A 144,179-nucleotide genomic window follows, 5' to 3' on the forward strand; every position below is an offset into this window, starting at 1 on the left:
ATCCCAATAAACTTTCTGTCCTGACTCTGCATCTCAGTCTGTTTCCTGGAAACTTAACCTAAGACAAAGGAGTGACAAGATGCAGAAAGGCAGAATGACTTGCTCCTGCTATACTGATAAGCAAACATAGAGTGCTGGCAACAAACGCATAAATCACATAATGCTGCCATTAAAAGAATCCTTAGAAGCCATCAAGTACAACCCACCCTTTTCCAGATGGGGAGACTGAGGCAGAGAACCAAAGTGATTTGCTCAAGGTATTACAAGTTAATTAGGTGAGAAAGCTTCAATCAGACTCTACACTGACTGATGATACCCCAGGCAGACAATATTTGAGCATTTAATCAGCTCCCAGGAAACCCTGATAAAACATGAGAGTCAAACCAAACTGAGAATTTGGAATCAATACAAAGTGGCTTTTTAAACCCATCATCCATAAACAAAGCCTCATTGTGACCTGCTATAAGAAGCCATCTAACCTTGGGACAATAAACTATATAGAGAAGCCAGGTCTGAGTCAGGGGTGGTAGTGCACTTTATTAACAAACAAAACAGTGCCACACAGGCAAAAGTGTACTTCAATTGCAAAACAAACACATATGTATACTCCTACATGTAGCAATGGGGCACATTTCAGACAGAACATTAGGCACCAAGTTCACAATCAAACTAAAAGTAGTTCACAGTCCTGCAATATTTTTTCTTCAGTGTAGTATAAGTCTGTATTTATTGGTTGTGACAAAAAGGATACCTTTTAAAATCTAATTTTTTATGTTACAAAGGAACAAGGCCAACTCAGCCTTCAGAAGTGTGAAGCAGACACTTTAAAAGGGTGACACTCTATCAGCTACTTAAACTGACTCGTTTCTGTGGACAGGAGAAAAGACCTATGATATCTTGGTGTTGAACAATCTCATATAAGGTGGGAGTTCTCAGCTCTGATTTCATGTTTATATACATCTGGACTGACATCTATTTTGATAATCTGTAGCTTAATAGGGCTTTTCTAAGAAGTTTAAGAAGAGGGCAATTGCACACTCAGGAGTTCTTCAACATTCAAGAATTGGATATGCTATAAACCTGATTACTGTTAAAACTTGCCAGTTAAGTTTTTCCCATAAGGTGTGTCAGAACCAAGTTAATCAGTAAGTGAACAGAAACAACTGAAATAGATCAGGGATGTGATTTCTCTAAGCCGTTTGGTATATGTGGTACCTCCTTATGTATCAGAGCATACGCAAGACATTGCCAAAACTCCTAAGTTAGCTAAAACAATTTTCAAATGAAAGGTAAAGAGCAGCAGAAAAATCTTGCTCTTTGCTCTTAGGATAGGCAAAACAAATACCTAAAATCCTTACACCAGGGTCACGACTTAATTTTGAATTTATGATAAGGTTAATTATGTAATAAATGGATTGGTTTCCTTTGGCAACCTTTAATTCTCATTCAATAAATAAAACAGATTATGTTAAGGGGTGTTAGGAGATAACTAGGATATGAAATGAAATGCTGAATATGGGAGAAGATAGAAGAAGCAGTGGACTGAATAGCTGTAAAACAATTGTGACATTTTGTAGAGAGTCAAACACAATGGTATCAACTATTATAAAAGCATAAAATAATTGAGCATAGAATAAGTGACCTGATAAATAAAATTAATTTGAGTCTAGCTTGTTTAATAATGTGTAGAAGCATGTTCTTGAAAAATTTTACTTAAAACTGTTGGCATATAAAAGAGTAAGTTTCAGCTAGCTAGAAGCTTCATTTCAAATGAAAAGTTCATTCATTTATGTTGCCTGATAGGGTGTTACTGTCTATCCACCACCTATGTACCTGAGTCCACTGAATCTTCTCAACTGCTTTATTTGATCACATCTGTGTTGATATTTCCCTTAGATATTTATATTAAGAAACGAAGTGTTTTGTGGCTGAAACCTTTGGAAGAAGCTTTAAAAGTCCGATGGTTTTTAAAATGGGAAAGACATGAGGTGGGCACTGTTCTGGTCCACATTACTCCTTAGAGAACTTAGTCTTCATATGTGAAATCACTCAATTTCATGTCTTTTATAAATCTTAATAACTAAGGCAAGTGAATTTATAATATAGAGCCCTAATTCCCTTGCTTTATCTGATAGTCTCAACAAATAAGAAATTTTTAATGTCTATTTCAGTTATTTGAGAGAAATTGGTATGTTAACATTTACTCTAAGGTAACTATGTTGAAGACATATTTAAGTTAACAGATCTGTCCAATTCTACTATGGTCATAGGAAAAAAGGAAAAAATATATGCCACTAGGAGCTTTCAGACAGCCAGGGTCTACCTAAAAAAAATGAAAATACTGCTTTACTGAAATTGGTAGAGAATGTTATCATCAATGATGAATGAAGTTATGTCTAGCCATCTTCCAGGAAGAAGAGATGATGCTTCATGTAGAGCTAGTCAGGGAGGCCTCATGGGGAGAGTCCTGGCACTAGTTCACTCTGCTCTGCTGGGGAGCTGCACAAAAGTCACAGAAAGTCAATTTAATCATTATGCCTTGGAAAACACTGTCCTCTTTAAGAAACAAAATGAGAAAGTATACAGGCAAGCTAATACTGAGACTACATGTCTAGAAACTGCAGGAATTAGAAGTGGTCAGGAGATAACTGAGGCAACTACCTACAAAATGTATTCCCCCACCCACTGGTCTGGTCTACCTCCACTGCTTTCATGTACTATTCCCTCATCCAAAGTGGGAGCTGCTTACCTCAGGAATCTGTGAGTCCCTGGACTCTGGAACCTACACCTCACCATTTCCTAAAGACTGAAAAGATCAGTCACAAGCTGGACCTTCACCTATTCAACCTCTACAAAAAGTTAAACGCTTCATTTCTGCAATCATCAGGCATTTTATGTTAAAGGGGAGAAAAACAGGACATAGAAGTTGTTTCTGAAGGGCACTTTAACTTGAAATTAAGAAACTGATCACAAAGTTTTATTCCACCAATCAACAGGAATTAGTCTACACAGACAAATAAGACAGAACATGCTCTTTACTGATTTTAATGAAGTGATTCTGTGAGTTGTTTTTACTTTAACACAGACTAAATAAGGGGTTATATCCAGTGCACTTAACAATAGTCTAATGAGACACAGCCATTAATTTGTCAACATGTTTCCTTCTGATGGTAATGGAAAAGAGTAAGCAGGGAGCATACTTTAGGGTCGTTCTAGCAGCCTAAACTTATATGCCAGAAAACACAGGGCAGTTACTGATGTGGAAAATCCAACAATCTTCATCAAGCCTGGAACGGAAGGGAGGTTTCTTTCCCAGAAGGTGTGCGTGATTTCAGTAGCTGGAACATCCTAGATGATTGAACACAGATCATTAGCAGAAGATTCCTGCACTGACAAGGAGGGGCGAAACATATCTGTAAAATCAGTGCATGAATATGCCTTGGAGAGTGGCACCTACAATTACACCAGAGGCTAGAAGATGAAAGATATGAGTTTTTCATGTCTGGTTTTACTGGTCTAAGAAGAAGAAGTTGCCACAATTACCTCCGATTCAGGCTCTTCAATGTCTTGCTTTGTCACCTTCCCCAGAGCATTCAAAATCTGAAAGAAAGAGGCAATGGTACTGTGAAATGAGGTTCTGTAGTCTTGACAGATTCCTGCCCCGCTGGACACAGGTGAGTCCTCTGAGTGCAATAAGGGGCAGAGAACTAGACATACAGAATTATCAGTGTCAAGATCTAGAAATGCCAGATACCAAAACCACTGCTGGACTGAAGAGGGAGGGTGACTTGTGTTTCTCCCTTACCGATCTAGCTGCTCGCTCTCCAGCTTCAACAGCTCCTTCCATGTATCCGCTCCAATGTGTGGCTGTCTCCGTTCCAGCAAAATAAATCCTGCCTACTGGTTCACGAATCACCCTTCAAGGAAACAGAGGTCACACAGTTACCTGAGAAGGCACTGAGGATTAATGAGTTAATTGCTGCCCTCATTTAACCCAGAGAAGACAGGGTAACTCAAATTGTTTTAAAAACTTCCATGCGACTCAGCCAAAGGTGAAAGGCTCCTCCTTGTTTCCTGGACTTGCATGCAAGGGTCTGAACTTTCAAACTAGAGAGGATCAGGCTGTCAGATCATCAATCGGTAAAGGCATCGGTAATTGGAATATAAGAGCATGCATTAAATCCACCGTCAGATTTATTTGCTGTATGTTTCCTGTTTTTAGTCCATTCTGCTCCCTACACTGTCTTTCCAAAGGAGTGCATTATGCATGAGATCACATCTGATTGCAGACCCCAGCCATGCAGGCACTCCTGGGTTGTCAGGAGGAACTGTAGTGGTGAGTGGGAAGACAGGGAGATTAAATGACTTCTGGCAAAACAATTCTTGAGGGATTATATGTCTGTCTCCTTAAAAAACAACCTCTCTACAGTTAGCATCCATGAATTTATCTGGAGACTGGCTGAGGGCAGGGGGACATTCTCTTACAAAGAGGTCTTGCGAAGAGAACCACAGAAGGGCTGGGCTGAATGGGCAACTGTCCTCTCTTACTTTGTTGGCTTTGACTCCTACCATGTCTACAGCCATTTATAAAATCTCCTAAACTGCACATCTCTACCTCAACCCACTGTCATGCCTTTTTCCAGTTCAGGAATCTTTGGCTTCATCTATTCCCGATTCTAATCTCATCTTATAGACATCTACTTTGACTTCAGAACTACTTCAGTTAATCAGTACTGCTATCATTAACAAGGGGTATTTGATTCAATTAATAAAAAACCCAAATAAACAAAAATTGCATGTAAAGAAAGAATTAATAAATTTTTCTTCTTTCATTGACAAATGTGACCTTCATCTAACTCTCTAACTCTGTTTCTTTGGAAACCTGAGAAGGTATAAGGCCATCAATGTTCCATGCAATACTGCTTATGCTAAAAATGTCTCCCCCAGCCCCACAATGGTAAATTGCATCTGTGCTGGAAAGACTGGCATGAATTGTAAATACCTAGTAGGAGGCTATCACTCTGGGCTTCACTGAGTGTGGTGCCTCTTGTGACTGGGCATGTCCTTTGCAGGGACCCTGGATACTATGCTTCTGAGGCTGTTACAAGAGACAATGGGTCCTATTGGGCTTCTAAGCCAAGATGGACCCCCCCCCCCCCCGTGTGGCTGTCACCTCCTCACATCTTAGCTGCATAGAGTGGGGATGCCTCCCTCTGAAGATGAATATATGATACTGCTCTGCTGGCAAGACATGTTTAGCCCATGTCTTTCTGTGTAGGCTGGTGCCCAGAAGCCTAGAAGTAGTTGTGTCAGACTTAATGTCTAACTGAGCTCAAAAAGGCCCCTTGGAGAACACTGCAGCTTGCAGAATTCTCAGTTGTACTGCTGACATCTGAAATCCTCACCAGTGTTCTGCTATTGTTCTATGTGCTGACAGCTATCGTTCTATGTACCAACATTTTCCTATGACATACAGAAATATACAAACTGACTACTTAACACATTAGAAACAGGAATGCTGACTACTAGTTCTAAAATCCCCATTGAACTTTGCTTATATTGTAAGTTTGGTGCATGTCTTGTATCATTTGGTATAGTGTCTGGGTAGTACCTTCCATATTGAGTCATGATGCCAGGAGGAAAGTAGGCGGTGTAACAGCCCCCGGAGTACTGCTCTTCGCACCAGTTCTTTTCTTCATAATGCACTGGCTGAAGTTCAACAGGGAGAACATTACAAAGGAAAGACAAAGCTGAAATTCTACTGGTCAACAATGAAGGATCTTGTGTATTTTACTTTAACAAAATGTTTACACTTTTTTAAAAAGGTAGACCTGTTTTTCTAGCACATTTAAGGAGAAACATGACAGAGCCAAGTAATTGTCTTTTGTGAGTTATTATGTATACTTTGAGTTTCTCAACCTCTTGACTAGGGGAGATATGAAGTATTCTAATATCTGGACACAGGGCATCTGCAGGCAGATTCTGAACTCTTTAGGCCTAAGTCTACATGATACCCATCAATAATCAGGTTCTGGAAAGGTCTGGTCAAACCTCTGAATTCTCTAAGTAACAGACTTTACTTCCTCATCTACCAACACATTATTGCTGAAAAAAAGGGTGGAATGGAGGAGGTAGAAGATAAACACTGTCTAAGAAAGACTTTTTTAGACCACTGGTCTAAGCTAGGAAAGTGAATGATAGGAATTCTGATAAAAAGGGGAGAATTAAAGATTAAGATGTTTCTCAAGGGACATGAGAGAACCTTCTCTGATTTCCCTAAAACATTCTGCAAATTTATTTTTGAATAGTTCAGAGATAATCCCCTAAAAGAGTGCTAAGCTATCTGGTAGGATCTTACGAAATCATTTCATTCTCATAATTACTTTCAGTGGTGGATTGAAAGCACTGAAATTCCTAATGAGCTATGAATTGAGTCTACAAATGGAAAAATAAATTAGTATGACTTTGACCTGGGCAGAGAGTTTAGATTCAGTTATACTGTCAAGTATATACTGCAGTGCCTTCACCAACAAATGATGATATATCTGGGATTTTATTTCACAGCAGTCAGCTGACTTTGACAGGAAGGCAGGCCCTTGGTTCTGGGAACTGATCTCATCCACCAGGGAGATAATACCTGCAGCTCTAGGCTCTGACTACAAGTGGCTGCCAGTTATTCAATGAACATTTAAACAGCCCAAGGAACCACTGTATCAGAAATTTCTTGCACCTGACAGCAGCTTTTAATGGCCTTCTGTGATTGCTGAAGTTAATCTTCCAGTAAGCATATCCCTTTATACTCTTTTCATAAGATTGTCAGAAAACTAGAATCTGCTTTGCTTTATCATTTACAGCAAATAGAGCAGAATCTGCCATATATTAAAGCTGGGCGTTCTTACTTGTAAAGCTTCTTCAGATCCCAGTACTTTGGAGTACAACTCACAGATTATTTTCTTTCTATAAAAAATAACCAAAAAATATTAAGGAAATAATAGCTGATGAGTATAGAATAAATGCAGTGAGTTCCAGGACTCTTGCCAATGAACCAGATTTATCAAGGAAACATTAAAATCAATCACCTTCTGTAACTACACAAAATGAACAGTTCCATGAATCCCTGCACTCCAATGAACTATGCTTCAATACAGTTATTTGATTTGAAGATTCAACAGCATTTGTTTTCTTTTTTACATGTTTGCTTCTCTTTCATTACCCAATACCATATTTATTGAAGATTAAAATGAGAAACATAATTTTCAGTTAAATTCAGTCATTTTAAAAATTGATTCTAAGTCACTTTCCTGTAGATTTCTAGAATAATTCTTATTAAAAGTGTGTAGTATGTATGATGGTGTCTTTTAACTATCGTATATTTATATTTTACAGGCACTACAAACATATAAAGCTATTTAATCTTTTAAGCATAACATAAAATATGCTAGACCAGGAGAGACTTATGGTCATTCCAGTCTAGTAGTCTGTCACTTGAGAGAATGGTTTGTGAACACAGGGCTCCAAAGGGCATCTGGGGAGTGGGCATGATGTGAAGTTACCTCAAACACAACTTTGGCTATCCTCATAATTCCTTATGCAAATGACTAGCACAGAACACCAACACACAATACAATATATGGATGATGTATTATAGAATTGTATCCCTGAAACCTATATAATCTACTAATATCATCCCAATAAATAAATGCCACAAAAATCAATAGACTAGTTTATCTAAGTACTTATTGGAAGAGATAGATTTGGAACTCACAAACACTCCTGGTGAAATTTAAAAGTTCTAATTTACTAAACTCGTCCATTTTAGAAATGAATGGTTCTATTTCAGGATTTGTTGGAATGGGTTCACACTATGCAGTTATATACTTTTGGTATTTGCCTTCTTTAGTCTTTATATAGTTTAAATATTGAAATTGCTCCAAAATATTTGTTATAAGATAACAAGCAACAGGAAAAAGAGTTGCTAAAAATGTGGTGAAGGGCTTAATTCAAATCTGTAAGGTAAGCATTAAAAGCTAAAGAGACAAATGGCCAAAAATAGGAGGAGCAGGGGAGGGAGGGAAGGAGAGGCTATACTTACTAGTAATAAAACAGATTTTAAAAGATGACAATTTTATGTTGCCAGTTACTTTAGAAAAATTTTTAAAACATGTCCCCAGTGTCTCTAAATAATATTGGACAAAATTTAACCTTATAAATTCATCTGAATGCTCATGTTTGCACCATTTATATAACTCTCACAACTTCCAGCTTGTGGATATAGTGTTAAGGCAGGAGAAGGAGGAGAAAGAATTATAAACAGTATTTATTGCCACCATTTTACCACAGAAGGTTTTAAGGGAGAGACAAATGCCACTCCTGAGGTGATGTCACGCAACATTAGGTGGCTATTTGAGTTCCAATACAGACAGAAAAAGTTTGTTTTCCCTTCAAGGAGCTGTTTATACTACAGATCAATAACCATACAGGAAAGGCAGAACTGGAAGAATTCTCAAAACTACTGTCCTCCTTTCTCTGCCTAATACAAGCTCCTCATTCAGAGATAAGAAGGTCGCGGCTCAGTGTGTTGAAGAGAGTTGTTCCACATCATTCAGCTAATTAATGACAAGGCTGAGGCTCAACTCTGCTGAGCATTCCACCTGTAGTAAGAGCTCAATAAAAATTTATTGGAACAAAATCATTCCTCAGCCTAGAATGGTACTCTCTATGATATAGATAGAGAGGGTTGATACTTACCTACTTGACATGAGGTTACAAGGAATAATGCTAGCATTCTGAGTCAATTAAAAAGCAAAAGTTTTGACAATCATTCTGAAAAGCTTAATGAGGTTTAACTTATTTTCAAGACATATAATAAAATATTTATTAAAAGAGAGTAAAACTCAAAATCTAATCAACCTACATTGCAGACATTTTTTCATTCATGAATGATAAACCAGTTATAATAGAAATATAAGTCATTATTTATTATATTTCATATTATTAGTTAAGTCAAGAATGAGTTCATACAAATATATCAGAAAATTATCTTCCCCATTCCTTTTTCCTGTTAAAATTAAAAAAAAAAAAATTGGAAAAGTATGTAATACAAGGATGTTGGAGCAATGCACTGACTGATTAGTTGGGCTCTAAAAATGATAGAACATATTTTAATGATGGCCAGAAAAAGTCACTGTGTAAATCATTTTGTAGCTGAATTTACCGACTGGTTTCTAAACCTGACTGCTCATCACAATCACTTGAAAAGTTTGTTAAATAATACAAATACTCAGGCCCCACCCCTAACGTACCGAATTTTAAACTATCAGCCTCAGAAAAAGATATTTTCCAAACATTCTTTTTAAAAAATTTAAGTATAGTTGTTATACAATCTTATATTGGTTACATCAATTTCAGGTGTACAGTGCAGTGATTTGACATTTTTATACCTTACAATGTGATCACTCCACTAATTCTAGTAATCATCTGTCACCATGTAAACTTATCCCAATATTATTGACTATATTCCCCTTCCTCTTTATAGAGGTACCCTTACCTCTATACCCCTTCCCTCTGGAAACCATTCCTTTGGTCTCTGCTCATATGAGTCTGTTTGGTTTTGGGTTTGTTTATTTGTTTTAGATTCCACATATAAGCAAAACCATGTGATATTTGTCTTTATCTGTCTGACTTATTCCACTTAGTGTAATACCCTTTAGGTCCATTCATGTCATCACGAATGGCAAGATTTCATTCTTTTTTATTGCTGTGTAATATTCCAGTGTGTGTGTATGTGTGTATGCACACCACATCAAACATTCTATGGAAGATTTTGATGCAGTCAGTTCTGGGAACTGTTGCTCCAGTCAACGGTTCAGACTTCTAAAGGTTTTGTCATATAAAAACTTTTGAGAAGTTCAGATACCATTTGGAATTATAACCAAATGTCTACACCCAGGCTGGTATTTATTTTATTATTAACAAGGAGGGGAAGCAGGAAATCCAAAAGAAAATGTCAAGCTTAGTGTGGCATAATGAAAGAAAGTATGCATTAGATGCTATTCCTGACTTTGTGATAAGCTAGATGCGGAGCCTTGGCCAAATCATTCCCCATCACTAAATCCACAATTCTTCTTCTATCAAGTGAGTAGGTGAACACTAAAGTAGTTCCCCTTCCTGACATCAAATCTCATGGTAGCTCAAATAAACTAATCCATGTGCAAATGTGGGTACTTCTGCAGCCTTTCCCTGACTTCCATGGTCATCCAAGTAATTCTCAAAGCAAGGGCTGCTAGTAGATTTGCTGTTTAATGTTTAAATTAAATGCAGAGAGAAGTATACATTGATGTGTGTATTGGTCCTCTTCAAAAGCTAGCAATTCCCAGAGGTAGCTCCCCAACAGTCAAATGACTGTATCCAGATATAATTTTATTTGAACAAATGCTTCCAAGGCAAAACAAAACAAAACAAAAATACAATAATGTGGAAAAAGAGAAAAGGAGAAATAAGGAAAAGGCTGTTGTCTTTAAATTATTTTATGCTAGGAAGCTTTTGGGAGAAGGGAACAGTGCATGTCAGAGAACCTTAGTAAAGGGATAATGATCTTGCAAGGTGATTTGGACTGAGTCTAAAACTTTTTTCACAGCTAACACCTTTATGACTTTTCTCCATTCATCTTACACAGAAACACTGACCTCTCAACCACTATAAAATAAAAACAAATATGTAAAATTAAATTAATATATGCTTATGGGTAAGTACTGTCAAGGGGCTGTAGCAAAATACAAAAGGTTGACTTATTAAGATTTCAAGAATATTAGTGAATTATTGTGTTTTTCATAATGCTATTATATTGTTAGTGTAACAAGCACAATATAAAGCTAACTTGCTGCATGTATTTCAGAAATAAATTCTTACCTTTGGTCTTTTTGGAGTTTAGTTAGGTGGATGGCTTTTCGAGCAAGAATGAAGCTGGAAAGAGAGGTTACATTTCAACTATTAGGTGACAATGGTTTATCTTAAGAGTTGCCTCTTCTTTTTGAAGTGTTCTTGCCTCCACCTACTCAGCACTAATGAAATCTCTCACATCCTCTCAATATTTACCTCTATTAGAATAAATGTCATCTTTAGCCTGCCTTTAGTCTGCCTCTGTATCCAAAACCCTTGCTAAGTTGTGGGCTTCTAAATGACAGGTGGCATCTTATTCAATATTTTACCCCAAAAATTTGGCACAGTTTTTGTCATATAGTAAGAAATCAAATGTCAGAAAAAATTAATGTTGCATAAAATGATTATCCTGGTAATGACTATTGCCTTCTGTTAAGTACTTGATAAAAGCTGTAAAAACAAATATAAATAAGTGTTTGTACTGGATGCCATAGTAAGCCACCCATATTCCTCTTCAGGACCAACCACTCATTACCTACAGCTCACAATTGAACCTTTCTCCAGCAATTACACTCTGCAGCAGAAAACTGACTGCCTCAAGATCCTCTGCCCCTCCCCAGAATGACTAGCTCAGGAGTGCAGTGGGGTACCAAGGCCCACTCTCTTGCCTCAGTGCAGGATGCCTTTGAAGGTTCATTCAGCTCCATAGCTCACTGTGGGATGTCAGGCCTCTATAGGATCAACATTAGAAACCAATCTCTCTCTCTCCCTAATCCTAAATTTTTGCCTTCCCCACAGGTAGTGATCCCCAGAGCACTTCCCAACAAACCTCCTGCACCCAAATCTCCGTCTCTGAGTTGACTTCTTGGGAAACTTGCCTAGCACATTCCTCAAATTTAGTAATTTAGTAAAATTAAGTTATAATCTGTCTGCTTCCCTTTAAGCAAATACATTCTTTTTTTATACTGATATTACTAATACCATGTATATTTAAAAAAATTAATTGTGACAAAAAGTCCTTAGTTATATTATACTATTACTAGAAAATATATTTTTTTAAAAAATTCTAATGAGCTAAGGTTCAACTAGGTTATATCTCCATTTAAAAAAGTTTAAAAATTGTATTTTTTTTTTGGTACTAGACAAAAAAGACAAGTAAATCAGGACTGAAAATGCAAGGTCTAAAAACATGTATTTTGTCCTCTCTCTCACCCCCAAATTAAATTGTTTCTCAGTTTGATTGGCAGTTCCTTTAGAGCTGTTATTTGAGATCATTCTGGGAAATAAAGACACAAAAATATATCTGTGTTAATCCAGAGAATGGTATTTCAGAGAAAGTTGTAGACTGTTTAAGAAATTTGAACTATTGTACTTCATGGGACATAATCATAATTTTGCTTAACACCTTATGTTATGGCTTGCTAATAATGATTTTAGTTAAATTTTAAGTTTATCAAGAATCAGTCGTTTTAGACTAAGTAATTATTTCAATGAAAATCAATTATCTGATGAAAGATTAAATAATTTAGCTGAAAACCTCTTTAGATCTTGGGTGCTTTTTACAGTTCCTTTTCTAAAGGGCAGTTAGTGTTGGCTCTTTCTGTCGAATCTCAAGCTGAGAATGAAATAACCTCTTAGATCTACTTTAATATGAACAACTGTCCTTTAGGGTTTTTTTGGCGTTTTATTGAAGAAATCAAACACTCTGGCTTTGGGTTGGGAACATTTCACAACTCAAAAGTACAAGTTCCTTTCTAGCTTCCAAAAGGCACTAATTATCACAAATGCAGTACTGGGCAATTAATACTCCTATCGTCAAGGTTTTCCTTGCCCAGAGCAAAGGGCAGGGTGGAGGCAATATAGTTTCAAGGCAAGAACAGGATGGATGTAATTATCCAGATAAAACATTTTAGAAACTGCATAAATAACCCCATTGCTTTATGGAAAGTTTCTGCCACACGTGTCATTGTTAATAAAGCATGAAGAAAGCCAAGAAGGGCAGATGCTACAATATCTAAATCCCAGGGCAAGAAGAACATCTATGTTCTTCCATCAACAAGTGGACTGATCTTGATTGAGTCTTCTAAAATCTCTATGTTGACCTCCTGCTCTCCTTTGGCATATAGAAGGTGATGCCAAACTGCACAATCTGTATCCTTTCCTGCCCACGGTGGTTAGAGATGAGGAGGATGTATTGTTACTGTGGCTATTATGTTGTGAGTACTTGCCCTTCCCAAGGAGGCCGATGTTGTTTTTTATATTTTACAGCCAGAGAAGTGGTTACAAAATGCTCTGTTGGCAGTCTGGTAGCCCAGCCTCTTTTCTAAGTCCCTTGGGTCATGATCTGGTCCTTTTGTTTTCGTAATTTCCCTCCAAAGATGCAATAAGCATGAGTTCAATTCTCTCAGGGGGAAAGGGAAAAATCACTGGTCCCTAAAAGTCACTTGACTGCTATATATGCTGTGCTCTTTTGTTGTCATGTGGTAGAATAAATAGCCCTTTTGTTTGTATAGCTTTGAGGAGGTCTAAAAGACATGGCAACTGGGAGGCTGTGGCACTCCTTAGTAATCTGTGGGAGCCTCGTTCCCTCTCTGGACTCCTAGTTCTCTAAGGGCAGAGCAGCTGTGTGTGGAATTGGGAGGAGAAGAGCTCTCCTCTTCCAGGCACAGAGCTTCTCCCTGGACCATCCCTGGTGAAGGACAGCCATGGAGTGACCTACTAGAAAAACTGCCATTTACTTGAGGCCTAGCTCTGCTTCAAAGTACACTTCCTAATTGGTCATCAGTCTTATATCCCAGAGAAACAATGAACATATTAACATTTCCTATGTAGCAATGTTTGGAATGGAGAAAATGATAAATCCTAGAAACCCTAACTTTGGAAGATTTTACAGGATAAAATAGTTCTCATTCCAGAATGGTTGTGGATACTCTGGCTCTAGGCAGAGTTGTCTACCACACCACCTATTTAGTTGCTTCTTTCACTATCCTCAAGATATAAGTTCATGGAGGAAAAAATATATGGGCACAAATTCAAATGGTGTCAATTTTAGTAAAGCTTTCCAGTGTTCTTGTGCTAAGTACAAAATATTACTCTAATATTTTAATACATGGAAACATGATATATTTCTATAGGGTTATTTAATCATTGCTTGAGCTTGATTCCAGAACACTATGGTCTCCCAGTGTACACACCAATACACCAACACCATTTGGAAAATGCCGATCACCCAACTCTAACTTACCCCATGATAGCAGGCAGTGATCCATCTGGCTTGGTGTCATCCAGGGTTATCGAAATGGGAGCCTCCTCATCTTGGATGATCATACAACCACAGTAGTCTTAACCAGAAGAAAACCAATAGGATATTGAAACTGACCTCATCAGAGATTTAGAGGAAAATTTCCCTCTTTCTCTCTCTCTCACTCGCTCTCTGTGTGTATGTGTGTGTGTGTGTGTGTGTGTGTATAGCTAAGGGAATGACAAAGCTTAAACTATTGGTCTTTGCCCCAACCTTAGAATCTATTTCCTATCAAATACACACACTTGACTATACAAGATGTCTGTTCACCCAGGTACATGAAAAATGATCCATCTTGATGACCTTTACATAAAGGTCATGTATGACAAATGCATGACTAAAATTTTAAGATGATCTTGGAGCCTTGGAATACGTAGGGAAAGAGGAGGTGTGTTAGAGAGAATTACCCCTATGAACTCATGGAAGAAGTGGCAGGAAAGAATCCTCTGAGTATGAGCAGAAAGCTTATCAACAATAGTCACCATATCTGCCCAGATCTTGCCTTATTTAATCCTCACAATAACCTGAAGTAGGTTTCACTGTTACCATTTTACACAAAGAGACTGATACTGAGAGGAGTGAAGTATCACACCACAGGCCACACAGCTAGTAAGCAAGTGAAGCCCAGGAATGTGTGAATTCAGGGCAGTGCTCTGTCCATGTTGCCTCTTTGTCTGTCTCTACTCATGAAGACTAAGTGGGAGGACATATGCCAGGAGCCAGGGTAATGGTGGCCTTGCAATTACTGGGATCTCTTCCTTCCCTTTCACTGCCCGCAAGTGTTCTTAGGGTCATTTTGTGTTAAGAGGGGAGATAGGAAATGAACAGACTGAGATTTCTGCTCCTTTCTCTACCAATTTGAAACCACTTACCTTTTTTTCTATTCAGTGTCTAGTATAATGTTCCTAAAAAAAAGTGCAGTTCCTTCACTTAATTCAATTTAAACATGAATAAATGCAGCCTACCCTTCTTCTTCCAAAAGGCTTCCTTGTAATACATCATACACTTAATGATAGCTCCCATTGGAAGACGTTGCACTAACTGGTTCCTCTCCGATGGCAGCTCTGGATTAAAGTGAATCTTGGCCGTCAGAGTTGGAGGGATGGCACTAATTACATATTTGCACTAAAAGACACAAACACAGAATACCACCTCAAACGTGAGTCAGAATGTTTGAACGGGGTGTGAAACATGATATATATAATTTTGAGTGACACTGAGCAGTAACAGCATATGAAATGAGGCCACAATGAGTCAAAAAACAAGACAGGTCAACCAAGGCTGGTCATTTGGAAGAATGAGTTGGAAACATGCCAGCATTAATTATGGCACTGCTTGGATTATATTTGGTTAGAAGCTACAGAAGACACAAGGCCTATTTAATATATGCTCCTTTTGACGAGACTCAATTACCTCATAAACGTCATGATTCAATGTCTTTATGATGATGTTGTCACCTGACTGGTCAACACAGGTAACAGGTTGACTTAGCTTCACTCTGTCCCCGAGGCGGCGCATTATCAGTTCACTCACTTGACCAGATCCACCTACGAACTTCCGTTCCTATAGGAGAAGGCAGGTAGGAAATATTATAGAAGCCCAAGAAAGGAATATAGTATTTGCTACTGCTTAGAAAACCTCCAGAATGTCAGAGGCCATACCTCCACCCTCTGTACACCTAACTGTTGGAAGAACTCATTAGGTCAGAAGCAAAGTCTACCAAGAGACCTCAATTATCATGCTCTGCAGTTTCTGGCAATGAAAAGCAGATACTAGTTTATAAAGTCACAGAATCGAAATAAATGTCCTCCTATACCAGTGGTCCCTTGACTAAATGCAAATATCAGCAAGTCTGTGGGCTTCAAATGCCCAAGAGTTCAGTGTATGGAGGGAACCCTGGGAAAGGGCTGGTGCTGTGCTTCTCCCAAGGGATATGGTTTCTTTTTGTAAAAATTAATTATGTTTTCTAGTTTTATTGAAATGAGGATACAGTTTCTAACTTCCTTTGGCTTCTCAAAGCCCTAGCCAAGGGTTGTCCAGGCAGATTAAAACGTTTTCTAAACGAACAGGCTCAAGATGCTCTTGTAAATCATCTAACCATCACCCAATGATGTTCTAAGCATTTAAATCTCAGATATTGAGTAAGTTTTTGCAAAATGTCTAGAAGTTTCCGTGTGGGGGCAGAAGGGTGAAAACTAAGCACCTGCTTATTTCTCCAGACATTGTTAAATAGTTCTCTTGAAGAGCCCTATAAGACCATGAGTGCTCTGCCCCACTGAAATCTGCTATACCTACCTTGGAAATGGTTCCAGCTTGATCTCAAAAGGTAAGTCCCTAATACAATGCATTTTGTAAGAAACAGGCATATACTTAGCCTGTTGCAGAAGATTCTCTGAATGGTTAGAAATACATGTAGGTAGACTGAAGCACAGCCCAACATTTGACAGTTAGGTACTTCAATCATGCTCCTCTAGAAAACCTTGCATGAGCAGCCACACAGTGATTTTTCAGCTTCTATAACTAGCTATTGTTCTAATGACACCACTAAAGTTCTTTATAAAAATATGCCCATAGTAGTTCAGACCTAAGTTCATGATCTGTATTTCCTCAAGAAACTGACACCATTTAATTTCGAATTTGACCTCTGTTTTCTAAGACTTACTTTGAATTTTAGTATAGTGGAAATGAAAAGACCATGGACTATTTTCAGCTTGTTCACTGTCTACCCCTCCATGTCTAGCATTGGTTGAATTAAAGTATTAAAGAGTAAATATATAAGTTCTTTATAAAGATATTGTGACAATTGTTTGAGAATCATAATATGAACTGTGCTTTCCAAAAGGTTGTGCAGCATTTGGCTAGAAGTACTTTGGCTCCTCTGAATAAATCAAGATACCCCAGAAAGTAAAATATAGGTTTAAAGGAGTAATGTGTTATTTCTGCCTGTAAGTAAAGAAAAAAATGAAACTGTCTTGCATTTGCTAAAGCTAAGGGTCAAAGAGCAATAACTCTTGGGGATACAAGAACAATTTGGGGACTTTTGGATATCTCCTAAGGAGAAGAATAATTCACTTAGCAGAGACTCTACACCTTGTACTGTGGAACACAGCAAAGTTAAAAGTAAACTTTTCTTGCACAGCCAGGCATGGCTCAGTGGTTGAGCGTCAACCTAGGATCCAGGCGATTGGGGTTTGATTCCCGGTCAAGGCACATGCCCGGGTTGCGGGCTTGATTCCCAGCCGGGGGCATGCGGGAGGCAACCGATCAATGACTCTCATCACTGATGTTTCTCTCTCTCTCCCTCTCCTTTCCTCTCTCTGAAATCAAGAAAGATTTTTTTTTTTTAAAGTAAACTTTTCTTAATTAAACCTCATCCTACTGAGGCATAATATTCCTAGGAAAGAGAGACCCATTTTCTTTGTAAACAGGAGAACCTTGAAACAATCTCAGAGGCTGAAAAATTGGAGAATTAGGATTCTGGCCTCACTACTGGTTTGCTGTGCATCCACCCAATCAGCTAAATGAGCCCATAATGGAAGTGGTATGCAGCCAGGCAAATTCTAGTTGGCAGTTAAACTTTAGAATCCAAAATGTAGAATTTACTATTGAAAGACTGGCCATAAATCAATATGAAAATTAGAAGAAAGAAAAATAACTTCCATTCTATAATAGTTAATGAAAAAGAATAACTAAGTTACAGAATGAGACAAAAAAGCCTTATGTCTAGAGCACAAGTGACTTTAAGTACAATAATTTTACAAGTACAGTAATCCCCTCTTTATATGTGCGGGATATGTTCTAAGACCCACATGGGTGTCTGAAACCATGGATAGAACCAAACCTAATATATATTATGTTTTTTCTATACATACATACACACACTTTACAACTTCTCTTTGGCATATCTGAATTACCAGTATCAGTACTCTTGCACTTGGGGGCTATTATTAAGTAAAATAAGGGTTACTGGAACACAAGCATTGTGATACCACAATAGCTGAGATGGCTACTAAGTGATTAACAGGTGGGGAGCATCTACAGTGTGGAGACATTTGACAAAGGGATAATTCATGTCCCAGGCCAGACAGAGTGGGAGGATTCGAGATTTCATCTTGCTTCTCTGAACACTGCACAATTTAAACTTGTGAATTGGTTATTTCTGGAATTTTCCATTTAATATTTTCAGACTGCAATTGACTATGGATAACTGAAACCACTGAGAGAAAATCCATGGATGGGGGGCAACTGTACTCTAAATTTTTGGAAATTAGTTATTTCAGTAATTTAGCTCTCCCTTACATAAATAGCTTAATTTTACCTACCTCTAAAAGGAAAGAACTGAATTCTCAAAACCAAATTAATTCAAAATGAAACATTCGTTAGCTGTGAATTTATCTTCAGGAATAAGGAAAATAAATTTTAAAAAAATGTTTTTGGAAAAGTTTTTTGAGGTCATTTCAAGCTGCTAATTATTCATGTTCAAAATACAGAAGCAATTATTACAACGCTGATCTGGGTGAGGGCAAAAATCTCAAATTAAGTTATATTTGCAAAAGGACACTCCATACCTGGCCCCCATTGGTAACTGAGAATATCCGAGTGGTTCCACCGCACTGCTTCACATACCACAAGAACCATAGGGCAGAAACCTCATGAGGCTCAGAGGTCACATTGATGTTCACAAAGAGATACGCAAACTGCTTAGCAGTCCTGGTCACAGAACAAGAGCAGATGTCAGAGGTAGATACATATATACTTCATAGGATATCATGGTTTTAAAACACAATTTAATACGGTTAGAAAATATTTCTATAGCTTTTGAAAAAACAACTCATGAACTCAATTTCTGGAGGAATGCATATTTTATCTCTTGGGGAAAATAAACTTTCCCTTTGTTTTTAGGAAATTATGAGTTACCTTCAAATATGCTAATCCCAGCGCATTCTAAAGGATCAATATGCTACTCAGGGGTAAATAAGGATATCTGTTCTCACATATTTGAATAACCACACTATATTCTCCACCTCCACTGCCCCACCCTGGCCCAGGCTACCAATGACTATCACCTGGGTTACCATGGTGACTTCTCATGGTTATCCCTAACTGGTTGTCTTATATTCACTCTTGAAGCTTCTTTAAATTATAGCCAATGAAGTATTTTTTTTAAGAGAGAGAGAGAAAGGATGGGAGAGGGAGAGAGGGAGAGAAACATTGATGTGAGAGTGGAACATCCATCAGCTGCCTCCTGCACAATCCCCAAGGGGAATTCAACCTACAATCCAGGCAAGCGCCCTGGTCAGTGTGGCTCAGTTGTTAGGCATCGTCCTGTGCATCAAACAGTTGCTCAGCTTTTATAAAAGCTGTTTGTTGTTCTCTCCACCTGGGAAAGAACTTCTCCAAACCATCCACTCTTCATAACTCCCACCATTCACTATGGCTCATTCCTGGAATATACCACCCTTCACACCATTCATCCTTTCAGGTCTGCACCCATTCACAGTGTATAATTCTTGAAAGATACCATCCCCTCATACCATCTATGTTTCCCCCAACATACCCCAACTACTGTAGTTTATTCCTGGAAGATACCATCTACAAATGCCACCCATCTTTTATGTCTCCCCCTAATCCATTGTGACTCACTCTTGGAAGACACCACCTCTCTACACCATCCCTTCCTGTCTCCCTCAGGCACTGTGGCTCATTCCTGGAAGATACCATCCCCCACAGAATCTCACCTTCTTGTATACCCCCATAAAATGTGGTTTATACATGGAAGACACCATCCTTCTACATCTTATATCCTTCCTATCTCCTCCGCCCAGACACTGCAGAGCATTCTCAGATTATACCACTCTTTCATAGTCTCTCTTTTTGTACCTCCCCATCCACTATGGCTTATTCCCGAAAGATACTATCCCCTCTACTATCTATCCTTCCTGTCTTCCTATGCACTGTGGCTTATTCTTGGAAGATACTTTGTACTCACATCACACAATCTTCCTGTTTCTCTCCCACCCCCCTCATTGCAGAAAAATACTATTCTCTCATTCCTGGAAGATACTTTCCCATGACTTTATCCAGTCTTCCTGTATCCCCTACCCCATTCATTAATTCATTCTTGGAAGATACCATCTGCACACAACATCCATCTTTCTTGTCTCCTTCCCATCAATTGAGGCTCGTTCCTGGAAGATACCATTCTACCAATGCATCTATCCTTATTGTCCCCCATAACCCATGTACTGTAGTTCATTTTTAGAAGATACCATCCTCCCACAACGTTCATCCTTAACCATCTACCCCCGTCTATTGTGGCTCATTCCTGGGTGATACCACCCTTTCACCATCATCTCTTCCTGTCTTCCCCAACCCCTATGGCTTATTCCTGTAAGATACCATCCCCCTACTCCATTCATCATTCATGTCTCTCACCATCTACTGTTGCTCATTCCTGGAAAGTATCATTTTCCCATACCATCCATCATTTCTGTCTCCAACCATCCACTGTGACTCAATTTTGGAAGATACCAATCCTCCACACTATCTACCCTTCATGTCTTTCTCCAATGACTATTGCTCACTCCTGGAATGTGGCATCCCACCATATCACCCATCTTTTCTGTCTCCTCTCATGCACTGAGGTTCATTCTTGGAATATACTATCCTTCACACCATACACTATTCCTATCTACCCCTAGTAACTGGCTCGTTCTTGAAAGATACTATTCAAACACACCATCCATCTTTCATGTCTCCCTCATCTACTGTGGCTCATTCCTCAAATGTACTATCTGCACACATCACCCACCTTTCCTGTTTCTCCCATTTACTGTCACTTATCATGGAAACACACTGTCTTATACTATCCATCTTTGCTGTCTCTTCATCCACTACAAAACATTTCTAAAAGATATCATGCCCACACACCTTTGACCTTTCCTTGTTTCCTCCCATCCTCTTTAGCTTATTTTTAGTTGATGCTCTAACTTTTTGGTTTCTGTTTAGAGATTGCCTCATCAAAGAATACCTCCTTTATTCTCTGACATTTTAGGTTCACTGTTACAGTCACTCTCCTTGCATTATGTAATTTTGTCTGTAATGCCAGTATTCTGCTAGAAGACTGTAAACTCTATGAGGGTAGGGGCCTTGTTTAACAAATTCACCACTCTTCCTCAGTGCTTGGTACAGTGCCATCACATAGCAGCCCCATATGGTGACTGAATAATCTGTAAGTAACTCAGCTAATAACACAGATTCTTATTGAAAACATTATGTAGTTTATATTATTTGTTAAAATATACTAGTGTGCCTCCAGTTTCATATTTTTGTATCTATATGGAATTACTTTAATGTCTTTTCAAATTGCTTCTATAGCTGACTGCTATATAATCTGGAAACATTGGTACTTGTTTTATTGCAAATCACACAACCTTTTCATTAAAAAAAGTTCTACTTCATTCATCTACTTTCTTCCTATGTTTTAGTTTCATTTTATGTTCAAACCTGCTCTGAAATCTCTAAGTGCCCTCAATGTTGTTACTGACTGGAAAATCATTAGGTTTCCCTTTAACTATTTTCCAATAACTTATAAAGAAAAATTCTGCAGTTCAAGATAAGGTAGAAAGAATCAGAATGGAATTTAAAAGTAAATTTTAAATAGTCAAGATTACTGTGTCCAGCAGATTTTATCAATAAGTTCTTTCATCGTAATTCTGTCCCATTCTTCAGCATGTGGGGCACTCCATGGTGCATCAGCTGGAATCTGCAGAAAAAGAAGGGCTCATATTCAGATGTGATGGTTACTTCCCACTGCCCTGCCAAGGTACCCTAAGAAGAACCTCTGAAAGCTGGTCTCTCTGTGCATGTTGGAATATGTGATTGGCATACAATTCAATGTATATTTATAGTTAGTGATAAGTTTGGGATGGATAGAATTTAGATTCTATTCCTTAATGCTGTTATCAGAATAATAATAATATATAAATGCATGTATAAATATGTAACAAATTAATATGTAATATGTATATGTAAATTAATGGTCTTTGATGATGATAATTATTATTATTGAAAGCTAACACCCATTTTAAGTCCCCAATTTAAATTTGACAGTGATATTACAAAGCCTGAGACTAAGTAAAAAACTTTGGAGAAAAAAATCTTTCTCTTCTTTACTACTAAAGTGGCATCACATATGGGTAAGACACCTATAAGTAGGGTACCTGGTGAACATAAGTCACATAGATTCTCAATGGCAGAGAGTGGAAAGCACACAAGCATTAGTATTAGGTGGATGTGGGTTTGAATCCTGGTTCCCTTGCTGTGTGGTCTTGGGGAAATTACGTAACTCCTTGGCACTCATTTTCCTCATTTGTAAAATGGAAATACCACCAACTTTGCAGAGCTGTTGGGTGTATTGGAAATGATATGTTTCATTATCCAGAGCAATGTTCCCTGTACCATGGAAGGATACTAAACAGTTGCTATTGTTATTTTAGAAACAGGTCCTGTGCAAGCTGAACACAGAGTTTACCTCCTTTCCCATGTTATCCATTGTCCGCCACAAGTTGTTGTAATCCAGATATGCGATGGGGTTCCAGACTGGAGGGAAGGCACCCCGAAATGGGTAAGTTTTCCCCTGTAACATAAAAACAAAGGATATGCATAGCCCATGGACACAGGCAATAGTGTAGTGAAGGCCTGGGGTGGGGCAGGGGCTGGGTGGAGGGAGGCAAATAGGGAGAAGATGGGGGGACATTTGTAATACTATCAAAAATAAAAATATATATATTAAAAACAACAACAAAACAAAGGATAATGCCTTAAATGAGGATAGCATTTTAAAACCTTAAAACCAACCAATCTAAGTAAACCATTTTCAAAGTAGTATGATCCTCTAGCAGGGGTAGGGAACCTTTTTTCTGCCAAGGGCTATTTGGATATGTATAACATCATCCAAAAGCCATACAAAATTATCAACTTAAAAATTAGCCTGCTATATTTAGTCAAACATTTCATTAACTCACCCCTAATGTGATGGTTGGAACTGCTTCTCTTTGGTGAGGCCTTGGGAGGGCCAGGCCAAATGATTTCATGGCCCTATATGGCCCACGGGCCAGATGTTTCCCACCCTTACCTACTGTATCAAAAGCAACAGATCTAGGTAGTTTTTAAGGCCTTATTTCCTAATTTAATCATTTTTTCTTTAAAAATAAAACACCTTGCGAACCTTCATAAGGTCAAAACATCTACTAATAAAATTTTGCATGAAATTTTGATGTTTTATCAAATAAAAACATTAGATATTTGTAGAAAGCCTACTGTGTGCACTGCACAACATGAACAGCTGTGTTGGATTTGTTACAAAAGGGCTAATACAAAACTCCTGACCATCAAGGCAAGGACAAAAGACATAACAGCATTTGCATTCATGTGTGCACACTTGCAAACGTGTGCACACACACTCCAATTGAGTAAAAATATATGCAGCAGTAAGTGACAAAGAAGTAATTTTTTCCTCCACAGTAAAAAATTCAGACAACCTTAGCAGATTATGTGATCTGACTTCTTACCTGAAAATACTACGTTGTAATGCTGTAATACTTTTTGAGACTCCAAATTCTTTATCATCATTACCACCATCATTACTAACATTTATTAAGATCTTTTTCCATTCCTGGCACTGGCCTAAGCTCTTCATATCCATTATCTAATGTAATGCTTACTCCAATGCTGAGAGGCAAGCACTATTAATATTTCCATTTTATAAATGAGAAAATTAAATCCTGGGGATATTAGCTAGAAAATAGTAGGATGGAAATTTTCTGTTCCCAAAGCATTTGCTCATATACATTAAATTTTCTGGCCTCCCATACGGTTGATGAAATGTTGAGATAGGCTTGTTTTAGAGACATCTTAAACTTCCCAACTTTTCAAAGAGAACTTTAAAATGTGAAACTTATAAATCTTCCACTCATATATTTTATAATTCTAAAGAGTAAAAATGGAGACTAAAGAGCTCTGGGGTATAAGACGATCAATGAGAAAATAAGGTCATCTTTGGAAAGTGTTGAAACATGTTCTGAGAGAAATGGGCAGAGACATGTTACCCAGAACACAAAAATAGCTATGGAAAGGGGAGAGAATGAGGTTAAGTAATAGCTCATGGGCAATCTTCACAAGAGCTGATTCTTGTTATAATTTTTCCCTTAATTAAAATTGGGAAAAATCTACATTTTCCCACTATAAGATGAATTTATACTCAAGTTAACAGTCTCATAAAAAACTCTTCTTTGCTTTTAAAAATTATTTTAAAAAATGAAATATGCTCAATCATCTGGGGGTATTAAGGAAAGTATTATAAATATAATTCAACAAAAGGTGTCCCACATTCCTAACGAAGTTCTTCTCAGGACAATGCCAACCACAGTATGATTTTGTGCAAGGTGTTAAAGATCCCATGAGCTTAGCCTTGTTAAACAGAGGTGGCAGCAGAAGTGAAGAGTTCAGCAAGAGAGAAGAATCTAGCCTGGCAATGTTTTTTAGGAATGGGAGCCATGGAATATTATAAGAAAATCGTAAAGATTCACCATGACATTAATTTTTATCTTGTTGACAGAGGCACCACGTTGATAAAGGGATTTTATTAGTTAGTTTCACTCAGATCATTTTCTGGCTTCTCTGCTCTTATTCCACAGAAAACCTACATCTGCTAAAGAAATGCATATATGTGGAAACAGTTGCCTACATGTCATCTTTTCCTTTCTCACAAGCCCCTGGAGGGCTTATTTCCTCCATGGCCTGCTTCTAAACTAGATAACTCTTGAGACTATTTTTCACATGTGTGAATCTCCAAAGTAGTACAGTGGGAGGGCCTTGAGATGTCTGTTAGCTAAGAACTGCCTGCTAACAAGATCTCAGCCTCTTAAATGTGATGTTATAGTTTTCTCACAAAGGTGTCAGAAGTTTCTCAGTCCTAAATCACTTATCAGCAGAAATGCCTTTACAACCTAAAAGAGTAAGGCAGGAACTTCAGGAATACTTCCATACAGCTACTGCTCTTTACAAATAAAATGAAAAAGCCTTAAACAAAGGTCAAGTTCATTTTGTGCCTATATTATACTCTGAAACATTCCTACTCTTCTATAGTGGCCTTTAATCTTTAAAGGATAATGTCTTTGATACAGCAGAAATTGTTGATGTCAAGTAGAACACAATGTCCTTGAAATTGTGCCCAAAATACCTAAGTCCCTTTGAGAAACCACAACTGCAATCTACTAATGTTAATAATAACAGGAGACAGTTGCCTGATGACGACAGTTTATAGCTCCAAGGTTACTCTTTATTGTTGGTCATATAAGATAAGCCAAGTTTATAGTAAGCAAGTAACATGTACTGATTAGCATGTTAGTTTTCATCTCTCTCTATTTTTATGTTTTAGTTAAACAAAAGGAAGTGAGTGTTATTAAAGAGTATCATAGGCCACCGAGGAAAGCTGCCAACAATTTTTCTTTAATCGCCTTGAACATAAACAGATATGTTCTGGAATGGTTTAGGAACATGTCTGTCCAACCCATATGAATTCCTTCTAGTTCCACTGTTTTGTGACAAACCTATATGAGAAATCTTTTAGTGGTTTATTTTCTATAGTTCTTAATAATGTTTTAAATAATAATCTAAAAAGAGATCCATTAAATAGAATGGCAGTATTGTGTTGTATTAATAATTAATAAAATAATTTCCTTCCTTTTTCCAAATTCAGGTAGCCAAGCTCTCTTCAAACATACACATTTCTACTCTACCTTGAAAAAGCCATCATAATCAACGAAGAAGAAATCTATACCATTGGAATGTGCTGGTCTCCCAAGTCTTCACCTAGTTCCCAGTCTTTGCAAGACCCTCCCTTCTCCCACCTACTGACTCCCCCAGGGCCCAATCCCCAGCCTTTTCCTTTTCCTCTGCCCAGCCATTTCCCCAGGGAACTCATCCACTATCTGGGTTTGTTATTAAAATATTTATACACTGTTATGGTTTGCATTTTTCATGTCCCTGCTCCCTCTATGTTTATAAGTACTATCCAATTGCTATCTACAACCTCTCCCTCAACTTCAAGCACTAGCAGCACATTCCTGAATGTTTGTTCATGCCCTGGTATTGCATCTTATTCTCAGCCCCTCTTCTTAGGACTTGCACAGCTATCAGCTTGAGGCGTGCTGTCCCGTCTTTGGGAAAAAGAACTATTGAACTCAGGTATAAATGATGACACATCATCAAGAATGAAAGGTTTTACGTAAATTGTTATGCCATCTTTCCCAAAGGATTCTCATTAGATACAGAAATTATAAACAAAGCAATTATGATAGAAATAATATGAGTTCTTCTGGAGACTGTTGAGTAAGTAAAGATAATTGACAGGGTGTTTTTAACAGCTTTAAGATATCATTCACATGCTCTATAGTTCATCCATTTAAAGTGTACAATTCAATGGTTTGGGGTATATTCACAGAGTTGTGCAACTATCACATCTAATTTTATAACATTTTATCACCCCAGGAAGAAACCCTTACTCATTAATAGTCACTCTCCATTCTCTCTGCCCCATATGAAGAACTGCCAAACTATTTTTCAAAGCAGCTGTACCTTTTTACATTACCACCAGCAGTGTGTAAGGGTTTTAAATCTCCACATCCTCACCAAGACTGGTTATTGTCTATCTTTGTTATTATAGCCATCGTGGTGGGTGCAAAGCAGTATCTTATTATAGTTTTGACTTGCATTTCCCTAATGACTAATGATAGCCAAAGTTAAATCAGGCTTGATGAGTGGAAGGTCATGTTGTTGAACCCATCCTTGTTGCCATGACACTTTGCATGTGGGTCCACTAAGAAAGTGAGTGTGGAAAGAGATGGTGTGATGGCTTTATACTGTGTCAACTTGTTCAGGCTGAACTGGATTTCCCAGGATTTTCTTTCCTATATATTTCTGTTTAGGGTAGGTCACAAGAGAGATTCTTATGAGAGATTTAGAGAGCAAAAGTGAAGCAGCATTCACATTGTTGCTTATCTCATCGCACAAGGTGCCGATGGCACTTCACCATTTTCTACACTATTAAACTGATTTATACACATGTCTTACTTTCCTAACTAGTTTCAACGCACCTGAGAAGGACTATGCCTCACACATGTTTATTATCTCCTACATTGCCTCATAAATACCAGGGTTCCAAGAAATGATAAAAGGCAGTATGGAATTCTTGCTTTTATAGCCCATCTCATATCACATTTAGCTCTCCCACGCCCCAGAAAGCATCCAAGTTTTCTCTACGCAAATGGCTTTCTCTTTTTCCAGCTCAGACCAAACCTTCTAAAGAATGCTAATTTAACACTAATTTTTATATCAATTCCACATACATGCCTTTTCTATAACAACCATAATCAATACTACCATCAAACTTAGTAGAATTTACTATGTGTAAGATGCTGAAGGGAAAAGAAAAATATGGATGACTCAGTTCCTTAGGGAACCTAAATCTCTAAAGACATTTCCTTTGTAAGCATTTCTCAATCCAATCTTTATGGATAATTATATGAAAGTGGGTTCCATGGTCATAAACTTGGGAAATTCTAACTTATAGTTAATTAGCTTTAATTTTTAATTTTTTTTTTTTTTTTTTTTTTTACTGCCAATCCTCATAGGACTCTTAATTTGCTAATGCACATCTTGGACTCTTAATTTGCTAATGCACATCTTGGCCCTCAAAGATAGAATATGGAGCACTTCCAAAATTTATCTGATCAACAAACTCCCTCTTTGGCAAAGAACTTTTGGGATTAATGTTGCTAAGAAAATACTCCCTTAAGCATTCTTTCTTCATATTCTGGTTGGCACTGGCTGAGGCCTAGGAAAACACAGGAAAACATGGGATAGAAAGAAGAGCTGAGATAACCAGAAGACTTATTTTCCAAATGCTACAAATGGAAATATATTCTCATGTGCAGCGTACATCATCTCACAACAATGAGTTGAATACGAGACATAAAATAAAATCACTTGCACATCTACCTAAAACTAAAAGTGCTCTGTGCTGAGTCTCGGGCCTGGACTTCTGCCCTTTGGAATTGGGCAGCACAGAGAGAAAGCATGTCAGAACAGGCCAAGAGGGTCAAAGGGTGTTAACTGAGTGCATTTGCCTTGTGCACCCTGATGACTGGGCATATGCAGCCCTCACCTTCTACTGGATGGAGTTACCTCAGATATGGCTACTGTGATCATGATGGTGAAGACACGATGAGGACTTGAAGTGGGAGGGAGGATGGACCAGGAGCCATCAGATTCTTAGCACAATCTTTCAAAAATTTGCGCATCAGAAAAGTATTTATTTTTAAATCTACAAATTAGGAAAAGTCACAGATACTCAAGATTTCTTTGGTCTGTACCCAAATAATTATGATTAGCAATTTCACCCTTGTCTGTGCCCCAGGGGCTACTTTTATCAACCACTGCTGGTCAGCAAGTGTGAGCCAATAGTGATTTTTTCCCCCCATCATCTCTATAGCCTGATGCTTTTTCAGAGACCTTTTATCTGCTGAATATGGCAGTGGAAACTAGGCCACTGGGTACTTTGGCAAAAACATAAAATTAAATCTCAGCCTGAGATTTACTGTGTATAATTTGAGCCTGACAAATTATATGAGAGCTATGGGAATAAAAGGAAATGAACTAGTAGTTCAGTAATTGTTCTGTTTGTTTGAAAAATCTAACATGAGGAAAGTCTTTTAAATGAAAAAGACTCAGTTCCACAGCTTTCAGGATCAAAGTGTTCATTACCTTTAACTATAATTAACACTCATATTTTCTGTGATCTCACCTAGAATTATTTTCTTTGGGCTGCATTAAACTCAAACACAAAGCAAAAAATAGGATGAAATGCTATGAAAACAGTACTAGACTGCTCAAATACAGTGTATCAACATTATTACCATTATTTCAGTTTCAAGTTCTGTGTTTGCTAAGGTTAGTTATCAACTAGATTTTTTACCTTTGTCTGTCTGTCTCTGTCTCTCTCACACACACTTCTGTAGGACCTTGAATCAAATACTTGTACTCTAACTTTTTTCCATCTCTAAAGTAAGGATAACTGTTACTTAATAAATTTCTGAGGTCCAACAGGTTTTCAAGTTATTTGTTCACTGATTTTGACACAGTAGTGAAAACCTTTGGAGCCCATACCTAAAAGAGAAGGCTATACAGCAGCATCGGCCCTGTTAAGTAGAAGGACAGGAGAATGGCAGAAAAGGTTTTCTGGCTAGGTCAGAATATGCTCACAGGACAATGGAACTTCCATTCTTCAGGAAGTGCCCAGCATGGAACAGGTATGGAATTCACGGGACATGAGAAATTTTTTTAAGGTTTCAACTGTTACAAGGCTATTCTGCAAAAGTTTGAAAATTCCAGACCAATGATTAAGCCTTTTGGTTTAGGTAATGTAGGTGCATGCTCTGGGGTGAGAGTGGTGGCTTCAGAAGGGGACAATAGAGAAGGAGTAGAAAGCAAGAAGTGGGGAGGAGGAGATTTTAACTTCAAACTGGCAACTACACTCCAACCTGAAATGTCAAAACTTCTAGGAGTTGGGTTATCATGGAGACAAGAGCAATTTCTCTTGAGGAAGCTGCTTATGTAATGTTTTATTCCATTCACAAGGTTCTTTTTGCCATTAGCCAAAATGTTGAGGCCCCACTTGAGGAGGTGATTGCAAAGTTTCACAATCTAGTGAGAGAAATCCTTTGTCTGACCTAAATCAAGGCAAGAGGGTGACTCTAGACTACTTCTCAATGAATGGTTAGAAAACAATTTCTGTAGTAATTAACTCACTATTAAACATGAATGGAAGGAAGATGAAAAGAGTTCTGTGGATGGATTATGGTAGCACAACAGTGTGAATGTACTTAATGTCACTGAAATGTATACCTAAATATGATTAAGATGGTGAATTTCTTACATGTACTTTGCCATAATTTTTTTAAAAATTAATGGAACCAAAATATTTAATAATTAACCTGAGTTTGCTATATATTGGGCTGTCACTTCAACTGAGCAGAAGCTTTTTTTCTCTTAGAAACTAAATCAGAGATTAATCCCTGGAAGTTTAGGGGGGGGAGGGGAGGAAGAAGCCTTTGAGAGAAGATGGCTAATGCTGACTTAGTTTTCTAAACAAGGCTTTAAGAGTAATTTTTCATATATGTCTTTATTATGTTGAGATATGATCTCTCTATTCCCACTTTACTGAGAATTTTTATCAAAAATGGTTGTTGGATATTGTCAAATGCTTTTCCAGCATCTATTGATATGATCATGTGATTTTTGTCTTTCAATTTGTTTATGTGATGTAGCACATTTATTGATTTGTGGATATTGTACCAGCCTTGCACTCCTGAAATAAATCCAACTTGGTCATGATGTATGATCTTTTTAATAAATTGCTGGATCTGAAATGCTAATATATTGTTGAGGATTTTAGCATTTATGTTCATCAGGGATATTGGACTGTAATTCTCTTTACTGTTTATGACAAACATGCAGCCAATATCATACTCAATGGGAAGACACTAAAAACATTTCCCCTAAGAACAGAAACAACACAGGGTTGCCCACTTTCACCACTTTTATTCAACATAGTACAAGAAGTCTTAGCTACAGCAGTCAGACAAGAAGAAAAAATAAAAAGCATCCAATTTGGAAAGGAGGGAAAACTCATTATTCACATATGACATGATTTTGTACGTAGAATACCCTAAACACTCCACCAAAATACTACCAGATTTAATAAATGACTTCAGCAATGTAGCAGGATACAAAATTAACAGCCAGAAATTGATGGTATTTTTGTACACTAATAATGAACTCTCAGAAAGAGAAACTAAAATAACAATCTATTTACCAATGCAACAAAAAGATTAAGATACTTAGGAATAAACTTAACCAAGGAGGTAAAAGACCTGTACTTGGAAAATTACAGGACGTTGAAAAAGAGACAGAGGAAGATATAAAAAAGTGGAAGAATATACCATGTTCATGGATTGGTACAATTAACATCATTAAGATGTCCATACTACACAAAACAATCTATAGATTCAACAATCCCTATTAAAATACCAACAACATATTTCATAGATCTAGAACAAACACTCCAAAAATTTATATGGAAACAAAAAAGACCCCAATAGCCACAGTAATCTTGAGAAAGAGGAGTAAAATTGGACAGATCACAATACCAAATATCAAGCTATACTACAAAGCCACTGTAATCAAAACAGCCTGGTACTGGCAGAAGAACAGGCATATAGATTAATGGAACACAACAGAGAACCTAGAAATTGACCCAAGCCATTATGCTCAATTAATATTTGACAAATGAGGCAAGAGCATATAATGGAGTAAAGGCAGTCTCTTCAATAAATGATGTTGGGAAAATTGAACAGGTACATGAAAAAAAAAAAAAAATGAAACTAGACCACCAACTTATACTATACAAAATGGATAAAAGACTTAAAAGTAAGTTGTGAAACCATAAAAATCCTAGAAGAAAACGTAGGCAGCAAAACCTCAGACATCTCACATAGCAGAATTTTCACAGATATAATGCCTAGGGCAAGAGAAACAAAGGAAAAAATAGACAATTGGGATTACATCAAACTAAAAAGCTTCTGCACAGCAAAAGAAACCAGCATCAAAATGAAAAAGTAACCAACTATATGGGAGAACATATTTGCCAATGATACATCTAATAAATGGTTAATTTCCAAAATTTATTATGTACTCATACAACTCAACAAAAGGAAGACAAACAATCCCATTAAAAAATGGGCAGAGGACCTAAATAGACACTTCTACAAAGACATACAAATGGCCAAGAGACATATGAAAAAATGTTCAGTCACTAATCATCAGAGAGGTGCAAATTAAAACAACAATGAAGTATCACCTCACACCTGTCAGAATAGCTACCATCAATAAATCAACAAAACAAGTGCTGATGAGTATATGTAGAAAAGGGAATGCAGATGGTGCAGCCACTGTGCAAAACAGTATGGAGTTTCTTCAAAAAAATTAAAAATGGGACTGCCATTTAACACAGTGATCCCACATCTAGGAATATATTCTAAGAATCCCGAAACAGCAATCAGAGAGAATATATGCACCCCTATGTTCATAGCAGCACAATTTACAATAGCTAAGATCTGGAAACATCCCAAGTGCCATGAGTAGATAAAAAAGCTGTGGTATATTTATGCAATAAATACTTTACAGCTGAAAAAAGGATTTCTTACCCTTCAAGACAACATGGAGGGACTTGAAGAGTATTATGCCCAGTGAAATGAGCCAGTCAGAGAAAAGTAAATATCACATGATCTCACTTATAGGTGGAATCTAATGAACAAAATAAACCGACAAACAAAATAGAGCCAGAGACATGGAAGCATGCAACAGACAGATTTCTCAAAGTTCTCAGAGGAAGGCGGGGTGGTGGGGAGAATTAACCAAGGAACTTACATGGTTATATGCATATATGCATAACCCATGGACACAGGCAATAGTGTGGTGAAGGAGGCCTGGGGAGGAGGGGCAGGAGTGGAGAAGAGGGGTTCAATGGGGAAAAAAGAAAAAAAGGAGACATCTGTAAAACTTTCAACAATAAAGATAAATTTTAAAAATAATAAAAATTAAAAAGGAGTAATTTCTATCACTAAGCTTTCCTGTGACCACAAGTAAATGAAGTCATTTTAAAATGGAAGGGAAGCTCTAGTCAGCTTACTCAGTGGTTAGAGTATCACTCACCCCCCCCCTTAGACTGAAGAGTCATGGGATGATTGAAGTCAAGGGCATGTACCTTTTAATTGTAGGCTCAATCCCCTATCCCAGGCCTGGCTGGGGCGGTTCCGGAGGCAACCAATCGATATGTCTCTCCCCCTTCCTTCCACTCTCTCTCAAAAATCAGCCTGGCCAGTGTAGCTCAGTGGTTGGGCATCAACCTATGATCCAGTGGATTGCAGTTGCATTCCAGGTCAGGGCACATACCCAGGATTCGGGCTCGATCCCCAGTAGGGGGCATGCAGGAGGTAGCTGATCAATGACTGTCTGTCACCATTGATGTTTCTATCTCTCTCCTTCTCCCTTCCTCTCTCTGAAATCAATAAAGATACATTTAAATAAATAAATAAATAAATAAATAAATAAATAAATAAATAAAATAAATAAAAACCTTGCCTTAAAAAAAAATATCAATGGAAAACATATACTCGGGTGAGGATTAACAGGAAAAAAAAAAAAAGGAGGGGAAAACGAAAGGAAGTTACTAAAAACTATTTTTACAAGCTATATCAAAGTGAAAATAAGTAAATATTTTTAGTCTCTCTGCTTTTAAAAATCTATATATAATTGTAATTTAGAGAGAAAACAAATAATCCTTCTTGCATTACCTCATTTCTACAATCAAAACAAAATTCCTTATCATGAGCACAGGCCCATTACCACTTGCCTGTCCTTACCTATTTGCCTTTTTTCCATCTTTTACTCTGATTTATAAAAATTATTTTAAATCCTCTTTTTCTTTCTTTTAAAAATCAGGCAGAGTATAATGGCATAAAATAAAATACTCTTATCTTATTTGTTTGTTTGCTTTGTTTTTGTTTTTTAATCCTCATTGGAGGATATTTTTTCCATTGCTTTTCAGAGAGAGTGGAAGAGAGAGAGAGAGAAAGAGAGAGAAACATTGATGTGAGAGAGACACACCAATTGGTTGCCCCTTGCACGCACCCTGACAGGGCCGGGGATCAAGCCTGCAACTGAGGTATGTGCCCTCGGCCAGAATGAAACCCGGGACCCTTTGGTCCACAAGCCTATGCTCTAACCACTGAGCCAGACCTGTTAGGGCTAAAATACTCTTATCTTGAACATACTTTGACTAATAAGTTTACATAAATAATTTATTAAAAACTATAGCCAACAATTCCAAACCATGCTCTAGACCTCTGGACTTAGTATTTTAGCACAATAATAAAATCCATCTGTAGTCTTCAGCCTGCTGAGCCTAATTTCTGTGGCCCGGGGGTTGCTCAGGTGTCAGGTGCTCACTGAAGGCCAGAGGGGCTCCATATCTGTGACTCAGGATCTTCTCAAGAGAAGAGAAGAAACCACTCTGGTGAATGGTGCACTTATGGTTCCCAGGCACACACCTCACCCCTTAGAGCCACAGGAGCCCCTACTGCCAAAGTAAGCAGGTAATTTTTGTCATGTCTTGGAGCAGTTTATTAGAGGTGTTCACAAGGCGACTTTCTGCCCATAGAATAAGGAACAAAGTTCTGTATCCCACAGAACACTGAGCTTAAGAGATGGAAAGCTTCACATTGGCTCCTAAATTCTCTGAGTGTCTGTTTTCTCATCTATAAAATGGGTGGGATAATGCTTATTACTTCGTAGAATCATTGGAAAGCTCAAATGAGATAAAAGATGTACAATATAGGCACATTCCAGGTGGAAGGCAATACAAATGCATGGAGTCAGAAGGGATGAATTTAGGTGATGAATAGAAAAGAGACCAAGACATGATAAGTAGCATTCCTAAAAGTACCTAAACAGCTTTGATTTCTTGAGTTTCCTACTGAGAGGGGTTGAAAGTAAAAGTACAACTTTCTTTGAAAACAAAAGAAACACCTTCTGCAAGCTAGTATGGAAAGGTGTTAAAAGCAGCTTTAAAATAAATGTCCCTAACTCTGCTTGGGTGACTCAGGTGGTTGGAGAGTCATCCCGTACACCAAAACATTTGGTCCCCGGTCAAAGCACATACTTAAATTGTGAGTTTGATTCTAGTTTGGGTGTGTATGGGAGGCAATCAATCGATATTTCTCCTTCTCTCTCTCTCTTTCTTTCCACCCCTCTCTCTTCCTCTCTCTAAGCATGTCCTCAGGTGAGGGTTAAAATAAATAAATACATAAATAAATAAACATCCCTAATACAAAAGAAACACTATTGTAAGCAAACAACAACAACAAAACACATCCTCTTTAGATTCCACATATAAGTGAGATCATGTGATATTTGTCTTTCTCTGACTGGTTTATTTTGCTTAGCGTAAACTGATGAACAAAATCAATCCAGTGACATGGAAGCATGGAACAGACTGAGGAATCTCAGAGGGAAGGTGGGGGTGGGTGGGTAAGTGAGGAGAGATTAACCAAAGATTTTATGTGCATATAAGTATAACCCATGGACACAGACAATAGTGTGGTGAAGGCCTGGGGCAAGGGGTAGCTGCAGGGTGGAAGGGGTCAATGAAGGGAAAAAAGGGACATCTGTAGTACTTTCAACAATAAAGATAAATTAAAAAAAATACATCCTCTGCTTTCCACACAGTCTATTGGCTAAACCAAAGTTCACCTCTTAGCAAAAACAACAAATTACTTAGCATTCCAGCACACACATTCTGAAAAGCCTTTGATTATAGTCATTGGCATAGAAAACTGTAGTAAATAGCTGTGGGAAGAATAGAATAAATACAAAGAAAAAATGCTTGATGAGCTGTTACTATCAGGAAAGCCCATGTTGTTTCAAATAAACCCTTATCAAACCATTCTCTAAAAACAAATGTGTGATACATATTTATAGCCTCTAATTTTACTTAGGATGTAAAAAGCAGGGAAAAAGTCAGAATGCATGAATATGCCAATTCCTCCATCAAAGTAGCTTCTGAAAAATGCCTTGCTCCATCTCTGGCAGTGCTCTCCATATCCACCCCTACCTGCATTATTATGATCTGAGGGAAGTGATGGGGAAAAAAATCAAGCATTTCCTCCTTCCTCCCCAAGACTTGGCACTACAAAATTTAACAAAAAGTTTCCATAACACAATGAAACTCACTCATAAAACAATCATAATAATGGAGTGTTTTATTTACTAATGCAAGTAATGAATCAATGAATCCAAGAGGCATTCAAGTCCATATGCTTCCCCTACAACATCCAAAAATAAAAGAACCCTTAAAGAGGATGTTTTAAACTTATCTTAGCTGATGCCACTTCAAATCCACCTTTTAGGTTAAAGATACGATTAATTTATATGAATTTCACAAATCAGAGATAATCTCCCAAGTAAAGCCATATCAAATTCACAAAATTCTTAATATCTGTTTACTGTCAAGTTAAGAACCTTTTATGTAATAATAAGGATCTACTAAATCAGAATCAGAATAGGGATTCTATTCACAAGATTCATGAAGGACAAAGGCAGAAATGTTAGCTAATATTTTTTTAATCCTCACCTGAGGATATGGTTTTTTAGATGGCAAGTTCCATATGAGCAGAAACTTAGATCATGTGCCCAATACTGTATTTCCAGCCTGGAATGGCATCTGGTCCAGAGTAGACTGCTTCAGTAAAATAGATGGTCAGATACCTTACAATGAGTATGTGTTCAGCCAAAAAATATTGGAGGGCCAGAATACTTTATTCAGGACCCCAAGTTTTCCTAGGCCACATATTGGGATCACGAAGAACATGTAGTCAGGTGGTAGGCAGACTGTTACTAATTATATAGTCTTGTCAAATCACTTTACCTTTCAGGACCTCAGTTTTCTCCTGTGTGAAAAGGGGATAACCATGCCTGCCCAAAAGGGTGGAGGTAAGTGTTTAATGAGTTGATGTATAAAATTCACTTAGGTGTTTATTGTGAAGCTCCAGGAAAAAAAAATTAAAAAATCTCTCAGGACCTGAAAGTTAGGGAGGAAGAGATTATAAGCATGAATCTGATCAGATTCTAAGATAATCAGCTTCATTTGCTTCCCAATTGGACTTGAGAGTGAATTAACATGACTATTTAATTAGTTGAGTACAGAGGATTTGGCCTCTCTTCCTATATTAAAAGTACTAGTACACATAATAGTACTCAATATGTTAGCTGCTGTTATTCTTCCTGTTATGATTTACCAGTCCAGAGAAACATCATGCTGTGCAAAAAGAGAGGAAGTACGAAAGCAAGGGAATTTTTTCCTTCTTGATTGTGGCTTATTGAAGCCAGTATTCCTAAACACTTTTTTATACTTTCTTCATTCGTTTGTTGACCTCTGAACCCACAGTTTTTCTAAAGGCTACTGGTTTGTTTTTCCCTTGTGTCACTGTCAGACTCTCCCAAGCATCCAAAACCAATTGGCTATCAGTTTCCCAAGATTTCTGACCTCTCTGATTGGGCATTGGTGTGTATACATCACAAGTATCCTTAACTCCCACCTCCAAAAGACCTGAGAGACATCAGACGCACATAATTGCCTGGTTTTTAGTGGGGGACAGCTGTGTCTATGGAGAAGTGATGCTGGCATTAGAATGAATAAATGACCCCTGCCTTAGTAATGCTAGTTCCAGGATGTGGGCTACAATGTCAGATTGGAAAACTGACTTCTCAAGACACATTTCCAGACTCCAGCAGCCCTGTATTTGGCTTCACTAAGAAAGAATAACACTGGCAACAGCTGCTGTTTCTTGAGTGGACATCAGCATTTAGAGTTTAAACAATCATTTGTTTAAACAGTAGGAAACTGCACAACCAAGCTAGACTTCACCAGAGTCAAGGTTAAGTACAGAGGAAATTATCAAGGTGTGTAAAGAAATGTCAGGTAAGGAGGAAGATGAATAAGCCAGAGTCTTAAAAAGTGGCCTCAGACTATTGTGTTCCTTGGGGCCTTAGAACTGCCTCATAGGGCAGCTCCCGACCCAGGCAGGCAGATTATCAGGTGCCTCAATCTTTCTATGGTTGGACTCTGGACATAGTCTGGCTTCCCTGAGCCCAGAGTCCATGTGCCAGGGATGAGCCCTGGGCACCCCACAGTCATCGCTCTGTAATCCACTTACTCAGTGCAAGCTTGTCCCGGTATATTAAAAAAAAAAAAAAAAAAAAGAATTGCCTCACAGGTGCCCCAGGGGCTGCCAGGGGCTGTGTGTGTTTGTGTGTGTGTTTGTCACAGGCACTCCTCCACTCCAAGGAGGGGAGGAAAGGAAACAGAGCTTCCCACCCCTATTCTGGTTGGACTGGGGTTGGGGCCACAGTGTGTGATATGGAAGAGAGCCAAGTTGAAGCATGACCCCTTGTAGTAATTCCAGGAGTCCACAGGGATTTTTTTAAGATTGAAAAAATAAAAGAAAGGCAGAATACTACTTTAAAGCCAAGAGCCTATTTTTATGATCGCTTTGAGGAAAAAAATCCTCAAAACCAAATCAAACATTTTTCCAAATACAATACTTCCCCATTGGTCCCTTGAGTAAAATATCAGGCTTACCTTGACATATTGTACAACACGCTCGTTCACGTTCACTTTGTAAGTTTTTAAGCCCAGCTCCTTAGATAACCTTAGGATCCTGTTCTGGGTGGGTCCAACATAAGCCCCGCCAACATCTACGTAATCAACATGTTTATTCTATAGAAAGAGAAAAAATGTTCAGAAGACTTTAGTTAAAACTTGAAAAATAAGTTTATCTTATAATAAAACATGTTTTTTACAACTTAAATGTGCCCTACATCTTTCTGATATGTTGCAACTGAAAATAGCAATCCTTTCTCTTTCACTCAAAGACTATGCATAACCCTCTATGATATTTATCACCAAGCAATGCCCATTTGCATGGTTATTGGTGAGACTGATTCAACAATGACATACATAAAGAAAAAAGAACACTTTAGTACATGTACCTGCCAATCTAGAACCTTTTTAAAGCATTTAACTTATTTTATATGCTTTACTTTGGGTTATGTTGCTGGAGAAGTCACCCAGGGATTTATTAGGCCTAATTCTCTTATTTCCAACAGATGAAATCTTAAATCAGTCCACACTGATGGATTCTTGATCTGATTTTAAAACACTTGCAAGGAAGAATGCATCATAGGAAAAGAGTACAAAAAGGTATTAAAAAGATTTATATACCTAACAAATTAGTTTATACACTTGCAAGGATTTTTTCTTAAATTGAATTTTACTTTAGCCCTCTTAAATGTAGTTCTACATTTTCCCAGCTTTTTAATTAACACATTCCCCAATGACTTAATCAATAAATTAAATATTGTGAGTTATAACTCCTTCATGTGTTTGTAATAACTTCTTATGGCTCTGTTTCTACTTTGTTGTTTATACCAGTTCTCATTCATGTTGCCTCTTCTCCTTGTTGGCCTGATTATATTTTATCGCATGCCACTCATTGAATTTGAAAAAAAATATGGAAAAATTTTAATCCTGGGAGGATGATATCTTTCTTATAAACAATTTATGTCTGCTTCTGCCAACACCTAGGTTCATTAACAATACCAGATAACTTTATTGCATTTTCTGTGCTGGAACGATTTGAAGCTAGGCTGAATTGCACACATGTCCTAGTCCTTTTGCAATTTACCCTTAGAACTAGGACACAGTCCAACCCAAAGGACAAGGAATTTACCAACACTTCCCTCCATACACACTTTTCTGGACTCTGGACTTGACCTTTAGTTGCCCTAGCTTTGTAAGACTTTTGAAAATACTACTCAGCCTCTTACTTGCTTCTTCAGTGATAAGCAAACTCCTCCCTCCCCACCACACTGGTAGGGGGAAAAGTGGGTCAGTCTTTTCCTTCTGGATGCAGAAAGGTAGGGACGATTTACCTAATCTGTTATTTTCAGAATATTTTCCAGTATTATTCAACCTTGACTTCCTAGAGTAACACAATCTCATATTATATTATTATTGTAGAAAATGCTTTGCTAACTTTTTGTTTAAGATTCTTGGACCTAAGTTCATAAATGAGATTGGGATCATCCCATGATTCTCCTTTCTTCTACAGCCCTTGTCCATTTTTTGCATTAGAGTATTACTAATCTCATGAGTTAATGATCATACTTCCTTCTATTCTCTAGAAGTTTTCGTACATAAATTGAATGATCTCTTCTTTGAACATTAAGTAGGACACACCTGTAGAGCTATCTAAGCTTAATGTTTTCATTGTGGGAAAATAAACTACAGAGTCAATTTTGATAAATTATATTTTTCTTATGATATATGCATTTCATGTATGTTTCAAAACTATTGGTTTAAAGTTCATGACATCCTCTTATTTTTTACTACATCAGTAGTTATATCTGCACTTTATCCCTTTCATTGTATATTTGGGATATCTTTTTCTTCAAAAATATCAGGCACTTTTCTATTTTTAATAAATCTTTTCAAAGAATCAATCTTTGTTTATTTGATCCTCTTTATTAAGTATTTTATTATTATTGTTTTATGTTCTTTTTCCTCTCTTTTGATTTATTACACTTAAATTTTCTAACGACTTCATGCTTAGCTTATTCATATTGAGCTTTTTCCCCCTTTTATATTTAGGTTATAAATTTTCCTCTAAGTATTATTTTAGCAACATCCACAACTTTTAGTGTTTCCATTGTTGTGCAGTTATAAGCATTTTCAAATTTCCATTACACTTTCTCTCTAAATCCATGTTTCTAAAAGCTTTATTGTGTTTTAATTTCCACAGATAGAATGATTTAGTTATGTTTCTGTCATAAGTATACTGTGGTCAAAGAATGTGGTTTATATGATAACAATCCTTGAGGCCCACTTTATGATGTAGCACATGGTCGATTTTCAAAGATTTTCCTGCTTGTAAAGAACATATAGTCTATAAGCTTTATGCATATTTTATACATATCCATTAGAATAAGATTAATTGTGCTCAGGCTTTTTTGTGTGCTTAATTTATTATAAGCTTAGAAATGTATGTTAAAAATCTCCTACTTTATACTGCATTTATCGTTTTTTTCATTTCATTTTATTTTGTTTTATTTTGCTTAATTCCTTCTCCTTTTTCACTGGACCCTGCAACTCCCCTTCCCTCTGACAGCTGCCAGTCTGTTCTCTATCTATGAGTCTGTTTCTATTTTGTTTGTTAGTTTATTTTGTTCATTACCTTCCATATGTAAATGAAATCATATGGTATTTGTCTTTCTCTGACTGGCTTATTTCACTTAGCAGGGCATTGTAAGGACACTTGCTTTTACTCTGAGTGAGGAGAGCCATTAGAAGGTTTTCACCAGAAAAGTACCAAGGTCTGACTTAGGTTAGAAAGGCTCATTCTAGATGCGGCACTAAGACTTGATTGTAAGAAGCAATAGTGAAAGCAGGGAAATCAGTTAGAAGGCTTTTGCAGTAATTTCCCCTTGAGATGATGATAGCTCCCACCAGGTGGCAGCCATGGAAGTGGTGAGAAGTGTTGAATTCTGGATATATTCTGAAGGCAGAGCCAAAAGAATTTCCTGACAGAATGAATGTTGAGCATGACTACACATTTTTTAAAAAGTTGCCATTTTCTGATATGGGGAAAGTGGAATAGTGGAATTGATGAAGAGCAAAAGTTCAATTTAGATGTATTAAGTTTGAGATATCTGTTCAACATATGGGAGATCTTCAAATTTCTAACATCCCTGACACAGCAGCATATGTATTTTATTCAGCATTTTACTTCTTTCAATGGGGAGAGTTAATCAGGGTTTCCATTCTGCCATAATACCAGAAAGGAAGTATTCCTTTCACCTCTTATTCTGTCCCTCATATAACTCTTACATTTCCTTTTACTAACTATTGGTGCTGTCCTCCAAACTTTCTCTAGTCTCTAAAAACATATTTTTTCATATATGAAGAACAAAACTGGTATCAGTACTCCAATAAATTCTTAGGCTTTAACAGACAGCAAGAGAACTCTTGGGAGTTTTGAAACATGATGCCTTTAGAACACTGATACTATCTTTAAAGTAAATAACCCTAAATGAAACAGTAAAAAATGTGAAAGACTTACAGAATGTTTCTTTACAAAGTGGAAACATTCTAAAAGAGGTGCCCCAGGTTCAGTCTGAGGATACTAGAACTATAATACCATATTCTGCTATGTTGCACTTCAGTCTTTAGGGTCTTTATTTTAATCTTATTATTCAGCCTTTGAAGAGGCCACGAACATGCAACCCTATTAGAAAACAAATACACTATGCCTGTGGTAGCCCTGCAGGCATTTCAACTTCATTAATTTGATTCTGAAGAATTATAGATGAATCGCACTAGAAAAATGGGGAAGTTCTGAACTAATAAATCTATCTGAACCCAACTGCCAAGTGACAATACCAAATTTGACAATTCAGTACTTAAAGATCCAGAGTAATTTTTATGGCATCTCCTCCCCAAGTAACCCTAGTTGATTATGTTATTAGAAGCAATTAAAATAATATTCAATTCAGTTTCTTATTAAATACCATTTCTGTCCTTGCTTCTTAAAGCCCTTTTTTCCCCTCCTATTCATTTGAAATCTTATAAATGTTAAATTCTAGCTTCCAAGCATTTCAGAGTTTCTTTCCCATATACCTAAGGGGAGTTATAATATCATGATCAATACACAATAGTTCCTGTATAGTATTGACATATATAAATTATGCACCATGAAAAAGCAGCCTGGGGCAGTACTATGTTAGAATTCTCATTTTCCTTATACAAAGAAATTTGTTCTTAACTGAAAATCTGCAACATGGCTAATGCTCCTATTTAATAACCAAAATGTTTTAGAGATAAGAAAAGTAGGACTAAAGAACAACTTAATAACTAGCTCCTAAATGAAGGAATAGTGTCCAGAAAATGACAGGACAATCATATCTAATAAATTTGTATAGGCTGAACAGGCAGAATATGCAATTTTTCTTTTGAACTACAAATACTTGCCTTTAATTAGAATTTGAATTGGAAGGGAGCTTCTAGTACATTTAGATTGTATCTCACTGCTCAGATGAGAAAACTGAAATGTAAAGTGATAATAGGACTTACCCAAGGTAAGACAGTGTGTCAAGCCAGTAAGAGGCCAGAATCCCAGTCTCCTCACCCTGAGACCAATAGCTTCCCAGTGGGTTACATCTGAGGAAGTACTCAGAAATTCTCCAGATAGAATTAATCTGGATTTATAGTAATTTAAAGCAAGCAACCAAACATACATCATAGAGCAGCACTTCTGTAGTATCCCCTGGAAAAATGCACTTAGCTTCAGCACATCTGAGGTAGGGCCTGAGATTCTGCATTTCTATCAAGCTCCCAGTTGATTCTGAAGCTGCTGGCCTACATGACACTTTGAATAGCAAGGCTACAGAGCACTGTTAGAGATGAGCAAAGTGAAAATAGGCCTATAATATATCCCTATACATCTAAAAAGGTAAAAAGTAAATCACAGAGGGAAGCATAGCATGGTGTGACTGAAACAGCTGGTATAATATTCTAGTTTAGGTGTTCTTGGTTGGCTATTCCATATCCATTCATATTCCCTTTCCCATGCCTGCAATTATTATGCATCCTTAAAATGTTAAATACTTGCTTTCCTAGGCTCCCTAACAGCTAAGGGTAGCTATGTGCCCCAACTCTGGCTGACGGGACCCAAGCAAATGTCTGCTGGGGTCTTCTGATAAACGAAAAACTTGGTTGCAGGTAAGACGTGGGCTACCTCTTCATGCTCTTTCTTGCCTTAAATGATAATTTGATGGTTAGAGAGGCAGCGGCCATCTGGTTACCACTAGGCAATAAGCCAACATATAAAGAATGATCTAGCAGAAAGACTGAAAGAGCATAGCCTTGATGATTAAAGCTGTACCCCTGCACTAGCCTGGACTACCTACTACCAGACTTTTTATGGAAAATAATTGAATGTTTGTATTGCTGAAGCCATTCTTATTATCACTGTATAAGCCATTGTGTTATAAATCGGATACATATTCTAATTAGAAAGGTGATTCCTCTCCTTCAAGTCACTTCAACAGTTCAGTCTTGTCCTTACGGTGAACCCTCAGCCTTTAACATTCTATTTGTGTGCTCTAACAAAGAGTCTCATAAATGACCTCCTAACTGCCAAACACAAAGGCCTTTTCAGTCTTCATCAGGTATCAAATGCTCATGGTATTTGACTGTTTCTCATCCTTTCCTCTTTCCTTTGCTGATATGCATTGCACTGCTCTGGTGTGGTCCTCCTCTGCCTCTACTGCTCCCTCTGGCCCCTTTGCCTCTGCTCCCCTTAAATCTGCATGCTCCCAAAATTTCCATGTTTGGTCCTATTTCCTCCCCACCCTATGTCCTCCCATTGTGTACTTTCATCAGCTCCCACAGATTCAACCACCTGCAACCATTTCATTGAATAGTAGTAAACAATAGTTAGCATGCATTTTTCCAGAATGGTGATGTAAGCTCAACCACAGGCATACCTTGGAGAGATTGTGGGTTTTGTTCCAGATCACAGCAATAAAGGGAATATTCAATAAAGGGAGCCACACGATTTTTTGGTATCTCAGTGCATATAAAAGTTATGTTTATACTATCCTGTTGTCTATTAAGCATGTAATAGCATTATGTCTAAAAAACAATGTACATACTTTAATTTAAAAACACTGTATTACTAAAAAGTGATAACTATCATCGGAGCCTTCAGCAAGTCATCATTTTTTGCTGGTTGAGAGTTTTACCTGCAACTTGTAAAAAACACAATGTCTGCAAAAGTGCCATAAAGCAATGCATAATAAAACAAGGTATTCCTGTATAAAAAGCAGTGATGCAGTGAAAAGTGGGTTTCTTCTCCTGTCTAGCTGACCCTACCTGAGCAAAAAGTGTCTCTGGTAGCAGCAGACCTCTAAGGGAACAAGGACCAAAGAAAAAGGTACGCAAAAATATGCTGCGTTTGTTTCTCCTTACTGTAGCTACCCTTCTTTTAAGTTGTGAATCCTTGGATAAATAAATAAGGAACCTATACTAAGTGTACGTGCGTGCGTGTGTGTGTATGTGTGTGTGTGTGTGTTATGGGTGTATAGTTACTTTGAGTCCAGTCAAACCATAACCCAACCTGAGATACTACGTACTCTATTTAGGTCTATAGTATGGAAATTATGACACTGTACTAAAGTTATTTGTTCACGTTTGTGTTCTTCATTAGAATGCAAGGTCATGTAAGTCAGAGGATATCACTCTTTTGATGAGTGCTTCTTGAAAAAAAGGGAGACTTATTGGATGGAGTAGTTTAGGACTATGGAGCACAAACAGCTTCACTGTGTGAACTCTTGAGATCTCTTCTAGCTCTGTGTATTCCAATGACATCACTTCTAGTTTGTGTGAGATATTATATCTAAGTATTTAAATCACTTACTCTTACGGTGTACGTTCTACCTCCAACTCTGTCCCGGGCTTCTAAAACCAAAACATTAACTTCATGTTCAGCTAACAGTTTAGCAGCAGACAATCCTAAAAGGACAACATAATTAAGGAACATATTAACATTTAAAAATGGAACATCCAAGATTTAATCAAGTCTACACATAAAACTAATGGAGGGCATCATACACAACCGCCTGATTTTACTGTCTTTCTAATAAATTCTGACCACACTGTGATTGATCGAGCCACCAATTTTATAATCTGTCATGCATATTATATTATCTATCAAACTTTTATTATCTATCATAAGGTTGGTTGACAAAGTATAATAATTTTTAAAATATAGTTTTTGTCTTTTGATGATAATCAAATCATATTTAAGAGAACTTAGTGAACCTTAAACTAACCATTACTGTGCACCTCTTCTAGAAATCCTAATTGTATAAACAGAAGACTAAGTTTTTCTGGATACTTCCCCTGGCTACACCTTAGTATATTTGTACTTTTCTCAACATAAGCCCCCCATGGTCACCTACTATGATTTAATATCTGTATTACATACTTGCTAGATCATGTTTTCCCCACTAGATTCAAAGTTACTAAAGAGAAGAATCATGCTCCATATTTTATTCATTCACTTAAAGCTGAGAATGTTTTCACCGGTAAATAAAAACTGCTATAAAAGATTAATTTTAAACCAGTATAGTAATACTAGAAAAGTAGAGAAAATGTTGTGGATTAACATTGTATCAAAGGTGCATCCTATCAACATAACTTATCTCTGATGTTAATGTGACCAACTGGCTGAGGTAGTGTTTGCCACGTTTCTCTACTGTGAAGTTACTCCTCCCCCCTCCCTTTCCATGCTATACTCTTTGGAAAGAAGTCTATGCACAGCCTACACTTAAAAAAATACAGAAATAGACTGATGGTTGCCAGAAGGGAGGAGGGTTTGGAGGACTGGGTGAAAAAGGTGAAGGGATTAAGTACAACAAGTTGGTAGTCACAAAATAGTCCCAGGGATATAAAGTATAGCATAAGGAATATAGTCAAGAATATTGTAATAACAATGTACTGTGCCAGGTGGGTACTGGAAATTTTGGGGTGGTCACTTTGTAAAGTATATGATTATCTAACTATGTTATACACTTGAAAACAATACAAAATAATATTGAATAAAAACTGTAATTGAAAATTAAATTTTAAAAAACTGGGGAGTTATGTTCCACTTTCTTGAGGGTGAAGTATGGACATAAATTATTTAGAATTCTTCAGCTTAGGAGATTTGTCTTCTCTCCTATTTATTTATTTGTTTATTTATTTATACCAGTATGGATTCATAAACAGCTGTTTTATATTTGGGATATAATCTAATACCATGTTACTTATTTTGTTGCTCAAGTTCTTCCAGCTTTAGTCACTGGAAGCTCTTTCAGTTGCCTCCTGTGTTGCTTTGACATGCTCTCATCATTTTGTGTGTATGTGTCTGTGTATTTCCTTAATTTCTGGTATTATAAGATGTTCCAGTCTCATCTTGTCTCTCTCTGTCCTAGCCCTAGAATCAGTCATTTCTCCAATGAGCCTTGGTTTCTTTTAATGGTTCCTTTTATTAGAAACCAAGATCTGGGCTCCAGGTGTGCCCCGTTGTTATTGGGGTGTCATTGCTTCTAGGCTCTCTCAGCTCACCGAGTTAGAAAATATGTGTATATACATTTTAAAAATTTACATTTTTATGCTTCTAATGCTATTTTATACTTAGTTATCTTTATACTCTTATTTTAAAAATTATGAAGCAGACTACAGAGATAAAAATACTTCAAGAAGAAAAAACGTTAGTGAGAATATTAGGGTAAAAGAGAAAAAAAGAATGACACCAGGAATAAGATTAGTAAGACGATACAAATGACACCTAAATATTTATAAAAGTGGTTGAGGAGACGAACTATTGTGATTTTTAAAAATACTAATTTGACAGTTCACTTCTAATGGTATATATCCTAAAACAAAAAAGAACTGCAAACATTTTGTTCAGTAATCATTTCGTTGGTGCTAGTATTGGTATTGTTATTTTGAGGCTATTATGTATGTGGTATGGAATAAAGGATCTGACTACATTCAAAATGCAAAAACTGAAAACAGGAAAACAGTTCATAGCAAGGCAAATTTTTAATAATTTTGCAATTTAAGTGTTTTTTTGAATATGTTTTTATTGATTTTAGAGAGAGAGGGAGGGAGAAGGAGAAATAGAAACATCGATGGGAGAGAATCAACATCAATCAGCTCCCTCCTGCACACCCCCTACTGAGGACGGAGCCCCGAAACCCAGGCATGTGCCCTGACCAGGAATTGAACCAGTGACCTTTTGGTACCTGGGTCAACGCTGAACCACTGAACCACACCAGCTAGGCTCAAGTTAAGTGTTTTAAATAAGTATGGTGAGTTTAAAACAATACAATTCCACTCCTGATTTCTCTCTCTTCAATCATTTAGATTTTACTGAAACCTAAATAAAGTAGGTTAATTGATTTACTAGGGAGGTTAAAAAAAAAAAAAGAAAGTCTGCTAAAAACACACCTCATTTGAGAGTTCAGGCAATGGTATTCCTGGTTATTAGATCAGGGGACCCTGGGTGAGAGTATGCAGCCAGCTTTGGGGTTGCCATGGCAACCTCAAATCATGCTCCAGCTTCTTAAAGCCACTGCCCTTGGAAACTCGCTTCCCAGATTCTGCAGTGCTTCCAGCATCCTGAGATGGCTACTGTCCCCGTAGAAATGGTATAGGAAATGACAACCCACATAGTGAACCTGGAGAAGGAGTTAATACTATATCTGCAATGAAGCCTTCAAGGAAAAGGTCCTTTGCTTCCTGGAATACAAATCTCAAGTGTCCTGTCACTGTGGAACCTAGCTTGACACTTACTTTTGGCTTCTTTACATCGTCCGGGGTTTTTCCTTAATCGTACTTATGCTTACAATGCTCTATTTTAGAAAAAAAGAAATTGGTCCGTTTCAGTCGTGTCACCCTTTCCAGTTAAATTTCTGGTTTTTCTTCCACAACAGATGATCTAGTGTCTTCCCTTCCTCACCAGAACAAACCTTGAAAAGTAGTGTATTCCTGCCCTAGCCAGTTTTGCTCAGTGGTTAGAATGTAGGCTAGTGGGCTGAAGAGTCCTGGGTTCAATTCCAGCCAAGGTCATGTACCTCGGTTCCAGGCTCGATTCCCAGCCCCAGTGGAGAGGCAACCAATTGATGTGTCTCTCTCACGTTGATGTTTCTCTTTCTTTGTCTCTCTCCCTCTCTCTCTCCCCCCCCCCCCCTCCTTTCCACTCTCTCTGAAAAGCAGTGGAAGAAATATCCTCTGGTAAGGATTAAAGAAAAAAAAAAAACAACTAGAGTATTCTTCAAAAAAAAGTCCAGTGACCCTACTGTCAATATAGACAAATGATATAATCATCTGACACACTGTCCCTGTTATCCTGTTTTCTTTTTCTTTTTAGCACACACTGCCACCTGGCACTTTATAAATATTAAAAGTTAGCAGATTCTAAACACTACTAGTATATTTTCTGGTCTTTCGACCAGTATTATACTTTTTAGCAAGAAACAATAGAGAATATCATGTGCACACACATTTGTTTTGTACATACAACCATTCCTATCTATCAATCCATCCATCTATCTGTACATCCATCTATATTTCTGCTTCCTTTCAGAAATAATTCTCTGCTTTTGAAAATGCCAAATCTTCTAATCCCTTTGATAAACCCAAAGACAGTGTTGTCTCAAATGATAAATAGATAAAAACTAACAATTAACTTCAATTTGTCCTGAATTGGACAGACTGTCTAGACAGGCTTAATTTATTTAATTATTATTCAGCATTCATCTTCACTTTAGATAAATGGATCTCACCCAAGTTAGGGAATGCAATTAGCCTTTAATTCATTATTTTCCCTATTCTTTCACTGAAACTTAAAATACAACAAGGGCGCCCCACACTGCTATCCTCAGATTCTGCACACTAAGACGCACTGTGGTTTAAAGCAACAGATTCCAGAATGTTTTATGGAACACTAGTCCTCAATAAGCTCCAGAGAAAGTATCAATGTTCATGGAAGTTGGGATATCTCATGCTGTTTCTCCTTCTGGGAAATGTGGGGTGCGCCCTGATAAGTCCTACAGTGAAGACTCCTGTTTAACTCAGCACTTCTCTATCCTCTGCCTTTAAAGAAACAAAACAAAACAAAAAAACATATCTCAAAGCACACTTTGTGAAAGCTGATTTCATACCTTAAAAGACTGTTATATTCACAGTAATGAACTCCCTTGAGCAGGTTCCCAGGTGAAGCTGCTAAGAGTATTGGAAAAAAGTTTTAATGTAGCTTTGGCTTATGCTCTGCTGACTCTCCTAGTTCTTTCTGTTTATTCTTAAAAGTGGCATATTCTTCAACTTTGATATTTGTCACCACCTTGGGATATGATGTATATAGTATGCAGCATATTAAACTTTAAAGTTAATTTTCTATTATTCAGTGAAATGGTCTCTGGCAACAGAATTCTCACATAATTGCATGTTTCGATTCTTGGACTGAATACTCTGAGGACAATAAAAAGTATACTCAAACATCAGTTCATACTGAAGTTTTAGAAGCAACGTTCAAGAAGTAGGAAAACAGAGAGCAAAAACCATAAATTTTGCTCTAAGGCACATAGTAATCACTCAATCAAGAAATATTTATCAAATGAATGATTAAATGAATAAATGTACGAATACATGCAAGAAAGGAGGCTTTCGTTTAAGTCACAGGTCACAGTGAACTCATTTAATCTGGAAAGGGTTACCTTAAAGGTCATCTTTATACACAAGAATAAACTCAAAATGGATAAAAGACTTAAATGCAAGTCGTAAAACTATAAAAAAATCCTAGAAGAAATCATAGGCAGCAATATCTCAGACATCTCAAGTAGCAATGTTTGCTGATACATCTCCTTGGGCAAGGGAAACAAAGGAGAAAACAAACAAATGGGACTGCATCAAAATAAAAGGCTTCCGCACAGCAAAAGAAACCATCAACAAAATGAAAAGGGAGCCCACTGTATGCGAGAACATATTTGCCAACGACACATCTGTTAAAGGGTTAATATCCAAAACATATAAGGAGCTCATACAACTTAAAAGGAAGACAAACAATCCAATTGAAAAATGGGCAGCCCTAGCCAGTTTGGCTCAGTGGTTAAAGCGTCAGCCTGAGGAATAGAGTCCCGGGTTTGATTCTGGCCAGGGGCATGTACTTTGGTTGCAGGCTCAATCCATGGCCCCAGCTGGGGTGTGTGAGGGAAGCAGCCAATTGATGTGTCTCTTTCACATCAATGTTTCTCTCTCTCTCTCTCACTCTCCCTTCCACTCTCTCTGAAAAGCAATGGAAAAAATATCCTCAGGTGAGGATTAAAAAAAAAAAGGGGGCAAAAGACCTAAATAGACACTTCTCCAAGGTAGAAATACAGATGGCCAAGAGACATGTAAAAAAATGCTCAATGTCACTAATCATCAGAGAGATGCACATTAACACAACAATGAGGTATCACCTCACACCTGTCAGAATGGCTACCACCAACAAATCAACAAATGACAAGTGCTGGCAAGGATGTGGAGAAAAGGGAACCCTCGTACACTCCTGGTGGGAATGCAGACTGGTGCAGCCGCTATGGGAAACAGTATGGAGGTTCCTCAAAAAATTAAAAATGAAACTGGCATTTGACCCAGTGATCTCAGGTCTTGGAATATATCCTAGGAAACCTGAAACACCAATCAGACAAAACATATACACCCCTATGTTCATAGCAGCGCTGTTTATAATGTCTAAGATCTGGAAATAGCCCAAGTGCCCATCAGTAGATGAGTGGATAAAAAAGCTGTGGTATATTTATCCCATGGAATACTATGCAGCTGTGAGAAAGAGGGATCTCTTGCCCTTTGGGACAGCATGGATCGACCTGGAAAGTATTATGTTAAGTGAAATAAGCCAGTCAGAGAAATACAAGTATTACATGATTTCACTTATATGTGGAATGAAATGAACAAAATAAACTGATGAACAAAACAGATCCAGAGACATTAAAGCATGCAACAGACTGATATATTTCAGAGGGAAGCTGGGGAGGGCAGGAAGAGATTAATCAAACAACTTATTTGCATATATGTATAGCCCATGGACAAATGAGAGTGTAAGGAAGTCTAGGGAAGGGGGTGGGAGCAGGGTGGAGGGGGCCAATGGGGAAAATAAAGAGGAAATCTGTAATACTTTCAACAACAAAGATTAAATCTAGGTCATCTTCATTACATTTCAGAATTTATCCAAAATCCATAGCACTTCTGCCAAGCATTGTTTCCTCCATGAAATCCTTTCCTTGTCACTCATTTACTGCTTCCTTCTCTGTATCACCACTGAACCCCTGAACCAAACTCAAGCACCAAGAGCACTTCAGGCTCATGGGATCCTATGCCACGTGGTCACTGGATAGACAAATGAACTGACAGATAAACTAGAGAACTTAACTCTTCCATTTGGGTCCAAATTTTGTCAAATGCTTCAGTGACCAATGATCTTTATAAGTCATTACAAATGTATATTTAAATCAGGAATGTATACAATCATGCACAGCATAATGACATTTTAAAGGTGAATGCCAGGCAGCACATACCATGGTGGTATACCATCCAGGTTTGTATAAGTACACGCCATAATGTTTGCACAACCACAGAATCACCTAATGATACATTTCTCAGAACATATCCCCTTTGTTAAGCAGCACATGACTGTATTTAACATCAATGGCTTCACTTCACTATGTAAGGTCTGTAAATACCAGTCTTAGAAAACTACTTAAAAAAATCATATCAACCACCACAGCCTTCCATTTTGTTCACTAATGTTTTCTCCTCAGATTATTTCTTTTTAAACCATTTCAGGTTCACTGTTCTAATTTTTATGGTTTTAATGTAGGAAATGCAGGTGCCTTATATTTCAGACTGGATGTCTTGATATTTTGTCATTGTCTATTTACAAATTCACTATTAGTAACTGTCTAATGACCTAATAAATCCTTTAAATTCTTATTTTTCACAACTTCTGTTGTCTCAGTATAAGCCCAAAATATTTACACTACAGGGACAGTGACACTGAAGAGGTTTCCATAACATCAGATGTTGGCCTGGTGTAGAAAAAAAAAGTCTAGCCAGGCCGGGTGTGGCTCAGCGGTTGAGCGTCGACCTAGGATCCAGGCGATCGGGGTTCGATTCCCGGTCAGGGCACATGCCCGGGTTGTGGGCTCAATTGATGCTTCTATCTCTCTCTCTCCCTCTCCTTTCCTCTCTCTGAAGTCAATAAAATGTATTTTAAAAAAAAAGTCTATGCATAAAAATATGCATGATTTCTGCGAAAAGGTAGTACAGCTTTCATCAGATATCCAAAGAGACATTTGCTCCAAAAGGTTAAGAACCACTTTTCTAAACTATCCAAACAATCACTACACATTATCCTACACATACTAGGAACAATTTTTCAAAAAAGAAGTAAATTCTTTATATAAAGGACATTTGACCGAATGGGGTGCCCCATATTTTTAATTTAAATGTTCATGAATCAGTAACATTACATGTAATATATTCTAAAGTATAAATTAGTGTATAATAACAGTCACTACTAGGTTTTAAATAATGAAGCCTTAAAGTAAAGCAATAATAAGGTTTACTATAGTTCTATGAATGACCCTATAGAACAAGCCAAGGGAGGCAGGGCACAGAAGGAGCATTGTCCTGACAGTCAATATTTTAGGAGTCCAAAGCCAAGTTATACCACTAAGAATTTTGTGGCATGTGGTAATTCACTTGACCCTCTGAATCTCAGTTTTGGTACTTTTGAGCTTTTACAGGCTGCAATTCTATGACCCTTGAACATGGTTAATATGTAAGTGAACTCTCAAAGCTTATTATCTGGTTTTTATGTTCTTACTGACACTCTTACCTAATCAATTGATTAAATATTGTTACAAAGTGGGGTTTTAATTACTCTGGCCTAGCAAGGAAGAGAAAAGGGCTTTAACTAAAGCTCAGAAGAGCCATGGAGAAAGTATGAATGAGCACCTATAAAAAAGACCAAAGTACTGATTTAAGTTAGTGCAGGATGTCAATACGAGACATGATGAAAACCATTTCCAGAATACAACATGGAAGAAAAAAATGTTGAGGAGGAGTCTGAAAGAGAAAGCTGAAGAAACAGACCTTTAGGAAGCTGCTAATTACTAAAAAAGACACTGGAAGATATATCACATAGAACTTAATCCAATACCTAATTTTACAAAATGGCAAAACTGTGGTTCAAAAATTTTAAGCTGCCCTGATTCATAATGTTAGACAACAACATAATGAGGAATACACTGTCCAAGGAAAATACAAATTACTGGTAAAACTGAAACATTTTTTCAAAATACAAAGATAAAACATTCCTAACAATCAACTTGTTTCAAACCTTACAACATTTAAAAATGTAATTGAACTTTTTAAAATTCATTTTGTGCAGTTCTAATAACTCAAGGTTAAAATTAAAAGTAACTGTCATTATGAAATCTATCCAACTTATATATATGAAACTATAGTCTTCAAACAAGTGCTGACTAGATGTCTATACTCTTGCAACCCCCTGTATGTGATATAAAACATAACTTCAATATTTCCAGGTACACTTGAATACAAACACTGGCAAGATTTGTTATATGTAAAATGTTTATGTCACACCTGCACAAAGATTGTATGACCCAGTATTTGCCAATAGTAGGCTTCCAAATTTCTTTTTCTCAACAATTTGTCTCTGTGGCCCAATTATACTATAGTTATACTATAATTACATTATTATATTACTGTTAAATGAACTTGTCATATTATCTGAGGATTATGTATAGATTCAAATCAATTAGTTTTGGCAAAATGCTAAAAGTGCCCATTAAATGTCAGATAAACCCAAAAGCTCATTCAACCATGATGATATCAAAAAAATCAGAACCCAAATAAATGTAATTCTTGTATTCTTTGTTCAACATTAAAAAAAGTTTATACAGTAAAAATATGTTTATTTTTGAGAAAAACTGCAAAATATGGGCAAAGAAGTATCCTAAAAGGCAGAAAGTTAATGCTCAGCCTGCACTGCTCAGAGTATCTAAATAACTAAGGCACCTAAAAGAAGTAGAATTTTTTAATGTAAGCTTTTCTTAATCACTGTAAAACCACAGATATGTGCTGCCAAGTTCTGGGTTAAAATGCCTAAAATGCTCTTGGCAGAAATGATTCTTCAGGGTGAAATATTTCAGCAAAAAGGGAAATTGTGGTATGTTGTGGACTCAATTGTCAGAGTTCAAAACACTATTAGTCAATCTTCTTGCAAAATGGCTTTTCTGTCTCAGTACAGAAAGATTCAATCCCTGCTGATTTTACACAGCATGGAGTTTAGGGTGGCTGGTGTTCTCATTTCTTTTAGTGGAGCTCAGTTCATAGATTAAAGTATAGGTGAGTTCTCTATTGCTTAGACACTATTTGGAAATATATCTTTCTACATGACACTTAGAATTTCATTTCAAAAAATATGAAAAAAGCTTTTTAATCAGCCAGGACTATCCAGTGTTATGACTAAAGTGTTTTCACTGTGCACTCACTAACCATGCACAGCTCACCCAGGCACCAAATTCATGGGCAGATGTGGTACACAGGGGTAATCTCAATGGCTACCAGGACCACATCCCTAGAGGCACAATATGCAACTATTTTCCATCCCTGGAACTCTTGCCATGGGCTTAAAATTAAACACTGCTCATGTATGGATCACAGTCTCATGACTCAGTATCTGAGTGCCTCTGGTCTCAGCTGTTTGGTATGTCTTTATTTTATCCTCTTATCTCTACCTGTTAAAGTCCTACTTACCTTTCCAGGTCCCAGCACTTTATTCATATTCAAAATATTAATATTTCCCTCACTGTATTAATGTCAATTATTTTCCTACTTGATTATTTCTTGCAAGAGGATGGGGCAGGACCCTACTTATCCATCTTTTATACCTCTTTTCTTGTGATCTAGATAGTGTCTGGCATATGGTAGAGGCTCCCAAAATGCTTGACAGAGTCCAGGAACCAGAGACACCTCTACTCATAATGAGCTGCTTTTCCTGGATGTGTTCAAAGCTACAGACAGATAATCACTAAGGAGATGCTATCGAGAGGATTAAAATTTTAGGTGATTGGACTAGATGGATTGCCATTTAAAAGCCCCTTTGGCCCAAAGACTCTGAAATATGCATTGTCCCTTGGTAGTGGGCTTTTTTTCTCTCTCCCTAAAGAGAGCCAATTCAGAAATTTAGTCAGGGGCAGATTTTAAAATCTTATGTGACTGGGTTTCTGTCATGAGTTGTTACATTTGCATCAGCTCATGAGTAAGAACTAGCATCTAAAATCAGTGACTGACCCATTATACTTAAAACAACACCAAGAAATAGAGAGAGATTAACCAAAGAACTCATATGTATATATGCACAACCCAAGGAGAGGGACTGGGGTGCGGGGTGGGACGGGGTGGAATGAGTCATTGGGGAGAAAAAAAGGACATCTGTAATATTTGAAACAAAAATAAATAACAACAAAAAGAAATAGAGACAGAAAATAAGTGTGAATTGTTAGATATAGATTATAAACTCTACAAGAGGAGAGAAAAATCAATGGGGAGCTAGACTGATCAAGGAAAGGATCCTTAATCAGGTATTGAATAATAGAATGTAAGTGATCATAGAGAAGCACTTCCATGTTAAGAAAAACAAAACAGGGGAGAAATGGAAGGACAAAATAGACCTGCTGTAGCACTGAGGATAAGAGAGCAGTGTGATTAAAGCTCAAGTCAGTATTGGGGATAGTAAGAAATGCTACTTGTTCAACAATGTGGAGCCAGATAATTGGAGGTGTGGAGGAGAGCTTGAAGGGCTGAAAATAGACCACTGAAGGTCTTGCAGAAGAGCAAGGTGATGAAAGGAGTGTTTAAAAAAACTAAATCTAGGAGGACAGTGAAGGATGGACATGAGGGGAGAGCCCAAAGTAAAGGGTAGCCACTGGGGAGAAGGTCATAACCTAGTGAGCTGAAGGGGTCAAGATTCTGTCCTGAGGAAAGAGGTGTCACTGGGAATGGAGAAAAGAAAGAGCCTGAGAGGAGCTAGAAGGATCTTTTGAATAGGTATAGAAAAGGATGTGTCAAAAATGATGGAAAGGTTGGTGGTGCCAAAGAGAGTCAAGGAAGTGAGGAAAAGAAGCTGGGTTGGAGGGCAAGGAGTCTTTGGGACATGTTAAATATGAAGTAAGAACAAGACATTCAAGTGTGAAATATCCAGGAGCATATAAGCTATGAGACTGGATTTTGGAGGAAGAAAAGGATTCAAACTGGGGACTTAAGAGCTTTCTATAGATAAGGGAAAGGTGGAGTCCTAGAATGAGAGAGAGAAGGTGCATAAGAACTCAAAAGTGATGAACAGTGGAAACTTGAGGCCATTTAAAAACAAGAAGTTCACAAGAATATGGGCACAATGGAAGGAATAGAAAAGGAGCAATCAATGGGGGGGGGGACCTCAATATCCAATAGTGTCATAGAAAACATGAAAGGAGTTTCAAATAAGACATGTTGATAGATGATGGATGATGGATAAGGGCCAGAATATGTAAAATATACCATTATGCTACTTACAAATGAGCAGGGGTTTTCCCCCTCTTAACAACTAACATACTATATAAAATTATTTAATTGGTGAGTAGACAGAAACAGGAATTTTGTGGCTGTGAGCTACATTCTGTTTTATGTATCTTAATGACAAAAGACAGATATTAAGATGTTGTGCAGTCAAACATATACAGAAGGAAAGATAATTTTGCTAAAATGGAGTTGATTTTGAGGAATGTCATTCAGAATTTGTACTCTTCTGGGAGCTCTTTTGTTACATAATAGGAATACTGCAGATGATAAGTACTGGCCATATACTATAAGTATGTGAGTAGCATATTAAGATGTACAAGTCCTGGCAAAAGTTATAAGAAACATTCAAAAGCATTTACAACTTATATAGGGACCATCAAGTCACTCATGGGATACTGCTAAATGCACACAAAGATGATGTGTTTGAGTTTTCAAGAACCCTTGGGAAGTAATGCCTCTCTCTCATTTGCTTATGAAAGACCCAGTCTGTGTGCAAGGTTTATCCAGAGCCAGACTTGCATTGGTGAACCATCTGGGAAGACATCATAGCCATAAGGCAATGTTTCTGGTCAGTTTTTGTGTTAAAAATTACTCAAATCTGACTGATAAGAAATCATATGAGAGGAAGCCCAGTGCCTTTTCCGTTGTTACTGATGGACTGGAATCTGGGTTCTGGAATAGGAGTGTGAACTCCTGTGTAAGAAATGCCCTTTACTTCCCCCAAATGTAAATCAGCAAATAATTAATAGCAACCAGGGACAGATCCAGGTTTTGAGGGGCCTGAAGCTTATAGAATTTGGGTGCACTCCTTAATTAAAAAAAAAAAATGCAAAATTACAAATACAACATTCAGTACAAAGCTGGCTATTTATTTAGAATGAGAACCAAAAGGGACCTGCTGTTGTAAGGTCATAAAGCGTAAGGGTCAGTAACTGCATGATAAAGGAAGAAAGAGCAGGTAATCAGGCAGAGGAAAAATAAAAGATAAAACTCTGCTGAAGAAATACTGGAGCACAGAAAAAGAAAAAGACAAGAATAATATCCCAGAAAGAGCCCTGAATTGAGAAATATGGATGGTATGAGGATAGGAAAGGAGACAGAACTCCTAATCAATTTACCAAACACATTCTCATACTTATTTTCCAGTGAACAACAATCATATTGCTTCTAGGTTTTTGGAAATATCAGTCCACTGCAGGCATTCAACAAGTGTTTGTTGAGTGAGTGAATGAATGAATGGAAGCAAGGGAAATACTTCTTTCCAAATTTTTATTTATTGATTTTAGAGAGAGGAGGGGGGGGAGGAGGGAGAGAGAAAGAGAGAGAGAGAAAGAGAGAGAGAGAGAGAGAGAGATTTATTTGTTGTTCCATGCATAGGTGCACTCATTGGTTGCTTCTTGTATGTGCCCTGACTGGGGATGGAACCCGCAATCTTGGTTTAACAGGACAACACTCTAAACAACTGAGCTACTCAGCCAGGGCTGGGAAATATTTCTTTTTCTTACTCTTCACCAGGATCTGCTTTCTTCTGATGCTCCAACATACATGCATGTTTTTGCTGGCACTGGCAGGAGTTGTCAAAGCAACAGCTTATGCCAATCTCTTTTCTGGTGGTTAAGACTGTTTATCCTCCACAGGCCAAGTAAAAAGCTATCTTCACCCAAACTTAATTTGTAAGCATGTTCAGAATCTCCTCAAAAGGATTATACATAAAAATGGCTTCTGTGAGGCTACCCTACTTACCCCCTTCCTGCCTTTCTCCCTCTTTCTAAATCAGGTCCTACAGGTATACTTCAGAAATTATTAACACCCTCCTGGGTTGTGGACAGATTAGTGTGGGATTCTATCTAGGTTTGAAACACAATTTGTAAATTTCAAACATACCAATTATAACAACATAAGTGACAATTTTAAATACCAGTCATGATGAGGTTTCCAGAAAGATACTGAAAAGCTTCATATATCACTTCATTGGTCAGCTAGCTACAAACCCAAGCCAGGACCAGGGAAACCCAGGCTTACCAGCTGGCTCAACATAGGACAGGATTGGGGGTGGTGTGGGAGCTCTTATTAAAGGATATAAGCAGGGCATACCCTGACATTGACCCCAACTTCACAAAAGAATCCTTTTGGGCAATAACTGCCCTACATCTTCCTGCAAATTCTAAAAAAAAAAAAACAGTGGGAGTAGGTTAAAACTAAAAGCCCACCCCTCTTTTTCTTTTTGTATTGTTCTTTCTCATTGAGGTAACATAGGTTAATATTATATGTTTCAGGTATACAACAGTATAATCTGATATCTGTATACATTATATTGGGTTAACCACCAAAATTCTAGTTTCCATCTGTCACCATATATCTGAACCTTTTACCTTAACAATTCTTCGTCCTTCCTCTTCTCTTACCAAATTTTCTAAAGAAAGGCACTTTACAAAAGAAAGGACAGGAATAACGCTATTACTGCATCGATACTACAAAAATCCGTATACTGATGTCCTTTGCTTGTTTAGGGATTAGAAGTGAGAATCTTAAATGGGAGAATACGAATTAGCCACTTCCCGGCTAGGTGATTTGACTCTAAACGCCTCAGTTTCTTGGTTTTGTAAAATGGAGGCGACTATGTTACCCACCCGACAGGACTGCTGAATAATGAGAAAATCTACATAAAGTGCTAAATAGAACTGCACAGCAAGAGCTAATTAAATGCTAGTATTTAATAGTAGTAACAAATAATTTTTCCTGCCTCTCGCAGTTCACACCACGAACAAAACTGGCACAACCCGCGTTTCTGCTTTGCTCTGGCTGGGGCAGCCACTGTTGCACTCTCGAATACACAATGCACGAGAGAGATCCCCTCCCTCCCCAAATGCCAGAGCGCTACTGAAAATCCCCTACTCTGGGGCGACCAGGGACCCTCAGGCTACCGCTACGGTTCACACTGACCTGAGATGCCACCTCCTATCACGACTACGTCGAACATTTGGCCTGAGAGGCTCGCCTTCTCCCGACTCGCCATGCTCTGGTTGACAGTCTCCCCTGGCGTGGATACAGGAGAGAGGCTGGCCAAGAGCTGGGAGGACTCTTCTATAGACTCTCCTGCTGAGCCCCGGGGCGGAGCCGATTCTTCCAAAGATAGCTGGGCAGAGTCCCGCCCTGAGGGCGGAGCGGATACTTTTATTGATATCCTGGGGGAGTCCCAAGGCGGATCCAGTTCCTCCACCGAGATTCGACTGGTACTTGGCACTGAGCCCTGGGTGGACACTCTTGCAGACATTTGGGAGGAGTTCACCAGCGTAGGAGGTTGTTGTGAACGCCTAAGGGGGCGGAACACTGGGGGCGGGCTGGACTCTGGTAACAACCCTCTGGAAGAGCCATAGACTTTGACAGCTTCTTGTACTGAACTCCGTGGGGTGCTGAGCGCTGGGGGCAGGGGGGTCACCTGAATGGACGGTAGCGAAGAGCTCAAGGACATGACCGGTTCTTGTACCGAATTCCTTGCGTTGCTCAGCATTGAGGGCGGGGGGGGCCCCTGAACGGACACTAGCGAGGAGCTTAAGGACAAGACTGGTTCTTGTACTGATTTCCTTGCGGTGTTAGGCACTGAGGTCAGGGGGGACCCCTGAATGGACGGTAAGGAAGAGCCCGAGAAGGGGACAGATTTTTGTACATGTACTTGGGGAGAGCGGGTTACCGAGGTTTCTTGTAATGACACTCGGGGGGTGTTATTTGGTGCTGCAGGTACTCGAACGGAAAACCGGGGGTAGTTGAACAATGAGGGAAGGGAGTAGCCATGTCCAGATATTTCTGAAGTGCTACTGGGTACAGAGCTTGGTACCAATACCGTGAGGGAGCCGGGCATTAAGGCCTGGATGGATCCTTGTACCGATCCCCTGGGGATGTTATTAGATGTAGGAGGTTCAGTTACTGTTACCCAGAGACTATCGCTATCCAGGATGGAGTCGGGGGCAACCGCCTCAGAGGTGCTGGAGACTCTGTCTGAGATGGAGGTCCGGCTAGGCAGGCTGTAAGTGCGAAAGTCCCAAAGGCCGATGTTAGAGTTGCTATCAGTTCTTAGCCTAGTCTCGGGACCCAGCTGGGAAGGCACGCTGGAGGTCCAGGAGTCGTCCGCATCGGGTGTGGAAGTGTTCGACTGGTGGCTGGAAAGCGAGTAAGAAATGGTTCGCCACTCAGATACGATACTGGACTCGGATGTGGAGGCCCGGGCCGGGATCTGGGCTGAGGCGGGAACGACTCCTGGCTCTCGTTGAGCCTCGGGCCTACTCCCGCTGCCGGTGCCGGTGCCCTGAGAGGCCTCAGCGTTGTGTAAACTCATAGTTCCGGGGCGGCTGGGGGTTGACATTCTCCTCTCCTCTCCTCCGCCCCGCCCCTAAGGGCGCCGGCCTCTCAGGCCCGGCTATTCCTGACCATCACCCTCCGAGGCTAGATCACCAAAGACGCGACATTGTTGTGGCCTGGCTCCGCCTTCCGCAACTGCTGCGGGCGCGCGCGTGGGGCATTCTCGCGTTCGGAGTGGTCTAGTGGCCAGGCGAAGCCACCGTGGGGGGGGGGGGACGGGGGACGGTGGCGCTCGTGCTAGATTGTGCTGGTGGCTGAATGAGAATAGGGGCGTGGCCGCGTAAGGGTTTCAACCGGCTGCTTTTATTCTTACAGTTTAACTAAAAGGAGGCTGGGCCAGGGTAGGCTTCAGGCAGCGGGTACTTTAAGGAAGTGGACCTGGATAGTAAAGTTGCAGGCCTGCCGCTCCACTTGGTTTGGCTCCTTTGTGACATCACAAGGGGCCGGGTGAGGTCTGCGCAGCCTCCTACCCTCCTTCGCGAGGGGGCGGGGTGAAGTGATAACAGTCACTGGGAGAGATGTGGCAATTACCGGTTTTCTGTGAGTTTTTTTTCAAGCCGGGTTGCTTAACCAAAATTGAAGCAAGTAGTCGAGAAAATTAAGGACTCAGCTATCGCAGACTAAGCGGGGTCTGCAGTTTAAAAGCGAAGGTCAACGGATGGCTAAGGTGCAGAAACAAAACAAAACAAAAACCACACGATTCCCGCTTACTGAAAAGAGGAATATTTAGAGCGCATATTTAACTGTGCAGCCAGCCTCTTGTCTTGCTAGTTTTATCCCTTAAATTTCCACTCTTTCTCAATAGAGCTGAGTTTGTCATCGCTAAACCCTCAAAAATAGGGGGAATTATGACTTGGATTCAAAGTAAATAATGAGAACACTAGGAAATTAACTAATATCCGTTCCCACCTATAAACATATCTCCCACCCACCCCTCATCCCATTCTGTATCAAACAACATCCTGCTGAACAAACTGCAAGGAAATATTGATTTATTCTTTTCTTTATCTAGTTTTAAGAGCTTTTGTATAGATTTATTGTTTTCTTTATCCAGTTTTAAGAAAAGGAATTGAGACTTATGACTAAGTAGTCAATTTATTTATCAGTAATAATATAATTAGCCATTTCATTTTCTTCTGCTGTGAATGGTCAGTTAATGCCTTTCTGTACTTGATTTCTATAAGTGCTTTAATAATATGTTAACCCATCACCTGATATTTTCACTGCAAAGAGTTTATTCCATTTTATACTTTAGTACTGTTTATGGTATTTTAGATATACAGAAATTTTAAGTTTATCTGATGTGCATATATCTATCCTTCAGTGCTTTCGTCCATTGTTTTTAAACTTAAGAGACCTGAAGGAAAAAAATCCATCTTCTTTTGTTTTTTGATGGTTTGATATTTTAAATTTAATTATTTAATCCTAATCCAGTGGTATGTATTATGCTATATGCTGTATTATGAGGATCTGAATATACCCTCACAAACCCAAATACTTAACCAATTATCATAAAACTGTTGAAAAATCCTTCCAGTCTCCACAGTCTTGTTTTACCTTATCTAATATAAATACTGAGATCTGGTTTTGGCCATCTCTTCTGTTATATTGACCTGCTTATTCTTGCCACTTTGCCATCAATGCCACATTGATTGATTTATTGTTGCTCTACAGTAGACATTAACAGATGGAAGGATTAGTCTCTTCCCAAAACTGTTCTTTACAAATTATTTATGATGTTCTTACATACTCTTTATGTAAATATAGTTTTATATATTTAAATGAATTTTAGAATTATTTCATCAATTAAAACCTGTCTTGGTTAATTTAATTAGGGTCATAATTATTCCTAAATATTAATCTAGAAAGTTTATATTTGGCAGTTTTATTTAACATCTTTAAAAGAAATGTCTTTATTTCCAGAATACTTGTAGGACACTGTTTTAGTTATCCCTAAATTAAACATTTTTTTGTGGATAATATGAGTCTATGTATGCATGCAAACACATGCATAGGCATGCATGTATGCATATATGTGTGTGTAGTATCTATCATGAATCCTTTCAATTTGTGGAGTTTTAATTTGGAGTTCTTATTAATCCTCATGCTAAGACAGTTTTCTTCTACATGGATTGTTGTGTCTGTTTTATATTATTATTTTTTCCTTAAATAAGTTAATATTTATTCTACTTTGCTCTGCCTCCCTTTCTTTGACTCAAGTCTGTTTTAAGTGGTTCTGAGAAACACCTATAATTATATTAGAGCACATTTCTATGTCTTTTATCATGTTTGTCCTTTTCCTCTGAATTCTGAGAGAGCTAATCAAATTTATCCTTCATATTTCTGATTTAATTTTTGACAGTTCTAATTCTATTCTTTACTGCTTCTACTGCAAATTTTGACTATGCCTTTTCAGTTGAGGATTTTGAACATTAAGTTCTTATTTTATTCAACTCATTTTTTATTTGTGCCATGTATATCTCAATGTATTTTCTCCTATGATTTCCTAATTTCTTTTTACAGACAAGGAGTTTTATGCATTTTTCTGGGGATAACATTAACAGTTTTTGAAAATGCTCTTCTTTGTCTACAGACATGTATTGCCCTCTCATACACTGCTAGCTCAAGTTGAAAATGGTGCAACCCCTGTGGAGAGGAATTTGGTAATATCTAAAAAAATCACTTAATACATTCACTCCTTGACCCAGCAGTCCCACTTCTAGGAATTTAACCTAATGATACACTTCCACAAAAAGGAAAAACACATGTACAGTGTTATTTGTTGTGGAATTATTTTTAATAGCAAAATATGCTAAACAATTTACATGTCTACCCATAGGAAACGTTGCATAAACTGTTATGTCTACACAGTGAAACAATATACAGCCAAAAAAACAATGAAGGTGGTCTCTATGAACCGATATGAGTGATTTTCAGAATATAAGTGATAAAATCAAGGTATAAAAGAATATATGACATATATGTATATATATATTTGTATGTGTTTGTACTTTTGTCTAAGAAAACTATTTACTTATATTTGCAAAAAGAAACATAGGAAGGATAAATATTTGGAAATCAGTTGCATTTTTAAAAACTGATTTCAGAGAAAGGAAAGGAGAGAGAGAGAGGAAGGAAGAGAGAGAGAGAGAGAAATAGGTTGCCTTCCACAGGTGCCCCAACTGGTATTGAACAAGCAAGCTGAATAAGTGCTCTGACTGGGAGCTGAACCCACCACCTTTTGGTGTACAGGATGATGCTCTAAACAACTGAGCCACACCAGCCAGGGCTTGGTTGCGTTTTTATATACCAATAATGAACTAGTCAAAAGGGAAACTAAAAAAAAATCCAATTTACAGTTGCATAAAAAACCAAACTAGGAATAAATTTAACCAAGGAGGTAAAAGTACTATACTCAGAAAATTATAAGATACTGAAGAAAGAAATTAAAGAAGATACAAATAAATGGAAGCATATGCCATGCTCGTGGGTAGGGAGAATTAACATCATTAAAATGTCCATACTACCCAAAGCAATCTATAAATTCAACACAATTCTTATCAAAATACCAATGGTATATTTTATAAAACTAAAACAAATAATTTAAAAATTCATATGGAACCACAAAAGACCCCAAATAGCCACAGCAATATTGAAAAAGAACAAAATTGGGAGCATCATGTTACCTGTATGAAACTACACTGCAAAGCCATAGTAGTCAAAGCAGCATGGTACTGGCATAAAAACAGACATAGATCAATGGAACAGAATAGAGAGCTTAGAAATAAGCCCAAGCCTACATGGTCAATTAATATATGACAAAGGACGCAGGAACATACAATTGGGGTAAAGATAGTCTATTTAATAAATGATGTTGAGAAAATTGGACAGAAACATGCAAAAAATGAAACTAGACCACCTTCTTATACCACATACAAGAATAAACTCAAAATGGATTAAAGACATACATGTAAGACTCAAAACTATAAAATTCCTAGAAGAAAATATAAGCATTAAAATTTTCGACACTTATGCCCAGCTTGTTTTACTCAGTGGTTAGTGTTGGCCTGAGAACTGAAGGGTCTCAGGTTAGATTCTGGTCAAGGGCACATGCCTCGATCCATGGTCCCCTGGCCCTAGCCAATCAATGTGTCTCTCTCACATCGATGCTTCTCTCTGTCTCTCTCCCTTCCATTCACTGTGAAACGCAGTGGAAAAAAAATTCTAGGGTGAGGATAAAAAAAAACTCAGACACTTCTCTTAGTAATATATATTATTTTCTGATATATCTCCTCAGGCAAGGATAACAAAAGAAAAAAATAAATGAATGGGACTACATCAAATTAAAAAGTTTTTGCATAGCAAAAGAAACCATCAACAAAATAAAAAGCAACCCACTTAACTGGAGAACGTATTAGCCAGTCATATATTTGATAAGGGGTTAATATCCAAAATTTATAAAGAACTCATACAACTAAACATGCATAAAAACAAACAATCCAATTAAAAATGGGCAAAAGAACTAAATACACACTTCTCCAACAAGGACATGCAGATGGCCAATAGACATATGAAAATATGTTCAATATCACTAATCATTAGAGAAATGCAAATTAAAACCAAAATGATATATCACCTCACACCTCTCAGAATGGCTATCAGAAATAAATGAACAAACAACAATTGTTGGTGAGGATGTAGAGTAAAGAGAATCCTAGTGCACTGTTGGTGGGAATGCAGACTGGTGCAGCCACTGTGGTAAACAATATGGAGTTTCCTCAAAAAATTAAAAATGGAACTGCCTTATGACCCAGCTATTCCACTTCTGATAATATATCTGAAGAAACACAAAGCACTAATCCAAAAAATATACACACTCCTATGTTCATTGCAGTGTTATTTACAATAGCCACAATATGGAAGCAACCCAAGCATCCATCATTAGATGATTGGATTAAAAAGTGGTGGTACATATATACAATGGAATATGACTTGGCCATAAAAAATGAAACCTTACCATTTGCAACAACATGGATAGACCTAGAGGGTATTATACCAAGTGAAATAAGTAAGTCAAAGAAAGAGAAATACCACATGATTTCACTTATATTTGTAATCTAGAGAACAAAATAAATGAACAAGCAAAACTGAAACAGACTCATAGACACAGAGAACATACTGATGGTTACTAGAGGGGAGAAAGATTGGGGGACTGAGTGAAAAAGGTGATGGGATTAAGAAGTACATATTGGTAGTTACAAAATAGTCACAGGGATGTAAAGTACAGTATAGGGAATATAATCAATAATATTGTAATAACTATGTGTGGTGCCAGGTGGGTATTGGACATATTGGGGGAAACACTTTGTAAGGTATATGATTATCTAATCACTATGTGGTACACCTAAATTTAATAAAAATAATTTTGAATGTAAACTGTAATTATTATTATTTTTTAAATGTTTTTATTGATTTTAGAGAGAGGAAAGAAGAGGGAGAGATAGAAACAGCAATGATGAGAGAGAATTAGCATCTATCAGCTGCCTCCTGCATGCCCCCTAGTGGGGATAGAGCCCGAAACCCAGGCATTTGCCCTGATTGGGAATGGGTTGAAGCTCAACCACTGAGCCACACCAGTCAGGCTAAACTGTAGTTAAAACTAAGGTACGTGCTCTGGCTGGTGTGGTTAAGTGGTTAGAGTGTCGGCCTGTGCCCGGAAGGGTCTCAGGTTTGATTCCTGGTCAGGGGTACGTACCTGGGTTGCAGGTTCAATCCCCGGCTCGGTTTGTCAGGGCGTATGTGAGAGGTAATCAATGGATGTGTCTCTCTCACTTTGATCTTTCTCTCTTTCTTTCTCTCTCCCTCTCCCACTCTCACTAAAAATAAATAAATAAATAGATAGATAGATAGATAGATAGATAGATAGATAGATAGATAGATAAATAAATAAATAAATAAATAAATATCCTCAGGTGAGGATTAACAAAAAAAATTAAGAAAAAAGGAAATAAGAAGGATAAATCATAAATGTTGAAATGTGTGAGAATGGGATGGAGGGGTTAGGGATGGGAGTGAGGTTTCTCTGAGTATTCATTTTAAAATAGTGCAATTCCAATTAGTGGTCTTCATGGGTTCAAGTAAGCCTTCATACTAACAAAACTACCATGGGCCACATTTGGCATCAGTCTGCTGAGAGAGATACAGCTTGACAGCATTGTCCGATGTTTATCCCCCATGAGAGTCCTCACAGTAGCAGATCATAGAGCCGTCCAAATAGCCGTAGTTTAGCTATTCTCTTTCATCCCCCAAATGGTATTTCAGGTACAAGGGAACAAATTTTACATTGGCAAGTGTGGAATCTAGCTTGGAGTAGAAGTCTTATGCTTCATAGTAGTCAAAAACTTTTGTAATCATTCCACAGACGAAGTATCCAGGTTCCTCATATGAGTCATAGCCAATTGTAGCCACACCTAGGGCAGCCCAAAATTCAGGCATTTGCATCAAGTATTTATAGTTTATTTACAGTTTCTACCAGCCCAGATGCTATTTACCAATCAGAGGGCACTTTTTTGTCCTAAGTAATTGTTGCCTCATAAAATTGGAACAATTTGAACATCAAAAAGAATTATGCTAACAACAAAACATTAATAAAAGGTTTTAGTCCATTGTGTTTTGTCAAAATAAGGAAGTTAATAAAATATAGGGAGAACGGATTTTAAAAGTTATTCTTTACAGAAAATTATCAGATAGTAAATATAGAAAATTTCTTTTTAAAAACACAGTTTTCAACTCTTGTAGTAATTAATTCAAGCAAGGATATCAGCAGATGCCAAAAATGTCCAGTGAAAGGTTATTGTAAACAGTTTATGCACATGGCCTCCAAGTATTACTCCATAAATTATTTTATGAATCATAAAGGAGAAAATACATTTCTTTACAGTTAAGAGATCTGATAATCACCTTAACCAGATGATCAAACTTAAGATCACCAGTCATCAATATCTAATATAATATGTTCTTTGGTGTGTGGCAATAAATACACAACCTCTCTTATGTAATATTCTTACCAAAAATGTCTAACTTGAGTCTAATCATGAGAGAACAATCAGACAAATCCAGATATAGGACATTTTACAAAACAACTGGCATAAATCCTTAAAAAAAGTCATTATTTTCAAAAACTAAAAGGCAAAATTAAGAGAATAAAGGGGCATAATGACCCTGATGTCAGGTGGTAAAAGTGCCCTGAATAAAGATCAAGCACAGCAAGGGGAAGAAGAGTAATAGGGTAGGTTTAATATTTTGTATAAGGTTGTCAAGGAAGGCCTTTTTCATATGGTGACATTTGATTTGAGATGTCAATAAATTGAGGGGCAGAGCCAAGAAGATATATGAGAAGAGCATTTCAGGCAAAAAGAGAGCAAATAAAATACCCAAAGCTAGAAATATCCTTGACTTGTTTGAGGAATAGCAAGGAGACCGACAATGTTGGAGCGGAGTGAACAATGAAGGGAGTAGTAGTAGATAAGTGTATTGAGGGGGTGGGCAGATCTTATAGGACCTTACAGACTATGCTAAGATCTTTGGATTATTTTTTTCTTTGAGAGATGGGAAGCCATTCAAGGTTTTGAGAAGAAGAATAAAATGATCTAACTTTAAAAGGATAATCCTAGCTACTTTATGATGGAGAGACTGTTAGGGCTCTTGTCCTTGAATCTGGGTGATTTGGGACTACTCCATACAATAGTTTGGTGGAAGTGATATTATGCATCTTCTGAGGCTAAGTCACAACAGGTCATGAAGGTTTCACCTGATTCTTTTGGGATGCTTGCTCTGGTAGAAGTTGGCTACCACGTAAGAAGTTTGACTGAAGTCCCCATACTGGAGAGGCCCTGTGTTCAGCATTCTAGTCAATAGCCTAAAGTGAGCTCACAGCTGATAACCACCAACAACTGTTAGGTTGGTGAGTGAACCATCTTGGACCATCAGCCCAGTTGAGCCTTCAGATGACTACAGCTCCAGCTGACACCTGGCTACAATAGCATGAGAGACTCTAAGTAAGAACTGCCTAGCCAAGTCCTTCCTCAAGTCGAAACCCACAAAATTGTAAGCAAGATAATGTGGTGGTTGTTTGATACTACTACATTTTGAGGTAATGTGTTATGCATGAATAGTAACTAGAAAACCAGGTGAGAGATGACAGTGACTTGAACTTGGGTGGTAGAAGTGGAGGTAGCTAGGTGTAATCAGATTCTGGAAATATATGGAAAGTAGAGCCTACAGAATTGGGTGTGGGGTGTGAAGGAAAGAGAAGTGTCAAAGATAAATAGGTCCACTAGGATAAGCAAACGAGGCAATTTTCTCAGGTGCAAAGTTTAAAGGGCACCAAACACTGAGTAATCAAGATAAGTAATATTTCAATACATTATTTTTAAAAGTCAAAATTAATGCAAAAATTCATGATGAACCAAATATCAAAATGTTAAAGAATCAATAATTTATTTTTTCTTTTGCCTTCATACTGCAATATGGCTAGGCACAGCACTACTTCTGGGTGTTCCCAATATGCCCACTCATTGGTTTTACTCATTTGAGCAGGTAGAAGATGCATATGGGACACTCTATTCAGCTTCCCTGTATGCATGCCATCATTGCCTACAAGCTTTCCTCAGCTTCTCAGGTGACTGGGGTTCGTAGGCCATCCTTTTTAGATTTTTCCACTGACCTTCCCCCTCTTTTCTAGAGCACTTGCATGTGAGTCATAGGAACCATTTGAGGGCTGATTGCCTGCAAAATCAGTGTCTTTGTGCTATTTCTGTAGTGGCAGACACTTGCCTAAAATATTTAACACAAGATTGACAGATGCCAAATCAGTTTCATAACTTGTACCTGCTCACTCTCCTCCAGTCAGTATTCATTCTTCCCCACAGGAGCACAGACCATGTAGTCCCAGGGGCCATTATTTCTCTGAAAGCAAGAGGATATCTCCACCTCCCTCAGAGCTACTGCATCTAGCCACTATTTGAAGAAGGGCCCCATTAGAAAAAAAATGCACACACGAATTAGGATGATTTGAAGAAGGTTTAGTAATTGGAATATTTACCAAGGTGTGGGCAGAGTGCAGGGAGACCACGAAGGATAGTGAAGTACCCCTGAGGAAGTAATAGCAGAGCTGTTACCACCCTTAGACAGAGCTAGAATAAATGGAATCTGAAAGGACAGTCCTATGGAGAGGACCATCTTGAGAGGAGTTGTGAGCACTGGTTGAGGGACACAGTACCTCCCGGAGACTCACAGGGAAGGAACCATGGAATAAGCACCCTAAACTTACTCCCTTTAGCCTGTTACCTCCCCATTGAACTCTTCATTTGGACAAACTCAACCAGAAGTCAGAATATATGGGGGCCTGTTACAGATAAGAAGACAGCCTCTCATAGCAGAAAGCAGTGTGTACAAGGGTGGAAAGTAGATCTAGATGGGTAACTGGAGACATCCAGCACAGGTAGCTTTCAATTAAACCAAGACTATGTACTAGATACCTTGTTTTCACAACAAAACATTATCTTTGCCATTTTCAGGCCTCGTCTCAAGAACCTATGGATCTTTTAATAAATGTATTTTGACTTGCAAGCAACCTAAGTCCCTAATTGTTTGCCATTCACTCACTATAACAAATTTAGCTAGCAAAAACAAAATCTCTAGATGTTATCAAGTGGTATCTGCTAAATCTATAGGGGACAGTAAAATCTATATTAATTTTCACTTCCCAAACTCTTAAATAACTTGCTGTTTAAAGTCTCTCTTGATGTGTTCTATCAGAAATGATGATTTAAGAGTGCAGTGAAAGGTTCTCTTACACCTAACTCCTGGGAGAGTGGATTGGTACAAACTTGATAGAAAAAAATTTGGTGATGTATATCAAAACCTTAATAATGTTCACTCCTACTATTATTTCTATTTCTGGAAATCTTTCATAAAAATACAAACACAGACAAAAGACTTTATGTCCAATCATTTTTATAACTCCTTCCAAGAAAAGAGCCCCTATAATTTAGAATAACTAAACATGCAAACAATAAGGAAATTGATAGGAATATGTAACAAATACACCAATGGAGATCATATAGTCTTCAAAAATTATATTTATAAGGATTTTTTTTTTATGTCATGAGGAAATTATTAGTCTATGTTTGAGTGTCATGTACTCTCAATAGCATAAAGCAAAATGTATAGGATGGAGAATCACTGAAACATTAAGCTAAAACTTTAAGTTTTTATTTTGAAATGATTATAGACACACAGGATGTTGCAATAATAGTGCAGAGAAGTCCAGTGTACCCTTCTTCCAGCTTCCCCCAACAGTAACTTCTTACTTAACTATAGTGCATTATCAAGACTAGGAAATGTGCTTACATGGATTGGTACATGCTCACCAGAATCACTGAAGTTATTTCTGAATGATAATCCATATAGGCCCTTTGCAATCACACTTGATTTATATGTATATTTCAACTGAAATGCTAACACTTCAATTTTTAAAATACTATAATTTGGTAAACTCCAAGTAAGAGCTATAATCCAGTTAATTGTATTGCCAATGACAATTTTCTTGTTTGGTTCTCCACTCTATTCTGCACTCCACCTCCTCTGACCACCAACACACACATTCTCTGCACAAACAAGAGCAGTACAATGTTTCATAATTTTTCACTATGCTGCTTCCTGGGCTTCATTATCCCTGTATATGAATTTTTGCCTGGATATTCTCTATTCATTCTTCTAGACCAAATAATTATCTCTTAATGAAGATGGTACAGATTGGGTTCTCGAAGATGCAGACACTGAAATGAAGCTAAAAATACAAAAGGTTTATTGGGAGTTAGACCTGTGAAAGGAAAAGGATAGAAGCAAGATTGTGCAGGAATTGGCAGGAGGCAATGAAGCCTCTGCCCTCCCAGTGGGCAAAGGGTACCCATTAAAGAGTTGGGTGTAAATGGCCAGCCCAGGGTACCAGTGCCTTGGTCAGTCATTCACTGGTGATTGCCCTAAGAAGACTGCTTTGCTTAGTCATTGGCTTGAACTTCTCCAGGAGTATTGTGAAGTTGGCTCTAAAGCTGAGTTACATTCTGAAGGAAATCACAGCTAGAGGCTGTCAGCTAACCACTCTCCTCACTTCTTGGCAGAGGGTCCTTCCTTGGAGGGGGAAATGAGTGGCATATCCCCATGCCTGACATAGCACCCAGGACTAACTTCATGGGCATGTGACCTGTGCAGTTCCACAGGGCCCCATGTTCAGAAGAATCCTGCTTTTGTTGTAATGCCCTGCTGTCACTGTCTTGGAATTCTTAATAATTTTGTCTTTGAACTTGTGACTTGCAAGTAAACCCCAATGAGACAATGGAACATGCATATGAACTGAGAAAATAAGCCCAAAATACCTGTACTCTGTTTTGTTGCCTCATTTGCATGTTGCATTAGTGATGCCCTTTTCAAACAAGGGACTTTGCATTATCATTTTGCACTGAACGATGTGAATTATTAAGCTGGTCCTGACAGCAGCCCTCCTTGACCAGGCTTCACTCCTGAATAAATGACTATCCCCTGATCCTACATCTTCTACTCTAAGTACTACATCTTTTACTACAAATAATATAAATATTAAAATTTCCTGTTCATATATCTTGCCACCTTAGGCAATACTGATTTTTTTTAGTATACTCAGTCTTAAAAACCATAAATGCCAAGCAAGAACTTATGCATTGTTTCTGTTCTTTTATCTGTCTTTCTTCCTCCAATCTTCCACCCATCTTCTATTCCATTGTAAATTGTTAAAAAAACAAAATTCGACGGAGTGAATTTTAAAGATCTTATTGGCTTTATTCAACAACATGAATTGGGCAGCATCCAATCGAGCAGATAGAAAGGAGGTACGAGGAGCTGTACAAAATGAAAAACTTTTATAGGCAGAAGGGAGCAGGAAAAAGGAAGTTGTACTAGTAAAAATAAAAGCAGACTGGTTATTGCAAGGCTACTTTCCTTTAGGAAATCTGTATGGCAGACTGCCTAACTAGTGCTGATCAGACAATTTTTTATTATGTGTAAGACTCCATTTGTGGGAGAGCAAAAAACAGTAATAAAGTCTCACGGTGGTGACATGGGGTTTAGCATAAGTGACTCCATGTGGGGCCTGTTGCCTTGCTTTTTAACAAAATGAAAGATCACTCTAATTATCTTTGTGGAAGAGACAGTTATCCCCCAATTTGTTTTCCATTTCTTCCTGAGAAATAAAACCCACAGTTTTTGCTGCTCAGAATAAAGACCATAATTTCCCAGCCTCCCTTGCAGCTAAGTGTGACTAAATCCTGGCAAATAGATATAATTGGAAATGTCATGTGAAACTCATAGGAAGTTTTGTTAAAGGGAGGGATTGTCCTTTTTTTCCTTCCTGCTACTGGAATATAGACTTGAAGGCTAGAACTTATGTAGCCATCTGGGACCATTAGATAAAAAGGGGCTGGCAGAGTAATAAACAGGAGTTTCTAGATTTCTTTTATATGAAAGATACACTTTTTGTTTGCTTGTTTAAGCCACTACTATTTGGGGTTTTCAGTAACAAGCAGCCAAACTTAATTCTTCTGATATAGTTCTTTAAATGAATATGGAACAGTAAATGTGTCTGCTGTTGCCCTGCTCAAGAAGGATACTTCCAACTGTTCCTATTTAGTTCCATCTTACCAAGAGCTGAAACACTCCTTTTATGCCTCCCATTCCCACCTATAAATCAAGAGTGTTATGAGGAAGGGGACTTATAAATGTCCAATATTTTGGAAAGGTGGCTTGTTCACAGGTTATGAGTTGGCAGGGGTAAGAGAAGGGGAATCCCTTTTACTCAGCACTCTGGTTATTGTGACGGAATATTCATTCCTCACATTCTTCTGTCCTTCTTCTACCATTTGGCCATCTCTTTCCACTCTGTCTAGACTTTGTCTCCTCTAATCTCCGAGACAGGAAAAATTGACTCACGTTTCTGAGACTCTTTATTTGACACAAAAGTTAAAAGTTTCTTTGAATATTTTTTATGTACCTTTATTTCATCTTCAATGTAGACTGAAAGGGTGAAATTGGCCCTCAGTTTACCAGTGAGAATGAAGAGGGGGAAGGGGAAAAATAGAACACAATCATAATAATAGTTTGAAATATAGCTCCATTGTGGAAAGGAACTACACTGATTATCATGGTCAAATCCAATGATAGTATCACGGAGATATGATATGTATGGGTTGAATTAAATTCTCAAAAGAAACTCTCAGATACAAGAAAAAATATAAATGTATGTGGTTGAGTTCCCTACTAAGTGACAGGTGACTAAAGTTCAGAGCAAGGACTGAATGTAGAGAAGTGAAATGGGAACAACATTATCCCAGCTGCTCAACAGCTGAAGTTGAAGTTTTTATCCTCAGACCACAGGAGCTGCTGGCCCCTTTAAAGAAGTTCTCCAGTGACAGAGGATCAGGGAAAGATACGGCTTTCTAAGCACATCAAAATTATTTCTTTCTCAGACTCTGGTCAGCAATAATATTGAATCAAGCCCTTTGAATAATTTTGTAATGCTGGCTCTGGCTGTCTGCATCAATAGCACCTACAGGGGCCATGTCTGACTTTTATAAATGCGTTTACTCTTCCCTTCACCTGAAGAGAGTCAGAGAACCCTCTGATTCATGTGGCTCTAGGCAATTTGAAGTCCAGGGTCGTCTTTAAATCATCCCTTTAACTTTCAATATTTTAAGACAGAATTTGAACAAGAATGATTAAAAATACAGGCAGTGCTCTCATTTGAACAGATAAACAATTAAGCTCAAATCAGCCTCACTTAAGAATTGCAGCTCCAGGCATTCCCACTGACTGGGACCAAGAAGGCAAAGTAAAATGGTAAGGTAAACAAACAATTATCTACAGAATTTGATCAATATAGAACTGGAAAGCCAGGCAAACAAGACCTTTATTAAAAGCATCATCTTAAGAGGGACTTGAATTTATATACCAGATAACTACTTTCAATTTTCTCAATTTGTTTTTGTATAAACACTGTTCAAAAAGAGCTGAGGGCATGTGCTGGCTATTCTCCACTTCTTGCTCCTCCACATTGATTTTCCACCCTTCTCTGCTCTGCTCTGACCCCCATGGAATACATAGCCTTGATACTCCTGCCTTTTAGCTTCTTGTTGTGTTGTGCCATAGGGGTAAGGGTTGACAAGAGACTGAAGGGCAGGAGAGAAAGGTCAGGGCAATTACGTTATTACCATCGACATAGCTCCCTATTTAGATAAGATCATGGCCATGGTTGCCTTCTTCTAATTCCTATCCTGCCATCTTCCACAGCTTCAGCTCTCACCTGGGATCCCTTAACATCATTTCCTTCCCATGCTTCTCACCATTGCTAGACCCTGCATGCTTCTGCATCCTTTGTTGGTTTCATTAACCCAGTCCATACTTTTGTAAATATCTCCTTCTTAAAAAGTCTATTCCACAATCCCAGCTGAGCTTGTCACATGTTTCTTATCAGGATCCTGATAAACAGTCAACTGCATCAGTATGACCTACTGATATGCAACAGTTTGGAGCTAAGTTTACTTTCTACAGTGTATTCTTTTCTTGAATGAGTCCCTTAAATATATTTCAAATATTAGGTTGTAATCACAGTGTATATCCATGGGTGAATATACCATTCGAAATTTACTGAACTGGAAAAGAATGTTTAAAAAGAGAAGGTGTGACTTGACATCTGTATCAGTCATAACAATCCTTTGTGTGAGGGGGAATATTCTTTAGAACAGTTTGGATTGGTGAGTATGTGCACAAATCAGCCTCACTGTTTTCATTTGCTTTGTGGACCCAATAAAAGATGCAGAGCACCGATGTCCACAAAAATCCTTCCAATTTACATCTGTGATATATTAAGATAATTAAAAATCATTTCCCCAGGGGGAAATAAAATCTGAAATCATCATTATTACAATAATTTTTTAAGATCAGAATGACATATGGACATCAGAGACAAAGCAAGCAGAGTTATGGATAAAAAGACACAATCAGATATTAAGCAAGTAGCAGAGTTGCCAGGCACTATACGGTCTCCTGACCAATTCTATGTGATTTAAGAGGGGAGGGATCAGGAAAGGCTTCGCTATTGTCTCTGAACATGTAGTTTAGTATATAATGGGGACTTTCACAGGACACTCTAGCAGACCCAATGTGGAGGGTGTAAAAATGATACCACAGATTTTTACATTAGGGGTTCTTGGGGACAACTGCTAGAATTTAAAAGGATCTGTGAATTTGAAAAGGAAATGTGCATCTTCATTTCAACTAACCTCTAACTGAAATGAGCATTTCTTTCAATTATAAATGTAAGTAACATACCATAGTAGCATTAGCAGTACCTGCGACTTTGTAACCAACAAGAATCATAGGTATTGTCATGTCATATAGTACTTCTTGTAGCTATCTTGAAAATCCTTTGTACTCCTCACGACAATTCAAAATTAGTCACAAAGCCCACTGCTATACCTTGGTATTTAATGCACTAATAAAGAATCACACATATTATTGTATTATAAAAATTTTAATACTTTGATAACTGTTTCAATGTAATTGGTTTACTTTCTAATCTTAGATCTTTTACATTATTAATTTAGAAACATTATTATCCAGACTGCTGAAGGATTCATGGCACAAAAATCCTTAAGAACATGTGCCTTAGACAACCAGCTCTGACTAGGAAATCATTGAATGTTTTCTAGTCTCTATTGATTTTTAGGTCCCAATGACTTCTTTAGTCATTACCCTTTGAATGATCAGGATAGGTGTTTGACTTCTGTTGAGCCTAGGGGGTGTAACTTCCATGGAAAATATTCCTAGGAACACTGTCTCCTGGGGATAGAGGAATTTATTCTCTATTACTTTTCCTGTTCCCATTAAAGTGTAGCAGAATATGCCACATGAAAATATTTAAGAAGATGGGAATGGCATAAGGACATTCACTTTACCATAAAGATTATTTTGAGCTAAAGGCAAATGAGAATCAATAGATGGAAAATGGAGACTTCCAGAGCTTTCCACATCTGACTGAAAGCAGAATCTTCTGAGAAATGAAGATTGCCATAAATCCTCACTGCCATGCAAGTTTTATAAACATGAAGAAGATGGAAAGTTAGCACTAAAATGGAGCTGCAGAAATAATCCCTATTTTCCATTAGTTTCCACCATATATTTACCTTCTCCCAGTTTGCTGCAATTGGAAGCCTAAACCCTTTTTCCTTTGTCTTGTCACATCTCTACAAATTTATTTGTTTTGTTAAGGTATTATATAAACCCAAGTTCTTTTTTTAAATTTATTTTTATTGTTGAAAGTATAACATATGTCCCCTTTTCCCCCTACTTTGCACCCCTCCCCCCAGGCCTTCACTACACTATTGTCTGTTTCCATGGGTTATGCGTATATGCATATAAATTCTTAGGTTAAACTCTTCCCACCCACACACCCACCCCAGCCTTCCCTCTGAGATTTTGTCAGCCTGTTCCATGCTTCTATGTCTCTGGATCTGTTTTGTTCATCAGTTTATTTTGTTCATTAGATTCCACATATGATTAAGATCATGTGATACTTGTCTTTCTCTGACTCTTATTTCATTTAGTATAATACTCTACAGGTCCCACCACGCTGTCTCATAAAATAAGGGATCTTTCATTTTATAGCTGCACAGTATTTCATGGTGTAAATGTCCCAGAAGATGCTTGATATGATGTCAATCTTCTTGAACTTGTAGAGACTTGTTTTGTGTCCTAACATGGGGGTCTATCTTTGAGCATGACCCATATGCACTTGAGGAGAATGCATATTCTGCAGCTTTGGGGTGAAATGTTCTGTAAATGTCAATTAAATCCATCTGGTCTAGTGTGTCATTTAGAATCACTGTTTTCTTGTTCATTTTTAGTCTGGAAGATCTATTTATGTGTTAAAGTCCCCTACTATGACTGTATTTCTGTCAATCTCTTCTTTAAAGTCTTCCAGAAGTTTTTCCCTTTTTTCTTCAGCCTGTGTGATTCTTTTGTTCTGAGGTGGATCTCTTGTAGACAGCATATATTTCAGTCTTGTTTTCTTATCCATTCAGCTATCCTATGTCCTTTGATTGGGGCATTTATTCCATTTATATTTAAGGCTATTATTGATAGGTACTTATCTATTGCAACTTTACTTCTCTATGCCTATGTTTCTTGTTCTCTGTATTTCAATTTCTTATTAAAGCAGTACCTTTAACATATCTTGCAACGCTGGTTTGGTGGTGATAAACTCCTTTAACCTTTTTTTTTTTTGTCTGGGAAACTCTTTATTTCACCATCTATTTTGAATGATAACCTTGTTGGATAGAGTAGCCTTGGTTTCAGATCCTTGTTTTGCATTACCTTGAATACTTCATGCCATTCCCTTCTGACCTCTAGAGTCTCTGATGAGAAATCGTATGACAGCCTTATGGGAGCTCCTTTGTAGGTAATAGATTGCTTTTCTTTTGCTTCCTTTAAGATTCTCTCTTTGTTTTGAATTATTGGCATTTTAATTATGATGTGTCTAGGTATAGGCCTCTTTGGGTTCTTCTTGCTTGGAACTCTCTGTGCCTCCTGAACTTGTGTGACTTTTTCCTTGACTGGGCTAGGGAAGTTCTCTGCCATTATTTCTTCAGACAGACCCTTTAACCCTTGTTCACTTTTTACCTCCTCCGGTGTTCCTATGATGTGAATATAGTTACGTTTCATGGTGTCCCACAGCTCCTTTAAACTGTCCTCCTGTTTTTTAATTGTTTTTTTCTTTTTGGTTCTCTGATTGAGTGATTTTTTTTCTACCCTGTCTCCTAATTTGCTTATCCAATCCTTGGCTTCCCTTAATCTGCTGTTTATTCCTGTCAATGTTTGGTTTTGGTTTTGTTTTAGTTTTAATTTCTACTATGTCATTCTTAATTTCCTTTATAGTTTCCTTTTTTTTTTTTTTTTTCCTCATGCTGTTGAGCAATCTTATGGTCAGTATTCTGAACTATATATCTGATAAATTGCTTATCTCCATTTCATTTCTCTCCTCTTCTGGGTATCCTTTTTTTCTTTCATTTGGGGCTTGTTTTGCTTTTTTATCTACCCATTTTGGCTGCCTGTTTAGATTTGTTTCTATGTAGTAGGTAGATTTGTTAGGACTCCTAGTCTTTCAGGTGGTCTCTGGTGCAGGCCTATGTCAGAAGCTGTTTTTGACTGGCCTTGAGTACCCTGTTTGAAGTTTTCCTCACTTCACAGCTTGTGGTTCCTTCTACTGGGGCTGGGTGTGTTTGGGCAGGACCAAGATGCACACCAAGGTCTGCTTTTCCAAGCTCTGGGTTCAGGAACAAATAAGGCAAAGACTCAAAGCATCAAGAGCCTGTTATTCAGTCTCTTAAGGAGCCACAAGTTGTAGAAACTGCACAGGGTGGGGTGAGAGGTTTTCCAATGGTTGGGGCAATTGCTTCCCCGCAGGCAAAAGCTGCCTGGCTGGCAAAGGTCTGCCTGAGAAAGATGTCCTCTGCAGTATGGGGGAATGACTCAGTACAGGAATCCAGATGGCTGCCCTCCAACCTCCATTCTCAAGCCAGCATCCCTGGATTCTCTTCACACAGCTCCAGTTCACTCTGCCCTTTCTCCACCAGAGCCCAAGGTGAGGGGCTGCACACAAAGCTTTGTGTCTTGGCAGTTTAAGAGGGTGCCTGCATTTCCAGCCATCTCTCCTTGGCAGACAGAAATCCTGCTGCTTTTCTCAGCCATATGTTATGTGGACACCTTTCTCAGTTCTGGTGCTCTGGGCTGCGGAGCTCAGCTTGGGGTTTAGACCTCAGAGTCCTCAGTGGGAATTCAGATATCCCTCTAGACCTTCAGCTGCTGCCTGTGCGATCCTGACCAGCCCTCTCACACCTCTGCACTTCCTACCAGTCTCTATGCGGTCTCCACTTTTTGTCCATGGTTATGATTGTGCTCTCCAGCTAGTCTTCAGTTGTAGTTGATTATTCAGGATAGTTTTTCTATATTTTAGCTGTAATTCCAGCTTGGCCCTGGGAGAATGTCAGGGAAGCTTCCACTTAATCCACTGCCATCTTAGAATCTCTAAACCCAAGTTCTGTCCACTCTTTGAGTTACTCTTCACTGAGTGCTCTTATGTGTGTGATTGATGCATATGTTAATAAACTTATGCTTGTTTTATTTCTTATTAATTTGTTTTTTGTTAGTCTAATTTACAAGGCCACAGCTAGACAACCCAAAATGGGTAAAGGGAAGAGAGTCCTTTCCTTCCTGAAAGCATTTTGAAAACCTCATTTGCCCACAATTGAGGAGCAGGTGACAAAACTGCCAAGTTTAATAGGCAAAAGTTATGGTTGGCATATAAATTTCTGCTGTACCAGTAGAAATAGAAATTAGCCATTTCAACATTTAGTCTAAATTTTTTTGTGCCCAATTAACTTTGGGTTACATGTAGTCACTACTGCAGGGAAATTTCCAATTGTTACAAGAATGCTTTCACCTTGAACTTTTATTAACAACGTGAATTGTGTATTTATCTCTATTTTTATTGTCCAGCTTCCCAAGTGGATTGCACAATTCATATGACAGGCACTATGTCTCATACCAGGAAATGTACTTACATAGGTTGTTGGTACATGCTCACCAGCATCACTGAAGTTATTTCTGAATGATAATCCCTATGAACCATTAGCAATCATCCTTGACTTATATACATATCACTATCAAAATGCTAACACTTCAGTTTTTAAAATATTGTCATTTAGCAAAATCCTAGTAAGAGCTGTAGTCTAGTTCATTGTATTGCCAATGTCAATTTCCTGGTTTGGATCTCCACTCTCCTCTCCACATGCCCTAATCCCCAATACACACACATACACACACACACATACACACACACACACATACACACACACATTCTATACACTAGCAACAGCAGCACAAGGTTTCATAACGTCATCCCTTTATTTGTGCTGCATCCTGGGCTTTATTCTCCCTCTATATGAATTTCTGCCTGGATTATCTCTCTTCATTCTTCTAGGCTAAATTAATAAGTATTTCCTTATGAAGCTATATCTGTCAGTAAATGTTGTGGGATTCTAGTTTTTTCAAGGATCTAACCTTTCTGGGCAATCCAGTTTCCTTTCTTCCCTCAGACCTTCAAATAATCATACTGAGGGTCTTTCTCCAGTCCTCTTATCTCTTTTTCTATTTTTTTCTCTTTATCCTCATCTTTTTGCCTGTTTCACACTTGTGTTACTTCCAACACTCACCACTTCCAACCATGTCAGAACTTTTAGATCTGAGCCTATTTTTTCCATTTACACAAGAAACATTAAAAACAAAGCTTATTTTCTTCATGTCATCTCAAAGCCATTTGCCAAGAGGATCCAGAGAAGATTTAGGGTGAAATAGCAGTTCCAAAGCAACCTCAGGGGGAAGATATATTTAATAGGATTAATTCCTTGCTTTGAGGAGGAAGGCAGATTCAATAGTCCTAACTCACTTAGGATATCTGCTTCTGTAGTTGGCAGATTAAATTAGGAATGGCAGACCACTGAGGTCTCTGGCCTTTGATATCTCTTTCTCTTTCTATCTACTTGGCTCTAACCTAAGTGAAATGTAAAATCTTTTAATTGAGTTTAAGTTTTGAATACTAATGGATGTCTTAGGAAATTGGTCATTGGTGGAGTTTTATTAACAGAAGAGATTCTGCAGGATGATATGTGTCCTCACATGTACTTCCTAGCCACCTTTTCTTGCCTATCTAATAGTCTGCAATTTGTCAAGTGAGTGTGTGCTGTGCATTCTAGGGGCTTTTTAATTTTTATATCTCTCTGTCTTGGATGGAGAATTTTAGATTATATTTAAACCAGGATTTTATTTGCTCAGTATTCTACTTTGTTCTCCAAAAATCTCTGAGAAAAAGATTGTATTGTTGTTGATATTTTTCTTTTCTGTTTTTCTTTTCTTTCTTTTCTTTTTTTATTATTTTATTATTTTCTTTTTTATTTTACTAAATATATCTTTATTGATTTCAGAGAGATGAAGGGAGAGGGAGAGGGAGAGATAGAAACATCAATGATGAGAGAGTCATTGATTGGCTGCCTTCTGAACCCCCCTGCCCCACTGGGGATAGAGCCCCCAACCCAGGCATGTGCCCTGACCAGGAATTGAACTGGGATCTCCTGGATCATAGGTTGATGCTTAACCGCTGAGCCATGCCTGGCCAAGCATGTTGTTGATATTTTTGTAGACTATCTCTATCTCTCCCATGGGTGTTATGACTTAGCTAATAGAAAGTTACTTAGTGACTGTCCCTTCCACAGGATTCTTCCAGGTCCACTGCTGGTATTCCTTATATAGCTCCCAGGGCTATTCTTTAACAACAACAACATGATATGTAAATTTTATATCCATTTTTAAAGAAATTCAGTCATCATATCTTAGTTTTAAACAACCTTTGTTCTATTGAATATTTTTCCTTTTATCTTATTTATATTTATTTATTTTTAAGGGTGTTAATGAGGTATAACTGACATACAACAAACTGCATATATTAAAGAGTATAATTTGATACATTTTAACATATGTCTACACATCTGAAACAGTCATCACACTTAAGCAAATGAACATACCCATCAACCCCCAAAGTTTCCTTGAGGCACTTTGCCATTTTTCTCTCCTTATCTCTCTACGCTTTATTCCCAGGCAGCCACTGATCTGCTTTCTGTCACTCTAGATTAGTCTGCATTATCTAGAATGGTGTATACATGGAGCCAAACAGATTTTTTTTTTTTAAATCTGGCTTCTTTCACCCAGCATGTTATTTTGAGATCATATGAGATCGGGCACATTCATGGTGGTATGGCTGTACACGGGCATGTTATTCTGAAATTCATCCAAGTTGTGTGTGTATCAACAATTCATTCTTTTTTATTGCCAGTATTTGGTGTTTGTGGATAATGGATAATTGTGGATATACTGTTGGGGGCAGAGATGTTGATCGTACGCTGTTAACAATGATTGTGAAAGGAGGGGGAAACGTAATAATAATAGGACCATAGTTGTTTAATGATTATTCACCTTACTAAGTAGAGATAAGAAGCTTTCCTACTACCCTGGGAAACTGAAAGATGTGCTGCAAGAAGAAAAACAGAGCTGTAAAAAGATGAGACACCTTGGGGCCTGGATGGGTCCATTGCTCAGAAAAGAAAATGCATTTTGAGAATGGACAAAGGACAACATGCGCTTTGATTTGGTTGCTGTGCCTGGAATCTTATGCCCTCACTAGGAGTTTACTTCAGGAATGCAGACCATTCTCAGGTCCTACGAACTGGCAGGACTGGGTTTTAACACCATTGATAATTTACTACCTTGTTATCGCACTTCAAGATCCTGGAAGGAGATACACAGACACTAGACCCTGTAGTGATCCTCCCACTCTCCCCCTCTCCCTTGCATGCAGCCTTTCTTCTTTATTCCCTATATAATCAACTGATCAGTAAGAAGGGGCGGAGCAGATTTTATGTGGAGGACCCTTACTGCTCTCCCATTTTGCCGGCAATAATGGAATAAACACTCAAATGTGATTCAACCTTGTCTCTGCTTAATTGATTAAAGTAGCGAGAGGCAGCCCAGACCATTGTGTCCCCACAATTTGTTCACCCACTCACCTCTTGATAAACATTTCGGTTGATTCTTGTTTTTGGTTATTAAAAATATAGCTGCTCTGAACATTGACATACAAGTCTTTGTATGGGCTTATGCTTTCATTTCTCTTGGATAATACCTGATAGGGGCACTTATAATTTCCAAAGAGTAAGCACCTGAATTAATCTAAAATATAATTATATCACTTATAAATTATAGAATACATATACTCATGTGAACAAGAGTTTAAGTTTCTTTTTCCTTAAGTTTCTTTTCCTAGGCCTTTACACCCATACATTGATTATTCAGTACAAAGCAATTAAGGAGGTGATGCAGCTGTGGACAATGTATCCGTGAACTGGCATCGTCAGGCCGGCCCAATCAGGGATCAAGATATCATCTTAGTGAGACATCACCAGATGACCAAGAACAATAGCTGATGCCTGTGGGCCTATAGGACTGCACAATAGCTGCATTCTGTTCTCAGCCTCAGTTTATCCCATTTCCCATTATAACCTTAACCCTCAGGCCATTCCTTAAGACAGGTTTTAGATGCTCTTATGCTCCCTGTCTTCTTGTTTGGCAGGCCTTCTCAACCAATGCTCTATATGATTCATTCCTGCCTCCCTTGAATTTGATACAGTGACAGGCAGCCCGAACCTCACTTGGGTTTCCTGGTAACATTTTGGTGACTCCACTGGGACCCTCCTCTGAGCCCTAAAGTAAGCCTCTTCGGGGAGTGCCAAAGGACTCTGGGTGGTTGCATGGACTTGGGAGACTTCGTGCAAGAACCTGTGGAAACTCCCTAGCAGCTGTAGTTATTTAATTTGGGGACATCCCTTAAGCACTTACGAACTTTCCCAATTGCCTTCACTGTTGGTTGAATTGGTGTTCTCATTGTGTGTCTGTTCCGATCTGATCTGTAAGTCCTGGGCATTGTAAGCTAGGAGTGGCATATTTAAGGTACCTTCTGTTTTTGTTTCTGTTGTTTGTGGGTGTTGTATAACTTCAAAAGCATGGAAAATACACTGGCAAACCCACCTGGCAGCCTGCTGGGCTGCATTCTGGTCAACTTATGCTTCTGTAACCCTGTAAGTATGGGCATCTGTTGTCTGTAGTCTGTTATCTGTTGTCTCCCATCTGGGGTGAGCTTGGCCAGCTTCTGGTTGCACGTGGCCTCTCACAGTCCTTGCCTGGTTTCTGCATCCAAGTCTGATCTGTTTTACAGTCGAGATGTAGCCCTGTGTGGTGCAGGGCATTCGGTCTGGTGTTCTCTCTGGCTGTGCACAGTCTGTCTGTTGTATGTCATCTGTCTGTTGTGTGCATTTGTAAATATTGTATATTAGGGTAGTTTTACCTTGTGTAACTTTGCTTGTAATCTTGCTTAAAATTTGTTTAAAGATGGGAGCATATCCCACTTTGCTGGAGTCCCCAGCTGCTTGTGGTGGGCTGAACCCAGAGAGGAGGAAGGGGTTGCAGGAACTTGCTACCCTGCTCTCTTCTCAAGGCATCAGCAGCCTGAAATGCTTAACTAGTGAGAGCTTTGTCTGTCTGCAATGTGACTTTGGTTGTAGATTTTCTTTGCTTGCTTTGTCTTTTTAGGGACTTAATCCGCTCTTCGCTGTTTGTGAACACTAGGAATACTCTCTGGTGCCTGGGCTTTGTGCTGCTTAGAACTAAGGTCTTTTGCTGTGCTGCATTAGTGTGAGATAAAGATTCTAAGGCTACTGTCCCAGTCCCTCCTTTTGAGAGTACTCATTCATTTACTTTAGGAGTTATTTTGTTTCTGTTTTAAAGGATAAGATCTCTCCTAATGTATAAGATTTCATATTATTATATTCTACTCAGAAAGAAAAACATGGGAAATAAATCTTTTTAACTCTCCCCCAAGTTTTTCTCCCAGGGGGGCCAGAGCTGCTGAAATGCCTTCAGGTGGAGGGAGGGGCCACACCCACTTTGTAAAGAAAAAAAAAGATATTTTCACTTTAAGGCCACCAGAGGCCTGGGAGTTACAAAATTTGCCAAGAAAACACCTTAGGAAATAATAATTGGCTTTAAAATCTCATAAGGTTATTAAGACATAAAAATTAGATATAGCCCGGCCGGGCGTGGCTCAGCAGTTGAGCATCGACCTAGGATCCAGGCTATCAGGGTTCGATTCCTGGTCAGGGCGCATGCCTGGGTTGCGGGCTCGATCAATCACTCTCTCATCATTGATGTTTCTGTCTCTCTCTCTCCCTCTCCTTTCCTCTCTCTGAAATCAATAAAGATATATTTTTTAAAAAATTAGATATAACTAAAATGAAGAGTTTTTATAAGGCTTTTCAGTGATAATTATAAATGTCTAAGCAGTTTTCCAAAGTCTTTGTTAACTTAAGACTGGAGTTTTGCTGGGTTAAGTAGTAAAAATTATTAAATATCTAAGTATTTTGAAATAACATCATACTGAAATATTAATTGGTCTGAGTTTGCCTACTTTTGGCTTCTTATTACAGAGAATCTAGAAGATGGATTTGAATCTGTTAATGAACACATCTTGCATTTTATTTGAAATATAGCTTTAAAAAATGTGAATGTATTGCTAACCTGAAGAATATTAATAATTAAATGTCATCTAAAAATTAAGGATTCTAAGAGTTAAGAATTCTAACTACTGTAACTAGAAAGAACTTATATAGTTTTAGTAAAAGAAGGCATGAGGTATAGAGATACATTTTATAGAAAAAAAAGAAAATAAGTTACTTTATTTCTGAATAGGTAAGAAGGTTTGTGAAAGTTGTAGAAAGGTTATAAAGAGAAATCTTAAAAGGAAATTATAGGTAATCTGAATAAGAAATTTAATTAAATGAATCTAAAGTAAACTAATACAGATTTTGTTTAGTACTTTTCCAGTCTGTTAAAAGGGAAAAAGTATTTCCTGTATTTGCCTAAGATAAAAAAAGTTTTATAAACTATTGATATGGTTATACATTATGTTATATTAATCAGGTACTTGATTACTAAAAAAAAAAAGCCATCTTCTTAATCATGGGAACTGAAGTTTTACTAGCCTATGTTTGTGTTTAATATCTCTTGTCACTTTGAATGAATAAATACTCTAATACTGTTTCATAATAATAATGATGATATTTGATCTTTTGGTCAAGTAAGTTTGACAACCTTCCCAGGGTTTGAATTTTAAGAAACTTTTTTTAACCCAGAATTGGCTTTAGGCCATCCCAATAGGCCCCAGAATGCCTCAAGGATTTTGTTTTCTCTCCTTATGGAGGAAAAGCTTATACTTAAGGTACATGGAGTCTCTGTCAAGTAAAGAAATAATAACTATATTCTATTTATATATACATGTTACCTAAATAGATGTAAAAATTTTCAGGAGTCTATAAATTCTAATATACTTTCATTTATAACTTTAATTGTTATTCTGGAATATTGTGTTTTGTAGAAAAAACAGGATTCCATGTCAATTGCATTATAATCAAATCCATAACTGTATCATTTTAAATTTCTTATTATTATATAGAGACAGCCACTGTTTTGTTGTAATGCATTTGCAGAAATGTCACATCTTTTGAGGGATCCATAGAAACAACTCTGACTTATTTTAAATTACATATCCCTGAGAATAAATTTTCAGATAATCTCCTCTGAACTGGATGAGAATTAGTAGAACTCTAAAGAGTATCTGGATTTATAAAAGTACTGGCAAGAAAAAAATCAGGAGAAACAAAAATTGATTACAGGACTGAATGAACTGAAAATAATTATAGTTTTTGTAACTTTTGTTAAAAGTATTTCCGATTTCTAATCTTTTTGTTTTTCAGACATAAGAAAACTTGTTTCTTTTCTAAAAGCAATTAGGCAAATTGTATTTTTTCCCCTATCTGATCCCTCCAGAATTTGGCAATTCATAACGAGTGAATTTTGGCAATATGTTTCTTTGCATGAATTCAATAAGACCAGTTTTTAATTGTGGCTTTATTAACCAAGACTTAGACTGGAATATCATGTCTGAGAGAGACATGCCTAGACTCTGGGTGTCACCAGAAAGCCTCACAAAAACAAAGACTGACTTTTAAGCCAATAAGAGCACCTTGGAGAAATAGCCTGGTACCTTGCTTGGTCATATGGTTCATGGCAGTCTTTCCAGGTAAGGGACAAAGGTTGCTTTACTGGGAGCTGGCAAGGAAAGACTCTCAAGACATTTTAGGGACCTCAAGAACTTGAGGAATTCACCCAAGTCTATAGGCATTGCTGGCAAAACCTGATGGCAACTAGGTAGCTGGCTTCTTTGCCCTGAGGGACTAATTAAAGCTCAATCATGAGATTCCAGCAAAGCAGATTTTAAAAAGCCTTTATGGTCAAGTGCTATTCTTATTGGGTTCATATAAATAATCAGGCCAAATTGAAACTGAATAATACAGTAAAGAGATTGGTTTTAAGTGGGCTCTTTAGTGAAATGAGGATGATTTTAGGGTGAAAAATTGTTTCAATAGGGAAATATTAGTACCAAAATGTTTGTTTGTTTTTATGTTGTTTTTCCTTCCACCAGATCATTTGTCTTAATTCTTGTTGTTCTAGCTTTGCCCCAATAATACTAATATTTATAACACAGTTTGTATCCACCAAGTTACAAGCCCTACTTGTACTCAGGGAAAACCACCTCTAAATACACTGCCACCTCCTTTTGTGCCCAGGCCTCATTGCCCCTCTGGCAGAGAGCAAGGACCTCTTGGCTCTGAAGAAAAACGTCACTCCCTTTCAGCAGGAAGTAGCTATAAGAAGAGACTCTGTGCCCCTCTTCTCTGAAATAATTTAGAGCCAAGATCCTTGAGGGGGGTATAGTAGGCAGTCAGACAGACATGAGCAGAGCAAGGACAAGGGGCCAGGTACAGAAGGTTATCAGGATGGAAAGCCCCTGGTGCCTAGCAAGGGACAATTTTAGCTTAGGGTGGGACCTCCCCATCAGGAGGGCCTGTATTAACATACCACTGGTCATGTGGTTTGGATCCCCTGACCTTTCCTCCATAGAGAAAACATCTAAGCCTCAGGAAAGGTTGAGAGCCAAAACTATGTCAGGCGACTCACCTGCATTGGGAGCAGATGCTACCAATTGCCCTGTTGTTGTTGAAAGGGGTCATACTATGTTTTCTATTAAAGCAGCAGGGGGGTTCCATAGGAGAGTGTGTATACTTTACAGGATATCCAGGAAACTGTTTTTGTCTTTGAAAAATCAGCAGCAATTGAACTGTTCAAAAGAAAATTCCTCTATATCTTATGGATATAGGCATGTTCACCTTCCCCCTGGCTGGTTCTTGCTCTGTGGTTTAACAACATATTCTTATGTAACTATGAACAGTGCCGGAGGCCCTTGCACAATTGGACGCTTGACTGTAATATTGCCACAGAAGCCCTGTTCCCACCAGAGGTGCTGTGAACTCACACTAGGTGAAAACTGCGATGGTGAAGTATATCTCTTTAACCAGGCTGAATATATCTCTATGGCTATATTTGTCACTCCAGTAATGGTAGGATAATTTGGCTTGTGCTATGATAAAAGCTCTGAATTCTACCTCCCAAGCTATAGCGGTTATGGGTCAGGAACTAGAGCAAGTGAGAGAAGCAGTCCTACAAAATGGAGCAGCCATTGATTACCTATTACTCAGACACAATTAGGGGTGTGAAGATTTTAAGGGTATGTGCTGTTTTAATCTAACTGATAACTCCAAACTCATAGAACTTAAGTTACAGAAAATCAAGGGTAGTTTTTCCCATGTTACACAAAGGGAAGGCTTCTTTACTAAGGAGTTTGCTGCCCTGACTGACCTCTCGCTTACCCCAGCTGGACTGAGATAAAGGAAGCATTCCTGGTAATTTTACTTTTCATATTCATTTGTCTTATTTCATGTTGTTTTCTATAATGTATGCCTCTCTTCTCCAGCATCTGCCAGTTTGTCTTCCCCAAGCCAGACAGGTGCCACGTGGCAGAAGCAAAGATTTTAGCACTACAGCTATATGATAGATTTAAGAATAAGATTTAGTATAGTATAAGGTTGATAGATATCAACTAATTTACCTAATGAGAGGGAGAAATGATAGGGGCACTTATAATTTGCAAAGATTAAGCACCTGAATTAATCTAAAATATAATTATATCACTTATAAATTATAGAACACATATACTCGTGTGAACAGGAGTTTAAGTTTCTTTTTCCTTAAGTTTCTTTTCCTAGGCCTTTACGCCCATACACTCCCCTTGTTATTCAGGACAAAGCAATTAAGGAGGTGACACAGCTGTGGACAATGTATTCTTGAACAGACATGGTCAGGCCAGCCCAACCAGGAGTCAAGATATCATCTTAGTAAGACATCACCAGATGACCAAGAACAATAGCTGATACCTGTGGACCTCCGGGATTGCACAATAGTTGCATTCTGTTCCCAGCCTCAGTTTACCCCATTTCCCTATATAACCCTATCCTTCAGGCCATTCCTTAAGACAAGTTTTGGAGGCTCAGATGCTCCCTATCTTCTTGGTTGGCTAGCCTTCTCAATAAACACCTTATATGATTTAATTCTGCCTCTGTTGAATTGGATACAGCGACAGGCAGCCTGAACCCCACTGGGGTTTCCCAGTAACACACCTACAAATGAAATGGCTGTATTTTGCTGTAGGAATATTGTTAACCTTTTAAAAAATGGCCAAACTGTTTTACAATGTGGTTGTACTGTTTACATCTCTGCCAGTAATATATGAGAGTTCCAGTTCCTCCATATCCTTGTTATATTCTATTGAATATTAAGACTATCTCCTTGGCAAAATGGACTTGCTATAATTGCACCTAAAGAGAACAGCTTAAAGGCTTTTTTTCTGGTAGAAGAGTCCAGGTAAATCTGCATTTGAGATAGATAAATAATAATATTGTTCTAACAAACGTTGCCTGCTCTTAAAATTCAGTTGCCTATTACTCTCATATAGAAAATAATATCCCACTGAGAAGAAATAAAGGAATAAAATTTAAGTATAAAAAATAAGAAAACCATTGACTTCACATTTCAATAGCTAAGGTATTTTAACACATATTAGGAAAAGTTTTTGCAAGTGTATATGATAAAAGCACATATGATTCATTTCTCACCACATTTTTTTTTTTTTTTTTTTGGTTTAAAATGTGAAAATAAACAAATATTCAAAGTGCTTGAAGATAAACATATTTCTTGGTAATATGTAAGTAATTTTTCAAGTATTGCTCTGGTAAAGGAATAAACTTTTATATGTATCAAATTCATCCAAGACAGTGAGGCTAAGGAAGTAAGTCACAGACCAAGTTATCTGATGAGGACTTCTTCCCTCTAGAATTATTGTTCAAAAAATGCAGAGAAATACAATAAGAGCATTTTTGTGTTTTTAGTACCTCACTGTAGAATTTACTCCAGAATAGTTGTGTAAAACATAAAGCCATTACCTTGACTTCTGACTGCACATAGTTCAAATAACACGGGGACTAACTGGTTTCTGATGAACTATAGCTCTTCTCAACAGACAGCTAACACCCGTAAGGCACAGCCTCCCTGCCAGAAAGTCCTTGGGCTTTCCTATTGATGGCTTTATGGGTCCAGTAACCTTGAAGCAAAATCCTTTGGTAGTTTAGCAAATAAAGTATTTTTACTGCCTTTGCTAGAGCAAATAGAGTTAGGGCAATGATCCAGGGCTTTGGACTGTTTAAAAGCTCTGAAATTCTTGGATGCCATTCCAGAATGGGGCAATGTTTTAACCTGCAACTGTATTATGCTCTAATCAAAGTTTCAATGAACCGTTCTGTTGGATTTCTAGAGAGAACTGATGTAAAGGAATCATGCCCAACATGATAGGGATCATCTTAAAATTAAGTAAAACTGATATAAACTATAATTTTTCAGCATCTCAAATTGTTGAGAGAAAAAATATTTTAAATGCAAGATATAATTGTTGAAAAGCAATATCAGACGCAAGAGAAAATTTCTACACAACAGCTAAGAGGAAATACAGAATGTATAGATCTTCTTTCATTTAGCATTAAGTTATGAGAATTTTCTAAATTTTTACTAATTCTTTGTAACCACTTTTTTTGATTGCATAACAACCCATCAAATGTATATATTGAATTATTTAATGTGTCACATTTATTTGTTTTCATGTTTTTGAAAATTGAATTAATGCTGTTATGAAAAAATAAGAACAAAGGTTTTCCTATATTTGGAATTTTTAAAATATAGATTCCAAGAAATGTAATTACTTTAACAAAGAATATTAATCTCTTTGTTTTAATATGAAATGCTGAAGTATTTACCAAAAAGACTGTGCCAATTTGCACCCCATTAGCAGTAGTAAGAATATGTTTCAATAAAATCTCACTAGGGTACGACATTTTATAATTTTCTAACATATTTGTTTTAATTGCATTTTATATTACTAGAGATCATTTGTTCTTAATATTTGCTTGCTTTTGAGTTACCTACTTATACAATTAAACATTTATCTATTTTAAATCATCCATGCTTTTATTTATTTATATAAATGAGCTTCTTAGACATTAAAAATATCAACCTTTGTTCTATCCATGCAGAATTTACCACAAACAAAAACTTAGCACTTCTGCTTGGGTCGCCAGTTCTAAAATAACCATACAATGGAACATAACTAAAACTAAAACTAAGTCTAAGCTAAATCAGTTTTTAAACTGCAGTTTTATATTAACCTCTTTTCAGTTTTTCATTATATCACTCCTAAAACAATATTCTAAGGAAGATATTTTCTGCTGTATTAATATTTTAGCTATTTGCACTCAAGGCCTTTGTCTCCCAAACTCATAATAGCTTAAATATTTTATTGGGGATTGTTTGAGGTCAGCTTCCTATAAAATTGATTCTGAGTCAAAGCTTAGTATATAGCTTAGTGTAGAGGAAGTGTATTCAGTATCATTTTCAGGTTTGACATCTGTGGAGAAGTGAAGAAAATCAGAGCAAGTGGAGGTGAACTGTGCTATAGACACAGCAAAGGTCTTAGTTGATCTCCCAAGGAGCTCTGAAGCTGGAATGGCCCTTTGGAGTTGTTATAACACCCTGAGCTAAGGGTATCAGTCTTCCCACTCCAATCTTGACCAGTCATTGGATGAGGTCTATTCCTAAAGAGGGAGCATGACCTTGAGTTAGTTGGCTCTTTTGGGCTTTTGGCAGTTCCTGGACTGGGATTCAGCTATCAGTCACCAACATTCTTGGAAGCTGGAAAAATGAGTCTCAGTCCTCAAGGTAGAATCTTGGATGATAGATAATAACATTTGCTACAAGACTTAAAATACTGGCAAGAATTGCAATTCTTTGGGGCAAGTGATTTCTTCTCTGCCATATCTGCTCTTCCATGGGACTGAGAGGTTGAGTGTGGCTTTGTTCAACCTAATCTGGTCTCAGATCTTCTCTCAGTTCTGGGCCTTAACTAGTGCTTTACCTTAGAACTTTGGAACAAGTTTAGGTTCTTCTTTGAACTTAGAATTCCCATTCATGAGACTTACATGGGAGCTCTGTAGTTATGTAGGCTTTATGTGAATTACACATACTTACCTTACTGGCCCAAGAAGAGGCCTGCACCAAAACCCTCCAAATCTGATAGGATTTGGAGAAAATTGACTTTCCAAAAACAGCTTTATATCAAACTGGGCAGTTTTCCTCTAATATTCCACACCCTCACTCAATCTGGGCCAGATAGTACTTGATTGGACCATAAATCAATTAGTCTTGAACTTGGATATGGAAAGAGTGGTTAACCAGGCATTGGCTTAAATGCTTCTGTCAGCTTTGAGGTGAAATTTCTAAACCCTAACAAAATAGTCATTTTGCGGGATAATTTCTGTTTATATTTGTTACTATCTACAACCAGGAAACAGGTGTACAGAGGTCCCCAGAAATAAAAGATGGCTCTACTCAGAGCCTAACCATATTTATGGTAACACTCAATGAATACCTGTTGAAGAATCATAATTTCATTGCTCAAGAGAATGCCAAATGCCCTTCAAAGGAGGTGAGGAAGAGTCATGGGAGATGTTAAGGGGAGTCTTGAAAATGGGGCCACTCACAGGGCACCTTAACAGGCCCTTCTCCCTGAGGTAGCCCAACTGTATTGGCTCTGCCTCTTCTCTTCTGGATTGCCACTTCCTCATACAGAAAGTAGTAAGAAGCATACTGTATGGCTTCTGGAGTCAGAATAACTTGACTCTAGGCTTCTCCATGTGCAACTATAAAGAGATCAGGCAACGTTCCTGAATTTCAGTGTTCTAGTCTTTAAATGGGGCAGTAATCCTGACCTGGTTCTTGTGGTTGTTCTAATAGCATTAATGTATTGATACCTTATTTCTTGTGCATTATTGAAGCACAAAGTGTTCTGATTAAGTCAATTTTTCAGATAATAGACCCACCTAGTTTGCATAATGTTAACCATTTTTCAGTGAAAATATTTTAAAATTACTACATTATACACTAGAAGTTTTTGAAAATAATTCACAATAAACATGATCTTTTTGATGACTTAGGCAACTATTATGAACATCACTTATTATACTTTTATACGACATGGCCCATATTTTTTTCAAGTTTAACTTTTTATTGAAATATAAATCCAGAGAAGTTCACAAACCACACAACAGGGTAACTGGTGCTGAAATAAACAAAGAGAATATTACCAGCAACTTAGAAGCCTGACTCATGCTCCTTTCTGTTCACTACCTGCACTCCTCCAAAAGAAACCATCATCCTGATTTTTGGCAGACTAGTTTGACCTTAAAGGCAATCTCACTGTAATTATTTTATTTAAGAAGAATTTATCATCTCTTTTTATATGCTTTCTCAACTTTATCTTATGTGTAATTCAGTACAGTTTCATTCTGCCTTGTTTATTGGTTAGTTATTTTTGATCAATTCATTTATTCAAGCTACATTTATGAATATGTGCTATATGCCAGCATCATTCTAAAACCTGGAGACAAGGCACACCTAGTCCTTGCCCTCATGGAATTTACATTCCAGAAGAGAAGACAGACAATGAAAGTAAACACATAAAATTATTAGAGATTGCCCTAAGCATTATGATGGAAATCAATAATGTGCTATGACAAGGAATAAAGTAGAATTGACAAAGAAGGTCTTTTTCAGGAGTGACATTGAAGTTAAGTAAGAGCCAGTCATGTAAAAAAATCAAGGAAAGCATGCTCTATGTAGAAGAAAAGCATGTTCAAATGTTGTGAGTTGACAAGAGTTTAGCACATTCTAGTAACTAAGATGGGGCCCATGAGAAGGAGGTGTTTTGCACAAGAGGTATGTGATAATGATGGATTTGGAAAGATGGGCAGGAGAACATTCATGTAGGGTATTTCAGGGCATGGTGAGGTTATTGGATTTTATTTTCTGAGCAATTGGAAACCATTGGAAGTTTTTACATATGAGAGGATAATAATCTGATCTATGTTCTAGCTACTGTGTGGAGAATGGATGGAAACAGATTAGAGTGGATATGGGGAGGAGACATTAAAGACTAGACAACAGGCACAAAATGGAGTCACTTCTGCTAAGACCAGAATCTCCAAACTGAGACTTAATTTGGGTTTTGGCTCTCCCAGAAATATAATCTTAAACCAGTGAATCACACCTCTATCTCTCTCTCTCTCTCTCTCTCTCCCTCTCTCTCTCTCTCTCTCTCTCTCTCTCTTTTTTCCCCCACAACTCTCTTGATCAGCATTTACTTAGGTAATATGCTTGATAAATCCGTGCCATCCCTATAAGGCAAGTAACCTTGCAACAACCAATCCGCTTTTTGCTTAGTACAACTTCCTGGTTCCTCCTCCCTTTGCCTATAAAATTTCTTGCCTTGTATAGTTCTTCTAACTCTTCTCTATCTGCTAGATTTTATGCTGCTCAATTCATGAATCACTGAACAAAAGCAATAAAATCTTTAAAATTTACTCAATTGAAGTTTTATTACTTCACCAAACCTACTGCAATAGTCGAGTTGAAAAGTGCTAGTGGCTTGGATCAAGGTTGAAGGAGTGCCAACAGCATATGTCACAGATCTAGAATAAACACTGAAAATTTACATGGAACCAAAAAAGACCCCAAATAGCCACAGCAATCTTGAAAAAGAACAAAGTTGGAGGGATCACAATACCAGATATCAAGTTATATTACAAAGCCACTACAATCAAAACAGCCGGGTACTGGCACAAGAACAGATACATAGATCAGTGGAACAGAACAGAGAACCCAGAAATCAACCCAAGACATTATGTTCAATTAATATTTCACATAGGAGGCAAGAACATACAATGGAGTAAAGACAGTATCTTCAATCAATGGTGTTGGAAAAATGGACAGGCACGTGCAAAAAAATGAAACTATTCCACCAACTTACATCATACACAAAAATATACTCAAAATGGATAAAAGACTTAAATGTAAGACATGAAACCATAAAAATCCTAGAAAAAACCATAGGCAGCAAAATCTCAGACATCTCTCGTAGCAATATGTTTGCCGATACGTCTCCTAGGGCAAGAGAAAGGAAGGAGAAAATAAACAAATGGGACTGCATCCAAATAAAAAGCTTCTGCACAGCAAAAGAAACCATCAACAAAACGAAAAGGGAGCCCACTGTATAGGAGAACATATTTGCCAATGACACATCTGATAAAAGGTTAATATCCAAAATATGTAAGGAAATCATACAACTTAACAAAAGGAAGACAAAGAATCCAATTTAAAAATGGGCAAACGACCTGAATAGACACTTCTCCAAAGAGGACATACAGATGGCCAAGAGACATATGAAAAAATGCTGTCACTAATCATCAGAGAGATGCAAATTAAAACCACAATGAGGTATCACTTCACACCTGTAAGAATGGCTGCCATCAACAAATCAATGAATAAGTGTTAGTGAGGGTATGTAGAAAAGGGAACCCTAGCATACTGATGGTGGGAATTCAGACTAGTGCAGCCACTATGGAAAGCAGCATGGAGGTTCCTCAAAAAATTAAAAACTGAACTGCCACTTGACCCAGTGATCCCACTTCTAGGAATATATCCGAAGAAACCCGAAACACCAATCAGAAAGAATATACTCACCCCTATATTCATAGCAGCACAATTTACAATAGCTAAGATCTGGAAACAGCCCAAGTGCCCATCAATAGATGAGTGGATAAAAAAGCTGTGGTATATTTACAGCATGGAATACTATGCAGCTATAAAAAAAGAACCTCTTATCCTTTGGGACAGTGTGGAGGGACCTGGAGAATATTATGCTAAGCGAAATATGCCAGTCAGAGAAAGACAAGTACCACATGATCTCACTCACATGTGGAACGTAATAAACAACATAAACTGATAAACAAAATAGATCCAGAGACATAGGAGCATGGAACAGACTAAGGGATCTCAGAGGGAAGGTGGGGGTGGGGGAGCGGGTAGGGAGAGATTAAAGAAAGAATTTATGTGTTTATAAGCACAAACCATGGATACAGACATTGGTATGGTGGGATCAATGCAGGGTAGAGGGGATCAATGAGGGAAAAAGGGGCCATCTGTAATGCTTTCAACAATAGATTAAAAAAACAAGGTTGAGGCAGTGGAGATGGAAATAGCAGTCAAAATTCAAGACCTGTTTTTGAAGTAGAATTGACAGGGTTTCCCAGTAAATTGGATATGGGGTGTGTGTGTGTGTGTGTGTGTGTGTGTTCGTTCCCATGCTGGGGAGAGGGAGGTGGTGATAGATTGGTGAAGGAAAGAAAGAAGTTAAGGCTGATTCTTGCGTTTCTCCTAGGAGCAGCTAGATGAATGTAGAATGGTGAAACCACCATTAATGGGGGGGAGACTTGTTTTTTTTACAACTCTTCATAAAATTAAGACAATTTTTTAAACTATTTTTATAAAAAATTTTCAATGTTCACATATTTACAGATGTCCTCCTTTACCCTACCATTTGCTCACCTCCACCCACCCCTGCTTTCCCCTCTCTTGGCCTTCACCAAACTATTGACCATGTCCATGGGGTATGCATATATGTTCTTTAGCTAATCCCTTCACCTGACATATCCTCATAGAACCTATTATAGCACAGGTGAATGTTTGTTTAAAAAATGAATATCCTTTAAGATCAACTGTTACTTTTATTACTGTCAATGTACTTGTCCCTAATAAATCTATACCTTCTAATCTTATGCAGCCTGGGAAACCAAATAAAATCCTCTTGACTCCCTGCAATTAAATCTACAAACTTTTATTAGCATTTGTACCAGTCCTTTCCTCATTCCTTTCATCTACAGTAGAACCTGTGCTCTCCTTTGTCTCCTTTAGTATTTATATAATTTCTGGCTATTTTCATTCCATCTCTCCTCCTTTCCTTCTCTGCCTCCCCCTACCCTTTTATTTTTAACACCTTCTTTTCTACAATGTCGTTCCCATCACAGTGTAAATGTGCTCATTTCTCCCATTAAAAAGACAAGGTGGAAAAACCTTTTTGTCTCATCCTGCTTCATCAATTGCTTATTCTATTCATTCCCATTTTCTTGTGCCCTCATTCTAGCCTTGTCAAGTCCTTTTCACAGCCAAACTTCTAGAATGAGTTGCTTATCCTTGATATTTTTCTTAATTCACTCCCACTCTTTAGCAATCTACATTCTGTCTCTACCACTCTGCTCAAACTGGTTTTGCCAAGTTTATCAATATGCTCCTTGTTAATCCAAATGAACATTTCTCAATTGTTCTTTTATTTGGCTTTCAACAGTGCTCAATGTTCTCTCCCTCCATGAAACATTCGTCCCTTCATTTCTGGAGCTCTATACTCTCTAGGATTTCTATTTACTTTTCTGGCATATCTTTCTCTCCCTGATTTTTTTCTACCTGTTTCTGGAGAATGTTTTCTTTCATGTTGCCCTAGACATCTTCTCTTATACTCCATGTCCTTTGACTGGGTGAGCTCCTTTACTCTTCTGGCTTTCTATACTAGCCACAGGGTGAAGATTCCCAAATCAGATCTCTTGTGTGCGCACTAGACAAGATATATTTGTCTGGCCCGGCCGGGCGTGGCTCAGCGGTTGAGCGTCGGCCTAGGATCCAGGCGATCGGGGTTCGATTCCCGGTCAGGGCACATGCCCGGGTTGCGGGCTTGATCAATGACTTTCTCATCATTGATGTTTCTATCTCTCTCTCTTCCTCTCCTTTCCTCTCTCTGAAACCAATAAAGAGATATTAAAAAAAAAAGATATATTTGTCTGCCACCAAAATATCATAACATGCGTAGACACAATAAGCTCACTCAACAGGTCTAGAATAAAATTCTCCATTTTTCCTGTCATTACTGCTCCCCCACCTCATCTTAACGAGTGGCATCCTCTTTTACCAGGCTGAAAAATCACTTCCTACTGAAAGCTTTCTCTGATTCCTGTACTGCTTTAGGTCTCCCTGCCATATATTCCCTTAAAACTTCTCCAATATTGGTGCTTATACTATTTTATTAGTCATTTATTTATCTATATCTCCATATACAATGTAAGATTCATGAGGGCAGAAGCTGTTTCTGTTTTGTTGTCATAACAAAACAGCATAAGGATCTGACATATAGTAGATGCTCATATTTGTTTAAAGAATGAATAAATGAAATATGTTAAAATTGTAAATAAACTCAGAGTGATAGTAGAGGGCTCTAGTATGAATAAATTACATGTGATTTAGTGCATGAACTTTTAAGTGATTTAAGAGGTGAGGAAAGGCATAAACTTTTTCTATGTATTGTTAGAAATTTTCTTCAGTGTTCTTCTTCTTCTTATACTCATTAAAGAAAAAAGTTCTGGACCTGAACTCAAGTTATCAATATCCTGATTTAAACCATCACTTCCTACCAAAGTATTTAAGCATTAAATAGATAACTTAAATTTCAGGGGGAAATATGCTGTTCTTTTAATATGCAACTTTCCTAATTGTTCTGGCCAGTTCTTTCAGTCTTAAAACTTAGTATTGTAATCAAAAGTAAATTTGGCAGTCCTCCCGTGATAGTCTTAAATTATTAAAGTCAATTTTATTATATTTTCCCATAATTGTTCACATGCATTTTTATTGTCTGATTTGTTTCTGTCTCATAGTGTGAAATAATTGAAAATCTATATCTATCTATCATCTATCATCTATCATCTATCCATCATCTATCTATCTATATATGCCTCTGGTTCCTGGCACAAAGCTCTTAAAACCCTTGTAATTTTCTAAGTAATGAGAGCACCAGCAGTGTTTTTCCCCCCATAAAATTCTGTTTTTTTAAACTTTATTTTTATTGTTGACACTATTACAGATGTCTCCATTCCCTCTTTGCTTCTCTCCACCCAGCCCCTACACCCCCTTCCCTCTGTCATCACCGCACTGTTGTTTGTATTTATGGGTTATGCCTACATGTTCTTTGGCTAACCCCTTCACCTTCTTTTATCCAGTCCTCCCTACCCTTCCCTTCTGACAGCCATCAGTCTGTTCCTTGTGTCCATGCCTCTGTTTCTATTTTGTTTGTCATTTTATGTTGTTTATTAGATTCCACATATAAGTGATATCATATGGTATTTGTTTTTCTATGACGGGCTTATTACACTTAGCCTTTTTAAATAATGAGGCAATGCTTGATGAGCTCCTGGCTGGGAGCTATCCATCAGAAATACCAAGTTGTGACTATAAGTTTGGAACTTTCATCCCCATCTTCTATCCTCCAAGAAGGCGAGAAGGACTGAAAATTGATAAGTGATGCCTAAGTGATGAAGCCCCCATAAAAATTCCAAAGGTATGGGGTTTGAAGAGCTACCAGGTTACTGAATACATGGAGGTGCTGGGAGAGTGGTGCTCCTGGGGAGGTCATGGAAGCTCTGTGCCCTTTCCCACATACCTTGCCTCATGCATCTCTTCCATCTATACATCCATTTGTATCATTTATAATAAACTCATAAACAGTAAATAAGTGCTTCCCTGAGTTATGTGAGTCATTTTAACAAATTATCCACACCCAAGGAGGGAATTATGGGAACATCTATTTATTGCTGGTTGGTCAAAAGTATAGGTGACAACCTGGGACATCAAATTGGCATCTGAAGCAGGGATGGGGTAGACTTGGTGTACTGAGCTCTTAACTTGTGGGATCTGACACTAAGTCCAGCTAGATAGTGTCATATTGAAATAAATTGAGTTATAGGACATCCAGCTAGTGTCACAGAGAATTGTTTGGTGGGGACAATCCAGCACATGTTTGGTGACCAGAAGTGTCAGAAGTGAAGTGTCCTGTGTGAGTAATAAAGAAAGGACACATAGGACAAGTGAGTTTTTTTTCTACTCGCTTAACAAGTCATAGAGTTGAAGTGAGAAAATACATATGAAAAAATTTAATATTAAGTGATAATTGCATAATATTGGTGGAATATCATATAAAAACTGTGTAATGTAAAGCCATTAATTCCTTTAGAGCTCAAAAATGTGGATTTCATTTCATAACCTTTATTTTCTACATTTCCTACATTAAAAAAATCTTTAAACATGTATAAAAGAGTTATTGCAATATGAAATCTCTGTTTAAAAACTACAAATGCAGCTCTATGTGGCAATATTTTTTCACATAGAAATCCTTGAACCATGATCTAAATACTCCAGCTGTCACTGCTTTTATGGAATATATTTTCTAAATATAAGACAATTATTAATCACATGATGGGTGCACACATACTGCAAAAATGTATGGAAAAAATGAGACAGACATATGTATTCAGCATTATAGACATGTCAAAACTTGGCATGTTGATATATTTCTCTAAAAACATACAGCAATAAAAAAATAATCTCAAAATTAAGACTAATCTTGAAAGTTTAGGATCTTGGTCTTTCTCAGTAACTTATAATAAAGCAGTCCTGCATATACACATATATAGCACACCATTAATAAGTACATAAAAATTTGATTTGAGGTAACTTGTTATTTAGAGACTACATTGCATGGGACAATCATAGATCATATAATTTGAGACGCTCTATATTCTTGTCCATCTCTCTTTTTTGTCCCCTCACATGTTAATTTTCTTCTGAATACAATTAAATTTCAGTGCTGGAGCTGTATATTTAATCAGAAGGATTTCTCAGGAAACATTCTAAAAAATTCTAAAAGTGACTCATTACTATTTGTAAATTATCCATGTCATGTTAGGACTTACCTTAAAATTGGCACTATCTGGTTTTCTTCTTGGCATTAAGACTTGCCTGAGAGGGATCAGAGTCTTGGTGCATCAGCAACTATAACTTTACGCTTTGCAGTGCACTAGCTTACAAAACTTTTCCACTTTTTTTTCTCATTTCATCCTTAGGTAGCTCAGTAAGATCTGCACTTCAAGACTCAACAATTGGAGCTTTGCATGTGTAGTTGTGCAAGGACACAGACCCAGTAAGAGACTGAGTTGGGATGAGACTCTAGGTCTATTTATTTTTCCTAACCAAGCAAGTTTTTTTTTTTTTTTGTTTTTTTTTGTTTTTTTAAATATATCTTTACTGATTTCAGAGAGAGGAAGGGAGAGGGAGAGAGAGAGATAGAAACATCAATGATGAGAGAGTCATTGATCAGCTGCCTCCTGCACGCCCCTGACTGGGTGACGGAGCCCACAACCCAGGCATGTGCCCTGACCGGGAATCAAACCTCGATCTCCTGGATCCCAGGTCAATGCTCAACCGCTGAGCCACGCCCTGCTGGGCCCGAGCAAGTTTTTGATCTTTATTCTAAACAAGCCTTAGGTACTGCAGTACTACCCTTCATGGTCCAGGATTTTTTGTATGCTTGCTTATCTCTAACAGTAGAAATGGCCTCAGATTTCAATAATATTCAAATATCGGTGACTCTCAAATGTGATTGATTATTCTGTGGTTCTGAAATCGGCTGGCCAAAACTAATCTAATAATACGGGGTTTTCTTTATTTAATTAAATCATAAGAGAAGCAGTAATAAAGGGCTTTCTCAAATTATCAGCAGGGGTTATCACTTTTTATTACTTTAGCTGTTTCTAGTGGAAAATTTTGGTGCTGTAGAATAACTAGAAAATCTAGTTCTATTCTAATCGGACTGACCTTGCCTTTTCTGGACTTTTGATCAATCAGTTGCCTTGATAACTCTTCCCTAGTCTAACTTCTGTTCATTTATGAGTTTGCCTTTCTAACATGGTTAGGACTCAAGAGGGTTTTTTATCTTGGGTTTCCTCATTTGTAAAGCCCTAATGATGGCAATTTTTCCTGCTCTTTGTACTTTTAGAACTCTTAAGACCTAATCAGAGTTAGACAAAGACTTAATTTCATAAAAACACTTGGCAGAGAAATCATGGGCAGTGGATAGGCCTGCTTAGATATACAGTAAAAATTAGCCTAGAATGAGAAAGCAAAAATCTGCCTTGCCATTTATCAGGTCTGGATAACAGATACAGATAAAGCCAGCTGCAAATTACCAGGAAAAACATTTCTCTCCAGGTCATCACAGCTGTAAAGTATCATAAAAACCTCCTTTTAAAAGGAAGCAAAATATGAAAATTTCTCGTTTATTTTATAATGCTAACATTAATATGAAAACCTGTAATATAAAAAGAAGGAAGGAAAGAAAGGAGAGAGGGAAGGAGGAATTAGGGAGAAATAATGCTATAGAACAATATCACTTAATTGAAAATAGGCCCCAGAAATATATCAAAAGAAAGATATGGTATGAATAAGGGACCAGTGTGGTTTAAGAACAGGAAATCTATCAACCTTATTCATTAAAGAAGCAAATTTAAGGAAAAATCATGTGATATAACAATATTGACTAAAAAGTCATTTGATAAAATATAGCCAGAACTTCTTTAAGTCACTACTTTTTTTTCATACTCACTGAGAAATTTTGTTCTCTAAAATAATAGACTTCAGAAATGTAACTTTGAAAGCAGATCAGTAAGATGAAGCCCTGTGCTTTTGCCTGCTATATCTGAGTCTCTGTGACAGAGAGAAGCAAATAAGGGGTTTTAGGACACAACATTCTACATCTACCTTAACTTTATCATCTCCAAGTACACAGGAGCTTGGGACTACTTCACAGTGGACACCTGATGTTGATGTCTTTACACACTGCCTTGTTTTGCTTTTAGCCCATCATTTAACAAAACTCCACCTTACCCCTAAATTCTACAATAACTACCGTTTCTTTTGGTGAGAGATGCCCCATGGATCCTCTGTTGTTCATTCTCACTTATTGCAATGTGTCAACAAACCTGACTCTGTTGTTCTACAGGTTTTTCCCTGGTGGTTTGAGGCTAATTGAACTAAAGTAGATGACCAAGGGATTTTTCAGTTTTGCTCAGTGGTTGGAGCATCAGCCCCAGTGACTGAAGGGTCCTGGGTTTGATTCCAGTCCAGGGCATGCACCTCAGTTGCAGGCTCGAGCCCTGGCCCTGGCTGGGGCTCATAGGGAAGACAACCAATCAATCTCTCTTCCCCTCCCCTCCCCTCCCCTCCCCTCCCCTCCCCTCCCCTCCCCTCCCCTCCCCTCCCCTCCCCTCCCCTCCCCTCCCCTCCCCTCCCCTCCCCTCCCCTCCCCTCCCCTCCCCTCCCCTCCCCTCCCCTCCCCTCCCCTCCCCTCCCCTCCTCTCTCCTCTCTCTCTCTCTCTCTCTCTCTCTCTCTCTCTCCCTTTCACTTTCTCTGAAAAGCAATGGGAAAAATATCCTCAGGTTAGGATTTTAAAAAAGCCACCAGTGCAAGACTCTTTCTGAAGGAAAGAGAGCTGAGTTGGTCAGATGTTGGCTGTTTGGGATTGTTTTGTAAATTGTTTATGGCCAAGATTTAGGGTAAAATGTAGCTTACCAGGGCCTCACTGTCATTTGCAAGTAGTTCCTCCCCATTGCCCATGCACAATTGACTCAATCTTCCACTTGAGAATAAGGAAGAAATTCAGATACCTTTATGCTGGCATTCTTCAACAAACTGCTTAGTCTTTGGTACAACCTGATGAGAATCTTCAGTAATCAAATGAATTAATGTTTGGAGGGACATTTTCACCTGTGACACAGAGCACTTATGAAAAGCAGCCTGACCTGATTTTGGACCAAACAGTCTTTCCTTGGCCACACATCCCATGACTGTGAATGTTAAAAAGCTAAAGTTCACGGCTGGCAGTCTCTTTCGTTTTCCACCTCTGTTCTGCCTCATTTCTCATCTTAGGTGTGCAAGTCAGGAAAACAAAGTAGAAAGTTTAACTGTATTTATTTTTCTTCATTAAGTTTCTCTAAAAGACTCTGATACAGACTTGGCTTTATACTCACAAGTGATTTCTTCTACCTCTGAAACTCCTCAATGCTAATCTAAAAATACCTAAGCAACTAGCTGTGGAGAAAGTTGAGCCTAAAATCACTGTGTTAAGTCATATCCTTTAAGGTATTAGGGACTTGATTTGGCCTGCAAAGATCTTGACTTTGCTTCTAAATTTTTGTGCTACCTTCTTTCTGACTCAGTTTCTTAGTCTGTGAAAGCGTAGATTGTTTCATTCTGTGTGTATATGCTATGTTGGATTCTGGAATTTTTCAGAATTTCCTATTTGGTTTTCAGAGGTTCCCTGGGGCTCTGTGACAGGCTTTGCTTTGCAAAGTTTTCCCCAGCTGCATGAGTACTCTTTACCATATCAGGGCGCTGTGTGGCTTTAGCTCCATTTGAATCTCTCTGGGCATTACATAAGGCTACTCTTTCAGGCACCTACAGGTAACGATTAGTAGTTTTATCTCAGAATAAGGGCTCAGCTGAGCTGTGGCTATGTTATGATAGCCCTTGGGGCCTAAAACCAGTTGGAGTAGAAGAGACCTACTGGGCAGGATAACAGTGAGGGAGTAGGAAAGCTGGTTGTATATGGAGCTCAGGATGACTGGTAGGCCAAAATGGCACCTCAAGAAGCTGGATGCTGTTGGAAGCAGATGGAGGCCTGGACTAGTAAGCGACAGTGTTCATGCTGTGTCAAATTCAGATATAAGAAATCTTAAAGGTGGATTAAAAAGTCAAGTTGCCAAATCAGATGGAGGATAATCCCCTCTGTTCACAAGGGTAACTAGTCCAAAAAAAAAAAAAAATACCCAGGAAGTCCTGAGCAATAGAGCATGTGGATATGATGAAGCTAAATGTAACGGTGGCAGCTGGGGACTTCTAGATCCTATGATATTGGGGATACCTGGGAAGAGCTGTCAGTTGTATATGCTAGAAGGATAGAAGCTGTAATTGGTGTGGAAGTGATTTTTGTTGTTGTTAATAAAATAGAATAATACCATTTATTTTTTAACATTTTTATTATACATGCTGTATTCATGGAAAATAAAGACCTTTTAATGAACTCAAATTAGATATAAATTATGTTCAATGAACTGGTTATAAGTCATGTTCAGCATGAGAACAGTTAAGCTGAAGCTTTCTTCTCCTTGTGGTTGTCATCATTTTCTTGATTTTAGCAATAACTTTCCCAGGATTCAGCCCTTTTGGACAGGTCCTTGTGAAGTTAGGGATGGTGTGGCAGTGATACAGAGAAGGGGTACTGCAGTTTGTCCAGGCGCCCCTCCATGAAGTTATCTCTGGAGTCATCCAGCTATAGGCCTACATAAGAACTACAGGTCCCAAATATTTGTCTCCATTCCACCAGAAGATAGGGCAGCTGGTGCTGCAGCAGGCACAGAGAATGCACTCATACAACCCATCCAGTTTCTCTTGATCTTCTATGGACTGCAGATACTGCTCACCTTCCTGGGATTCATCCTTCTTCAAATAAATCTCAATGGATTCGTAATGAGCATAGAAGTTGCTCAAATCAGGAACAAGATTCCTTATCACATACATATGCAGAAGAGTGTAGAGTTTTGCAACTTTGTTGAGGTTGGTGTCAATCCTTTGGGTGTAAGCAAGAGTGTTGCCTCTATTGATGTTCATTGTACAAGAGCTATAGGTACCTTCTCTGTATGATCTTCAGAAGGCCAAGGTAGCATCCAAAACCATCGGACCACATTTATTTAAGTCAATTTCATAACTTTGCATATGAGGTTTATCTCCAGTTTTGTCTGGATCCCACTGGTAGATGGCAAATTTCTTGATTCAGGGTGCTGTGGCTGCATTTGTCTGGACCCCTCGGCAGGCCTGCAAGCAGGCTCCACTAAGGAGTGTGGTTGGAAACCTGTGTCTCAAGAAGACTACAACCACTGCCGCCAGCTTGGCTCCTGATGTCCAGCTCCAGCCCTTAACCACAGGTCGCTCTCCAGCAGAATACTGCAAGGCAGAGCCAGCAATGATGTAGGAGCCACTGAGTGGGAGGAAGCTTCCAGTTTCCTGGGTGAAAGGAGGGAAGGCAGAGAAAGCCTACCTACAAGAGCACACACTGTTGCTGAGGAACTCCAATGTGGAATTGTTTTTGGTGTGAGCAGTTGCTGGCTAAAGTAGAGTAGGTACAAAATTCATGTTATTTGTGGGAAATAAAATGGCATGGGTATTCCTCAAACCCCACTAATGTACCTTAGATGTTTGAGAGTAATGTTGCAGCAATGTACATGCAGACTTCAAGAACCTTGAGTTTCTCCTCAAAATGTGGCTTAGGCTAGAAATAAAGTGGTTTGGTGCACAAGTTATGAAGTTTTACTAAGCAAGGTGGTGGTAGCTGGCGTAAATGTGTTACCTGTGTTAAGCCTAAAATATGCCGTTTCTTTGACGATGTCCTCCAAGGTAGTGCCACAGCAGCCGTTGGAAAATTTATATAAAATCCAGAGATGTTCAGAACTTGGAAGAATGAAAGTTCTTCAAGTTCCTACACATTGTTCTATGCCAAATCCAAGTGTCAAAAAGAGTTTCTCAAAGGTTACCTATTATGTGAGCTATAATCACCAGGTATCAATATTCCAGGTGTGTCAGTAGGAAAGAGTTAGCACATGCCTCTTGGAGCTATTGATTCTACCTGAAGCACGATCCCAAGGAGACAAATACCCAGGTAAATTTTCCTAATTACATCCATAGCCTTGTATTTTGCCCTTCCTGTGGGTGGTCATCCATTCACTATCCAAGCCAGATTGTTTTCCCTAGGCTCAGTAGCAGCCAGAAGCCCTTCCTGAAAGCTGGCAAGGCTGGGAGTATCCCAGAAGTACAGTTTAATGAAGATCTGTGATCTTCAGATGTGAAGGATCAAGAGCAATTAAAGAATGGGTAACACACTGATCTTGCTGATGTATCAGAGGTTGAACTCGCCATTAGTTAAGTCCTGGAACAACCCCTCCTGTAAGTTAGTATCATCAGCAAACTTAGCTTGTCTGGCTTCCGAAATGGAGTCTCCTTTTGCTATGAGCTAGCTCCTGGGAATTAGGCCAGTTGTATGAGTATGGACAATTTAGAAGCAACTCCCTTGTCTCTCTGTTTGAAATATTTTTAGAGATGGAGCTCCTATAGCATGAATATGAGGAGCAGGGCACTGTGGGACACATGCAAAGGTCTGGTGACATAGCTGAGAAAATGATTGCTGGATCTTGTGGTGTTGAGATTATATATTGATGAGGTTAATATCTTGAAGAACCCCAATGTGAAAGGCTCAGTAAAATCAGTAAGGTAAAACAGAAATCTGTTTCACAGTAATGGTCTTGTGAGATATTGCCCCACCCCTAACAAGGGCTTTCCGTTAAAAGTGGCTTACATTTTCTGTTGGACCAAGCCTTGGTCCACAAATCTGCTAATTCTCTTTAATAAACCATCATGTAGGACTAGAGACAGATTTACTTAGCCACACTGCTCAGAGGGAAAAAATGAGCATGGGAATGGGAAATACAATGTAGGGTCCTGCTGGTCAGTGTCTACTACTGGGCAAGGGTGCTTCTTAGCTTCAGGGGAAAAAGTTTTCTGAACCTGGGAAACCACAGTGTGGCAGCCCACTTGTAGGGTGTGTCCCATTTGTGGGTGCTAATGTCAACATGGCTGGCTGCAGGATTCCATTTCCTGTTCACTGGAAGTAATCAGGAAGTATGTATGGGGAAGTGAATGTAGCTGACATCCAGCCATTCTCATATCTACATATTTAGAGGCTGGGCAGCCCTTTGGGTTTGGTCACTGCCTTGCACACCTTCGTGCACCTTTTCCTGGGCTTAATAATTGGCCCAATGCCATTGTTCATGCATATATATGCATAGAGCACATGTCTTACAATGAAAAATCCCATGGCTTTTCTGTGGATTACCAGATTTTGTGACTAGAGCTGTGGATCTGTCTCATGTTCCTCCTCCTTGGTAAGATGGGGCCTGAAGAATGTTGTTTTTCTGTTCCCTATGAAATTTGAATTCTTTGCGTCTATATTTAGTTACACAGAACAGTTGGACAAGCAGGTAGACTTGATGGGAAATAGTCTAGCATGGTATCAATGTGAGCACTACAGCATCAAACTGGTTACTACTTGAGATTATGGGGCTAGTAGTTTTGACCTGGTGGATTCTCTTCAGTCCTGGCCTTTTCAGAGACAGCTCTGAGTTGCAGAGCTGTACTGTCTTCATAGGAGCCCTAGAATCTGAGAGAATGGTTTAATCTGACCCAATAGATCAATGAATGGGCCCTGTAATGGGAGAAGAAACTCTGGTTCCTAGTGCTGCAGCCTTCCTTCAATTCTAATTTGCTCACCTACTAGGGGAAGCTTATAGGGTTGGAGCTATCTTGGAAGAAGGAGTTTTGGCATCCTGCTCAGACTCTGGGCCTGGGAAATGACCTGGTCAGTATAATCAGTTTGGACATGTACCAGACCTTGGGTTTAATGGACCACTGGTTGGCTACCTCTTGAATTCTGCGCTTGACTGACACAACTCCAATATCTATCCACAGAACAAATCTTTCTTTTCAAACTGAGGCCAACTGGTTTTGTTTCTTATTTGGCCAGGTCTCCCAGAGGTCTGTTAGATTTCTTGTTGGAGTCTCTCATATATGAAAGACCTCCTGATGCATTCATCATATCACCTATGTAATCATTTGCCTGCTGAGGCCAGGAAGGATAGCCTCTGCTTTATAGAATCCCACCCCTTTATAGTAGTGTTCCATTACAATACCCTTGGCAGTCTCAAGGGTACCCTGTTAAATTTGAGGTTACTGTTGGTAGAATCTGCTTCTAGGAAGACAACTAAGCAGGACATGCATTCAGAAGGAGAAGCCCATTTATATGGGAAGCACCAGGTACATGTCTGCTTATGTCTGATTCTAGGAGGGCGGGATGTAGGGGAGTAAAGGGGCAAGTAAGGAAATGGAGAGAAAGATGTCTCAAGCTGAGCAAGGGAGGTAGTTGGATTTATTTAAGAAACAGAATAAGCAAATGTTAAAAACAGAAATCAACCATATTTATAGGCTTTAGCAACCAAAAAGAACAGCCAGGAGTGGCTATTACTGAGTCAGGCAACCAACAAACATGGCATACTACATTATTCCCAGGATTTAGCATGAGCACTAGTTCCCCCAAAGTTTACATTCTACACAGTGAGATGACACATATATGTCAGAATGCTTAGAACCAAGTGCCATCAGGACAAAACAGGGTGATGTGGTTGGGGATAATGATAGCAGGGGTGACTGTTTTAGTTAAGGTTATGAAGGAGGCCTTTCTAGTGTAGAAACTTGAATGAGAAGAAAGCAGTAGAGTGAATACCTGGAGAATGGAAGGGTTTACTTTTTGTTTGTTTTGGTTTTGTTTTTAACAGAACTGTAAGTTCAGAGGAACATAAATGTGGCCAGTGTGGTTGAAGAGTTTTGAATAAGGAGGAAAGTGAAAGGAAATAAGGCAGACAGGGGCTAGATTACATAGAGCCTTATAGTTCATGGTAAGGAGTTGGGAATTTTTTTTTTTAAAGTATATTGTCAATCCATTGTTTTAAGAAGGGGCACAATATTTGACATAATGGTAGAAAGGTCACCCTGACTTGTATAGGGGTGAGAATGGAGCAGGATCAGCTAGTAGGATTTAGCAGTAGTCTATCTGGTAGTGGTTGCTCAGGTGTTTATGATGGAAGGTAGTGAGAAGTAGATCTATTTTTGAAAACTTTGAACTTCCATAACTAATGATGGATTTACTGTTGGATGAAAGATGAATTAAGGGTAACACAAATTTTTGACCCAAACAACTGGGTGCATGGTGATATTGGCTGATATGAGTAAGACTAGGTATGTGTGTGTGGGGGGGGGAGGGTACTGCATGGGGATCCTGAAGAATTCTATTTTCAGTGTGTTGAGTCTGATATGCCGAAATATGAGAAATGGCAGACTACAAACTCTTTGAGGTCAAGAACAGTTATTTGTATCTCCTGTGTCTAGTACCTGACACATAGCAGGTGTTAAAATGGTTGAAATGGATAGAAATACTAATTTTATTTTTTAAAAATTTATCTTTATTGTTGAAAGTATTAAAGATGTCCCCCTTCTTCCCTCATGGCCCCCTCCACCAAACTCCCACCCCTTCCCCAGGCTTTCACTGAATTTTTGTGTGCCCATGGGTTTTTCATACAGGCATATAAGTTCTTTGGTAAATCGCTCCTCCACTCTTTTCCCTGTGAAATACATCAGTCTGTTGTATACTTCAATGTTTCTGGGTCTATTTTGTTCGTCAGTTTACTTTTTTGTTTTTCTTTATCTTTATTGTTGAAAATATTACACATGTACCCTTTTTACCCCTCATTGATCCCCTCCACCCCTCACCCATCCCACCCCCAGGCCTTCCCCAGACCAGCATCTGTGTCCATGGGTAATGTTTATAAACACATAAGTTCTTTTATTAATCTCTTCCCACCCACTTCCTGCTCCCCACCTTCCCTCTGAGATCCCTCAGTCTGTTCCATGCTGCTGTTTCTCTGGATCCATTTTGTTCAGTTTATTTTGTTTATTATATTCCACATATAAGTGCTACCATGTGGTACTTGTCTTTCTCTGACTGGCTTATTTCACTTAGCATAATACTTTCTAGTTCCCTCCATGCTGTGCCAAAGGATAAAAGATCCTTCTTTTTTACAGCTGCATAGTATTCCATGGTGTCAATGTCTCAAAGCTTTTTTATCCACTCATCTACTGATGGGAATTTGGGCTGTTTCCAGATCTTAGCTATTGTAGATTGCGCTGCTATGAACATAGGGATGCATAAGGTCTTTGTGATTGGTGTTTTGGGTTTCTTAGAATATATTCCTAGAAGTGGGATCACTGGGTCAAATCGCAGTTCAATTTTTAATCTTTTGAGGAAACTCCATGCTGCTTTCCACAGTGGCTGCACTAGTCTGAATTCCCACCAGCAGTGTACTTTTCTCCACACCCTTGCTAGCACTTGTAGTTCCTTGATTTGTTGATGGCAGCCATTCTGACAGGTGTGAAGTGATACCTCATTGTGGTTTTAATTTGCATCTCTCTGATGATTAGTGACTGAGCATTTTTTCATATGTCTTAGCCATTTGTATGTCCTCTTTGGAGAAGTGTCTATTTAGGTCTTTTGCCCATTTATTAATTGGGTTGTTTGTCTTCCTTTTGTTAAGTTGTATGAGTTCCTTATATATTTTGGATAGTAACTCTTTATCAGATGTTTCTTTGGCAAATATATTCTTCAATACAGTGGGCTCCCTTTTCGTTTTGTTGATGGTTTCTTTTGCTGTGCAGAAGCTTTTTATTTTGATGCAGCCCCATTTGTTTATTTTCTCCCTAGTTCCTCTTGCCCTAGGAGATGTATCAGCAAACATATTGCTACGAGAGATGTCTGAGATGTTGCTGCCTATGTTTTCCTCTAAGATTTTTATGGTTTCATGCTTTCCATTTAAGTCTTTTATCCATTTTGAGTTTATTTTTGTGTACTGTGTAAGTTGGTGGTCCATTTTCATTTTTTTGCATGTACCTGTCCAATTTTCCCAACACCATTTATTGAAGAGACTATCTTTACTCCATTGTATGCTCTCGCCTCTTTTATAAAATATTAATTGACCATAATGAAGTGGGTCAGTTCCTGGGCTCTCTGTTCTGTTCCACTGATCAATATGCCTGTTCTTGTGCCAAGACCAGGCTGTTTTGATTGCAGTGGCTTTGTAGTGTAACTTTATATCTGCTATTGTGATCCCTCCAACTTTGTTCTTCCTTCTCAAGATTGTTGTGGCTTCACCCCATTATTGTCTGTGTCCATGGGTTATGCATGTATGTATATAACTTCTTTGGTTAATCTCTTCCCACCCTCCACCCCCTTCCCTTTTTCCTCTGAAATATGATCGTCTGTTGTCTGCGTCAGTCACTCTGGATCTATTTAGTTCGTCAGATTCTTTTGTTCATTAGCTTCTTCTTAAAGAAGACCCTTCAACATTTCATGTAACACTGTTTTGGTGGTGATGAACTCCTTTAGTTTTTTCTTGCCTGTGAAGCTCTTTATCTGACCATCAGTTCTAAATGATAGCTTTGCTGGGTAGAGCAATCCTGGTCGTAGCTCCTTGCTTTTCATCACTTTGAATATTTCTTGCCACCCCCTTCTGGCCTGCAAAGTTTCTGCTGAGAAATCAGCTGGTATAAAAATCTGCAATATAGATTGCATGTCATAATTACAAACAGGCTATCTCTGAAATATCTATTTGTATCTTTAAGTGTTAAATGCTTTTCATACAGAAAAGCCAAAGGCTTCATCTTTTCCTTTGCTCCCAACCAAATTGTCAATATTGACCGTTTCAGTGTGCGCCATTGGATTGATGTAGGAAAAAGCCAGAGGCTCATTGTCACTAGCTATATTTCAGTGTGGCATTTTAAAAAACGCTGCAGTGATACTTCTGCCCTTTAGAAGGTGTGTTCCTCTCTTCAGTTGCAGGTGGAGGCTCTGTGAGGTTTTTTTTTTCTGCATGGACTGCTTTGGCAGTCTGAAATGTATATAACAGTCTAAAATAAAACACATGAGAGTTCCAACAAAAGAATTTTAAAGATGTCCATTTTAAAACAAACTTTTGATATAAAAATGTACCTGAATGAATTAAATAACAAAATACATTTTAAGCACAGACAAATTAAAGTTTAAATACTTATGTGTAAAAACTGCTTAATTTGAATTGGAGTATTAAATTGAGGAGGTCTTTGGGCAAGAAAATATACATGCCATATCAGACATAAAATCATTTCTGATTTTGTTTGTTTCATGGATACAAGAGTTAAAAATTTTCAATTTCACAAATATATTATTTCAAAAGGAATTAAAACTTTCCTAATTCACATTGCAAGGAAAAAACACTTATTCTCCAAGATTTTTTGAATTCCAGCCATGCTGAAGTATTCGCAGTAAGGTCAATAGGCTATTTTGTAACTCAAAAATAAAGAAATAACCAAATTTTTACAATGGGCAAAGGATTTGAATACACACCTCTCCCAAGAAGATATACGAATGGCTAATAAGTACATTAGTCATTAGATAAATGTAAATCAAAACCACAATAAAATACTACTTTACACATGCTAGGATGGCTAAAATAAAAATAGACAATGTCAAGTATTGAACGGATATAGAGAAATGGGCCTTTATACATTGCTGCTGGAAATGTAAAATGGTACCACTGCTATGGGAAAAAACTTGTAAGTTCCCTAAAATGTGAAATACAGAATTACCACATGACCTAACAATTCTACTCCTAGGTAAATATCCAATATTTAAAATATATGTCCACACAAAAATCTGTACAGTAGGGGGAGGGAAGATGTTGGCACTGTGAGAAGAAGCAGAGTGTCCCTGCTCCCAGCCACTGACTTGATTTACTCCTAAAATACAATGTAACCAGCTTGGGAAAAACAGAGAAACATACTGGAGTGGACACATTGCGAATAGGGAGCACTGAAGAGACATCATAGAGTCTGGTAAGGGGGGGGGGTTAGAAAGCAAGAATCCCCCCTGAAGCCTGTGCTGGGCTCTGTGCCCCTGAGGCTTAGAGGCTGCACAGCTCCCTCCACATGGGAGTGTGGACCCCCGCATCCAAAAGCAGGAATCTCAAACCCAGAGCGGAGGAGAAGGGAAGGAGCGTCCTGAGCGGAGGGCAGAGGGACCCAGGGGAGCGGTGTGCCTGCGAGGAGGGGACAGCGCCTTCCTAGTGAAACAAAGTTTCTAATGGCGGCCTCAACCAGAGTCTAATGATCAGGGTGCTGACCATAGGAAAGGCTTTCCCAAAGTGTGTGGCACTCGAGTAATAAGGGACCAGAGGTCTGCACTGAGCAGCCACATACATGGACCCTCCCTCTGCCTTCCTGTAAGGCATTGGGTTGAGCCCCAGAAAGCATTTAATCTGTGTGGCACAGGGAAGGAGAAGGGGAAGAGAGCCCTCCAGCCCTGAGCATCCTGTGGGGAGATTCTGGGATTTTTGATTAGCCCTGAGGGGTGCTGTGGTGGCATACATGGAGCCACCCCAGCTTTATTGAGGTCAGCGGTGCAGGGGAGCTGCGTGGAGCTGACTTTGGGTCCCCTCCTGCTGGGTACCATGGCACACTGCAGTGGAACCTTGCAGGGTGGATTCTCTGCTTGTGTGTTGCTTTGTGCATTTTTGAGTTTTTGATCACTGAACTGCCTCCCACCTTCTTGGCTTGCATTGGGCAGACAGACCAGTGAAAGCTGGGATTTGTGTCTGCACAATAGACTGTTTGAGGGGCAGGCCTGGTTCTACCAGCCAACGAGATCTGGGAAGGGAGGGGCAGAGCATCCCTGCCTCTCCTGCAGCCTGGGAGCACCGTCCCCAACAGGAAAGGGGCTAATTCAGCTCACTGAGCCCCAGATACCCCCCACAGGGCACAGTCCTGAGGGGGAAGGGCAAACAGCTCACAGGAGGACATTGTAAGAATAAGACTCTCAGGGACTGTTCTTTGGGAACTGGAGGAAACACTGAAAACCCCTGCTGGGGGCTGGGCAGGCAAAGGGTTCACTGGAATGTTTTTTAATTGAACCCACTGAGCCCAGGCTGCGGAAACTTCCCAGACAGAAAAGGCAACAGACTGAAATCAATCTGAAACTGCAGCAGGCCAGAGCCTGGGGAACTGGAATCCGAAGATAGGGCAGGGATTGAGGAGCTGGCTGTGGAGCAGAGACTAACTCCCTCACAGTGAGTGCTGGACAACGAAACCTCTAAGTAAGTGGAGTGATATCTGAAGCTACACTAGCCATCCTGCACCCTAAAGACTCTACAGAAGACTCTGGAGTAAGACCAGGCAACTACAAGGTTGGAAAATACCTGACAAGAGGAGGTGGCCCACAGAGAGCCTCAGATCAACCAAATACCTAAGGACACCAGAGCCAAACCTAGACGGCTCCTCACATTGGGTGAAACACAAATACCTCCCAGAACGGAAATCAGCACACAAAACAGTGAGCCTCAGACAACATAAGCTGCCCAGAAGAAACTCACCTGATTGACTGTCTTTTCTTTTTTTTTCTTTTTCTCTTTTTCCCTTAGGAAGAAGAAGAGAAAGGGAAAAACATTTTTTTCCTTCTTTTTAAATTATATATATATTTGTAATTTTTTAAGATTTTTTAATTAATTTTAATTTTAAAGAATTTTGTTTGCTTAACTTGCTTTAAGTTTTGTTTCTTTATTCTGTTTTGTTTATTTGCATTGTTTTGCTTTATTCTTGCTTCTACTATCAAGACTTTCTTGATATTCCCTGCTTCATTGCTGGGGCTTTATCATTATAACCAATAAGTTTACTGCTTTTCCCTATAATTTCCCCCAAATCTCTTACTGGACTCCCTCCCTGCACGGGCTTTATCTCTCTCTCTCCTCTCTATCCATTTGCATAACTTTTTTTTTGTCTTTTCTTTTTTCTTTTGTTTTTCTCCCTTCTATCTTCCTGTCTTTTTGTTGGATTGTTAGTTTCTGTTATTCTATTTATTGTATTTTTATTTTTTCATGTTAAACTATTATCCTATTCCTATTCTCTCCCTTAATTTGTTTGTTTATTTATTTATTTATTTTTAAATTTTATTTTTGTTTAAAATATTACAGATGTCCCTTTTACTCTCCAATGACCCATTCCACCCCGTCACTTCCCCCTCCCCAGTCCCTCTCCCCACCATTGTCCATGTCCTTGGGTTGTGTATATATGCATATAAATTCTTTGGTTACTGTCTCCCCCTGAGGAGTCTGTTCCATGTGTTCATGCCTCTGTTTCTATTTTGTTCATCAGTTTATTTTATTCATTAGATTCCACATGTAAGTGAGATAATATGGTATTTGTCTCTCTCTGACTGGCTTATTACACTTAGCATAATAATCTCCAGGTCCATCCATGCTGTCACAAAAGCTTCCTTCTTTTTTATGACTGTGTAGTATTCCAGGAAAAAAATTAAAAGTGGTAAGCACATGGTACTTAGCATATAGAATGCTTTCAAAAAATGCTGGCTATTCTTATTAGGGGGAAGGAACAATATAAGAGGTGGAGTCGTGGTCAGAAAAGGCCCTTGATGTTTAAGGCTTTAATAGGCACAGAGAAAAGAAACACTAAATCAATGTTTCTTGTATAGAAATTTAAACAAGCTAATGTATGCCTTCTTTGAGCATCTAGAAGGACTTTCCCACTAGATGGACTTTTGCTGCCATCTTCTGGTATCTTGCCACCACAAGCAAGACTCCTCAGGAAATTAAATGTAGGCGCACCTCCACTGTTGAGGTCGGGTCCAGAAGTGGAAGAGTAGACCTTGTTCAAAAACAAGCTGACCCCACTAGCCCTAGTTCCTTGATGGTCATAAAATAGGAAAAGTAAGTATTCCAAGAAGCAGTAAAATAAAATAAAATTGTTCTGGTCTTTAATTGCAAATGCTAAATCTTGATTTTATCCTATTATTATAGCTTTAATGAAAGACTAAATGGCTAGTTACAGCCATCTTTTTGCCTCTCCACTGATTACTGTTTTACTACTGCAAACACAGATATATACCGTATTTCTCTGCCACGCTCAAGTGGTTGCATAATGGGCAAGAACTTGGCTTATGAGTTTTGGTTGTTGTTGTTCTTTTGTGACAAAATATATATATAATTTACCTTCTTAACCATTTGTTAAGTGTGCGATTTAGTGGCATTAAGTACATTCACGTTGTGCAGCCATCACATCTCCAGGACTTTCATCTTCCCCAACTGAATCTCTGTCCTTATTAAACACCAACTCCCCATTCCCTCCTCCCCCCAGCCCCTGACAACCACCATTGTCCTTTCTGTCTCTGTGAGTCTGACTACTCCAGGGACCTCATATAAGTGGAATCATACAGTGTTTGTCCTTTATGTCAAGCTTGCTTATTTATAGTTATAAAATGATAAAATTGATACAAGACTAGATTAACAGGAGAAAAAAATAATGTGTGTACAGGAGAATCACAATATGGTACTCAGATCATAAAATGAGGCTCAAAGAAGTGATGGAACTAGACAACTTTTTATAATTTTTAGACCGTGAAACAAATTTGTGAGAAATTCATAGGACAAAGAAAGTTAGTGCTTATTAGAAGGGAATCTAAGTAGGTTTGGATATTTATTAGTGAGGAATCTAAACAAAATCTATGCTTGGGTTGTAAATTAGTAAAGGCATTACAAAGTTTGTTTATACATGGTTTTTTGACCCTGGATTGTATAACTCGAGTGATAATGCTGTCTACCAATCCTTCAGAAGCAGGGAGGGCACCTATCATGAAGATTTATTTCCTGCTTTTAGAGGGACAAAAGATAGAGAACTCTTTTTGCTCTTGCTGTTTCTCAGGTGATTTTAGTTCAAAATAATCAATATACCATTGTGGAGTATCTTGGGGCAACCTTCCCTTGGCCCTGACATCCTCAAGGTTTATCCATGTTGTAACATGTGTCAGAATTTTATTCCTTTTAGTGGCTAAATAATATTCCATTGTTCGCCTATAAATGTGCAGAAAATAGAGGAATATAATAAATTATTATTTTTATTTATATAAAAATGCCAGAGGAAATAGGCAATACTAAAAAGTGAAACACTGCAGATATAGTTAAATTCCCTTTTTATCCCCCTCCTCAATCCCATTATTTTTTCCTCCTTTCCCAAAGGTAACCACTGTGCTGAAGTTGGTGGGTTTTCTTCCATTGTATATTTTATTACATGCTTAGTTTCCAGAAACAAAATATAGCACTGTGCTTTTATGTTCACATAAATAGCATATTGTATGTGTTATTCTGAAGTTTGTTTATTTCACTCCATTGTTTTCAAGATTCATTCATGTTAGTACATGTAGCTCTTGTTCATTTAGTTTTTACTGCTTTATGCTATTTAAGCATATGCATATGACAAACTAACCATCCTCTTATTGCTGAATGTTTAGGATGTTTCCACTTTTTTGTTGCTGTTACAAATAATGCTGCCATGAACATCTTTGGAACATGTTTTCTTGAGCATAGATGTTTCCTTACGTCTAGAATATATACCCAGGATTAGAACCGCTGAGCTGCAGACCATGCACATCATCACTTTTACTAGATATTGCTAAATTGCTAATGGTATAGCAAAATATCACTTCAAATTTCAACAGTGTTTGAGAGTTCCTATTTTTCCACACTCTTGCCACCAATTGGCATCAGGCTTATTAATATTTGACAATCTGTTGGGTATTAAATGTTACCTTATTGTTCTCATTTTCATGATTTCTAGGGGAGATTAGCACCTTTTCTTATGTTTATTAGTCATTTGGGATTTCTTTGCTATTATACAAATCCTAGAACTGGTTTATATTTTAGAAGTTGAAAGGGTTCTAAAAAAAAGTAGACCTTGAAAAGCTTGCGATGGGTGTTGACCTATTCACTTTCAGCAGCATTAAATAAGAAAACTACAATTCTATGTTTCATAGCTTTCTGCCACCAGATGCCAGCACTGTACCACAGTCTTAAAGTCCTTTGTCCAGAACTTATTTTCTATAAGATTCAAGATGGTGGGTCCTAATCACAATACAACTGTGGATTTCTGGACATTTATGTAAACAATTTGTAAAAATCAAATATACTTAAGCAACTGCTATTATCTTTAGAACAAAATTTCAAAGCAACTTAAGCTCTGAGTCTAAGTATCTAAGTAAGTATTAGATTTGTTTTCCACTGTGCCAATCTTAAAATTAGATGATAAAATATTAAAAGCAAACATCCTTTGAGTAATTATGTAATAGGAACTGTGCTAAGCACTTTCCACATGTTGCCATGTAATTCTTACTACACTTGTGTGAGGGGTTAAGTAAATTGCTCACTAGTGCACAGCTAGTGAAATGTCACGGCGAGGTCTTTCAACACAAGCAGACTGGTTCCAGAGTTTGTATTCTCCACTATTATGCTACTATGGATCTTAATATATGCAATTCTGCAGTCAACCCATGTCCAAATCCCCTAGGGAGTTTGTGCTTAGAGGTAAAAATAAACTTGAGCTAATAAGGGGGAATTCTTTCTAAAACTGTCTCCTTGTGGTATTGACACATCTGTTTATTTCTGAGATCAGCTATATCTTCTAATAACAAGCCTTTAAAAAAATGTTCCTCCTTTCAAAATCAGTTTCTGAAAAAAATAACCAATTTTTTTTTTTTTCACTTTGCCTCTTTGCAAACTTCCTATGAATTTTACAGTATACAGGAAGAAAACACTTGTTTGCTAATGCTGCATGTGCCAGTGTAGTTTCCAGCAACTCTGTTCCCTTCTAACTCCCAAAATACTTCAACTTCATTTCTATTTTCTTACTGGAGGTGGGTACTCAGCTTATAATCATCTTTGCTAATTTTCACTAGTGATTGGGCTTCTTTTAGAAAGTTTGTGCTGCTGTGTAGAGGGAGGTAAATTAATGTTCCCTCTACCATTCTGAGTTCTTGGCTGAGACCTCTATAATAAAAGACAGATTAACAAGAAAAAAGCAAACAAAAATTTATCAATATGTAAACTTCATGTATACATGGGGGATACCCAGAAAAAATGAGTAACTCCTTGAGGTGGCTTAGAATTCAGGCTTAAATCCATCTTTAACTAAATACAAAAGGAAAGAAAGGCAGGGAAAGGAGACCAGTTTTGGGTGTGTGACCGAGAAAAACACAGTAAGCAGAGGTAACGTTTAAGTCCATGCAGATTTAAGTCCAAGCCTTCTCTATTGATGAGTCTCGTGTGATTTAGAGTTATCCTTCTCTTCCAGGTACAGAGAGGGAGACATCCTTACAAATGGAGATTTCCTTTATAAATGTAAATGCCCCTTAAGGAAGAGTAACTTCTCTATTTTCAGAGTTTTTCATGTGTCAAAGTAATTAGCTCAAATTAATCCTTATGCCAAAGAGGCATACTTTGAGGTGGCTTATTCTGCTCCCCTTCAGCTGTACTTTGGCAGAATGGTGATACTACTTCTCACAGTGAAACTGAAATTTGCCAGGAAAGTCCTCTTGGGCATCACTGCAAACATTCTTGGCTCTACTACTTGTTCTAGTTACTGCCATGGTGGCCAGTTCTGACCAGGCTTTCGCTAGAGGCCACCAGACATCCCCTGGCCCTAAGCCCACACTAAGTCCTTGCTTTCTGCTCTGGGGCTTTTCTGGCTCTGATTCATATTTTACAAGAGACTTAATACCAGTAGGATGTCCTTCGATCACAGGAAGATAGGAACTAATGGGCAAATGCTTCCCTCTTTTCTTCCCTAGACAGATAATTCTTAGACACATTTTCTAAGGTTCCTCAGAAGGTCCTGAGGATCAGTCATCAGTCACCCATTGAGTCACTACTGAGTCAGTAGTAGTGGCCAACTTGATAACATATCCTTATATTGAATTTCCCTCCTTCCATTCCATCACCTCTGCTCCTTCACTCCTATTCCTGAGTGGTATTTCCAGATAAACTGCCATGAGAACCCATGACCAAATACCACTAGGAATATACTTTCAATAATAATTTTAAAAGACAGGTTTGTTTAGCTTGCAGAGACAAGGGAGAAAACACTCCAGGAGCATCTTGGTAAGAGGGACTTCTTATAGGATGTGGGCTTGTGCTGGATGATCCTAAGGAGGATTTAACAAAGTGGAGACCCGTTCTGATTTGGATGTCATCAGGAAGCAAGGGCAATTCAATTGTTGGTTATTTTTCATAAATTTTATTTAGGGATAGGGGGATTAAAGTGGGGCTAGGGTTGTCATTAATAAGAAGCATCAGTCATTCATGTGAATCAGAAAAAGGATGTTAAGTCATGATGTGTGCATGTGTGTATATGTAAGTGTGTTGTAGAGCAGCCTTGTCCCTGTCACATTCCAAATACGTGGCTACAGAGTACTTGTCTTGACATTCTTTGTATTCTGTGAGCATTGTTTATATTTAGTTAGGAACATTATGGTCTAGCCATTAGCAGGTGGTTTTTCACTTTCTCATTACCTACTTATAAACCTTAGCCCAGGCCCCTCCAAGTCAGAGCCTGAGAAAATATAAAACAGGCATTAAGGTGGGACTAGTTCCCTTTCTAATCAAGCAATCCTGCTTTTCTCTTGGGCCTGGTCTGCCTTTGCACATGTTATTTTTTCTGAGAATGCCCTTTTCTTGTGCCTAGTGAAAGGCCACCTATTCTTCAATATTTAGCCTAGACATTCTTTGATCCATGCTGCCCTACTGGATTCCACCCTATGCCCAGAAAATGCTGTGTCTACCAATCTGATTGCACTTTTCACATTGTTTTGCAATTTGGCATTCTGTAACAAGGCATGAGAGACAAAGCTGTTTAAGATCAGAGTATACATCTAGATCATCTTTATATTACAATTAAATTGGAAAATCATCTAAACAAATATTCATCCAAATAAGCATTTAATATTCACGAGGCACTAGATATGGTTCCAGGAATCTGACTACAAGCTAAACTGTTTGGTCAGAAATCCTGTAAGTAATGAAAACATCAGATTTAAATTTGGTAGCCTGATAGTCCAGAACATCTACCACTTGCCCACAAGGTACAATTCTTAGGCAAATTCTTCTATGCTTTCCTTATAGGATTATTCTGTATCACTTAAGCTGGTCAGCCTATTGTCCCTTCAGCATATTTGTTACCTTTTCATCTCAGTACTGTGCTTACAATATACCCTTCATGGAGAAAGAAGGCATTTTCATATCTTTCTGCCTTTTACCTTCTCTAAACGTAACAGGTTAGTGCCATGCAGGTAGCAGATATGAAAGAATGTTTTCTAAGTGCTAAGGAGAAATAGAATCATCTGATCCCAACTCTCAACTGTTGGGACACTTACCCCTCACTTTTTACTCCTCATTGTCCAGGCACTGTATTTTCTGAAATATGGGACAATATAATCTCTGCATGTGAAGTGATAATCTCTCTGTGAGCTTCATGTCTCTGCTCAGTGGAGTTATGAGGCACCAAGTTTCTTGTTCAGTGAGAGACCTAGAAGTCCCTTGAGAAATAACTCCTCAGAACAAACTGGATTGTCTTAAATATCCTTTTGAAGAACTACACCCCTGACTTGAATTATTGGAATAATTCTGAATATTAACATGTCTTGCCACTCAGCCAGTCCTCCAGCCCCAACTGACCAATTCCTGAATCCTGAGGTTGAAAAGGCTTCAGGTAAAAAAGGGGTGAACAGTCACATTGAAGTGCCTTGGACTCAGGACTTAAAACAATGCAAAGTAACATTTAAAATGCAAAGGTGAGAGGAGAGAAATTGTCTTTACTTCTGAGGAAAATATAACCCAAGTACGGTGGGGCAGAGACACTGTATAACCCAGTGAATTACCCCATTAAGTTCTTTCAAGGGATGGTAATACCAGGGCCTTCACCAATGATGGTAGGTTTTTATAATCTGAAAAACATTGCCTCTTAAGGGCATGAGCAGACAGACATCTCAGCTACAGGGAAGCACAGCAGGAAGAAAGAGAAATGGCTGATGTCATGGAGTGGCAAAGAGAAATATATTTCGCAGGTGAGGTGTCCCTGAAGACTCCCAGAACAGTGCCTCCCTCCTTTCCTCAACCTCTGCCCAAGCCTAAAGATCCTCTTTTAGCAGGCATGGGGGAAAGATTTGGAGAAATATTGCTGATGATTGTGACTTGTACAATTCTATATTTAAATAGGATCCTCAGGAATCAGGACAGGTCATTTGAAAACAGAATCTGCCTTCGGGGTTCCTGTTGGGGTGTAAAACATAGCTTCATATATTAATGTTTTCTGAATCATATTAGATGCAGGAAAACATAATGTCCCAAAACACAATGCCCTGAGCTTCTCTTGTCTTTTTATATTCATATTAGCAGAGAGTTCAGCCTTTCTCTCTAGGTTCGCTTTTTTGTAATAACCCCAAGAACAGTGGTTTAATTAGTTCTAATGATCAACCTTATTGTTATACCTTGAATAAGAGAAAAACAAAGAACCTGCTTGGGACTCTAAAAGGTACCACTTGTCTTACCATGGAATTCAGTTCTGTCTCTATCAAGTGACCTTTGGTGATTGAACTGCTGTTCTTGATCTGTTGGTATTACCTCCCATGTTACCCATAATTATAGACCATCCCAGACTTGCCTGGGTCTCCAAATTATAGTTCTTTATAATGTTTGTTATTTAGCATCTCCACTCATAAGCACATCCTTGGATCAAATTCCACAACCAGAAGGAGTTTTGAGGCAGAACCTTCAATTAGCCTTTTCATAAATCCATAACCATATTTCCTTTCAGCATTGTATGTCCTGCATAGATGCCACCATCCCAGTTCAGTCTCTTTTTGCTTGCCTAAAGATTTTATCATGGAGGCATGGCTACCTTTTCTATCATCAGGTCATAGCCAGAGACACCTCTAACCACCAAATAGGTTTCAATAATTTTGAGTCTCAGGAAATAGTTTGTGGTCTCAACCTCTTCCCTCATTGAAGGTTCCTAGCAAATTTTTCTATGGATTTCTCAGAAAACATCAAGTTTTATAATTAATGAAAATGGACAGGAGTTGAGGTATGACTGGGTGATTCTACCCCAACTATCAAGAGAACTAGAGCTCCAAATCTTCTTTCCAGAACAACAAGTTTCTATCTGCCTTGCTATTATGCAGCCAGAAGGGAACATTTAATTTATTCCCTATAAAACAAGGAGGGTCTGCTCCAAGGCAATTTAATGTCTCCATTGCTATACTTAGAGAAATAATTTCTCCATTGCTATTCTTAGAGAAATAATTTCTTATAAATTATCAGGAAAAAATTCACCTTATTAAATACCCCACAAAATGTTCCTTTATTTTTTATGTAGAATGTAAAGGGGCCCTGGGAAGTTTACCAATTAATTCACTTTTGTGGTCATTGGAGTTGTTTGTTACAGGCTGCCCACTGTCCAGACACATGGTAGGATCGAAATTCCTGTCCATTTGTGCGTAGGTGGGACCATGTGACCCATTTTGGCCAATAAATTATGAGTTCTTATTAGTGTGAAATCCACTAGAGCTCTCCTTCTACTATAGCTACTGGCAATGCTCCAAATGGTAGCTTCTCTCTTGAATTTGAGGACAAAATAGAATAGAACCACAGCCAATACATGAAGAAGATGTAATGTGATTGAGCAATGAAACTTTGCTATTTCTATCATGGTCCTGATAGGTTCGGTTGTCATGGCAACCATGGAGGTGTGTTGTTTGGATCTCCCTTTAATAAAGAATTTGCTGATAAACTGTGAGGTGAGGGGTGCAGCTAACTGAAAGCCTCCAGCTGCAGCACCTTTAGGATCCATTGCAGCCTTTGAGCCAAGGTCACGCTCTTTTAGATAGCCCCAGACCGTGACTGAGCATGGTGGAGACATATTAGGACTTGGCTATTTCTTCCCAATGTGCGACTCTGCTAGAGGACAATCTTTGCTTCAGTGCTCTCCGTTATGTCGGTCAGACTTGTCATGCCTGCATTGTATTCTGAGGCTCTGCCTGCCGGATTCAGCTTCCTTCCTTCTTTCCTTTCACAGGAGTCTTAGTGGCATCAGGATCCGAAGTCTTTCTATGTCTAATCCTGCCTTCTCCCCATTTATCTTTCACAAACATTACTCCCCAACACACATCTTTTACTCTGAACTCATTCTCAGTGTCTTCGTACCAGAGGACCTAAATTAATACCATTATGCTGTGGTAAAAGCCATCTGTTTTGTATACATAGTGATTAGGGCACAAGCACATGTACTATAGCATAGAGGATGCTAAGGCAAGGAAACTACTGGAAATGGGCAGGGATGAAGCAATATCCTTTAGGGATAACTGACAGTTACATTTAAACCATCCATGCCTAAAACTAGCAGAGTCATTTGAGAAGACTAAAATGGTTGGTTAGATAGTTGCCTTGTTCCTGAATGGGTTTCCCCCTTTATTTGAAGGGGATTGCTCCAGCTTTTCTCATCAAGGTCAAACCCAACCTCTGTTCATTTAATTATCAGTGCACGTACTGTCTGTGGGCTGAAATGTGTGGGTGTTCACCACTTTCCCCTAACCCAAAGTAAGAAGAATAATCATTTTCACAGTTAAAACAGAAAATTGACTCATAAGAATAAAGGATTAAAGCTCCTACTCTGAAAGTTTCCTATTTCAAAAAGCATACTGTGGACACATGTTTCTTAATAATGAGAAGAATCATTTGTTTCCTCCACTCCTGAATGGTTATTATTTAGCTGGGAATGAGACCACAAAATAGGTCAAAAGGACATAATCTGCAGCATCTGCACATGGTGATAAAAACAATATGCTTTGGGTTTTTATAATCATTTTAGGTAGCTACTGTCTCAAGTATGATATGCCCTACAGGTTGTCCTTACTGACACTGAACCAGAAGTTATGGCCCCATGTTTAAGTGTTCCACAATTACCTTCCTCAGGATGTTAATTATCAACTTGGATTTCTCTCCTGTATGACTCAGTGGGCTATAATAGCCCTGATGGTAAATACCTATGGCAGGGCTGCAAAGCAATCATCTCCATAAAGAGGCACTGGATCACTAAGACAGAAATGGTCCCATAAATCCTAGTGCCTGACAGGTCTCAGGGAGGTACTCCCTCCAGCTAAGTGAAGTCATTTGGCAGATTCAGCACAATCTGCTTTACTGAACCAGCATTATATTGCTTTACCACAGCTGACTTATCTGTAGGAGAATATGTTTTGGAAAGAATGACTTTCCCTTGAATTCTACTTCTCTTATTCATTCACTGTTTAGTGTTTCAGTTGTGTCTTTCAGAAAACAGAAACTGAGATGGAATAAAAAGTGCAAGTCCTTGAATAACGTTGTTTTGTTTAACGTCGTTTCATTATAACATTGATGAGATGCTATAGGAACTTAACTCTTGCTTATATCAATTAGCCTATGATAAAATTGATTTTGTTATGTCATTTTGCTTAAAGTCACAGAATTTATTGATGATGTTAAGTGAGGACTTACTGTAGTTTATTGGAGGAATAAATGTCCATAAAAGATAAGACAGAGAAAGCAGGGTTGGGTAGGATGTTAAGCTGATTTCTGGGGACTGAGAAACAGGACTGGGCAGAAGAACTTCAGACCATGATGCATGTATGGCAAAGTTTTGGCCAACCCAGTTGGGACCTCCAGAGCAAAGGTAGCTTATTAAAGGAACCTCACATTGGATGGAAATGACCAGGCTCTAGTGCCTCTGCCATGCTCATTTAGAAGCTGGGGCTTCCTGGGAAGCATGGTTATTGCTCAAAAGAAGGAAAGTGTCAGTTAACTTCAGTTCTCACAGCTGAATGACATCCATCAAAGGGAGATCTAAGTGATGCACCTCCATGATTTTTTACATTGAGTGTTATCTTTTTGTGAGTGCAAAATGTATTCATTTTTAGGCTACCCTTAGGGATACTTAATGCAAAAATGATGATAGGGTGGTAAATATGACTTCACAGAGCCTTAAGGTCAGGAATTGAGATAAATGACAATTGGGGGAAGCCTAGTGCTTTAGGATCCTCTGTGGCTCTACCACTACGAGTTGGGTAACCTTTCACAAGTCATTTCTTAACTTCTCTGAGCCTTGGTCTCCTTATAAATGAAATAGAAACATCTATATTGAGATATAATTGTGAAGGTTAAATTTCAATTTAAAAAATTCTCTTTGTAAAGCACGTGCCATAATTTTTTAGTGCATCCTTTCTATTTTTTAGGTGAAAGTTCACCTTTAAATTAAGCCCAATTAGCCTGATTAAGGCCAGTTTGGGAGCTGGTGGTTCAAGAAGAGAAATGCCTGATAATTTCAGGGTTATTAAGATCAGATGTTTTAATAAGTATTCACATGTTGGGTTTCTTTCACTTGCAACCAAAAATTAGATAAGGCACAAGAGGAATTTATTGGCTTATGTAAGCAATCTGTAAGGCCAGAGTTAATAATGGATTCAGAAATAATTAGAACCAGGGATTGAAATGTCAGAGAATCCTCACTCTTCACCTTCCTTCTCTACTTCTTTGTTTCTGCTTTATTCTCTCAGGATATCTTTCTTTCCAAGGCAAAAAAATCAAGGGCTAATTTCCAAAGTGTACAAAGAACTCATACTACTCAGCAAGAGGAAGACAAACAACCCAATTAAGAAAAGCGCAAAGGACCTAAATAGACACTTCTCCAAAGAGGACATACAGATGGCCAAGAGACACATGAGAAAATGCTCAACGTCGCTAATCATCAGAGAGATGCAAATTAAAACCACAATGAGGTATCATTTCACATCTGTCAGAATGGCTGCCATCAACAAATCAACAAAAAACATGTGCTGGTGAGGGTGTGGAGAAAGGGGAACCCTAGTACACTGCTGGTGGGAATGCAGACTGGTGCAACTGCTATGGAAAACAATATGGAGGTTCCTCAAAAAATTAAAAATAGAGCTGCCATCTGACCCAGTGATTGCACTCCCAGGAATGTATCCTAAGAACCCTGAAACACTCATCAGAAAGAATATATGCACCCCGATGTTTATAGCAGCACAGTTTACAATAGCTAAGATCTGGAAACAGCCCAAGTGCCCATCAGTAGATAAGTGGATAAAAAAGCTGTGGGACATTCACACCATGGAATACTACGCAGCTGTAAAGAAGAAGAATCTCGTACCCTTTGGGACAGTATGGATGGACCTGGAGAATATTATGCTAAGTGAAATAAGCCAGGCAGAGAAAGAGAAATATCACATGATCTCACTTATACATGGAATCTAAAGAACTTAATAAACTGATGAACAGAATAGATTCAGTGACATGGAAGCATAGATGAGACTGACGAATGTCAGAGGGATGGAGGAGGCGGGTGGGTGGAGGGGGAGAGAGTAACCAAAGAATTTATATGCATATATGCACAACCCAAGGACACGGACAATGGTGGGAAGAGGGACTGGGGAGGGGGAAGGGACGGAGTGGAACAGGTCATTGGGGAGAAAAAGGGACATCTGTAATATTTTAAACAAAAAATAAAAATAAAAAAATAAAAAATGGCTCATATTTCTCTGTTGGTGAAGCTGGAAAGATGTATTTATGTGAATCATGGTACTGCTAGTGTGTTGTATTTCCTTAATTCTAATTTAGAGAATCCTGTTAAGAGCAATTCCCACCCAAATCAGATAGAGTGAGGGAAGGTAGAGCACTTTATCAAGAGAATGGTTTACCAAAGCCACTTCCTTGAAGGCCAGCACACTCCAACTGGAGATCACCATTATACCAGACTGAAGATGAAGCAGGCATAACTTCTGCATCATTGGTCATCTTTTCCTTTTTCCAGTCTAACCTTTAACAGTGAGCTGTATAATTAATGGTGGTGAGGCATACAGTTGGACTAGAAGCTATTATATGATTAAGAATAGTCATATTGTCTTTAAAAAAAGAAATTAAAAAAAATTCTTTCTACACATATTTTTGTTCCCATAAATTTACTCCATTTAACGGAAAGGATGAGGCTCAACTATCTGGTGGTATCCTAGGTTGGATTACCCAAGAAGCAGACAGTGAGGCAAGGATTTTTTTGTTTTTGGGATGATCACAGTGGTCACAGGTAGGGGAGTGGAGAAGTAAGATGGAGATGGCCTGGAAACCAACAAAGTGTACATTAATGACCAGGTTACTTACCTGTGAGCAGCTGGGTTTCAGTTATGTTAGGAATCTCTGTAAGATGGTGTTCTATATTAAGGGGCAAGGAGACTGCAGTGTTAAACAACTCTGTCTGTCACTGAAGGAGGGCTACTTCTGGGGATGTTTACTCCTTGGTACTTCTGGAGGTGTGGGTTTCAGCAGCTGGAGAAAGTTCTTAGGCACAGAGTTACAGGTTCCTTCAGTTGTAGCTGTTGGGTTGGCATGTACTAGAATAGTGAATATATCATTTTTCTATTGTCACATAAATTATCCCCACATTTTGTGAGACATTAAATGTCCATTTTTTTTTTCAGTTTTATTAAGATATAACTGACATATAGCTCTGTATAAGTTTAAGATATATAAAATGATGGCTTCATTTACGTATATTGTGAAATAATTACCACAATAAGTTAAATTCATCATCTCATATAAATATGGAAAATATATATTTTTTCTTGGGCGAGAACTTCTAGGATTTACTTAACAACTTTCAAATATACTGTACAGTACAGCAATGTTAACTATAGTGATCATATTGTATATTACATCCCCAGTACTTATTTATTTATTTTTTAATCCTCATCTGAGAATATTTTTCCATTGCTTTTCAGAGAGTGGAAGAGGGGGAAGAGAGAGAGAGAACAAAACATCAATGTGAGAGAGACACATTGATTGGTTGCTTCCAGCACACACCCTAACCAGGGCTGGGATGGAGCCTGCAACCAAGGTACATGCCCTTGGCTAGAATCAAACCCAGGACCCTTCAGTACGTGGGCCAACACTCTAACCACTGAGCCAAACTGGCTAGGGTGCACTTATTTATCTTATAACTGGGAGTTTGTACCTTTTGACCACTTTCATTCAGCTTCCCAACCCCTGACTCTGATAATTACAAATCTGATCTCTTTTCTAAGTGTTTTTTTTAAGATTCCACATTTAAGTAAAATCATACAGTATTTGTCTTTCTCTGTCTGACCTATTAGATTTAGCACAATGCCTTTGAGTTCTATCCATGTTGTCATCAATGGCAAGAATTCCTTCTTTTTTATAGCTAAATGACATTCTGGTGTGTGTGTGTGTGTGTGTGTGTGTCACACTTTATCTGTTCATCTGTTATGGGCGCTTAAATTGTTAACATATCTTAGATATTGTAAATAATGCTGCAGTGAACATGGGGCTGCAAATATCCCTTGGAAACAGTGATTTTGTTTCCTTTAGATATATACCCAGAAGTTGAATTGCTGGATCGTATTGCAGTTCTATTTTTCGTTTTTGGAGGAAACTCCATACTGTTCTCCATAGTGGCTGTACAAATTTACAATTTGATAAACAGGCACAAAAGTTCCCTTTTATCCATACCCTCACATTTGTTTTCTCTTTTTGATGATAACCATTCTAAGAGGTGTGAGGTAATATGTCCTTGTGGTTTTGATTTGTATTTCCCTAATGGTTAGTGATGTTGAGCACTTTTTAATTTACCCGATGGACATTTGTATATCTTTTTTTTTAATTTTATTTTTGTTTAAAATATTACAGATGTTCCTTTTTCTCCCCAATGACCCATTCCACCTGTCCTATCCCTCTCCCCAGTCCCTCTCCCCACCATTGTCCGTGTCCTTGGGTTGTGCATATATGCATATAAATTCTTTGGTTACTCTCTCCCCCTCCACCCACACACTCTCCTCTATCCCTCTGACATTCGTCAGTCTCATCTATACTTCCATGTCATTGAATCTATTCTGTTCATCTGTTTATTAAATTCTTTAGATTCCACATATAAGCAAAATCATGTGATGTTTGTGATTCTCTGCCTGGCTTATTTCACTTAGCATAATATTCTCCAGGTCCATCTATACTGTCCCAAAGGGTAAGAGATTCTTCTTTATAGCTGCGTAGTATTCCATGGTGTAAATGTCCCACAGCTTTTTTATCCACTCAGCTACTGATGGGCACTTGGGCTGTTTCCAGATCTTAGCTATTGTAAACTGTGCTGCTATGAACATAGGGTTACATATATTCTTTCTGATTAGTGTTTCAGGATTCTTAGGATACATTCCTAGAAGTGGAATCACTGGGTCAAATGGCAGTTCCATTTTTAATTTTTTGAGGAATCTCCATACTGTTTTCCATAACGGTTGCACCAGTCTACATTCTCACCAGCAGTGTACTCGGGTTCCCCTTTCTCCACACCCTCGCCAGCACATGTTGTTTGTTGATTTGTTGATGGAGCCATTCTGACAGGTGTGAAGTGATACCTCATTGTGGTTTTAATTTGCATCTCTCTGATGATCAGCAATGTTGAGCATTTTCTCATGTGTTTCTTGGCCATCTGTATGTCCTCTTTGGAGAAGTGTCTATTCAGGTCCTTTGCCCATTTCTAAATTGGGTTGTTTGTCTTCCTCTTGCTGAGTAGTATGAGTTCTTTGTACACTTTGGAAATTAGCCCCTTATCAGATACACCCTTGGCAAATATGTTTTCCCAGACCATGGGGTTGCTTTGTATTTTGAAGCTGTTTTCTTTTGCTGTGCAGAAGCTTTTTAGTTTGATGTAGTCCCGTATGTTTATTGTTTCTTTGTTTCTCTTGCCCTAGGAGATGTATCAGTGAAAAGTCCACTACGTGGGATGTCTGTGACTTTACTGCCTATGTTTTCTTCCAGGATTTTTATGATTTTGTGACTTACATTTAAGTCTTTTATCCATTTTGAGTTTATTTTTGTGTATGGTGAAAGTTGCTGGTCTAGTTTCATTTTTTTGGACGTATCTGTCCAATTTTCCCAGCACCACTTATTGAAGAGACTGTCTTTACTCCATTGGGTGCTCTTGCCTCCTTTGTCAAATATTAACTGACCATAATGGCGTGGGTCTATTTCTTGGGTCTATGTTCTGTTCTATTGATCTACATGCCTGTTGTTGTACCAATACCAGGCCATTTTGATTACAATGGCTTTGTAATACAGTTTGAAATCCGATAATGTGATCCCTCCCACTCTGTTCTTTTTTCCTCGACATGGCTGCAGCTATTTGGGGTTTTTCTTGGTACCATATAAATTTTCGAAATGTTTGTTTCGAAATGCTGTTGGTATTTCAATAGAAATTGCATTGAATTTATAAATTGCTTTGGGTAGTATGGACATTTTAATGATATTAATTCTTCCGATCCATGAGCATGCTATATTCTTTCACTTTTTTAAATCTTCCTCTATTTCTTTTTTCAGTGTCCCATAGTTTTCTGAGTACAGGTCTTTTACATCCTTGGTTAAGTTTATTCCTAGGTATCTTATTTTTTTAGTTGCAATGGTAAATGGGATTTTTTTTTAGTTTCTCTCTCTGAATGTTCAGTGCTCATGTATAACAATGCCATTGATTTCCAGATGTTGATTTTGTATCCAGCTACCTTCCAAATTTGTTTATCAAATCTAGTAGTACTTTGATAGAGCCTTTAGGGTTTTCTATGTACAATATCATGTCATCTGCAAATAATGACAGTTTTACTTCCTCCTTTCCAATTTGGATACCTTTTATGTTTTCTTCCTGTCTGACGGCTGTGGCTAGGACTTCCAGTACTATGTTGAATAAGAGTGGTGAAAGTGGACACCCATGTATTTTTTCTGTTTTTACTGGAAATGCTTTAGTTTTTGCCCATTGAGTATGATGTTGGCTGTACATCTGTCATATATGGCCTTTATTATGTTGAAGTATGATCCCTCTATTCCCACTTTGCTGAGAGTTTTTGTCAGAAATGGGTGCTGGATTTTTTCAAAAGTTTTTTCTGTGTCTATTGATATGGTTATATGATTTTGTCCTTCATTTTGTTTATGTGATGTATCACATTGATTGATTTGTGGATGTTGTACCAGCCTTGCATCCCCGGAATAAATCCCATATGGTCATAATGTATGATCTTTTTAATGTATTGCTGGATCTGCTTTTCTAGTATTTAGTGAGGATTTTATCATCTATGTTCATGAGGGATATTGGCCTGTAATTTTCTTTCTTTGTAGTGTCTCTATCTGGTTTTGGGATTAGGAAGATGCTGGCCTTATAAAAAGAGTTTGGGAGTTTTCCCTCCTCTTGAATTTTCTGGAATAGTTTGAATAGAATAGGTATTAATTCTTCTTTGAATGTTTGGTAAAACTTGCCTGTAAACACATCTGGTCCAGAACTTTTGTTTGCTGGGAGTTTTTTGATTAGTGCTTCAATTTCATTAGTTGTTATTGGCCTATTCAGGTTTTCTGCCACTTCTTGATTCAGCTTTGGAAGACTGTATGCTTCTAGAAATTTGTCCATTTCACCCATGTTGTCCAATTTGTTGGCATGCAGTTGGTCATAGTATTTTCTTACAGTCCTTTGTATTTCTGTTGGGTCAGTTATTATATTACCTCTTTCATTTCTGATTTTACTTATTTAGGTCCTTTCTCTTTGTTTCTTACTGAGTCTGACTAAAGATGCATCAATCTTATTTATCTTTTCAAAGAACCAGCTCTTGCTTTCATTGATATTTTGTATTGTTTTTCAGTCTCTATGTCATTAATTTCTGCTCTGATTTTTATTATTTCCTTCCTTCTACTTTCTTGGGGATTTTCTTGCTGTTCTCATTCTAGTTCTTTTAGTTGCTATATTGGATGGTTCATTAGATCTTTTTCTTATTTCTTGAGATTGACCTTTAATGCTATGAATTTTCCTCTCAGGACTGCTTTCACTGTCTCTCATAGATTTTGGGTTGTTGTCTGTTCATTTTCGTTATTTTCCATGAAATGTTTGATTTCTTCCTTGACCTCATTGGTAAGCCATTCATTGTTTAATAACATGCTATTTAGCCTCCATGTGTTTGAATATTTTTGAATTTTTTTATAGTTTCATGGCATTGTGATTCGAGAAGATGCTTGATATGGTTTCAATCTTCTTGAATTTGTAGGGACTTGCCTTGTGCCCTAACATGTGGTCAGTTTTTGAGAATGTTCCATGTGCACTTGAGAAGAGTGTGTATTCTGCTTCTTTGGGATGAACAGTTCTGTAAATGTCAATTAAATTCATTAGGTCTAGTGAGTCACTAAAGGTCTGTGTTTCTTTGTTGATTTTTTGTCTTGATGATCTGTCCAGTGCTGACAGTGGGGTGTTAAAGTCCCCCACTATGATTACGCTGCTGTCCATCTCCCCATTAAAGTTCCCGAGGAAATTTTTTATATATTTTGGTGCTCCTATATTGGTTGCATAAATATTTATAAGGGTTATTTTCTCTTGTTGGATTGATCCCTTTAGTATTATGTAGTGACCATCTCTGTCTCTTGTTATGGTCTTTATTTTGAAGTCTATTTTGTCTGAAATAAGAATTGCTACTCCAGCTTTCTTTTCCTTTCCATTTGCATGGAAGATTTTATTCTATCCCTTCACTTTTAGCCTGTGTGAGTCTTTTGCTCTCAAGTGGGTCTCTTGTAGACAGCATATATTTGGGTCCTATTTTCTTATCCATTCAGCTACCCTATGTCCTTTGATTGGGCCATTTATTCCATTTACATTTAAGGTTACTATTGATATATGTTTATTTAATGTCATTTTCCCCCTTTGTGCTGATGTACCTTTCTTTCACTATTCCTTCTTCTTCTTAAAGCAGTCTTTTTAGCATTTCTTGCAATGCTGGTTTGGTGGTACTGAACTCCTTCAGCCTTTTTTTGTCTGGGAAGCTGTTTATTTCACCTTCAATTTTAAATGATAGCCTTGCTGGATAAAGTAGTCTTGGTTCCATGTTCTTGCTTTTCATTACTTGGAGAACTTCATGCCATTCCCTTCTGGCCTGAAGGGTTTCTGTTGAGAAGTCAGCTGTCAGCCTTATGGGGGTTCCCTTGTAGGTCACTACTTAACTCTCTCTTGCAGCCTTTAATATTTTCTATCTGTCCTTGACATTTGCCATTTTAATTATGATGGGTCTTGGAGTGGGTCTCTTTGGGTCCCTCTTGTTTGGAACCCTCTGTGCTTCCTGAACTTGTGTGGCTTTCTCCTTCGCCAGCTTAGGGAAGTTTTCTATCATTATTTCCTCCACCAACTTCTCTATCCCTTGCTCTCTTTCCTCCCCCTCTGGTTCTCCTATAATGCGAATGTTGTTTCACTTCATGTTGTCCCAAAGCTCCCTTATAGATTGTCCTCATGCTTTTAAAGTGTTTTTTCATTTTACTGCTCTGATTGAGTGATTTTTTCTACCTTGTCTCCTAAGTCGCTTATTCTATCCTCTGCTTCATTAAGTCTGCTTTTAATTCTTTCCAGTGTATTCTTGATATCAGATACAGCATTCTTTATTTCTGTCTGATTTTTGTTTATGTTATGTATCTGTTTTCATGTTTTCCCTAAAGTCCTCGATCTTATCCTCTATTGCCTTGTTTTTCTCTTTAAGTTCCTTGAACATCTGCATCATCAATACTCTCAACTCTGTTTCTGATAACTTGCTTAACTCCATCTCCTCAAAGACTTCTTCTGGTGATGTTTCCTTTTCTTTAATTTGGGGGTTGTTTCTTTGTCTCCTCATTTTGGTAGGTCTTAGTGTTTGTATCTATATATTAGATATATTTGCTTTCTTTCAGTCTTGTGGGGTGGGATTTTGTCTTGTGGGTCCAGTGGAGCCCAGAGGTGTGTTTTCCTTATACTTCTGAGCTCTTTGCTCTAGGCGTGTCCCTCTTGTGGGTGTCCCTTTTGTGGTTTCTTTATGTTCTCCTTTGTGGTTGGGTCTAGGTTGTCATTGATCAGTCTTTGGGAGGACTCTCCTCTCAGGTTGGCTAACTGTGTCTCAGTCCCAACCTCATAGTGTAAGCTGTTGTACGGGTGCTGTCAAGTCAGGAAAATACACACTAAACTTCCAAGGAACAAGGGGTATCTTACAAACTGTCTTGACAGTCACAATGAAAACAACCCACTTGAAAATTGAACTGGGAGAGTGAAGGGAGAGCACACACATGCAAAAAAATATCCTAAAGAAAAGAAAGAGAGAAAGAAAAGTATTGATTAAAGAGATGTATATTGTTGTTAATAGTGGTGAAAATTTAGAAAATAATAATAAACTAAAATGTAAAAAAGAGAGGAGCTACTGGGAGAAAACATAGGCAGAGAAAAGATTCCAAAAGAAGGGCCAGCAAAATTAAGGGTGAGAATAGGAATAAGATAATAGTTGAAAATGAGAAAATAAAAATACAATAAAGAGAATAAGAGAAGCTAACAATTGAACAAAAAACCAGGAAGACAGAAGGGAGGAAAACAAAAGAATGAAATGAAAACAAAAAAGGTAAAGAAAAAAAAGTATGCCAATGGATTGAGCAGAGAGAGATATATATAGCCCAGGCAGGGAGGTAGTCTGATAAGAGATCTGGTTGAAACCATAGAGGAAAACAGTCAACTTGGTTATAATCATAAAATCCCAGTCGTTAAGCAGGGATAACAAGAAAGTCTTGATAGTAGAAACAAGGATAAAACAAAACAAAGCAAATAAACAAAAGCAAACTAAAAACAAGCTAAGCAAGGCAAAAGTCTTTTATAAAAAAAGAGAAAAAATTAGTAAAAAATGTTTTTGAAAAATTTTTAAAAAATTATTATAAAATTTAAAAAAGTAGAAAAAACAAATAAATTTTGCCCCCTTTCTCTTCTTCTTAAGGAAAAATGAGGAAAAACAAACAAACAAACAGAAAGAACAAAAAACAAAAACAAAACAAGACACACACAAAAAAACACAGAAGAAAAAAAGACAGTCAATCAGGTGGGTTTCTTCTGGGTAGCTTGTTGTCTGCGGCTCTTTGTTTTCTGTGCTTATTTCAGTTCTCCTGGGAAGTACTTTTGTATCAGCCAATGTGAGAGGCCATCTAGGTTTGCCTTTGGTGTCCTTAGGTAGATGGCTGATCTGAGGCTCTCCGTGGACCACCTCCTTTGTCAGCTATTTTGCAACCTTGTAGTGGCCTGGTCTTACTCCAGAGTCTTCTGTTGAGTCTTTTTGGTGCAGGATTGCTAGTGTAGCTCAGGGTATCACTCTCCTTGGAGATTTCACTATGAGGCACTCACTGTGAGGGAGTTAGTCTCTGCTCCAAAGCCAGCTCCTCAGTCCCTACCCTGTTCTCTGTTTCTAATTCCCAACGCACTGGCCTGCTGTAGCTTCAGATTGATTTCAGTCTGTCTCCTTTTCTGTTTGGGCTGTTTCAGCAGCCAGGGCTCAGTGGGTTCAATTAAAAAAAAATTCTGGTGAGCCCTTTTCCTGCCCAACCCCCAGCAAAGGTTTTTAGTGTTTCCTCCAGTTCCCAAACAAAAGTCCCTGAGAGTCTTACTCTTGTACAGTCCTGTGAGCTGCTCTCCCTTCTCCTCAGGACTGTGCCCTGTGGGTGTTTCTGGGGCCTCAGTGAGCTGGACCAACTCCTTTCCTATTGGGGAAAGTGCTCCCAAGCTATGGGAGAGGCAGGCAGGCTCTGCCCCTTCCTTCCAAGATCTAGTTGACTGGTCGCACCAGGTCCAGCCCTCAAACAGTCCCCTGAGCAGACCCCTATCCCAGCCTCTGCTGGTCTGTCCCCCCAGTACATGCTGGGAAGGTGGGAGTCAGTTCTGTGATCAGAACCCAAAAATGCACAAAGCAACACAAGCAGAGAGTCCACCCTGCAAGGTCCCGTCACGCGTGCACCAAGGCACTCAGCGGGAAGTGACCCAAAGTCAGCTCCATGCAGATCTCTGCACCGCTGATCTCAGCAAAGCTGGGGCAGCTCTACACGCCACCACAGCGCCTCTCAGGGCTGGTCACAGATCCCAGCCTCTTGGCACCAAGAGCTCTGCGTGGAAGGGCTCCTCCCCTACCCCACGCCATGCAGATTCAGTGCTTTCTGTGGCTCAACACAATGCTTTACAGGGAGGCAGAGGGTCTCTATGTGCAGCTGTTCGGAGCAGTCCTCTGGTGCCTTACGACTCGTATGCCACACACTTTGGGATAGCCCTTCCTATGGTCAACACCCTGAGCATTAGACGCCAGTTGCAGCCACCACTAGAAGCTTTGTTTTGCTAGGAAGGCTCCGTCTGCCATTAGAACCTTTGTTTCCTAGGAAGAAGTAGCCCCTTCCTCACAGACTCTCCATTCCCCTGGGTCCCTCTGCCCTCCGTGTGGAGTGCTCCTTTTCCTCTTCTGTGCTCCGGGTGTGAGATCTCCACTTTTGGATGCTGGTCCGCCTTCCCAAGGGGAGGGAGCTTTGAAGCCTTTGGGCTCGAAGCCCAGCACAGGCTTTAGGGGGGACTCCCCCTTTCTACACCCTCCCCTCTTACCAGACACTATGTTTCTTTAGTGCTCCCTACTCGCACTCTATCCACTCAGGTTTGTTTCTCTGGTTTTTCCAAGCTGACTACATAGCATTTTAGGAGTAGATTTAGCCTGTGGCTGGGAGCTGGGGCATTCTGCTGCCTCTCACAGTGCCGCCATCTTCCCTCTCCCCATTTGTATATCTTTTTTGAAAATATGTCTATTCAAGCAAAGGATAAAATAAATGAATTAGAAGATGAGGTAGGAAAAAAACCACTCAATCAGAGCAACAAAAAGAAAACACACTTAAAAAGAATGAGGATAGTTTAAGGGAAGTTTGGACAACATGAAGTGGAACAACATTTGTATCATAGGGGTTCCAGAGGGGGAGGAAAGTTGGCAAGGGATAGAGAACCTGGTGCAGGAAGTATTAACAGAAAACTTCTCTCAGCTGGCTAATGAGAAAGCCACATAAATTCAGGAAGCACAGAGGGTACCAAACAAGAGGAACTCAAAGAGATTCACTCCAAGACACATCATAATTAAAATAGCAAATGTTAAGGACAGGAAGAGAATGGCTACAAGAGGGAGACAAGCAGTGATCTAGAAGGGAGCCCCCATAAGGCTGACAGTAGATTTCTCAACAGAAACACTTCAGGCCAGAATGGATTGGCATGAAGTTCTCAAAGTAATGAAAAGCAAGAACTTGCAACTAACACAGCTTTATACAGCAAAGCTATCAATTAAAATTGAAGGTGAAATAAGCTTCCCAGACAAAAGAAAGCTAAAGGAGTTCAATACCACCAAAGCAGCATTGCAAGTAATGCTAAAGAGACTGCTTTAAGAAGAAGAAGAAATATTGACAGAAAGGTACATTGGCATAAAAGGAAAAAATGTCATTAAGTAAGTATATATCAATAATAACCTTAAATGTAAATGGAATAAATTGTCCAATCAAAAGACATAGGGTAGCTGAATGGATAAAAAAGCATGAGACCCACCTGAGAGCAAAAGATTCACACAGGCTGAAAGTGAAGGAATGGAAAAAAATATTCCATGCAAGTAGAAACGAAAAAAAGCTAGAGTAGCAATAGTTACTTCTGACAAAACAAACTTCAAAATAAAGACCATAACAAGAGACAAAGAAGGTCACACACAATGCTAAAAGGATTGATCCAACAGGAGGAAATAACCTTTTAAAATATATATGCACTCAATATTGGACCACCCAAATATATAAAAAAAATTCTTGGTGGACTTTTAAGGGGGAGATCAATAGCAACACAGTCAATGGGGCACTTTAAGACTGCACTTTCATCTTTGGACAGATCATCAAGACAAAAAATTAATGGGGAGACAGCAACTTTAAATGACACACTAGATCTAATAGATTTAATTGACATTTACAGAACATTTCATCCCAAAGAAGCAGAATATACATTCTTCACAAGTACACATGGAACTTTCTCAAAAATAGACCACATCTCAGGGCACAAAACAAGTCTCTACAAGTTCAAGAAGATTTAAATCATATCAAACATCTCAGATCACAATGGCATGAAACTAGAAATCAACTATAAAAAAGTCAAAAATATTCAAACCCATGGAGGCTTAATAGCATGGTATTAAACAATGAATGGGTTACTAATGAGATCAAGGAAGAAATAAAAAACTTCCTGGCAAAAACAAAAGTGAACAGAAAACAATCCCAAATCTATGGGGCACAGTGAAAGCAGTCCTGAGAGGAAAGTTCAAAGCATTACAGGCGTACCTCAAGAAACAAGTAAAAGCTCTACTAAACCACCTAACACAATAACTAAAAAATTGGGAAGAGAACACCAAGAAAAGCCCTGAGGAAGTAAAAGGAAGGAAATAATAAAGATGAGAGCAGAAATTAATGACATAGAGACTGAAAAAACAATACATAAGATCAATGAAAACAAGAGCTGGTTTTTTGAAAAGATAAATAAAATTGATGAACCTTTAGCTAAACTCACCAAGAAACACAGAGAGAGGGCCCAAACAAATAAAATCAGAAATGAAAGAGGAAATATAACAACTGACCCAACAGAAATACAAAGGATTGTAAGAAAATACTATGAGCAAGTATATGCCAAGAAACTGGACAACCTGGGTGAAATGGACAAATTACTGGAAACATGCAACCTTCCAAAGCTGAATCAGGAAGAATCAGAAAAACCTGAATAGGCTGAAAACAACTTATGAAATTGAAGCAGTAATCAAAAAACTCCCAACAAACAAAAGTCCTGAACCAGATAGATTTACATGAAAATTTTACCGAACATTCAAAGAAGAATTAACAACTATTTGCCTCTGGCATTTTTATACACCAACAATGAACTCTCAGAAAGAGAAACTAAAGAAAACAATACCATTTACCATTGCAACTAATAAATAGCACACCTAGGAATAAACTTAACCAAGGATATAAGAGACCTGTACTCGGGAAACTACAGAACACTGAAAAAAGAAATAGAGGAAGATATAAACAACTGGAAGGATATACCAAGTTCATGGATTGGAAAAAATATCATTAAAATGTCCCTACTACCCAAAGCAATATATAGGTTCAATGCAATTCCTGTTAAAATACCAACAGCATATTTCACAGAGCTAGAACATATATTCTAAAAATTTATATGGAACAAAAAAGACCCTGAATAACTGCAGCAATCTTGAGAAAGAAGAAAAGAGTATGAGGGGATCACTTTACTGGGTATTAAACTGTACTACTAAGCCATTGTAATCAAAACAGCCTAGTATTGGTACAACAACCAACATATATATCAATGGAACTGAACAGAGGCACCAGAAATAGACCCATGCCATTATGATCAGTTAATATTTCACAAAGGAGGCAAGTGCATACAATGGAATAAAGACAGTCTTTTCAATAAATGGTTTTGGGAAAATTGGACAGGTACATGCAAAAAAAGAAAAAAGAAACTAGATCACCAACTTACTCCATACACAAGAATAAATTTGAAATGGATAAAAGACTTAAATGTAAGCCACAAAACCATAAAAATCCTGGAAGAAAACATAGGCAGTAAAGTCACTGACATCTTATGTAGTGGAATTTTCACTGATACATCACTTAGGGCAAGACAAACAAAATAAAAAATTAAAAAATGGGACTACATCCAACTAAAAAGCTTCTGCAAGGCAAAATATATCAGCCTCAAAAAGAAAGCAAACACACGGTATGGAAGAACATATTTGCCAAGTATACAGCTGATAAAGGTCTAATTTCCAAAGTGTACAAAGAACTCATACAACTCAACATGAGAAAGACCATCAATCCAATTAAAAAATGGGCAAAGGACCTGAATAGACAATTCTCCAAAGACATACAAATGGCCAAGAGACATATGAAAAAATGCTCAGTCACTAATACATCAGAGAGATGCAAATCAAAACCACAATGAGGTATCACTTTACACCTGTCAGAATGGCTACCATCAACAAATCAACAGATGATATATCCTGGCCAGGATGTGGAGAAAGGGGAATCCTGGTACACTGCTGGTGGGAATGTACTGGTGCAGCCACTATGGAAAACAGTTTGGAGGGTTCCTCAGAAAATTAAAAATGGAACTGCCTTTCTACCCAGTTATCCCACTCTTAGGAATGTATCCTAAGAATCCTGAAACATTAATCAGAAAGAATATGTGCACCCCTATGTTCATAGCAGTGCAATTTACAATAGCTAAGAACTGGAAACAGCCCAAGTGCCCATCAGTAGATGAGTGGATAAAAATGCTGTGGGACATTTACACCATGGAATACTATGCAGCTGTAAAGAAGAAGGATCTTGTACCCTTTGGGACAGTATGGATGGACCTGAAGAATATTATGCTAAGCTAAATAAGCCAGGCAGAGAAAGACAAATATCACACGATCTCACTTATATGTGGAATCTAAAGAACATAATGAACTGATGAACAAAATAGATTCAATGACATGGAAGCATGGATCAGACTGACGAATCTCAGAGGGAAGGTAGTAGTTGATGAGTGGGTGGGAGAGATTAATGAAAGAATTTATATGCATATATGCATGACCCATGGACACAAACAATAGTATGGTGAAGTCCTCAGGAGAGGAGTGGGTGTGGGATGGAAGGGGTCAATGGGAAAAAGGGGACATCTGTAATATTTTGAACAATAAAATAATAATAATAATAAAAACAAACTGTGAAGGTCTTTTAACTGCAAAGTCTAAGTGCACATTTCCTGCAGTGTTCAGTCATATCTCCTGTGCCCCTGCCTCTGTCAGACCTGCAGTGCAGCACTGAGAGGAATCCCTGGAACCTTCCCACCTTTATTTCTGTTTGGTCTGTCACATTGTTTTCTACCTTTGATTCAATAGAAGGCAGGAGCCAAGATAGTAAACAGCCTTTGATGACTGTCTTTTCCTTCTGTCCTCTCTCTCCTTAATAAAATCTACCTGCTGTCCATTACTGAGTACTTCAAGGCAGAAATATAAATGTCACTAAAATCAAGTCGGCAATACTTGGGAACCTGTT

The 144,179-nt window shown here is 38.2% G+C and overlaps 1 protein-coding gene and 1 pseudogene across 1 annotated transcript; both read right to left on the bottom strand.

Annotated features, from left to right (window-relative positions):
• Positions 1-517: 517 nt before the first annotated feature.
• On the bottom strand, positions 518-61,350 carry LOC107541464 (amine oxidase [flavin-containing] A). Its single transcript, XM_016218531.2, has 15 exons — positions 60,117-61,350; positions 45,394-45,488; positions 38,499-38,636; positions 22,713-22,817; positions 21,853-21,944; positions 18,748-18,889; positions 15,593-15,742; positions 15,145-15,304; positions 14,123-14,219; positions 10,909-10,962; positions 6,900-6,957; positions 5,612-5,709; positions 3,806-3,917; positions 3,544-3,600; positions 518-3,348 (listed from the first exon to the last, which is right to left on the bottom strand). The coding sequence occupies exons 1-15, from the start codon at positions 61,030-61,032 to the stop codon at positions 3,202-3,204; spliced, it is 2,421 nt and encodes an 806-aa protein (XP_016074017.2). The 5' UTR covers positions 61,033-61,350; the 3' UTR covers positions 518-3,201.
• Positions 61,351-106,716: 45,366 nt separating this feature from the next.
• Positions 106,717-114,028, bottom strand: LOC107541368 (succinate dehydrogenase [ubiquinone] iron-sulfur subunit, mitochondrial pseudogene; annotated as a pseudogene).
• Between the last annotated feature and the right edge of the window lie 30,151 nt (positions 114,029-144,179).

The sequence above is a fragment of the Miniopterus natalensis genome, chromosome X (assembly GCF_054644295.1).
Source record: "Miniopterus natalensis isolate mMinNat1 chromosome X, mMinNat1.hap1, whole genome shotgun sequence".
Classification (NCBI taxonomy): Eukaryota; Metazoa; Chordata; class Mammalia; order Chiroptera; family Miniopteridae; genus Miniopterus; species Miniopterus natalensis.

Coding starts and splice junctions, on each gene's coding strand:
- LOC107541464 (XM_016218531.2), bottom strand. CDS start 61,032: ATGCCCGGCTCCCTCACGGTATTGGTACCAAGCTCTGTACCCAGTAGC. Junction 22,818..38,498: donor GTGTTGTACAATATGTCAAG/GTAAGCCTGATA, acceptor TTTATGTTACAG/GGGAAAACTTACCCATTTCG. Junction 3,349..3,543: donor TTGAAGAGCCTGAATCGGAG/GTAATTGTGGCA, acceptor TCAATCATCTAG/GATGTTCCAGCTACTGAAAT.